The 120,617-nt window shown below is 39.0% G+C and overlaps 2 protein-coding genes across 4 annotated transcripts; one reads left to right on the forward strand and one right to left on the reverse strand.

Moving 5' to 3' along the window:
* Positions 1-6,315: 6,315 nt before the first annotated feature.
* Positions 6,316-58,388, forward strand: ADNP (activity dependent neuroprotector homeobox). 3 transcript variants are annotated; one of them, XM_081323898.1, is made up of 6 exons: positions 6,316-7,012; positions 33,567-33,668; positions 43,312-43,418; positions 48,870-48,982; positions 51,126-51,218; positions 52,687-58,388. In XM_081323898.1, exons 3-6 carry the CDS (start codon positions 43,370-43,372, stop codon positions 55,822-55,824), a joined length of 3,393 nt encoding a protein of 1,130 aa, XP_081180024.1. In that variant the 5' UTR covers positions 6,316-7,012; positions 33,567-33,668; positions 43,312-43,369; the 3' UTR covers positions 55,825-58,388. The 3 variants fall into 3 exon arrangements, with proteins under 3 accessions (XP_081180024.1, XP_081180023.1, XP_081180025.1); XM_081323897.1 differs by lacking the exon at positions 33,567-33,668; XM_081323899.1 differs by lacking the exons at positions 6,316-7,012; positions 33,567-33,668 and adding an exon at positions 7,033-8,207.
* A 70-nt stretch (positions 58,389-58,458) lies between these two features.
* On the reverse strand, positions 58,459-103,601 carry BCAS4 (breast carcinoma amplified sequence 4; the record flags this gene model as incomplete). The annotated part of the gene is made up of 5 exons (XM_081322753.1): positions 58,459-59,370; positions 90,508-90,642; positions 91,918-92,019; positions 94,414-94,485; positions 103,377-103,601. The coding sequence occupies 5 exons, from the start codon at positions 103,599-103,601 to the stop codon at positions 59,266-59,268; spliced, it is 639 nt and encodes a 212-aa protein (XP_081178879.1). The 3' UTR covers positions 58,459-59,265.
* Between the last annotated feature and the right edge of the window lie 17,016 nt (positions 103,602-120,617).

Genomic DNA, 120,617 nt, shown 5'->3' on the forward strand with positions numbered 1-120,617 from the left:
GACCATTCAGATGACTACCTTTCACAGATTCCTTACGCCTTGGGGCATAGGATACTATGTAATTTATGACAAGTGGTCCATAGGTTATCTGATTGTAAAATGGTTTTTACTGATGGATAGGTAGATTTCATCATGGTATTTATTACATTGGAATTATTGTTAGAATCTTTCTTAAGAATCGGTATCATTTGAAATAGAAATAAAAATTTAGGCAGGACATTCATTTTCACTGCTGCAATCTAATTTGGAGGAGTGGCAGCGAGGTATCAATAAATTTGTGTGGGCAGGGAAAAAGCCACGAGTTAAACTTAAGATTATGCAGGATACTCGTGAGAGAGGTGGGCTTAAAATGCCCAATCTTAAACTATATTATGAAGCTGCTGCATTAGTAGGAATAAGTGATTGGATTAATTTGACACAGAAGAGATTATTAAATCTTGAGGGCCATGATTTGTTGTTTGGCTGGCATGCATATTTGTTGTATGACAAGAAGGTAGACAATGTGTTTAGAGTGCATATTTTAAGACAGGCATTGCTGAGAGTTTGGAAGAAGTACAGACATAAGCTAGATTGCAAGATACCACTGTGGGCAATTCCAAAACATGCAATAGAAAATATACATGCTGGTTTCAAACATGATGTGACTACGTACAAGGAGATCCTAAGTTTGGAAAGAAATGTATGGTGTTTGAAATCATATAGTCTCTTGCGAGAAGAGAAGGTTGTTCAAAACTGGTTCCAATATACTCAGTTACGGGCCAGGTGGAAAGAAGATCAGAAAAATGGTTTTACAATGACTGATGAAAATTTGATAAAGCAAATTAGAAATCAGGGACCGGCACATATTAAACGGATATATCTTGCATTGATAGAAATTGACTCAGAAACAGAACTTGTTAAAGACTGTATGATAAAATGGGCCCAGAATATTCAAGAAGTTATTACAATGGACACGTGGGAAAAGATCTGGGTGAGGAACGTAAAATTTACACAAGCTCAAAATTTAAGAGAAAACTTTTACAAAATGTTTTATAGATGGCATTTAGATCCCAAAAAGCTCGCAAGTATGTATCCGAATTATCAGCCTAAATGTTGGAGGTGCGGTGATGAAGATGCAACATATTTTCATATATGGTGGACATGTAAAAAGGTTAAGGCCTTTTGGATAAAAGTTTGGTGGAACATGCAGAAGATTTTTAAACAGAGGATAAAGTTTTGTCCGCAACTTTTTTTGTTGGGAATAATTACAGATGCTACAGTTGTGGACACTAAGTTGATGTTGAATTTAATTACGGCAGCAAGACTCTTGATAGGTCAGTATTGGAAGAAAGAGGAATTGCCGTCTATATAAGAGTGGACTTTAAAGGTTTCCGACCTGGCAGAGATGGCGAAGATTTCGGCCTATTTGAAAGATCACTCGCAAGAACGCTATATTATGGAATGGAGAAAATGGATTGAGTTTATCCAGAATAAGTATAGGGTTAAGAAATTTTATGTGTAGGTCTTTGTTGGGACGGATCGCAGCAGTGAAAATGAATGTCCTGCCCAAATTTTTATTCTTATTTCAAATGATACCGATTCTTAAGAAAGACTCTAACTTGGAGGAATGGCAGCGTGGTATCAATAAATTTGTGTGGGCAGGGAAAAAGCCACGAGTTAAACTTAAGATTATGCAGGATACTCGTGAGAGAGGTGGCCTTAAAATGCCTAATTTTAAATTATATTATGAAGCTGCTGCACTAGTAGGAATAAGTGATTGGATTAATTTGACACAATCGAGGTTATTAAATCTTGAGGGCCATGATCTGTTGTTTGGCTGGCATGCATATTTGTTGTATGATAAGAAGGTAGATACTGTGTTTAGGATGCATATTTTAAGACAGGCATTGCTGAGAGTTTGGAAGAAGTATAGACATAAGTTAAGCAGCAAGATACCATTGTGGGCAATCCCAAAACACGCAATAGAAAATATACATGCTGGTTTCAAACATGATGAGACTACTTACAAGGAAATTTTAAGTTTGGAAAGGAATATTTGGTGCTTGAAATCATATAGTTTCTTGCGAGAAGAGAAGGTTGTTCAGACTTGGTTTCAATATATTCAGTTACAGGCCAGGTGGAAAGAAGACCAAAAAAATGGATTTGCAACGACTGATGAAAATTTGATAAAGCAAATTAGAAATCAAGGACCAGCACATATTAAACGGATATATCTTGCATTGATAGAGATCGATTCAGAAACAGAGCTTGTTAAGGATTGTATGATAAAATGGGCCCAAAACATTCAGGAAGTTATTACAATGGACACGTGGGAAAAGATCTGGGTGAGGAATGTAAAATTCACTCAAGCTCAAAGTTTAAGAGAGAACTTTTACAAAATGTTTTATAGATGGCATCTAGATCCTAAAAAGCTTGCAAGTATGTATCCGAATTATCAGCCTAAATGTTGGAGGTGTGGTGATGAAGAGGCAACATATTTTCACATATGGTGGACATGTAAAAAGGTCAAGGCTTTTTGGATAAAAGTCTGGTGGAATATGCAGAAGATTTTTAAACGGAGGATAAAGTTTTGTCCGCAATTTTTTTTGTTGGGAATAATTGTTGACGCTACAGTTGTGGACTCTAAGTTGATGCTGAATTTAGTTACGGCAGCAAGACTTTTGATAGGTCAATATTGGAAGAAAGAGGAACTGCCGACTATACAAGAGTGGATTTTAAAGGTTTCCGACTTGGCAGAGATGGCGAAGATTTCGGCCTATTTGAAAGATTACTCGCAAGAACATTATATTATGGAATGGAGAAAATGGATTGAGTTTATCCAGAATAAGTATAGGGTTAAGAAGTTTTATCTAGCATTTGAATAAGTCTTCTTTCGTTTTCTTTTTTCTTTTTTTATTTTGTCTTCTATATATATTTAATAATGCTAAGTTTTGTTTGATCCTATATAAGTTAGAGAGTGATGGATTTTAGAATTTATAGTTGTTAGTATATGGTTGTTTATGATTGCCTTTTTATATATATATACCTTGTATTTAGCTCTGGGAAGTCCGGGGGGGGAGGGGGGTTAGGGGGAGGTGGGGGGGGAGGAGGGAGGGGGGGAGGGGGGGGAAGGGGGGAGGTAGGGAGGGGAGGTAGGGAGGGGGAAGGGGGTTTTTTAAAGGAAAACTGTATTTTTAAAACTTTTCAATAAAAAAAAAAAAAAAAAAGAAATTTTATGTAGCATTTGAATAAGTCTTCTTTCTTTTTTCTTCTTTTTTTTTTCTTTTAGTTTTTTTTTATATATATATTTAATATTACTAAGGTTTGTTTTATCCTATATAAGCTAGAGAGTGATGGATTTTAGAGCTTATAGTTGTTAGTATATGATTGTTTATGATTGGTTTTCTTTTATATATACCTTGTATTTAGCTCTGGGAAGTCGGGGGGGGGGGGAGAGGTAGGGGGGGAGGGTGAAGGGAGGGGGAGGGGGGTTTTTAAAGAAAAATTGTATGTTAAAACTTTTCAATAAAAAAAAAGGAATTATTGTTTTCATTGTGTTGTGATATAAATTAATATACATTTATATATTAATGAAATAACTATCTTCAAGACTGCATCTTGTGATTCTCAGTGTCTCTTATTGCTTTATATGGAAGAGTCATTGCACATAATTATGGAGGGGATACAACTGATGTCACATTTGGAATAGACTCCAAGTATCTGCTACATGCAGCTAGCATACATGAAGGAATGCACCTTATTTCAATGGAGGAACATAAAGTATATCAGTCCTCCTAATCCAGATGGTCTCTCTCTCTCTCCCTCCCTCTAGAGAATGCATATGCATAAATTCTATTTTTTATTTGAAGTACACAAATGTTTCCATGAAAGGCATCTTCACATACAACTGGTAGATCAAGCCATTTGCAACACAGCTTAATGCTGTGGCTAGGCTATTGCTATTATTGATAGAACAGCACCAAGGTTCTAATTTGAATTTTGTAATTCAGAATGTTCTAACATACAAGATTCTAAACAACTAGGAAGCAGGATAGCTGAAAGAGGCTTTTTACTATATAGGTAGTCTTTGATTTAGAACTGGTCCTTGTACTTACGACTGTCACAGCATCTTTACAGTCATGTGATCAAAACTTGGACACACTTGGCAACAGGAATGCATTTACAATGATAATAGGTCATATATAACCTTCCCAGCCAGCTTCGGATAATCAAAGTCAATGGAGGAAGCTGGATTTGTTTAATGACCACATGATTCATTTAACTGTGGCAAATAGGGTTATAAAATTGAGCGTGCCTTGCTTAGCAATGGTCAAATTGCTTCAGAATCCTCTTCATCTCTGTTAAAAAAAAACCCACTCAAATGTTGACAAATAATGTGTATCAACAATCTATTACCACAAATCAAACATCAATTTATCTTTCCAGTATTGCACAATAATTCCTCAGGCCATGCTGTGTGTGTAGTAAATCTGTAATTCTTGATATTTTGAAAGATTCCAAATATTGGGGATATAGCCAAAAAGAACAGATGCATTCTTGGCATGTAACAATCAGCCTAAAGTCATATTAATAATCCTAACATGACTTTATTATTAACATCACTTTAGACTGATTGTTACATGCCAAAATCCTAAATAATTGTACAAGCATAAAATTCAGGGCTTTTGGAATAGTTAACATTGGTAATTAGATACCGTAATTAGTTCAAAATTACGATTACTATTACTAGTAAAGTGAGATTATATTGTAGGTTGGCTAATCATTGGGTGATACAAAATGTGGGCTAGATCATTTTTTATCTGATCCAGCATTTTTAGGGAAAAACAAAGAATTGTACAGGTAATCCTCAACTTACAACAGTTTGTTCAAACTTACAAAGTTACATCATCATTGAAAAAAGTGACTTAGGACTGTTTTTCAGTTACGACTGTTGTAGCATCCCCATAGTCACGTGATTAAAATTCAGAATCTTGACAATTGACTCATGTTTATAACTGTTGCAGTGTCCTGGGGTCATGTGATTACTTTTTGTGACCTGACAAAGTCAATAGGGAAGCCAGATTCACTTAATATTGTTACTAACTTAACTGCAGTGATTCACTTAACAATTGTGGCAAGAAATGTCGTAAATTGGGGCAAAACTCACTTAACTGTCTCACCTAGCAACAGAAATCTAGCCTCAATTATGGTCTTAAATTGGTGACTACTTGTACATGGTTGGTAGTTTGCAATCTTTCCATCTTTATGTATTTCCAAAGATGTGATTGTTAATATTTGCAAACAAGTGTTCTTCTAGTAATTGTTTATCCAACTTGTATTAGTCATACTGAACTTTCTACCATTTTCCATTGAGACAGCTCAACTTTGTAAGAAAAAATTCCATTGCTGAAATTTTTTTTGACTTGATACCATCCAGATAAGGTGAACTATAAGTTGTGTTGTCCATCCTAATTGGAAAGTACGAGTTTTGTCACTTAATACTTTTGGAAGTCCTACCTGCATTATATCCATTGGTCACAGCAAGCAATGTTGCTCAAGAACTGGAGAAAGTTTCAGCTTCCTTCTAATCTCAGATGATTAAAAAGTGAGACAAGAAATACACTAAGTTAATTCTAATCATTTGCTTTAACTATTAACATTTTATTACATTATATGAATATTGGAGCAGCCTCCTGCCCCTGAGCATTTTCAGGGCTTGGGAAGTCTGTAACCAGTCCTCTTGAGGAGTGACTAGAGAAGGGAAAGCCACTCTTACAATCTTCAATTCAGTTTGATGGGCATATATAAGGACTGTTGGCCTCAAGCAGTTACCTAATTTCATACCTTGACCCAGTGGAGTATTCAAGGTGTTTCTGCAGCCATGCCTGCTAAATCATACCTTTGCAAAGGGCATCTATATGCACTACCTTGACTAACTGTTGCTCAGAGGCCATGGCTTCAAACTTGCAACTGTCCATCCATGGCACAACAGACAGGCAGCAAACTGGGAATGCATTGAAAGAATCTCCTCCTGGAGGTCCAGACACATCTGTGGCCAAGGCTGGACCACAGAGATGCTTGGTTTGAGACCTGCCCTGCTACTCACTCCATGCACGAGTGCAAGCCGTGTGACCATCAGCTTAACAACACGAGGTGTTATGATGCTCACTCAGGTGAAGCTTGGGTCACGTGGTGTGCTCCATGTCGGGTCACGTGGAGAAGGCTCAATCTTACACCCCCTCCCCCTTCAGTTCCCCCTTCCCTAGTGACCCCTTCTCCTCCCTCAGGGAAAGTTGTAGTCCCGGCTGGGGCGGCGGAGGGATAACCGCTCCGCGCTCTTCTCTCCGGCCCCATCCGCAGGGCGCGGCGCCTCCTAGCGGAGCCGGAGAAGATCCCGCCGCCGGTTCCCCTTCTCGCGAGAATCCCCCATTCCAACGGGGTTATGTAACCCGCTCCCCTCCATCTCCTTTTTAAAGATCCCGCTTCCTGTCAGGACAGGATAAGAGGAGGAGGGATGACGGGAAATCAAGTTTCATTCTTGGGGTTCAGTCACCCCTTTTTCCCCCTCCACTCCGGGGGGCTCGTCCCCCTCCTCTCCAGCCGGACAATGAGTCCCATATGCTAATGAGAACCTCGCGTCACTTCCGCTCTTTCTCGGCCGCCATCTTGGCCAGGGCAGGTTCTGGGCAGGAGGGACCCGGCTGTATTGTCTGCAGGGCGCCTAGGGAGCCCCCCCCTCCCCTTCCCCGCGGCCCGGCGCTCGACACCTCTCGCCCCGGTAGCTGAGCCCCGCGGAGCCGCCGCGGCCCCCTCCGTCCCAGCGCAGGCCGAGCCCCCGCCTTGCCCCTCGCAACCTGCCCCCACCCTCCCGCCATCCAGGCCCCTTTGTCTCCCCCGCACCGCCGGCTCCGCTCCCCGCGCCCGCCCAAGCCCTGCCGCCAGCCGGGAGCTGCAAGCCAGCAGCGCCGCCGCCGACGGGGGAGGGAGCGCCCGCCGCTGAGGAGGAGGAGGAGGTAGCGCGAAATCCAGTTAGGTAGGTGCCTGAAGGCGCGCGGGAGCCCGGCGCAACCCTTTTCGTTCCTTCCTCCCTCCCTCTCCTCGTTGCCGCCACCGCCGTCTTTTTCCTGTTTCTCCCGCGCTGCCGGGCCCGGTGGCTTCTCCTGTACCCTCTTCGGAAACGGTGTTAAAATAACATCTCTCCCGTCCTTCCCTCCTGGCTTGCGAGGCCGGCTCTCCCGGCGCCAGAGGCGGTCTCCGTGCCGGTTTTCTTGCCTCCCTTTCCTCCACCCCTCCCCCCGGGCCCATTTTTTTTAATATATATGTATATATATATATATATAAAAAGAAAAGCTTCTCTGACCGCGTTCCGGCTAAATGCCGCCTGTGCCTCCGTTGCATCTCGGTTTTCTCCCTCCTTCCGTTCCTTGCACGGAGGTGGCACATCGATGTTGCGCCCTCGAGTGTGGCTGTGATTGCACGGTCTGCGTCGTGGAAGGAGGGAATCGTTGGAGGTGGTGGTGGAGGGGGGGGAAAGAGACCGAATTGCGAATGCTGCCATCCTCTTCGACATGCTTGAGGCTCCCTCTTTTTTTTCCTCTCCCCAGCATGTGCGGCGCGGGTGGGGGAAGGAAGGGAGGGTGTCAGCGAGGGAGGAAAGCCCCGTTATGACTGCAGAGTTGGCGCTGGAAATGTGGACCAGGCTGCGGTACAATCAATGGAGAGCAGTCTCCTCCTGTACGCCCCCCCCCTTCCATAGCTAGAGGTATCGGGTGGTGTTGGAAAAGGCGGGATTCGTGACTCAGTCAGAGTATCCAGGTCTCCGAGAGAAGCTGGCACCCTTCTACACCTCTGCAACTCTTTGCTGCATCCATTCCTGGCAGTAGTTGTATTTAACCTATTTCTCAAACAAAGAAGAGGAAAAAAAGAGGATTGCTTCTGCTCAATCGCGGGGGAAAAAGGTTTTTTTTTTCCTCCTAGGATGTCTTGTCTATTCTGTTATGGCTTTGTGTGTTGTCTTTTTTTTTCTTTTTCTTTTCTGCAGCTCAGTTCAGTTTTGCATAGACCTATACCTAATGAGCGTGTGGCTTCACGTTAAAACTGCGGTTGCTTGGGTTTATGACCATCGAAAGGCAAAAATACCAGCCCCCACCCAAAATGCACCGCAGCCAAGTCGGTGGAATGAAGAAATGAGTGTAGCGAGTCAGTAGGGGGCGCATTCTCAACATTGGGTAAGGCTGCTGCAGAGGGGGGGGAGGGGCCCCAGATCCAGAGATAGGAGTTGCTACACAGCGCCTTCTATAGGCCTGGGAAAATGGGCCTATCGCTGCAGGCCGAGTTGCTCTTACGAGCTGACAGCTGCATAGGCAAAAGGTTTAGTGAGCAAGAGCAATGATTTAAAAAAATCTGGCCCTCTCTTGGAAACTCATGACCAAAGGTGTCATCTGATGTGGTACCTAAAATCTGTGTCATCCTTGACTCTCATTACCTGTCTGAAGATTTTGCTGAAATTCAGTGAGGCTGATCTTCAGTGTTTCATTAAAGCTATTTGATACTAGTTTAGAAAATGGAGCTATACTGGGTTTCCTAAATCAGAGGCATTCAAGTGGAAGAATGCACAGAGTGCTTGACTCTTTTGTAAACCATGATGAGGAAAGGACTGCACTTAAAATGTGTTACTGGAGATAAACATATAACTTGAATGGTTGAGTCTCATCATGACAATAGAGATAATTAAGGGTTTCTATCATAGTGCTTTTCAATAGACACTGGTTTTGTTGACAGCTACATGCTGCTTGGATAACTGGATAGCTTAGTAGTTGGTTACTGGCCTTTTTGTGATTACTATCTGACAGACTTGTATTTATAGAAAATAAGAAAAAAAAATTAAGTTCATTTTGTGACACAATTTTATTTTCTTAAGTGTCAGTATTTAGTAGAGAAAATGGTAAAATGGAAACAATGCCTCGTGTTACATATCAGTTCATATGGAAGCAATTCTTATAAAACTCAAATTCAATTTCTTCCTTCAGGAGCTCAACCATCACTTCCTCCATCTGAACAGAAGTGGTCATTTAAGTACATGACTATAGTCATTTAATTGCTAAAATGATAATTGAGAAATGTGGAGAGTTATTACTCATTTTTTTAAAAAAACAACCAAAAATAATGGTTTTGTAGGAAATACAAATAGTTGCATTCCAACCAATCAGCAACTTATCATGAAGCAATGACCAGAGTATCTTAAAGAAATCAAATAGCCTTGGCTTCAAAGGTTCATGTTGCCTTTTTGAGTATCGCTAGTTTATGTCATTTTGAGGGAGATTGTAGAGTGCCTTATAAAATGGTTCTATAAACCATATTTAGCCATGCTTTATAGAACAGATAGTAATCTAGTTTGTGCACAAAAGTTTAAACAGGCCTGTTCAGGCCACAGCCTATCTTAGAAGAAGGTAAGCTGTGTAGCTTAGCAAAATGTATGAATCAGGCCATTGATTCAGGCATATATCTTGAATCCAGCTATAAATATGGAAGTTTACAGAGTTGTACTATATTTAAGTTTTTTTTTTTTAAAAAAAATACAATGTTGAAAATCTATGTGAGACCAAATCAACTGAAAGATATTGCTGTATTAGTTATGTGTGAGAGATGCCTGTCCAGCTAGTAAAGTATTTGTACTACAACATACGTCTGTATTTTGAGTAAATAAGGTTTTGCAAGTATACATCTGTTTCAGCAAACAGTGTCCAAATCATTATGTCAAGAAAGTAGTAAAGGAATCTGGAGTTTTCAACATATGCTATAATGAAGATTGTTAAAAACAAATATTACAGACTAACAAAGACATTGCAAAGGAGAAATTGTCTAACAGAGTTCTTATTCCAGGAATGAAGCTTTGTAATAATTGGGATAGGAACATAGAATATATTTCTCAGAGAAATATTTGGAACAGAAAAAACTTGTAGTATATTTATATGAGTTGAAGTAAGTTTTTGTTACCTCAGTGATAATAGAGTCTTATCATCCCATGAACGAAGAGAAATCAGAACTGATCACCGGTACATGCTTTGCATTTGGAAGGTGGCATGTTCAATTCTTAGCTTCAATTGAAGGATTTCCTGTACCAGTTCTTGAAGTATCTCTGCCTGGAATGCCCTGCATGTTGGAAAGGACATCAGCTAGATGGACAAGTAGCCCGATATACTTTACTTTTCACATTTCAGTGTAGATAGACTAAACACATTCCATTGTCATGCTGAACCAGTGTTTGGGAACAAAATTTAATGTGTGCTGGTATGCCACTGCTCCATCATTCTGACTACAGTGCAGCCAAAACAAAGTGATTAAAAAGAAACCTTGGAAATTCCTTCTATGAATTGTTTAGCAAGATGACTGCACTAATAATTGTGATTGTTCCCATCTTCAGAAGTCAGAGTTGATAGCAATGACTTGTTTTTGCTTTCCAACTCTGGTTTGTTAGGGGAAGAAAGGAAGAGTTCTTGGTTTAAGCATTACACTACCACTAAAAATGTTCCTCTTCAAGAAAAGTCTAATGAGCATGATCAACCAGCAATGAATCAGCTTAGTTAAGCCAAGCTAACTTCTGAAAAATTGTCACTGGTAGTAGTAATCAGAGATGTATTCATGTTAGAATTTCAGACTCTACATCAAGTTTAAGTAAAGCACCAAATTATGCTGCAATTAACTTAGAAAGATGGAAATGGAAATAGTAGCAAATATTATAGTTGAGCTGTATAAATAGTTATCCAGTCTACCATGATACAAGGGCATCATAGCTGGAGTTTGTGGGAAGCAGGACAGTATCAGGAGTTGAAAATATCTCTCCTGTCTAGTTCTCCTGTTTTGTATTAGTGATTTTCTGGCTTGGTGAACAAAAAGCCAAAATAAATGCTATGTGCATCAAGTGGTGCACTCATTGTAAGCATTTGGTTCATTTTTCAAAACAAGTACATTACAGGTAGTCCTCTACTTAGGACCACAATTGAGCCAAACATTTTTGTTGCTAGGTGAATCTTAAGTGAATTTTACCCCATTTTATGACTTTTCTTGCCACAGTTGTTAAGTGAATCACTGCAGTTCCTAAGTTAGTAACATTGTTAAATGAATCTGGCTTTCCCATTCACTTTGCTTGTGAGAAGGTTGCAAAACATGATCACATGACCCTGGAACATGCAATTATAAATATGAGTCAGTTGCCAAGTGTCTGAATTTCGATTGTGTGATCACGGGGATGCTGCAATGATCGTAATTGGGAAAAATAGTCAAGTCACTTTTTTCAGTGCCATTTTAATTTGGAACGATCAGTAAATGAACTGTAAGTCGAGGACTATTTGTATAGCTGATTGAAATGTTTCTTTATATATACTACTTGTATGGCGTTACAAATGTTTAAGAGAATTTAAACATATTGTAGGATTCAGGGTTTAATACAACATGGTTTATTCCCACTTAATGTATGAAAACAATGTGATGTTGAAAGCAATTAGTGTAGCTGCTCTCCCAGTTTTATTAATGGTAGGGTAAACTTTGATGAATCAGTTTTTGAGGTTTAAATACATTGATTACAATCTTTATTTTTCTTCAGGAGATTTAGATGTTATGTGCTCAGTTGAAGATTGATTCTCATTTTAAAATATGTCCTTACGTCCTATTTATATTAATATGCCAGTCTGCAGCAAAATGTATTAAATAACTGGATTCATACTCGTGACTGGCTAAAATGAATGTTGATGGTTATAGCTCAACATATGGGGACTTGACTGTTGTTTGAACCTGTTTTATGCCCATCACATTAAAGTGGGTGCCATTTTTTGTGTGAACGCAGCAATATAATTTTGTATATAGTACATCCCTTGATTCCAAAGAGTTGAACAAAAATCAAAGAATCTGTATGGCTGCATTCATTAGTATTGTTGAATGTATTGGTATTTATCTGCATACAGAAAATAACATGCTTGGAGATCTACTTCTACATTGTATGTGAGAAATGACAGTACTAAAACTCATCAGTTTATGTGTCTATAGAATCAGTTTAATGGTCTTGTATCTCTTCATTTTAACTGTTTAAACTGTTTAAGCACTAATCTAAAGTTTCTTTACTGTTGTCATCACAGAACATAAACATGAAAAAAAATGTTTTGTCTGATCTGGTCACTCAGCCTGTGTGCTCTTCTGGATGCTTAATAGAAAATTGCTTAAGTTGAGAGCATGCCATTGTCTGCTCATTATTAGAGATAAGGTTTATGATGATTGTTCCTTTGGATGTAATTGCAGTAGAAATGCCCTATGAGCTTGATTCCTACTCACTGTTATTCTCATAAACAAAGATGGATCAAACCACAACTTTCACAATGTTCAGAAAATTGCTTAAACTTTGAGGATTATTTCTCACTGGAATAGTAAACAGCAATTCTATTTGTGAACTGATAGGGAAACTGACTTAATAAAAATGGGAAATATTTGCTGGAGAGAGGTTCAACTTCACTGTTGATTTTTGCTCTTACAAAACATACTTCTTTATAAATCATAGTGTCCAAGTTGTCCAACAATTTTGATTGCAGAAAGTTATATTTGAAGAATGTGCATCTTTTCTGGTTGAATGTCTTTCTCTCCATCAAGCTTTAGCTCTAATTATATTGAATCTTGAGGTGCCTTAAGATTGCTACTATATTTCATTAGATAATTTCTAATACAATTTGTATAGCTGAGTGTGTTAGATTACAATATTTTTATTTCCTTAATCCCATGCAAGAGAGCATTAGGATAGTTTTGTTTTGAAAAGCTTCATTCTAGTGGCTATAAAACATGAATATACATACATAAACTATATTTTAAAAAAATACAGTATCAACATTCTCAATGAGAGAATGACTATAATGGGCAAATTGATCTTCAATATATTTGTTTTTATTATTTTTAAATGTATACAATGAAAATTACTGTGAATAGAAGAACTGCAGCATGACTATTTGGGGTACAGCCCAATCAAAGATATTTTTTTAAATTATTTGCATAGCAGAATTAAGCATATATTTACAACTGCAGTAAGGGGATTATCACAAAAAAAGTTGAACGTTCAGTTTGGTTTACTTGGATTTTGTTTAACATGTCTAAGATACTTTAGTTTGCAAACCATGGTTTTAATTCAGCATGTTATATAAATACATCCAATTATTCTTTGCATTACAATTCTATACAAACTTTATTAGAGATAAAAGTGATTAGGAATGTCTTTTTTCCTGTTCACATAACAATTTTAGGATGTTTGCCAGAATGCTTATGGTTTGTGCCACAAGTTTCTTATTTTTTGAGATTAATGTTCTGCTCTTCAATGGCTTTCCAGGTTGACAGTTTAAAGAACTATTATAAAACAAGTATTGATTTGTTACATCTCGTAAATGCTCAGATCATTCCATGTAAATAACTGTCGTGACAATTGCCCAAACCAACAAATCAGTGGCTTTCATCATACATATATGTATGCCATTTTGTTGGCTAGATTTTCATATAATACTAAGTTTGGATCCGTGCATTATAGTAAGCTACATAATAAGCAAATCATAACATAAACTTCCATTAGTATCTTCATAAGAAAGTTGGAAGAGTAAGTGTGAAAATGACTTGTCTCTTAAGATAACTCAAAAGAATAGGGTGAACTTTATTTGCAGTTGTCAGAAACATTTTATAGGCTCATCTATACATTTCCTACAGTGGAGTTGATCTAAAAGTTATAGTTATTTGTGGGATGTATCTGTTTGGGATCAATATATCTACAATCATGGTTGATAGGTATTAGTCTTCATAGTGGCACTTTCTGATTGCTTGCACACACACACATACACACACACATGTATATGTAGAGAAAAAATGTTGCTTATATGAATGAAAATTATATTCTATTAATCCAAAACTTAATTACACTTTCAAAAGTTAACATTTTCCATGTTTTTATCATTGAGTAAATTGTGTTTTTATAAATTTTGCAAGCTTGAATGCTGCATTAAAAGTCACATTTGTGTAACTATAAGGAAATGGTTAATTTCTTTTCTTTTAAGATGTTGGCTACATGTCCACTAGATGGCATTTTAACTGCTAGTGGAAAATTCCAGAACTTGCCATGAGTGAAGAATATGTGAGTCAGGAAGAAAGATCAGTTTGCTGGGCTCCAGAACAAATTCAAGAACTTATATTAAAAGAATATGGGTTTTATCTTAATATTTTCTACAAACTTCCTATGAAATAGGGAGCACTTTTGATGACAGTGTGATCCATCAGCAATTGCATCCAACTTTAGGTGAACCTGCCCCCCCAAATATTAATATATGTATTACCTGAACAAGGGTGAGGAGGTTTATTTAAGTGCACATCTGTTCAGCCCTTAGTGAGAACAAACCTTTGTTTCTGTTTTGCTACTCTTTTTAATAGATTTCTTCATCATTAATGAAAACTTCCAAGTTTTAGAAATTAAAGTATTCAAACTATAATTTCTTAAAATAAATCTAAAAACCAGTGCGTTTAATCTGCCTCAAAGAATATTGCCTGAGCTGTTAATGAGATACCACTTAGTAATTCTGGGACATACAGTGAATGATAGTGACCAAATTACAAACATGATCAAACTGATAAACATTTATTCATAGTTCAAAATGTGTAATCTTTTATCAGTAGATAAGGTCTAAAAGCATTGACTCTTGAAGTAATTTTCAGTAAAAGCTTATTTAGGAATACTGCTACTTTTGCTCCAAAATATCCTAGTTTACGTTCTAAATAATTTTATATATAAGTAAATATGCAAATTATTGTTTCACTCCTCAGGCTAAGTTCTTGAAGCTTACACCTGAAATTGAACTCAACTGGATTATTATTGATGTTTGTTTTCTGATTAAATATTGGGAGTGGAAAAAGTGTACATGATAACATTGTGGCACGAATAACTGCCATTTCTAGTTTCAGGTTTTTTCCTGATGATCAAATATTTAATTGTTGCAGAACAGAATTAATGAATTTAAAAATAATTGCAATTTTAGACAACATGTTTATCTTCTAAATGTAGTGTACGATACTCATATTTGAGACTGGGCTGATTTTTTGAAATAGCCTCCTATGCAGATTTATGTATGAAAGTTGGGTGACTTTTTTTTAAAAGGAAATTGAATTTGTATAATGTATAGAAAACAACCAAAAATAGCTAAAGCATGGCACACCATTTGAATATTGCTGTGAAGGAAACAGCATGAATATGTATCATTAGGATTTGAGTTTCTTTTACATTGTTGTTTATGAAATCCAGGTCAATCTGTATTTCTCTTGGTTTACTTTTTAATAATGTATCTTGCCTGAGCACTGTCTGTGAGCAACTGTGGATTCATCTGTTTGCAGTTCTGTGAATCACTTTTCATGGAACTTCCAAGTTAATCTGAATCTATTTTATCTGATATATTTTTGTTGTGGCCTTGCTAGTGAAAAAAAAGAATTATCAAAATATAATATTTTGAATAGTTATAAAGGGATTTTTGCTTATCTAGTCATCTCCTGGAGTATAATTGAGTTACAATATATGAAAAGTGCTCTGGAATACTTATCTATTTGTTTACTTTCACATTTTTTTAAAAAAAATGGTGCATTGTAAATTGGACTGTATAAATAAAGATGTTTAATATTTTTAATCACATTAAAGGTCCTACTATACTCATGGTTTTGACATCATCCGTTGTACTCTACCTGATACACCTCACAGAGAGACTTGCTGTATGTAGGCAGAGAATTAGCTCAATTTGGGAAAGTTGTACTGCCTTAGACATTATACAGTAGCTGAACAGGCAGTGGAAGATGGTCCTAAAACAATCTCTTGCCTGCTGGATGCTTTGCATACATAATGCTTTTATAGGTAGGATTGGAAAAGCCAAGATTTTCAGCAATTCTTTGTCAAATGGACTATTGATTTGACTCAATGTAAGATAGTTTTTTGTGTTTCTAACTAAGTTTGTGTAATGAAGATTGTAAAGTAATGTTATCTGTTTTCTTTGTGTTCATTTTTATTTGCTTTTAGGTTGTAAACTTCTATGAAAGAGGAGTGTAGAGTGTTGCTTTTTCTTCCCCTATCATTGCTTTCAACATTTTCCTGGAGGATTTCCCAGAGCCAAATAAGGTTTTACTCAAGTTTTGGGCTGTAGGAGGAAGAGAGATATGACCAAAGCAATGCTTTTTCATCTTTTGCCCTAGGGATGATCTACATCATGAAGTTTTGCTTTACAATGCTGTTGATACAATTCTTTATGTAGAAATAAACAGTTCTGTGGAGGAACTAATGCATGAAAAGCTTGGCATAGTCAAGATAAGCAATGTATATAATAATAATAATAATAATAATAATAATAATAATAATAATAATAATAATAATAATAATAATAATAATAATAATAATAAGAAGAAGAAGAAGAAGAAGAAGAAGAAGAAGAAGAAGAAGAAGTTGGAAGGGACCTTGGAGGTCATCTAGTCCAACCCTCTGCTCAGGCAGGAAACCCTATACCATTTCAGACAAGTGGCTGGCCAGTCTCTTCTTAAAAACTTCCAGTGTTGGAGCATTTACCACTTCTGGAGGCAGGTTGTTCCACTGGTTAATTGTTCTAACTGTATTCCTTTATAGGGAAAAAGCGTAAAATACAATAAGGGAATCCTAAAATTAATATATTTGTACATCTTGCCTTTAACTTTAAATCTTTATGTAGATTGTATTTTTACAAAATGTATATATTACTTTGGCATATTTTATGAGTCACTATAGTTAAAGCATTTGCTGAATCCATTATGGGACCTGGGAAGCATGTGTTATGTGTTGTTGCACCTGTATTGTGGAACTCCTTGTCCCTCCCCCACCCCAGATTTGAATATCCCAGCCCTGTTGGTCTGTTGTAAAGGTGTGAAGACTTCACCATTCTCATTGGTATTGGGCTAGATGGTTGACTGAGAGTTTGTTTTTAATAAGTGTTATTGATGAGTGTCTTGTTTGTAAGCTGATGAGAATTGTTTTTGAGTTGGCTTGCCATACCAACTATCTTTTTTTTTCAAATTATCAGAGTATGTGTCCTATTTAAAATATGAGTTAGCCAAATCTTAATTATTTGCTCTTTCTTGGTGCACAGTGCAGTATATCAATACTTTACCTTTCTTATAACTTCTAAATAATATTAAATAAATGTGCTACTCTAGGATTACCGTATTTTTCGGACCATAAGACACACTTTTTCCCCGCAAAAGTGGGGGGGGAAATGAGAGTGCGTCTTATGGTCCGAAGGTGTGGTACCCCAGCAAAGGCAAGGGTGACCCAGCCCACCCCCCCTTTTTTTTCTTCCTCCTGTCTGGTTGGCAAGAACAGGGTGTGGGCAGCCGCTACGCTCTTCTAACTCCTCTGCAAAACTGCTCTTCCGTGGCTACTGCCCTCGCCTCCCATGCAACAGCCGCGGCTTGCGGCGCAGGCTGCGTTGGCAAACCCGGAGACGCTGTCCATTTCAAGGAAAAAGGGGGCGACCGCGGCAGTGGGGAGGGAAGGAGAGGGGGGGAGGCAGACATCGCACCAATCAGACCCCCCCCACTCCCGCGGGTGGCTTTAATGCAGATCGTCTCGGAAGTCCCTGGCCGTGCAAGCAGAGCCCTGCCACCTGTTTCCCCCCCTTGAGCCTGCAGCGCCTGTCCGCCTCCCCAGTTGCTTTCGAAAGAGGCGAGAGGCGTTTCGGACAAAGGTATTGTTGGGAGGTTTTGCAGCAGGAGAATAAAAGGCTGGACAGACCCAGACTGTCTGTCGCCCCCTCCCCTTTTTGTGTGTGTGTGTGTGCCCCTGGCATTTCTAGTCCCTTTTTGTGAAGCCCACTCCTCTTCCTTCTGTGCTTTATTTTTTTTTAAAAAAATAATAGCAACAACAATAATACAATAGGATCCCTTTTCCCTAACCCTAACCCTAAATATTTTAGTATACCAGTACTATTTGGTTCAGAATATTTTTCTTGTTTTCCTGCTCTAAAAACTGGGTGCGTCTTATGGTCAGGTGCATCTTATGGTCCAAAAAATACGGTAATTAAAGTGGGATAATATATTGACATAAGTCTTTTAAGGAATTCTTATAAGCCAGAAAAATTTTAATGATCAGTCTTGTCTCTATTGTCTCTATTATATTATTAAAAGGAAAGCATCTGCCTATATAACATTCTGGATGCCCTTGTATGTATACTGGGGCCATTTGCACAGGCTAGTGCCTTTCTTTTGTTTCTGCTCATTGATGCTTATGCGGTCAATTTTTTTCAACTTGAATGGGGAATTAGAAGAGGGGAGATAGAATTGAATGATTGAACCTTGTTTTTTCCACCTCTAATCTCCTTGCATTACCTATTGATTCTTTGCAGACCTCCTCTATAGTGTGGGATAGACATGTGGTGGTTGAATGATTGTCTTCATCCTTATCTATTATTCATGTATTTTTACTTGTAATTCTTGAATAACCTCTTCCAATTGGGTGTTTTCCTAAAATAACTAGAGGCAATATGCTATTAATCCATAGAATTTCATGGTTATACAGGTATACTTCATAGTGTGGGATTTGAAGACTTGCTGGTATGTTGAAAGTGAGCAGAAATTCACTGTTTGATGACAACCTATCAAAAATTTTACATATTGAGAAATTAGAAGTTGTACTTTACTGTTTTGCCTAAATTGCAGGGCAATAATGGATGCATTTATACTATAGGGTAGAGGATTGACAGCTTACCTTTTAATACCATAGTAAATGTTCAAAACATATTAAATCATCAAATATAGATGAACTTTTATATTTCCCCCCATTTTGTCAGTATGGACTACTTGTTTTCCAATTATCTGTTTCTACTGTGGTTCCTATTTGATGCAACAATTATTTAAAATTAAGTATAAGAAAACTTTAGCCTAAGTGTCTTTTTATTTAACACTTTGCTTTGCTCAGAAGTAATGCATTTTCTCCTCAATCTCAAATAATCAACATTGTTATGAATTTGGGGGGGGATTTGTATATTACTCCGTAAATCTAAAATTCTGAAGCACCACTAATCTGAGATATCTATCTATGCTCTGTGCCTCAAATAATTAAAAGACTTGTAATGCTCAAGTGGTTAATATTTCTGGAATTTTTAGTTATGTAAAAACAATAAATCGTAATTGTGTTGGAAGTTATGTGCTGTGGTCTACAAAGACATGCAAAGGAGCACAGTGGCTTGCATAATTAGGACCTGCTCTGGGGGTTAGCAAGCCCACATTCAGGACCCCTGTACTATCATGGTGAGCTCTCATTCTTTGCTCTACCTCTAGGTCCTGGCAGGGACGGGAAAGGAGTCCCCATCTGGCTGCCCCAGGCAATGGTGGATTTCACCAGCCAATCTTTTCAACCTGGAAGCGCGTCAGTGCTTCTGATGCAAGTGCAATACAATACAATTTCTGTAAATTGGTCCCCTTCATTAAAAGATACGTCATTTAATTACCTGGAGACAATTACATGGCCTAGATATATTTTAAGTCTGCACCATTAGTCCAATTTTTAGTTTTCAGGCACTATCCAGCTGTGTAGGAGTGTGCAACAATCAGAAGATATGTTTTGTTTTAAACTTGGAGAAAACATTATCCTTTGGAAACTCTGCTGAACTATTTTGGATTAATAGTTCTGGAGAAATAAATTCCAGTCCATTTTGGTTTCAGCCAAAACAAAATCCAGAGAGATCCCAGAATGCCCTTACTTGAGTAGTTGGCCGAGCTGGCACACTTCACCCCCTCTCCCTTCAGCAGTTCCTAGTATTTTGCCAGTCTTCCTGACATCTTCCCATTCCTCTTCTCACTTTCCTTCAGCTGCTGTCAGTATACTGGCCTTTGTGCCTAAATATTATTATAATTGTCTCAGCAATAAGGATTCAGCTTTCCAGCATAGAATATCTCATCAAAAGACTACCTAACCTTCCCAATATTTTTTTTCTCCCCTTCTCCATGGTTGCTACCAATGCTTCTTTTTTTCTGCTCTTAATGCTTACACCAAATTACTTCTGCCCAGAAAAGCTACATTTTAGTCTATATGCAGAACAATACACCCGTTTCATTCCCTATATGGATTAAAATGTCCATAATGAATGTTTTAATTCAGATATCATCTGAAACATGGAGTAGTCACACATGGAGAATTTTGCAGATCCCTATATATGTGTTATTCTACCACTTTGTGTTATTCTGTCACTTAGCAGAAATGGCCACCAAACTTTCCATCAAGTTGGTTGATAAAGGGGTAGTCTATTGAGCAAGTGAAAATCTATTTCTGCAAGTTTCAAACTGGGCACAAATGCTGATTCTGTAATTAGACCTCAGGGAAAAGGAAGCTCATCACATGATATAAGGATTTGGGCGTGTGCTTTATGAAATTAATTCATTTTCATTGGTTGAGAACTACAGTTGCTAGACTCGGGACTATAATACAGTGACATTGTGATGATAGATGGATAGATGCAGTTTAATTTGATTTTGCATAGTATGATTTGGTGATTTGCTGCTGAATTTCTGGGGGTCTGGTGCTTATTTAAAAAAATCTTGGAGCCCCTAATGCCTCTAAGTTGTCATTCCCCCATATATGAAGAAAATAAGAATTTCTGTAATAACTGAACAAATTTAAAAATCTGTTTTTGTGAACTAATACTTGGAAGTGACTGTTGAAAATAATCCAGATGCTTCAAGCTTGGAATGTTGATTGTGCTTGAGTGAAGTTATTTTTAGAAAAGTTGCCAGGTTAACCCTGATGTGATTGCAACTATTTGGAAACACAGTTGAAATGTTCCTCAGCTTGATTTCTGTCATATTTGTAAATGGCAGTTCTATATACCTCTGTTCTTTTCCTTTTAAAAAAATCTCATTTCATTATAAGAGGTTTTCACAGAATAACGTTGATGTCTTTAAAATAAGTTAGAAGGAAGGATTATGGCAAAAATATTGTAGATGGAAGTGAAGACCTTGCATCTCTCTAGATCAGGGTTTTTCAACCTTTTCACAGATTGTACCACATTTAGGACATGAGAATATTCGAGTACCATCAATGCTTACCAAGGTGTCAAAAATTTGATGACCAAAAAAAAGGGGGGATTTTGGGTTTTACTGATTAGATTCATTTGTCGTTATAGAAATGGCTAGTTTATGCTATTATGGAAAAATAAAAAGTTGAGGTTCGATGTTAATGCTTCATTCTACTCCAACACTTCTCCCCCCTCACTTTTTCCCCTTTTTCTTCCCCACTGTGTCCTACTATTTGGTTTTGTATTTTTCTATTTTATTCTATAATCTAATAAAATGTTAAAAACTTAGAAAAAGGGGGAAAGTACTGGTTTTAATTTCTTCAGTGATGGTTCCTTTGCTGAATCACTTTCTCTTTGCACTGACAAATTATGAAGGATTTATCCACATTTATTAATATACATCACTACCTTGGTGGTCAGCAGGCTGGTCGGCCTTTCTTCCTCTCTCTTTTCTCCCTGCCTGCTGGGCTCTCCTTCCACTTCTTCTCCCTCCCCTTCTCTTTCCCTATCATCTTTTTTTCCCTCTCCAGCCAAAACCTCCTCCTTTTATATCCTCTCTCTCTCTCTCCCCTCCCCATCCTCATTTTTTCTTTGGTGCATCTCCAGCTGACTCCTCTCCTTTAGGCTGCATTTCTCCATATCTCTCTCTCCATCTCCTTCTCTTTCCCCTTTGTCTTTTTTTCCTCTCCCTTTCCTGCCAAAACTTCCTCCTTTTATATCCTCTCTTGTCTCCCTCCTTTTCAGTGCATGTCCAGCTACATGCTGATCCTGGAAGCGCCAATGAGCTGCAGCCCATCGCTGATCCTGTAGCTTCTGCTGAGCTCCGACAAGTGTGGCTGCATGCGCCGATCCTGGGGCTTCTGCTGCGCGCTCATAGCCCTGCAGCTCCAGCTGTCTCTTCCTCAGTCTTGTGTGGTGCTGCCGCCACTTCAGCTCATTCCCCTCCCCCACTTCACATCTAGGATGGTCGGGTACCACCTGCCAGGTGCCAAAGTACCACTGGTTGAAAAGCTCTGCTCTAGATGTTTGCAGGCTCAACTGATATTTCCAGTAGGCCTATGTGAATAAGCTCTGGTTTTATTTGAATTTAAGATTGAAAAAGGACTTGATTCAATTCATGTCTCCACATTTAAATTTGGTCGCAACCTGATTTAATATACTTTGAAATTAAAGATTTGTTATAAAAGGAGATCCCTCTGTAGGATATAAAGGGAATCTTTAAATGTCTGAAACTGATTCAGTTTTATATTTTTATTCCATTTCATTTAATTGTAACAAATCAATCAAAAGCTAAATAGAATCTAGTGGGTTAAAACAGTGGTCCCCAACCCCTGGTCCATGGACCAGTACCAGTCCGTGGCATGCCAGCAACCGGTCCGCACAAACAAGCAAAGCCCCATCCGTGGGATGCAGGCAGCACACAAAACCATGTTCCCTCCGGTCCGTGGAAAAACCTCTCTCCATGGAACTGGTCCCTGGTTCTCAAAAGGTTGGGGACCTCTGGGTTAAAACTTTTCTCGTAGTATGCCATCTTTCTGCACTTGATAAAACAATCAAGTTTTAACTGGTTGTTTGTAGGGCTTTAAAAGTGCATCCTCTGTCACTGTCCTTTTCCGGTGGAATAGCATTTACTTAAGGGTTAAGATTGAGAAGTAAAAAGTAGCCATTGTCAGTTTTTTGTTCATACTGTGGTGAGGAAGCTGATGGTGCTTGTTTGTTTCAGCTAGAAGTGTTTGCATGGGTCAAAGTGGAACTGGAGAGGAATGGAGCAAAGAGGGTGGCCACTTTGGGGCATTGTGCGACGCTTTGAGATGTTTAGCTGCATTTTCCAAGCTACCCCTGTTTGGGGTTTTCTGTACTGGCCTTGTCAGACTGGAAAATTCATCAGTAATTTGGGACTACTTTTTGTACTTTGTGACATTGGGGTCTGATCCCTGAGGAGCTGAGCTGCTGAGCAAACTGGAGGACAGATGGACCATGCTGGGCTGGGCTTGCCCTTTGGCTTGCTTTCATGCTTAAATCTGCTGCTTGATCTACTGTTGGATTTGTGAATTTGGCTGTTACCTGATGCAGCTGTTTGGCTGTGTGAAGACAGTCCTCTTTACATCTTTATCTCTATACATCTTGTGCTTACTGCAGCCAGTGTTGCTGGATACTGCTAGACTTTGCACATGTCTGTTATTGACTATTGTATCCCGTATTGTTTGTTTTCTCTTGTTGGGACTTGGAGATGTGGATGGTAGCTCCTGATCTTGGGGAATCTGGGTGTGGGATGGGGCTGGAAGGATGGAGACAAGTCCTAATATAAAGGTGATGACAGTCACAGGGAGATACAGTGGGAGATGGAGAGTAGGGGAACATAGGACCAATGTTTCATACTATTTCTGCATTCCCGCTTTTTGATTTCACACCTGGTACTTAGTCAGCAGACCTTCAGTGGCCTCTAGGGGCTATCACTGAATGCCAGGTTGATTTGTAATAAGGATTCTGTTGTTCATGTTTTAATCATTGATGATAGGTTAGGATTGGATTTGGAAGGGGGCGTTGCCCTTTCTGAGATGCCCAGTGGGGGTTGGGGTATGGCATCAGCCAAGTCTCTGAGCAAGGTGTGAGTAGTGATTGTTATCCAGGAATCTGTTGCGGCTTTCAAGAGGCTGTGCCACAGGTCACTGAATGTTTATTAAGTTTGGCTCTATGGATCAGTTGCGATTACTGTGACTTCATGTTTGGGCTGGCAGTGGATTTCCAGAAACTTTTGGTCCTGAATGACTTCAGTCTGCTTTCTCTAGAAAGAGGGTCTGAGTTCCTGGCCACCATGTGCCTATTTCAGGTCATTCAGAGCATGGGGCCGTGGTCATATTCCAGATCTAGTGTTCCTGTCAGAACAATGCATATATGATCTGAAGTTGGCGAAGCTTTTGGTATCTCCCTTGTCCTGATCATACCACAGCCTAATTTCCATGAGATACTCTAGTGCCACTACCCATGCAAGGAGGCTGAACCCATTAGACTGATCTATCCCCGGCAACTGATGGCCCTGAATGGATTTCAGAGGAAGCTGGGTTTGTTCCTCTAGGGTTGCTGCATGATCCATCAAAAGCCTTCATTGCTGCTTGGAATAAAGGGATGGCTGAGGTGTTAGATTGGATTATGACCATGCAACCCGCTCCCCTCTCATGGCTCTCATCAGTTGCCATGGTTTGTGGAGGAACTGAGGAAAATAAAATAAAGGAAGAGATGTCTAGAGCATTCTTAAGTGTTCAACGAAGGATGAGCTCAACTGAACACGGGTTAGAGCACTATTAAGAGTGGCAAAGCAACACTACTTTTGTGTCCTTGTTGCATCCGTCCTGAAGTCCTGCTTTGGATTATATGAGCCCTTTTGGTTAAATTCTGGGAACTATTTGCAGGAACATGCAGAGAAATTTTCTCTGCGCCTGTTGGATAAAATTGCTCAGATTTGCTTTTCAGGAGATGCCTGGGTGGACTCTTGCACAGTTATCTAAGAATGATTTGAACTTGTTGGACCTGAAGAAGTGGACAAGGTCCTTTGAACTATGAGCTCAACCAGCTGCTGTCTAGACTCACACCTCTCCTGGCTTGTGAAAGTGGCCTGGGTAGTGTCATTTGAGTGGCTTCTAGTGCTGATTAATTCTTTGAGTGAGGGGATTGTTCTTTCATCTTTTAAAGAGGAGTTCCCTCCTTAAGAAGGCATCACTGGAGCCCACCATACTAAACAGTTTTCATGCAGTACCTAAGCTCCTTTTTTGAGAAGGTTCTTGCACAACAGCTTTAGAAGAGCTTGGAGGAAGCAGATTATCTATCCTTTTCAATCAGGATTCACACCTAGATATGGGTCAGAAATGGCATTGGTCGTGCTTTTTGCTCCGGATGGCCCCCGACCTTCGCTCCTTCCGGCGCGATCTCAAAACCTTCTTTTTTGAACAAGCTGGCCTGGTCTGATGGGATGGGGTTGGGTTTTTTATAATTAGTTTTAATTTTTAATATGTATCAATTACTACGGGCATAGTTGTTTAATCACTTTTTAATTTTTGTACCCTGTTTTTTATTATGTATTGCCCTGTTCACCGTCCTGAGTCCTTCGGGAGAAGGGCGGTATACAAATTAAATTATTAAATTAAATTAAATTAAATTTTAGTTTATCTGTTTTGGGTGGGATGGAGGTTGTGCATCCATTCTTGGCCTGCCTGCCTTTGGCTTTCGATATCATCAGCTGTTGTATCCCTTTGTTCAGCTCAGAAGATTGGGAATGGGCAGCAGAGTGCCTCACTGGCTTGTTTCTTTTCTCTGGGGTTGATTCCAGTTAGTGATGATTGGGGAGGAGGTGTCTCACCCTCAGGCTCTACTGTGTGGAGTACTACAGAATTTGGTACTCTCAGCTGTCCTGTTTAATAGCTACATGAGGCCTCTAGATAAGCTCATTCATCAGTATTATAATCACTATTTTTGACCAATCAAGTTATTCAATGAGTGCCTTGTATCAGTGTCTGGAGGCTGTGAGGTAAAGATTCCTGTCGTACTTTGCAGAATAGAGGTCTCCAGATAGATTTCTCCTCCCATCACCAGCACTGACTGGAGCTGCTTTCCTCTTCTCCTTTCCAGTCCAATGGAGACAGTCCAGAAGGATAGTATGGTTGATACTATCAAAAGTCATTGAGATGTCAGAGTTATCTAAAATCTGACTGCCAGGGATCCAGCTAATCTGCTTCCCCTAGGGCAGGGGTCCTCAACCTTGACAACTTTAAGACTTGTGGACTTCAACTCCCAGAATTCCTCAGCTAGCAAAGTCCACAAGTCTTAAAGTTGCCGAGCTTGAGGACCTGTGGCCTAGAGAAAGAGTCACCACTTTCTCTACAGCCTTCTCTAAAAATTATGGGACAGGGACTCAGATATGAAAAGGTGAAGGTTATACCACATTGTGGCAGAATAACAGCAATGGTAAATTCTTTAAAATAATTGCCGAGTTTCACCTACATTGCTTCAAGGACTTTACCATAATATATATATTTGAAATATTTTATCATACTTATTGAGAAAATTGTGTAGGAAAGGGCACTATAACAAATTACCTATTGTTTAGCAAATAATCAGAATAGAGCTGGAAGGGACATTGGAGGTCTTCTAGTCCAACCCCCTGCTCAAGCAGGAGACCTTATACCATTTCAAACAAAGACCAGTCTCTTCTTAAAAACCTCCAGTAATGAAGCACATACAACTTCTGATGGCAAGCTGTTCCACTGGTTAATTGTCCTCATTATTAGAAAGTTTCTCCTTAGTTCCAGGTTGCTTCTCTCCTTGATTAGTTTCCATCCATTGTTTCTTGTCCTGCCCTCTGGTGCTTTGGAAAATAAGTTGACCACCTCCTCTTTGCAGCAACCTCTCAAATACTGGAATACTGCTATCATGTCACCCCTAAAGGTAAAGGTAAAGTTTCCCCCGCACATGCCTGCTAGTCGTTTCCAACTCTAGGGGCTGGTGCTCATCTCCGTTTCAAAGCCGAAGAGCCAGCGCTTGTCCGAGGACGTCTCCGTGGTCATGTGGCCGGCATGACTAGACACCAAAGGCGCACGGAACGCTGTTACCTTCCCACCGTAGTGGTCCCTATTTTTCTACTTGCATTTTTATGTGCGTTCGAACTGCTAGGTTGGCAGAAGCTGGGACGAGTAACAGGCGCTCTGTTACGCAGCACTCGGGATTTGACCTGCCAAACTGCCGACCTTCTGATCGACAAGCTCAGCGTCCTAACCCACTGAGCCACCCCTTATGTCACCCCTAGTCCTTCTCTAGACTAGTCAAACCCAAATCCTGCAGCCATTCTTCATATGTTTTAGTCTCCAGGCCTTTAATAATCTTAGTAGCTCTTTGCATTTTTTCCAAAGTCTCAACATCTTTTTTATAATGTGACCAAAACGATGCAGGTGGCCTTACTAAGGCTTTATAAAGCAGTACTAATACTTCACATGATTTTGAGAAATTGAGAATGTGTAGAGAAGTTGGCTGATCCAATGCAATGCCTAACTTAGAACTCTAAAATGCAAAATCTGAAGATTCAAGGCCATTTTAAAATAAGTTCTTATGTTTTTGCTTGCCTGCATGCCACAGGTGTGTGCATTGCTTTTACTGCTTTCTGATTTGAGCTAGCATAGCTGCTTTGCAAGCTTGTTCCCAAAGATTATTCCAACTTGTGTATGTGTGTGTGACAGACTGAACAGGACATGTTGGCAAAGCATTTTCTTGGCAAGACTAAGAATGAAAGAAAGTGTAATGTCTTTATCCGTCCTCTTCAGACTCTTGACTGGCCTCCATATCAGCATCATTTTGATGCCAGGTGACCACCTTTCTATTCTTTCTATTGCATCTTAATTCCATCAGAACTCATATTGCCTAGTTTATAGCACAACATTTATTTAGGGCACATTTGCTCAATGTACTCTATGCTGAGAATTTTATAACTGTTCTGGTGAACAAAAGAAATGTCTCTTCTGTTTTTTCCTCAATGTTTAGGATGGAAGGACTAAATCTGAATCTCTAAATTTGGAGATTTTTTTTGCAGAAGTCTTAGGTAAACCATGTGGCCTAGCCCTAGAAATAATAACATGTAAGATAATGTCCACTTGAAACGGTAGAATTGGAGATAAGACATGTGTGAAAATATGCAAAGCAAGCCAGATCTACATCATCTTAAAACTTGTGAAACTGTAGAGAATAAAGCTATTGGATGGGGGGAAATGTGCTACATTGATTTTTGTATCTAAAATCAATCCAAATGTTCTTGCCTACTTTAGGAACGTATAATACAAAATGTAGAATTTGGTCTACTTATACTGCTAAACTTGTAAGCCGCCCTGAGTCTTCGGAGAAGGGCGGGATATACAAATGGAATTAAAAAAAATAAAATAAATAAAATATTCCTATGTTTAGAGTGTTTATTAAATGGAAAAGTTAAAATTAAAACTGGAAGTTTTTACATGCCTATAATAGGCTCATATGGCTCAGATTTATGTTATCTTCAAAATTTGGCTCAGATTTATGTTATCTTCAAAATTTATGTTATCTTCAGGTACACTCTGCCCACTTTACTCTGGCTAAACAAGCTGAAAATCCTGGTTCTAAGGATTCTCCCCATTTTGTCAGACCAACCGGTTGTAAGTCTTCCCTCATGACTAAACAAGACCATTCCTCAGTTAGGTTCATAGGACCTCCTGAGCCAGAATCTGAACAGATTTGTAGTGGATGTAGGCTTATGGGAGAAATCCATTCCTTCAATGTAAGGTGCTTCTGTTAATAAAGGATACCTTTGAATTGTGCTCTAAATTGTTTCTTTGTACATTTGAGGCAATGGAGTAAAGAATTAAAGTGCAAGATAATACTGATACGTGGGCAGGAGTAACACAGTCCCCTACTATATATGTGACAGGATCCAATCATGCTGGAGTCCATCCTTAGGAATTTTTTTTCTCACCAGAATGTGAGAAAAGCTTGGAAGACTAAACTGGTCCCAGTGACTGACCCAGATTGGATCCTGCAACGTTATCCTGGGTCAAGTATATTTTCCTTCATTCGTAATAATTCCACCTCAGGAATGAAATATAAGTTGTCTAAATACGGACTATAAAAAGTTGGATGCAGAAAAATCCAGTGCATCACTGCGATCTCTTGACTGCCCAAATTTCTGCAGCCCAAGTATAGTAGCCCTCCTGTTCTGTACCAGCCTGCTACTGGCCCTGCAGAAAAGGCAACCCCTTTACAAACGGCAAGAGGCTGGAAAAACGTCTGCCAAATTTATTACTAACAAAAACAAACAAGACACCAAGATACAGGAGCTTTGAAACACTATCTGAGCGGTTGCTTTCAGCAAACCAGCCCTCCCCCACACACATTCCCTTTATAAAGAGTTCAGGGCGTGGCCTCTCTCTGCCTCCTTCCGAGAAGCCCCACTGCCTTCCTCTGTTTACTCCTACTTGACTGCCTCCTGCGTCGGGCGTCCTTGAACAGGGCCAGCTGTGGGTCATCTTCATCCACACTGTCAGGCTCACACAGCTGGGTCTCCATGGTGACCAAGTGGGAGGGGCCTGCCTGAGGGCTATCATCAGCAAGATCTTCAACACCCCCCTCCTCCTCTGAGTCGTCCGACCCAACTGCCGAACCCACAGGCTGACCCTGAATCACAACACCTCCAAAAACTGCTGTAATTAATGGATGGCTTTAACTTACGTTTCTCCAAAACATATTTTGACTGTCCTTCCTGTTTTGTCAACATAATTCCACTGCAGTCATGGTCAAGCAAAGTAGGAGTGGGTTTTGACAACATACCCAGTTTGCATAAGTCTGATCAAGTAAAAGGAAAAAAAGCAAATGTCCTAGTTCCCAAGACCTACACCTTGTGGATCCATAGTGTATAGGTTTCTACTCGTGATGTTTATCTAAAAGATTACAAGTAATCTTCAGTTACCAACTGCCTAGTTTAGTGTCTGTCTGAATTTATGTCAGTGTAAAAGAATAACTTTCCCACCAGTCATCACATACAGTACATGATATTCATAGCATCCTGTCAACATATGATCATCATACAGTATATGTGCTTCACAACTGGCTTGTGACAAGAAGAGTTAATAAGTAAAATTGTATGCCACAGTCACATGATGTTTGGTTTAATGACCAAAGCCCTTCACTTAATGATCAAAGGAGAAGGGAAGTAATGTCTACAATGTCAACTATATTGTGGAATAATTGATAAATATTTTAACACTAATTTGGCATTTAGTGGGATAGAAGAATTAAATTGTATGTAATTGAACTGGTTTTAGTTAAATTGTAATTAACTTTAATGTCAAAATGTTTAAAACTTCATTTATCATTATTCTGAAATTTGCAGAGTATCTGGAAAGTTGAAATCCTTTCCCATTGATTTCTGAATCTTAACTATTCTAGTATATTGATTGCATAACAATTATGACAGCATATTAGTATAATATGTGCAAATATTTTAGATATTAATATTGTTAATAGAATTTTCTGCATTTTGTGATTTTCTGTATGGATGCCTGACTCAGTGTGTCTTTGGGCAACATAGAAAAGAAAGGAAAATCAAATCAAATCAGGAAATACAAAAATAATATATATCAATAAATGGCAGTAGACGATAAAACCATCTAAAATTTATTATATACCCACTGTTTGGCAACCAAGTTCTCTTCCAATGATCAGATCATTAACCAAAATGGTCACAAAGTGACTAAGAAGAAGAGATGGTACAGAGATTACTGATTGCTGCTGCTGTTTCATTCAGATAAAGTTCTTGTACAGAGCTCTTGTACAGCTGTGACATTGTGGCATGCACTGTTAAGCACGCAAAATTTGGTTGTAAATGCATTTAGGTCAGAAAATGATTTTTTAAAATTATACTCCCATTTGCAAATAATTTCTGACTGAGTAGCTAAATGAGAAGTCGACATATCTCCTAAAAATGAAGTTCTCTATTTTGTGGGCCAAAAGCCTGGGGAAGTACCAGGTCTTCATCAACTTCCTAAAAGCCAAGAGGGTCATGATATCTGCTTTTTCCCCTCTTACTACCCCTATATCGAGCCGCCCTGAGTCTTCGGAGAAGGGCGGGATATAAATGGAATTAAAATAAATAAATAAAATAAATATTCTTGTGAATTAGATGTATTATATATATTTGTGTGTGTACTTATTTATTGTATAAGTTTTATTAGTACCACAAGACTTAATGATACAGTGAAGACATTGAAACACATTGAAACAAAATGATCATTTTTTTCAAATATTTTCTGTTCTATTAAATAAAATTTGTATCATTTTGTAATATAGATTTGTTACATTTGTCATTTTTGCAATTTATATCCTATTCCTATTTTGTTTTTTACATGCATATAGTATTTAAGTGTTTCCCAATACGTTTTTTAAAAAAAACTGTATTTATTGGTCTTTTGCATTATTTAACTGAATTGTTATTTATGCTACTTTTCTATAGAAGGCTGTTAATAAAATTTGTTTTCAGATAAACAGGAAATAGTACAAGGAAAACACTTGCTTTGATAAATTCTCCTTAACCTGCCAGCATAGTTTGTAATTCAGTTTTTCATATTCTGTCACTCACAATTGTAGCAGGTTTCTGCCAGCAGGAAATACAGATAGCCATTATCTCAAAACAGTTAATACTTTTAATATAAAACTCTATACCTTCTAGCATTTTTTTGTGGTACATGCTGGCCCTTGAAACATCAATAAATAAAGAAAAATAGAGGATATTTTTTCTTAATATCCTTTGTTAATTTTATATTTGCAGAACTAGAATATGAGCTAGTATCTTAGAATTTAAACTTTAAGTTCAGAGCTCTATTTGCAAAAATGAAATGTCTCATGAACTTTGAGGTCATTTATATAATAATGTAAATATGATTTGTTGCAGAATTTGTTGTACACATATTGTTACTATCAGATGCCATCTTCTTGAGTCATAATCAGCAGATCTAATTAGCCCAAGGCTAATAGTTTATAGCTCTTACTACTACTTGGGAGGGGGTCACTGGATTTGAGACTTGGGTCCATTTAGATGAGGTATAGCAATTTTTGTAAGGGAAATTTTAACCTTTCGTTAAACTGTTGCATTAGTTTACATTGGTTCTTATTGCTTTATTGAAAATAAAAAGATCAGTACTCTATTTTTCACTTTTAGAGCACAGCTTCATTAGTAAACTTATTCAGAGGTGATGCAGAAAGCAGTTTTCAGGGGGCTGGACTAGAAAACCTCCAAGGTCCCTTCCTGCTCTATTTCTATTTCTATTATTTCTATTATTTCTATTTCTATTTCTATCTCTTTTCTATTCTATTCTATTCTATTCTATTCTATTCTATTCTATTCTATTCTATTCTATTCTATTCTATTCTATTCTATTCTATTCTATTCTATTCATGCTACCCTGTTTTAAACTATTGTTTGGGATACTATGTGACATTTGATAATTGAGTTTGAAAGCTTTATGTTTACGTTTAGGTTCTGAATTAAAAGCTGAATGTATTTTGATGACTGGCTAACATTTTTCTTTTGTAGCAATATTTGTGTGCTACTTGGGATATATCAGTTGACAGTTATAAAGAAGTTTTGTTCATACTATAAGGAGGTAGTGCAATCAGAGGTGTCAAATTCGATTTCATTGAGTGCCGCATTAGCATTGTGGCTGCCCTTGGGCCGGGTGGGATGTGTGGCCAGCTTGACATCACTCGCGTCAGAGGGCACCTGTGGGAGGCTGGGGGAATCGGGGTTTCTGGCAGAAGCCCACCGAAGAGCCTCACCATCTCTCTTGGGCCACATGGAGGGTCCCCAGTCAGTGGTATGTGCTGCCTTGGGCAGAGGGGGGCCAGGCACCCGGCCTGGCCCTCAAGCATCTAGGGCACCAGGACCTCGTGACACATCCCAACACTGCTTGGGGCAACTCTGGGGCTGGGCTCAGGTGGATCAGAAAGGGCAGTCCCTGTTTGACGGGGGTGTGGCGGTCAGCGGGAAGCTCGTCTTGCGTGTGCAGCGGAGCTGGAGGATGAAGTTGGCTGGCGGGGACTGAGTGTCAGGGGCCATGGCGTGGCAGTAACAGTGACTGGCTGGGCTGCCTCGCCGTGGCCCCACTTTGCTTGCCTGTGCCTCGGACCCTCCGTCTTTGCTTGCCAACACCTACCATAGTGGGACAGCTGGACAAGTGTCTGGCACATCCAGTGGACCAGATCACATGTCTTTCCCCTCCCCCCGTGCCTCTACCTGCTGCTTGGAGGGCCAGGCCAGCGGCCGAAGCACTCAGACCCACGCACTACGTGGGCTGCGGGATTCCAGGGTGCGGCGGCCGAGAGGTGGGCCAGAGCAGTGGGGGCAGTGCCTTGGTGTCTCCAGGTGGCCCCTTGGGCCAGATGTGGAACCATAGCTGGATTTGGCTCGTGGGCCTTGAGTTTGACGTGTGCTTTAACCAATCGCTAATTGCTGAGTTCAGTAAAAGTGTGCATTACTGTGCATCAGTTTTGAAACTTAAGGACCTGGAATAATTTAAAATTAAAAACAGGTAAAATAGCCTGGTTCAATTAATTGTTTAAATTGGAATACTTGGTTTTCAACAACATTACAGATTAAAATAATTAGATCCAATTTATCCATCTTTTATATCTTATAGTGTGTAATAAAATTGATTTGTCAGTAGGAATACATTAGCTATTAGTTATTCTGTACTTCACTCAGCTAGGAATATTACCGTACGTCTGAATTAGCCCATTTGTTTTCTCAGAAAACTGCAGAAGAACAACATTCCAAACAGAACTTTTTCTTACAGCCCCTTGTGTTCATAGAATATCTAAGTAATATGTGATATGGCATGGGGCATAAATTAACAGAAATCAATTATCACCAGTTCATGCAAGGGCTTTTTTGATTGAAGCTTATGAATGAACTTTGATTCCCATTTTTTTATATTCGTTCTGCTATAGCATGGGTGCACAGTCTGTGGCCCAGGGGCCACATGCGGCCCCTCAAGGCTTTTTGAGCGGCCATGAGATCTCTCCTCAGTCCTCAGTTGCTGCCAACTTTCGGTAAGTAAGTAAAAGTTCAACTTAATAGTTTTCAGAATGAATAAGATGGGAGAGGGTGGCTGGGAGGACCTAAATGTATTTTTAGAAAATGTATCCTTTACTCTGGATACAGCCATTTTCTATTTTGAACACACACATTCTTATTGCCCTGCTCATATGTAATCTCCCAAATATATAATCCACATGTGGGTTTGGTGGTTTTTTTTTTACAAAAAAGAAAGTGTGCACCTGTATGCTATAGCAAATCTGTACAACTTTACATATTTAAATCTTTTTTCTCTTTAAATTATTAATAGTTCTTAGAAATAAGGTGCTCATTATTGCCAGCTATAATATGGCTCAGTGGTAGTGTTTCATAGGGAATGTTGTTCAGCTTGTATGTCTCATTCTGATACAATATTTGGCAAAATGCAATTACATTTTAGATGGATAAGGAGCCTTTGACTTTCCCAGTAACCTTAATTTCCACTGATGCTAGTTCTGACTGGGTGTATCCCCAGTCTTGGCTGATGGAAATTGCTGTTCATCAATCTGGAGGGTCACAGATTCTTACTAGATTTAATAAGACAGATAGGTCAGTTCACTTGAACAATTACTTTACTTTTGACTGATACATTCATAGTGGTGGTTTTTATTTCAGCTTGTACTTAAGTTGGCAATAATTTTAATCTTTGTAAGGATTCCAAGTCAGTACACAGGTTGTCTTCCAAGTATTTTGATGAAAAAAGCACATTTATTAATTACTGCTGTGGAATTTTCAGTGTTAATGCAGAGCATCTACCTGTTCTGTAGGACATGCCTTCCCCACCGTTGGATTATGCATGTCTCAGAATTCCAGAGCAGATTTAGAAATAGGTACCAAATAAACAGTATCCATTTGACCAACGTGGAATGCTATTGGTATAAATGTTTTGCTTCTTGAAATTCAATATTGTATTATAACCATGAAAATATAAATAAAACATCTTCTGTAGTAGAAAATATTTTAAATATCTATGCATCCTTAAAATGTATACTCAGGAAATAACCTTCTGTATAACAGGTTAATCCCTAGTATTTAGGAATACAGGCAATGCTCGGGTTACAACCATTCGTTCAGGGTTACAACTGTTCATTCATTCAACAACCATTCAAAGTTAGGACAGCAGTGAATGAATAGTATTTATGATGGGTCCTTGTACTTCTGGCTATTGCAGCATCTCCTCAATTATGTGATTAGGATCAGGGTGCCTACCCAGAATTGTGAAGTTGCAGCATGCCACAGTTACATGATTGTGATTTCTAACATTCACTGTTGGCTTCCGACAAGCAGGAAATGGGGCAACTGGCAATCATGTGACATACTTTATGACCATGTCACTTAGTGACAGCAATCCTAGTTGAAATTGCCTTGGTAAGCCAAGGACTACTTGTACAGCCTCAAAGTGGTATATATACAAGCTGAATTAGAGCTCCTCTCGAAGGGAGATAGGCGATTTAGAAATAGGAAGTATTAAATAAATAACAGAATTGCTACAATGAAAAAGCAAAAAAACAACATAGCAAAAGCAGCATCTATTATCAATAGAAAGTAGATGTCAACATACTGCTGAAGGAAGACCCTTCAGTTTTTATACCTTTCATATGGTGCACACAGACAGTCTGCACTACAGCACTGCACATTCAGACACTATTTTCCTTGTGCCTTCTGGTGCTTCTATACTGCATAGCTTAAGAGGGAATGCTGATGAATGTCCTTTATTGGAGGCTGAGAATGAAGATGTCTGCTGTTACTTGGTCTAGATAAATGATAAGAGAGGGAAAGAATGCTATACCTTCTGGCTTGCTGGTTGTCTGCCCCATACCTGTGAAAAACATCTTTTTTGCATGTTCAAGCATTTTGGCTGTGTGGCTTGAAAGGTTATCTACCCAAGTGTATACTAACTGCCTGAGCCCAGGACATATAAAGGTAAAGGTTCCCCCGCACATGCGTGCTAGTCGTTTCCGACTCTAGGGGCCGGTGCTCATCTTCGTTTCTTTGTTACCTTCCCACGCTGTTACCTTCCCACTGTAGTGGTCCCTATTTTTCTACTTGCATTTTTACGTGCTTTTGAGCTGCTAGGTTGGCAGAAGCTGGGACGAGTAACAGGTGCTCGCTCTGTTACGCCGCACTCGGGATTTCACCCGCCAAACTGCCAACCTTCTGATCAACAAGCTCAGCGTCCTAACCCACTGAGCCACCGCGTTCCTTGTCCAGGACATATAGAGAGGCTTTTTTAGCTAAGGAATGTGTGACTTTTATATTCTCTGTGTTTTTATGAATACCGAGAGGAAAGGATGAGAAAAATATCTGGAACCTGCTTGTTAATTATTTAAGAGATAGCAAGTGGGGAATGAAAAACAGTTGGAGAGTGACTACTGAACTAATAGCCAGCAAGGAAGATATGATGCTCATTTGAACTCCTAAGTAACAAAGAATGCTTCATCATCTTCAATGCATCCACAGAGCAGGATAGCATTACATTATTCTTTGTGGGCAGAGTTTAATCAACTTCATCCTCATTTAACTCTGTTGTTAGGTCAGGTCATGGTTTTCTTGTCACTTTGGATTCTTTATGGCTTTTAGATCTTGAAGATACGGCTAGAGAATGGAAGGATACTACTTAATTACTTAACCCTTGCACTTCCTGCCAAATTAAAACCTCTCTTAAAACAGAGAATGCATGCCTCTTTGCTGGATGGAAATATATTATTGGGACTACTAAAAGGACTTCTATTGAAGAAAGCTTTCCTTTGACCAAGAAAATCTCTACAATTTTTGGCCGGTCTCAATGCTAGCCTCTAAATAACATCTAAATTATGCTGATTATCTAATGTATTTCAAATATGATTTTATCCAAGTTAATTGCTTGGTTACGATTTTATCCAAGTTAATTGCTTGGTTATTGAAACTGTGTTGGTTATCTTAATAATCTCTTATCAGTAGAACTAGAAAGGGTGGACTATGGCCATAATATTTTTCCTGAGCCTTTCAACAACTTTCTGTACCATCAGCCATGATAATGAGTACAATCATGAACGTGTGGCTGGCTGTAGAAATATTAAATAACCAATCTTTGGGATTTCCTTGTGGAATTTGACTTTGCCATTGTTTTACAGGTTTGTATTTTTTGTGATGTTTCACAGGATTTTATCATGCTTCTCAGGATCTACGTCAAACTGCTGGAATATTGGAGATTTTGATTAGGATATAGTTTCTTAATCACAGAATATTGAGGAAGAGACATTGACTAATTTCAATAATGAAATGGTCATGGTAGAACAAAAATATATAATTTTAAAATAAATCCTGGTAGAAATGTGATGCTGTTGTTAAATAAGGAAGTTAGAATCCCGAGGTGAAAGTTCATCCTCTCTTGAATTGAGTTGTACGCTCCCAAATCAGCCTGGGACTACTGCACTTTGATGCTTTGTTATGGAGGTTTTGCAGTAAGCTTGCTATAGCAAGAAGCATCTTCATTTAATTATGGCCACTATATCAGCTACAACTCTTCCTGAACTAGTCAGATTTCACTATAGTTATCCATGTATTCATGCCCCTAATGATTATTGGAACACAGTTTATGCTTGAACACCATGTGAATGTTACATGTATACTAAATGTGACATCTAGGCCAGGGCTTTTCAACCTTTTCACAGATTGTACAACTTTTAGGACATGATAATATTCAAGTACCACCCGTGCTTAGCAAGGTGTCAAAAACTTGATGACCGAAAAAATGGGGGATTTGGGGTTTTACTGATTAGATTGATTTGTTGTTATAGAAATGGCTAGTTTATATAATTATGGAAAAGTAAAAAAAAAGTTGAGGTTCGGTGTTAATGCTTCATTCTACCGCAACAGAGGAAGTCGTAAGTCAATGCCATTTCTTTTCTTTTTTTTTCCTTTCTCCCCCTCACTTTTCTTTCCCTTTTTCCTCCCCACTGTGTTCTAATATTTGCTTTTGTATTTTTGTATTTTATTCTGTAATTTAATAAAATGTTACAAACCGTAAAAAAGGAAAAAAGTACCGGTTTTACTCCTTTTATATCCTCTCCTCTCTCCCCCCACCTACTCCTTTACCCGGTGCACTGGAAGCACTGATCAGCTGGAACTGCGTGTGCTGATCCTGGGGTCTTAGAGCCCCGGCAGCACTGCAGCTCCATCTGAATCTCTCCCAGGCCTCTTTGGTGCTGCCGCTGCTTCAGCTCATGCACTTTTACACTTTTTTTTTACAGTGCTTTTCAATCCATGGTACACGTGCCACCTGCTAGGTGCCGAAGTACCACCAGTGGTACGCGTACCATGGACTGAAAAGCCCTGATCTAGGCAACTAACTGATTTAAGACATGGGCATCTTACTTACAAAACATAAAGGTCCTAAACAGTTTAAATTCTGAGATCACCTATCCCATTACCATCCTGATAAGGCCATTAAAATCTTCAGGAGGTCCTTTTAAGATTTCTCTTGTTCCTGTCTGCCTTGCACACAGGAGAAGACTATCTGTATTTTCTCATGTTCGCAGATGATACAACTGTGGTGGGTCTTATTACAGGTGGGGATGAGACAGCATATAGGGCGGAGGTACAAAAACTATCCATATGGTGTAGTAACAACAACTTGCACCTAAACATCGGCAAGACGAAAGAGATGGTGTTAGACTTCCGGAGAAAAAAGGAGGAACCTGCCCCACTTTACATCGGAGAGAACTGTGTAGAGAGAGTTTCCTCCTTTTAATTTCTGGGAGTCTACCTCTGTGAAGATCTGACCTGGAAAGTTAACACAACCCAGGTGGCTAGAAAGGCCCAACAGAGGCTTCACTTTCTTAGGGTCTTGCGGACGAACAGGGTAGAACAACAGCTAATGACCCTCTTTTACCGGTCTACCATAGAGAGCGTCCTCTCGTATGGTATTGTGGTTTGGTATGCTGGTCTGACAGCCGCGGATAGGAAAGTATTACAGAGGGTAGTGAGCACAGCACAAGACATTGTGGGCTGTTCCCTGACACCACTGGATGACATCGCCAGGGCTCGTTGCCTTGGAAGAGTGAGGAAGATTCTCAGGGATGACTCACACCCTGGACGGTATCTTTTTACTCTCCTACCATCCGGTAGGAGATATAGGAATATAGCCAGCCGTACCAACAGGCTGAAAAATAGCTTTTATCCGTGGGCTGTTAGGCTTTTAAATGGGACATAATCTTATGCAGAATTGACTTGGGAGGCTGGTGTGTGGTGTAGTTGGTTCACATAGTGTGGTGGGATGGAGGGTTTGTTGTCTCACTGTGTGTTGGGGGGAGAGAGCACGGGGAGAGGCTCAGCTAATCTCAATGTACACATGTTGTACTTTGACAATAAAGGTTTATTATTATTATTAATACATTCCTTCATCCCACAGAGAGGGTCTCCTCAGGGTGCCACCGATCAGAGAATGTCGATTGGTGGCCCCCAGGGGGAGATCCTTCTCTGTGGGCGCTCCGGAACTATGGAATCAGTTACCGGTAGAGCTCCGGATGGCGCCCGATCTTCGCTCCTTTCGCTGCGATCTGAAGACGTTTTTGTTCGAACAAGCCGGCCTGGCCTGATGGGGGATTGGTGGGGTTTTTATTTTTGTATTTTTATTGTTGTATTTTGGGGGGTTTTATAAATGTAGTGTATTAATTGTTTTAATGGGCAACTTTTTAATCTTCTTTTAATATTTGTAACTTTGTATTTTATTCTTGCCCTGTGCACCGCCCTGAGTCCTTCGGGAGAAGGGCGGTATAGAAATATTAATAAAATAAAATAAAAATTAATGTCTATGGAGATTCTCAGTCATCCAGATCATAGTTATCCCAAAGATGCTTTTTCATGAGGCAACTGGACTTTCTTGTTTTCCTTTGAAGATATTTCGCTTCTTATCCTGAGGAAGCCTCTTGGATGAGAAGTGAAATATCTTCAAAGAAAAACAAGAAAATCCGGTTGCCTCGTGAAAAAGCATCTTTGGGATCCTTCGTTAATGGCATTTGGAGTCTTATTTCCTCAACGTTCTGCAAACTCTTAGAAAATACACATCTCTTTTGTTAGGCCCTTAACTGTTAATTTAATATCACTTTTGGTATCAGTTTAATTTGTTTGTTACTTTGCCTTAAATAATTACTGAGTGAGAAAGTGGGGCATAAATAGTCAAATAAATACGTTGCACTGCGTGCAATATCAATATCTTGACCAAAATATGTGTGCTTGATCACTGATATTGGCCATTTCGATTATAGGTGGTTCTCGATTTAAAACCATTTGTTTAGTTTAGGACCCAGATTGTTGGGGGCAATTAAGCTGACTTTGTAATAATGCCGCTTGGGGTGTGTGTGAAAGCCCTAATAAGCAGGCATATACATAGAATGAAGGCTACTGCTAAGCTTGTAAGCCACCCTGAGTCTTCGGAGAAGGGCGGGATATAAATGGAATTAAAAATAAAAAAAAATAAAATAAATAGTGATTGTTCAAAGTTACAGTGGCACTGAAAAAAGTATTTTATGACTGGTTTTTCACACTTAATGATCATACTTAATGACCATTGTGGTTATGTGATTAAAATTCAGGTGCTTAGCAACTGGCATGTGTGTTTATGACAATTGCACTGTCCTGGGGTCATCTGATGACCACTTGTACTCTTTCCAGCCAGCTTTCTACAAGAACAGTCAATGTGGGAAGCCAGCATTGCTTAGCTGCATGGTTCATTTAACAACTGTAATGATTCGTTTAACAAATACGGCAAAAAAGTCATAAAATGGGGCAAAACCCATTTAACAACTGCCTTGCTTAACAACGGAAATTTTGTGCTGAATTGCTGTCTTAAGCTGAGGGCTACCTGATGTATTATGTACTGTTGTACTGAGTGTTTTCAGACTCTTTAAGCAGTTTGAAGGAACGTTTTATTTTTGTACCCAATCACATTTTATGTATTTACTTCAATTTATACAGCTGCCCATTTCACATGCATGTCTGTGGGTGACTCATGAATAAAAACGATAAAAAAAACCAAGTTAAAACAAATTAACCAATAACATTAAACATTAAAATTTTGTAGCATGATGCCATCTTTTGTTTTTGTAAAAACATTCATATAAGCACTTCGATTATTCAGAGTGGTTTTAAAATACGTACAATAGAATTTGTTTCTTTAAAAAATGATATCAATGCACAAAACGTATAGTGAATGTCCACGAGATGTTTATGATACTGTTGATACATTGGCTCATGAATGGTAAATACCTTGAACTTAATGGCTATCCTCATTTTTTATTACTACTTTCTTGAAGGCCCTGAGGGTGGGTTCTGTGGCAGAGGTTGAGCACTTTACATTCAGTTTTTGAAGGCTTGACTTTTTTTTTCCTGATTGGGATTTTGTAGGAAATTGCACTACCAATTTTCTGTTATTTTGTCCTGGATTTCAGGGACAGGTGTTGGAGGGATTTATTTTTATTTTATTTTATTTTATTACATTTATATACCGCCCTTTCCCTGAGGACTCAGGGCGGTTTACAGGGAATTAAAAACCAACAATACAAAAGTTAAAACCAATTTAAAAAAGATTAAACTTAACCCTGTGCAATTAAAACCCCAATTAAAATAAATTACTCCTCAGCCTGGGCCAGAGAGCTCGAAGAGCCAGGTCTTCAGGCCCCGGCGGAATGAACGGAGGTCGGGGGCAGTCCTCAGCTCCACTGGCAGCTGGTTCCAGAGGGCAGGCGCCCCCACTGAGAAGGCCCTATCCCTGGGTGTTACCCGCCGGCAATCTCTTACCGGTGGGACCCTGAGCAGACCCTCCCTGTGGGAGCGCACTGGACGAAGGGCATTTGATGCTGGCAGCAGGTGTTCCCTCAAATACCCCGGACCCAAGCCATGTAGGGCTTTATAGGTAATGACCAGCACCTTGAATTTCACCCGGAGGGCAACCGGAAGCCAATGCAGCTCGCGGAGTAGAGGTGTTACATGGGAGTATAGGGAGACCCCCATTACAACTCGTGCGGCCGCATTCTGCACCAGTTGAAGCCTCCGAGTGGTCCTCAAGGGCAGCCCCATGTAGAGAGCATTGCAGTAGTCCAAACGGGAGGTCACGAGCGCATGGGTAACTGTGCGTAGGGCATCTCGGTCCAGATAGGGACGCAACTGGCGCACCAGGCGAACCTGGGCAAAAGCCCCCCTGGTCACAGCTCCTATGTGGTCTTCAAAATTGAGTCGTGAATCCAGGAGGACGCCAAGTTGCGAGCCCTATCAACGGGGGGTAACACCTCACCCCCCATCGTTAGAGATGGAATAGTCTGGTTGACCCGAGATGCCGATATGCACACCCACTCAGTCTTGGCGGGATTGAGACGAAGCCTGTTTCTCCCCATCCAGACCTGGACCGCCTCCAGGCACCGGGACATCACGGCGAGGGCATCACTGGGTTGGTTCGGGGTGGATCTAGAGGCCAGAAAATAATAAATTGAAGATCACAACAGTTTGTCTATGCCAAATTTGTTCAGTATAGTTTCTTTTGATTGGCAGCTTTTCTTTATTATCCCTGTCACTACAACCAGAGTTTCTATAATTTAGGGATGTCTGGGGTTAAAGTTCAACTTTTCATAAAATACATAGTCTGTCAGTGAACATAGTGATAGCTTAAAGAAAAAATGCCACTTTTCCTGAATATAGGGGTAGTGAATATAGTTTTGTTTTAATAAATCAAAACTGTTTTCTTAATTATGTTACTGGAGCTCATTTTTCTATGTGCTGCAGAGAGCTGTGAACAATATTTGTTGGCATATATTTTTGGATCTAGGAAACTACAGTTAGCTTGTCTTGGTGCAACATTTTGCTGCCTCAGAATAATACTTTAACTTCATATTCTTATTTTCTATGATCTTTCTATAAGCGACAGCTAAATATGAGCCAGTTATATACTACATTGTGCTACAGAGCATACATAAAGAAGTGACACAAATGTACAAAATAAATATGCTCTTTCATCTTGTATCTACCTAGTCACTTGTGTCGACATTCACACACTATTGCCACAGTTATTTCATTTGCTTTATGTTAGGTTTTGGAAAACTTATTACTTCCATCTGCAAAATACAGCTCATCCCTATTCTTCATCTATTGGTTTTTCCTTTCCACCCTTTCTTATTGGTTCTCCTGGCCCAATTATTTTATGTGTTTCTTTGTCTTTTGTCTTTGTTGATAATCTACCATAAAATTGTTTACTTTAGCTTCTGCCAACATGCTGTTGATAAGGATAGTCCTAATTAAATGACCGTTTTAAGTGAATTTTTTTTTAAAAAAAATCATAATTAATATCCATTTGGAATGAGTTAACAATAAAATGAAATACAATCATAATGTTACCAAATATTTTTCAAGTAAGCAATGGCACTGATTTTTCCCTTTCATATTAGCTGTTGTTTAAGCTTTCTTTATCTCTAGTGAAGAACATTTGTTTCAAAATATGTCTGATGAGTTTTTTGTTTGGTAAAACCTTATTTCTAGTGTTTCCACATTCTGTTGAATCATTCTCTTTTTTGCTAAATGCCAACCTTCATTATTATGCATACTCCTTTTGATGGCAGACCAATGTTTCATTCTGATTCATTACTGCAGGCATTAATGCTACTTCCTACCAGAAGTCATAAGATTAAGAAACTACAAAAGAAGTTGCATGAATAGAAAGGCTCCAGGAATTCATTGCCTTCAACAGCTACAAAGGGGTAGGTATCTAGTTCTTTATACATCTGGGTCTGAATATAAGTTCTTATTGATATAGATACTTGATAAGGTAGAGATCAGTGATCCAGGATGATAATTTCCTGAAAAAGTGAGTATTGTTGAATCTGTGATCCATGAACTGAAACCTGGTACATTTTGCACCTTATCAAATGAACATCTTTGTAGTATAATTACATATTGATTCTACTCATAGTATCACTCATTTCCCTGTCTCCACTGCCAGCATTAATTGATCATTGAACCGTTAAAATATTTCTTACAGAAATGTGAAAAACAAAATCCCCTTTGCTGTCCCTTTTAAAGGGGAAAAAGTGGTCTACATTGGAAAGGTAAATGGTGATACCTTCCTTGTCCCATTTTCTCATCTTTAATTTTTTTTTGCCATAATCATTTGAGGCTTTGTAGTTTTGACTATTTTTGTTGGGGATACAGTGTTTGAGATTTAACTAAACCTTCCTTTGCCTGATCTTTCCACCCACTTTGCAGAGCAGAGAAATTGGAGTTCAAGAGTTCAAGCTTTTTGCTTTTCTGCACATTGAGAGCAATATAATCTGCCAGCAATAGGAAAGAGTCAAGTAAAGGAAAGATTGCCTACAGAAATTGCTTGCAATCTCTCCAGTCTCTCTGTTCTGAGGGGTGGGAGGTAAGACAGATATACTGACTGAAATGACAATCACATGACAGAGAGATTTTGCAAGACACATAAATGGGCCATAAGGTTATTTTTTCAGTATCATAACTTCAAACAGTTGAAATGAATGTTTGGTAAATGAAGACTATCTGTATTTGGACAAGTATTCAAAATATTTATAAGTATTTGAATATTTGGAACAATATTCAAATATTTATGTGCTATGGTTTTGGAGAAGCCAATTTACTCTTGTCAAAAGATATGGAGAAGGATTCTAGAAGGATATCATGAAAGGGATGAGATCAATCAAAAGGATGGTCCTTCTCATTCCATTTAGCAGGATAATAGTGCATGCAGCAATAGAGCCCTAGCTATACCATTAAAGAATGATAGAAACATACAGCTGTAAAAAGATTTCAGAAAAATTAAGAGTCTGTAATTAAAAAACACACCTAGAAAATAGTTAAGAATCTGGCTCATGAAAAAGAAAGTCAATAGAATTGGAAAGAAATCTACAATTTAGCCTTCTGAAATATATACTAAGGGATTAACTGTCATTTTGTAAATCAGTGATTTACGCCACTGAAATATTTTCAGTGATCTGTATGAGAGTGGGTTATTTTGAAGCTTTGAACTGGGTCTCCAAATCATATTGATTAACCTCTGGATACTTTTAACTTCACATGTATAGAGAGATAAAAGATAGCGGTAGAGCTAAACACACACACACACACATGAATATAGGCATAAAAATAAACTTTTTGTGAAACAATTTAGTCAATTTTTAAAAAAAATATATAATTTCTGTTTTTTACTACCTAAATATTTATAGTCCTACCTTGCAATGGTCATAAAGCTAATAGTTAATACTGAAATTCTGTATTATTACCCATTATTACCAACCTAATTTTACAACCCTTTTTATGGTAAATTACCATAATTTTTAAGTGAGCCAATGCTTCGCTATTGACCAATTTTCTGAAAACCAAAAGTAAATGCTGGTTTGTGACCAAAGACTGGCATAAATTGCAGTCATGTGACCACAAGATGCAGCAAACAGTCATAAATGTTTGAGAGCCTTGGTGGAGCAGTGGGCTAATGCCTCCTTAAGTAACACCAGCTGCCTGCAATTAGTGCAGGTTCGCATCCCACCAGGCTCAAGGTTGACTCAGCCTTCCATCCTTCCGAGGTAGGTAAAATGAGGACCCAGATTGTTGGGGGCAATAAGTTGACTTTGTAATAATGCCGCTGGGGGGGGGGGCGAAAGCCCTAATAAGCAGGCATATACATAGAATGAAGGCTATTGCTAAGCACATTGGTTTGTGCTTAAATTGTAAGCCGCCCTGAGTCTTCGGAGAAGGGCGGGATATAAATGGGATTTTAAAAAAAATGTGGGTCAGTTGACAACTACCCAAGATGCAGTCACATGATCACGGGGGAGTGGCCATTAGAACTTTGGAACTGAGTCATAATTACTTTTGGGGGGATGTCCATCATAACATAGGTCACTAAGCGAACCAGTTGTAAGTCGAGGACTACCTATATTTAAATCGGTTTCAATTTTGTCAGAATATTGTTTAAAGATTAGTGATTACAGTATTCAAGTTGGAATCATTTCCTGTTATTGATAAACGATACTTCTCTTGATGCAACCTAAAATTACATTTGTCATTTTTTCAAACACAGTACAACTCACTTTGACAGAGATTAGGCATTAATAAAGAGAATACTGCTTGTACATGAGTGCTCTGCATTTAATTATTTATTTTTTTATTAGATTTATAGACTACCCCAATCTGTTGGCCATAAATACTATGAAAAATCTATCCTTAGAATAGAATAGAGCTGGAAGGGACCTTGGAAGTGTTCTAGTCTATCCCCCTGCTCGAGCAGGAGAACCTATGCCATTTCAGATAAGTGACTGTCTAGTCTCTTCTTAAAAACCTCCAATGATGGAGTGCCCATGATTTATGAAGGCAAGTTGTTCCACTGGTTAACTGTCCTCACTGTTGCGAAGTTTCTCCTTAATTCCAGGTTGCTTCTCTCTTTGGTCAGTTTTCAACCATTGTTTCTTGTCCTACCCTCTGGTGCTTTGGAGAATAGTTTGCCCCCCTCTTGTTTGTGACAGCCTCCCAAATATTGCAATATTGCTATCATGTCACCCCTATTTCTTCTTTTCTTTAGACTAGCCAAACCCAAGTCCTGCAGCCGTTCTTCATATGTTTTAGTCTCCAGGTCTTGAATCATCTTAGTTGCTCTTCTCTGAACTTTTCCCAAGGTCTCAACATCTTTTTTGTATTATGGGGACCAAAATTGGTTGCAGTATTCCAGGTGTGGTCTCACTAGGGTTTTATAAAGCGGTACTTTTATAAAACGTGATCTTGATTCTATGCCTCTATTTATGCAACCCAGGATTATATTAGCTTTTTTGGCCGCTGCTGCACACTGCTGGCTCATAGTCAAGTGATTGTCCACTGGACTAATCCAAGGTCCCTCTCATAGTTACTGTTTTTGAGCCAGGTCTCACCTGATCTGTACTTATATCTTTCATTTTTCTGCCTAAATGTAAAACTTTGCTTTTCTCCACATTAAAACTCATTTTGTTGGATAGGGCCCATTGTTCCAGTTTGTCAAGATCTTTTTGAGCTTGTCTTCTGGAGTGTTGGCTATTCTTGCCAGTTTAGTATCATCTGCAAATTTGATGAGTTCCCCTTCTATTCCCTCATCTAAGTCATTGATGGAAGATATTGACGAGTACTGGGCCTAAGATGGAACCTTGTGGTACCCCATTGCTTACTTCTCTCCATGTGGATGTAGTACCATTGAGGACTACTCGCTGAGTACGGTTTGTCAGCCAGCTACAAATTCATCTGGTTCTTGACTCCATGTTCTGCCTGTTTTATAGCAAAATGAAGTTATGTTACTTATTGCAGTCAATTAAGGTACATAATTTTAACTGAAAGCTGGACTTCATGACAGCATGAATGATGTCATTATAAGAATCAGTGTTTGTTGCACTTATTTTGGTTTGCACGTAGTGAAAAATTCTTAATGTGTTTTCACAGTTTTCTCTCAGAGTGCTATGTTGTTTGTCAGATTTGTATTTGAATGAATTTTTCCTACGTTAAAAACTGTTGGACATTAGGTTAGGGCCATTCAGTATAACAAAGTTTAAGAAATTATTTTTCTGTGATTTGTGAATAAATAGTTCAGTTAAGTTGGGTAAAAAAGAGAGGAAGGTATTAGTAGTTTAAGATAAAGATCCATTTATTCCTTCTATTCAGCAAATGTTACTGGTTTGAGGCAAGTTACATTTTATTTATTTGATTCTTGGTTTGAATCACACTAGTTTTGTTTATGCAGTGAGAGTGAGTTTATTGGTTTTTTTAACTTTTAATATACTGTTTCTTACTTGTATGTCTCAAAATCTTTGATCTCCTGCCATAAGCATAAAATAAAAGGATTGCCTATAGAATTTTAATTTTTCTTTCGCAATCAATTTTTTTCTATTTCATCTGTATTTTTATATTTATTATTTATTTGCTTACTCATTCAGTTCCTATACTTGCTCATCTCAGGAAATGACTCTGGGCAGTTTATAATTCAAAAATTATGATCAAAAATTATGGGTTGTGCCAAGAGAGTGATTGGTCGAAAGTCTTTCAGTAAGATTTGTTGGCTGGGGGTGGGCCAGAACATGGGTCTTCCTAATCCGAGTCCAATTTAACTACTACCCCACAGTGTTTCTAAAAAGGAATGATTGAAATATATAATCCTAGATGCCTGTGAAATATCTATCACATAATCTGCCTTGGATTACCAGTATGGCTATGGCACCAGGGGCAGATTTAAAGGTCCATAAGACTCTCAAAGGACTTGGAACGGTAAAATTGTTTTATTATTGTGAATTATGTAAACAAGATAGGACCTGAAGAATCTGCAGTTGATTTCAATTTTGAAAGTTTCAGTAGTTGCTGCTTGGTTAGAATTTCTTAGGTATATTTTCTTAAAAAGAAGAGTATTGTTGTTGAATGATTCTAAAGCAGGGGTGTGAAACTACCGGGCCATGGGCCGGCTGTGTCATGGCGAAACCGCACCCATCCCATTACCGGCAGTGGGGGGGAAAAAGTCACAATATGTCACGACACGTCATGTGACGTTGCGACTTTGACACCCCTGTTCTAAAATGTTCTCAAGATAAGACATCCAGTGAACTTTCTGATTATTTCCTCTGAAGAAACCAAGGGGTATTGCATGCACTTTTGAATGTCTTCTAGTAGCAAATATTTAGCTAATATATTTTATTTCTACAGTAAGTCTCTTAAACCAGATCAAAGTAGCATTCTGCTTTTGCAGGAGAGATAGAAACCTATTGGGAGAAAGATTGGTAAACTACACATTTTTTAAATTTAACTTAGCATTTAATGGTCACTGATACTCATTGCAAATACCTTTTAATTAGATTTGTAAAATTCCACTTTCATTATGAGTTTGGCTTATGATTTTATGAAATTTCATGTGAAAGATTACTCCCATTACAGAAATATATTAGATCAAATCTAGGCATCATGATCTCTTTTTGTATTTATGTTTTTATATTTAAAGGCAATCAGTTTCCAGGTTCATCTTACAAAGCAAAATGTAATGAACAATCTGTTTTCTTTTGATTTGTGAAACTACCTAGAAAACAGAAGAATGCAACGTGTATAATAAAAAACAGTGATATCAAATATTACTTTGAGTTAAACTACTTTAAATAAAACGTTTCGATTAAATTAGTTTCTCATTTCCCTTCTATTAGAAACTATGTTCCAGCTTCCTGTCAACAATCTTGGCAGTTTAAGAAAAGCCCGGAAAACTGTGAAAAAGATACTAAGTGACATCGGTTTGGAATACTGTAAAGAACATATAGAAGTAAGTATGATTTTGCATGGAGCATTACTTAAACTAAGGAGTTCTCTCTAATGTTGGTAATATATTCAATTGAGAAGTAGGGAGATGTTTTTAGAGGAGAGGTTATTATTAGAATGTGAAAGATTGTAGCCCTCACCACCATTATTTCACTGGCTAGGATTTACAATTTTTACTTGACTTTAATTGCTAACCTAAACCTGTACCGTTTTGAGGGGCTCTCAGGGATGTTTCTTGATGCCATGATTGAACAGGAGCTTGAGTCCGCTGTTTCTTTTCCTGATGAAAAGAGATGTGGAGTTATTATTGCAGGTATTCCTCAACTTATAACTATTTGTTTAGTGACTGAAGTTGTAATGGCACTGAAAAAAGTGACTCATAATGGACCTCGCACTTAGACCATCAGACCATCCCCATGGTTACAAGATCAAAATTTGGGTGCTTGGCAACTGGCATGTATTTATGGTGGTTGCAGTGTCCTGAGGTCATGGTGATTGTTTTTAGAATACGCTCAAGGATTGCTAACCAAACAGCAACTTCCCAGTTCACTTCCAAGAAGCAAAGTCAGTGGCAGAAGCCAGATTCACTTAACAACTGTAATGATTCACTTAATGGCCATGGCAAAACAGGTGGTAAATTTGGGCATGTGCAACTCAATAATCCACCTTGCTTAGCAATGGAAATTTTGGTCCCAGTTGTGATCATAAGTCAATGACTACCTGTATATAACTACTTGTTTGGGACAGTGGTGGCCATTTGATCACTATTGTCTGGATACTGCTCAGAGATGATTCCTGGCTTGAGACTTGCTCTTTAGTTTTATGCAGAGCTTTCCTAGAAAGTGAAGATCAGGGACTAGCACTAATGATGTTACCTACTTTGGGTAGTGAAATGTCTGCAAGAAAACAAGCTGAGAGAGCACCAAGGACCCCTCGTGTATCTATCTGCCATGGGAACCTTTCAAAGAAATATTTTGGGTAAACATGAATAGACCTACAAAGTTTTAATATAAATATTTGGTGTTATATTCTTAATTCAGACTATCTTTGGTAAATACTAAAAAAAATAGATAATTATTAGCCACTATAATAGAAGAGCAGTGTACACTATTCTTGTCAAAAGGTACCCTAAATAGCTTCTCTGCTTGCTTTGAAAATCCACTTGTTGCCTACTAGCATGTGGCTCTGCAGAATTCTCTTTTTCAAAAGTATGGGAATCTTACTTTCCTTGCATTTACGCTAACAACTTGAAAATTACAATTACATGACTGAATGGATTTTCCCCCCATAAAACTAACAATGTAGATTTAAGAGCCGTGCTGGCACAACATGAAAGCTTTATTCTGCTGTGCATGCTCCAAAAGAGTAGCATAAGGACCTTTCCTGCTCGTTTTCCCTTTTACTCTTTTGGGTTCAGTACTACAGCATTTCCGTATGATTGCTACTTAGCCTAGTTTTTAGAAATGTGTTTTCCCATTTTTTGTTCTGATATGGAAAAAAAAATCTCAGTTATTAACATAACAAAATAAAGGATCTCATGGTGCAGAAAGTAATCAGTATTTTTGCAAACACAGTAGTCCTTGATATATGGCTATTAGTTGAACAATTGATTGAAATTAAGCAACAGTTGTTGCTATAACGTGATCAAATAGGGCTCTTGGTATTCAGCATGTATTTATGACAGTTGCAGCATCCTGGGGTTCTGTGATTGTCATCTTCAACCTTTCCAGGTAGCTTCCAACAAGCCAAGTCATTGTGGGAAAGTCAGATTAATGACTATGTGATTAGCTTAATCATTGCAAGTAAAAGTCATAAAATCTGGTACAACTTACTTGACAACCATATCACTTAGCTACAGAAGTTTAGAACCCAATTTTGGTTGTAAATCAAGGACTGCCTATAAAGGACTTTTATCCCTGGATAGTTTTTAGAGTATACTGGTGTTTGTTGTGTGTGTGATAAACCCAACTAAAGTAAATCCAGATTCATTTCAGAAGGATTTTTAAGTGTGGTTCTTTCATTGATGGTTGAATCCTGCATTTCTTTAATTAAATTAGTTCATTATCTTGTATTCTCTTGGATTTGGTCCAAGCATAATAGCATATTATTTCTATTTATGGTTTTTGCCATTTTCTCCATCTTTGTAGGATTTTAAACAGTTTGAACCCAATGACTTCTATTTGAAAAACACTACATGGGAAGATGTTGGACTGTGGGACCCTTCGCTTACAAAAAATCAGGTTAGTACATTAAAATGTGAAAGATACCTGATTTGAATCCATTAAGCTTTTTAATAACCTATAGTGAATGTTTGTTGCTTTACAACCCAAAGTTAATTTGTACTTCCATAAACTTGTTAGAAACTCAGTGTTCAGTAATTTGAATCTGTTTTATGGAAGAACCGAGAATGTATTAGCAAACTGTAGTTACAGCCGTTGCTCCCCATCCAGAAGTTGTCATTTCACAGAAACAACGGAAAATGTAAAAGTCTGAACACAGATAACAAAAATTGTCAAGTCATTCTAAATGATTTGACTATCAAATTTGGAAACTGAAATAATAGTTCGGCATTCTAAACTATGCTTACTGCAAATAATGTTTGAATTGTCCAGATCTATTTACTTGATTAGTCTGAGTGTATATACAAAAATGCTATGATTTGAAAGCTTTATTAATTTGTAATCTGATATTGAGTTCCCACTGAAGACTGTTACCTTGTATCATGAGTTTGTACATCTCTTGCCTCTTTTGGAGAACTATGATTTGTTAATTTCTATTAAATATTAGTTTGATCTTATTAAGATAATTTAGCAATGGGCTACCTCTGTTCAGACATAATCAAATATGAATATGTTTCTCTGTAGACTTATCAGGACGAATACTCAATCTTTAAAAAATCTTACATTATCTGTCAATAATATAAATGGATGGCTACATAGGAGATAATATAAGAGGGTTAGGGTGGCTTGCCTTTTCAGAACATCATGATCTTAGAACTGTTTTGAAACATTTTGAAGTCTATTTCGATTATAAAATATAAAGCCAGTGATATGCTTTATATTTTACATATTAAAGTTTGAAATGCATGTGTGTAGTTAACATATGTATAGAAATTGTTCCTTCATTCAGTAGATTCTTGAACTACATACATATATGTAAGTTAAACATAACACTATGAGTTATGGACTTACTAAGCCAAAGTTTGGTTGGTTTCTGAATAGTCAATAAGCTTGTTAAGAAAGTCTTTTTGTTTAAATATAACAGTTTGCTCTGTGTATCATACTAAAAAAATTGTTAATGGCTAAAGAACCAAACTTTAAAAAATGCCTTTTATTATATGTTTTCATGCATATTTCCATGAAGTACTAGAACTATGAATTCTTTTTTTTAAATGATAATGTCCATTAGATTGTTTCAGCATTATCATGAGAAGCTACAAAGAACTATGAATTATTTATTTGTTTATCTCACAGTAATTATTATCTGCCTGAATCCCAAAAGACTCTGGGAGGCATATAATATCAAACCATTATCCTAGCCTGATTTCTCCAATATAAGGAAAAACGCTAAATGGATGATGACTCTACTAATTTAATTTAGAATTGTAATTCACTAGCCCACAGCTCAATGCTTAGAAGGTGATATTTAAAGTATATTAAATGTATTTTTTATGATGCTAACTCTTTTTTCTTTTTCTTTTTCTAAAAGGACTATCGGACAAAACCATTTTGCTGCAGTGCATGTCCATTTTCCTCAAAGTTCTTTTCTGCTTACAAAAGTCATTTCCGGAATGTTCATAGCGAAGACTTCGAAAACAGGATTCTTCTTAATTGCCCCTACTGTACTTTCAATGCAGACAAAAAGACTTTGGAAACGCACATTAAAATATTTCATGCTCCCAATGCCAACACACCAAGTGGAGGCATCAGCACTTTTAAAGATAAAAACAAGCATGATAGCCTTAAACCTAAACAGGCTGACAGTATAGAACAAGCTGTTTATTACTGTAAGAAGTGCACTTACCGAGATCCTCTCTACGAAATAGTTAGAAAGCACATTTACAGGGAACATTTTCAGCATGTTGCTGCACCTTATATAGCAAAAGCAAGTGAAAAATCACTTAATGGAGCTGTATCCTTGAGTTCTGGTTCCCGAGAAGAGAGTATGATTCACTGCAAACGATGCCTTTTTATGCCGAAATCATATGAAGCTTTAGTACAGCATGTTATTGAAGACCATGAGCGTATAGGATATCAGGTGACAGCAATGATAGGCCACACTAATGTGGTAGTCCCAAGATCCAAACCTTTGATGTTGATTGCTCCAAAACCCCAGGATAAAAAGCCTATGGGACTTCCTCAGAGATTGGGACCCCTATCTCCTGGAAATGTTCGTTCTCTTCCATCACAGCAAATGATAAATCGACTAAATATACCAAAGCCTACACTGAATTCAGGAGTTAATATGATGTCCAGTGTTCACTTACAGCAGAACAACTATGGAGTGAAATCTGTACCACCAAGTTATGTTAGTCATACAGGACGGCTAGGTTTAACTGGTAGTTCCCCAGTTTCTCTGTCCCAGCAGTCTCCATCCATGAAACAGTATCCTCCCAGTGGAAATGGGAGGCCGTACCCTCTTGGAGGAGAACCAAGACCACAGACCTCTGCAAGGTACTCTCTTCAATCTGCCAACTCTTCTGCACTTTCATCAGGTGCATTGAAATCAACACCATTAGCTCAGTCTCAGGCGGCATCCAGAGGCTTAGCCCAGTCCACACCCAAACCTCTTGGAGCAAGTGCTACAGCTGCTGCTACTGCCTCTGTTAATACTTCATCAACACAGAAATGGAAAATTTGTACAATCTGCAACGAGCTGTTTCCAGAAAATGTGTATAGTGTTCATTTTGAGAAAGAACACAAAGCTGAAAAGGTGCCTGCGGTTGCTAACTACATAATGAAAATACACAATTTTACTAGCAAATGTTTATACTGTAATCGCTACTTGCCAACTGATACACTGCTTAATCATATGTTAATTCACGGCCTGTCCTGTCCCTACTGTCGCTCAACTTTTAATGATGTTGAAAAGATGGCTGCTCATATGCGAATGGTTCATATTGATGAAGAAATGGGACCTAAAACAGATTCCACTTTAACCTTCGATTTGACATTGCAGCAGGGTAGTCACACCAATATACACTTACTTGTAACTACCTACAATTTGAGAGATGCACCTGCTGAATCTGTTGCTTATCACGCTCAAAATACTACTCCAGTTCCTCCAAAACCACAGCCAAAAATTCAAGAGAAGGCAGATTTACCTGTCAAAAGTTCACCTCAAGCAGCAGTTCCGTATAAGAAAGATGTGGGAAAAACTCTTTGCCCTTTGTGTTTTTCCATCCTTAAAGGACCCATCTCTGATGCACTGGCACATCACTTAAGGGAGAGACATCAAGTTATTCAAACAGTTCATCCAGTAGAGAAAAAGCTCACATATAAATGTATTCATTGCCTTGGAGTGTATACTAGTAACATGACTGCCTCAACTATAACTCTGCACCTTGTCCATTGTAGGGGTGTGGGGAAGACACAAAATGGTCAAGATAAATCTAATGTTCCCTCTCGGCTAAATCAGTCTCCAGGTACAGGACCTGTGAAACGTACTTATGAACACATGGAATTTTCTCTTTTGAAGAAAAGAAAAGTAGATGATGACGATTCGCCCTCAGTTTTCGAGGAAAAGCCTGAAGAACCTGTAGTACTTGCTTTGGATCCCAAAGGTCATGAAGATGATTCGTATGAAGCCCGAAAAACATTTCTCACCAAGTATTTCAATAAACAACCATATCCCGCTCGAAGAGAAATTGAAAAGTTAGCAGCCAGTCTTTGGCTATGGAAATCTGATATTGCTTCACACTTTAGTAACAAAAGGAAGAAATGTGTTAGAGATTGTGAAAAGTATAAAATTGGTGTTTTGCTAGGATTCAACATGAAAGAATTAAATAAAGTGAAACATGAAATGGATTTTGATGATGAATGGCTGTTTGAAAACCACGATGAAGAGAATTCTAGAGTCAATGCTAGTAAAACAGTTGATAAAAAAATACACTTAGGTAAAGATAATGAAAGTTCTTCAGACAGTTATGAAAATATAGAAGATGAATTCAATGAAAGCAATAGTCCTTTTGTAGAAGTAGTTTCTGATCACAAAACATCTATAATTAGTATAAATGAAAACACAGATGACAGCGTATCTAAGGAGGCACCCTTGGAAGCCATGTTGGAGCCTCCAGAAAAAAAAGACCAAAAAGAGAATGGAGGAGATTCGAAAATCCAGGAAAGTTGCTCTGCAGCAGAACCAAGAAAGCAGGCGGCTAATGGCTCAGACAGTGAAGGTGACCAAGAAGATCAGGATGATGTTATTGAATGGAAGGATGCAGCATCAGCCTCTGAAAGTGGACCTGGTTCTCAACAGGCATCTGACTTTGAAGATAATGCATCTGAAGTGAAGCCAGAAACGTGGACTGATGAATCATCCCAAAGTGAAGATGCTAATAGTAAACCAGGTGCAGAAACTAAATGTGTTGTCTCTGAGAGTGATGGAGACCATTCAAAATGGAAGAATAGTTCCTATGGAAAAGTAGGTGAGTTTTGGTCTAAGGACCAGTCACAATGGAAAAATGCAACAGAAATTAATGAGAAGTTGTCAAATCAACAGATGGAGTGGCAAAATAGCACAATTGACAGTGAGGATGGAGACCAGTTTGACAACGTGACTGACGGGGTTGCAGAATCAATGCATAGCAGCCTAACGGGGGTAGAGCTGAGTAGCCAGCAAGCATAAAATTCAGTCAACTCCATGGCCTCAATATCTCCCACTTGACAACTGTCTAAATACTTTCATTTAGCATGAATGCTAAAGTTCATTATAACTGGTACTGCCTTTTGAGTGCAAGGTCATCTGGCCAGTGGCTACAAAGCCACTATTTCTAGTACTTATTTCAAAGTATGCTGTTGGCAAATCTCACTTGAGAGTATGTGCTGTGATGAGCACAGTAACTTAATGTGAATACTGATATGCTGGTGGCTCCCAGTTCACTGAAGAAAAGGTTTATTTTATCGGCATTTTCAACATTTATTTCACTGTATATGTTCAGCTGTATGTCTTTTTAAACATTACCTTTTCCACATGGTAGTTATAGGGCCAACATAAGAGCTACCAGTTCAATGTGTATAGTAGACTCTGGGAAAATTGTTTTTTCATGTATCATTCTGAATAGTTGAAATGTATATTTGTACAGTCTTTTAGACCTACTCAAGTGATGCTTATGCTATTGTTCTTGTGTATCCATCATAGATTTGGTTCTTTCCCTTTCTTTTAGTGTTGCCCTGCTGTGTAATAAATGCTGTATCTAGTTTACCTAGCAAAAAGCTTGAAACTGCTATAGTATGACTTTTGACAGACTTAGTTTTTGCACATAACCTTGTACAATCTCAAAGAGGCCAGCAACATAAAATATATCTGGACTCTTAATGTATTATAGAATTTTCTTGTTCTTGAATATCCTTGACATTACAACTGATGACTATGAATTTCAGAGACATTTTCTGAAATCTTTTAAGCTAAAATCACATGCAAGAAACAAGTTTGCAGCTACTAATTTTGACACCTTTTAGATCTGTATAAAACTGTACTGTGTTAAAAGCAGCATACGGAAATGAGTGCTGCATTTTTTTTGGATATTTAGTTTTATCTTTAGTTAACACCTCATGGTGTTACTCATTTATACCATCTAATATATGACACATTGTTGTAGTATGGATAATTTTGTGATCTTTATTTCCCCTTTGTATTCATTTAAACATCTAAATAAATTGCTGTATTGTGCTTAATGTAAATATTTGCTTTATTACAAATTCTGAATTATCTGTTTCTCAAGTCATTGTGATGGCTCTTGTTGAAAGAAAACAAAATTCAAATGCTAGAGTTTATGCCTTGAGAAAATGAAGTTATCTATAGAAGTTTTGTATTAACAAACATAAGCTATGTGCAAGCTAGAGTTATATATAATTTACTGAACCAAACAGATAGAAATGTATTAAAACTACAGTACTGTATATGGATTAACAGATCTACAAATATGCAGCATAATACATCCAAACATTTTACAATTCTGTTGTTTTCTGTTGAGGGGTGATGAGTTGGGGCAAGCTAAATCAACACGTTTTAACAGTATTGTCAATGTGTATTTTTGCCATAATGAGGTTTCTGCTGTAGCAGACTTAATTGTAGAGCATTTTTATAAGATCATCTTTTTTATTAATTTGTCTAGTTCTTGAAACATGTAGACTGTTTTCCCTTTTTCATAACATTTTGCTTATATTTAAATGCCTAGTTTTATTGCATTGTGATGCAGTCTGCTGGAGTCAAGATTGTATTTGTTGTATGTTCTAGCAGAGGAAAAAATGGCTAAATCTGTACTGGGATAAACTTGAAAATATTTACATTAATTTCCAGTAAAAAATATTTAAAAAAGATTTGTTAAAACTTAAAATTTTCACTAATGCTGTAACTTTACATTTGAATTATTGTAGAAAACAGATTTATACACCAAGGGTAAAGTAGCAACTTGCACCATACAGTTTCTGGGAGATTATAAACTGCATACCAAATGATCACAAAATCCAATTCATCAGAAGTTGGCAATCTGCCATTTATATTTGATGTGTTGAAAGTATGTTATGGATACTCTACCCAAATATCTGTCATGATGGCTCTGACCCATTACAAAACACCTTAAGCTGCACCTATTCACCCCTGGTTATAAAGCAGCACTTAGCCAAATTCCCCCCCCCCCCCAAAAAAAAAAAAGGCAGAGTAAGCCAAATTTCAGAGTTGCACAAGTTTTCTAATGCAGATTAGAAAATTGAAAGCACTGGCAGAAGATAATGGCAAATCATGTGTGTATAGTTGCTTAGAAAACAACATAGCTTGTCCATGAAATTCAAGATATATTAAAAATTGGCTTGAAGGAGACTTTTACAGCCTCCCATATTTTTCTTTCCAAGAATACATGGGGAAGTGAGGTCACTTTATAGTCACCAGGAGTTGAGCTCAGTTCTAGGTAGTCCTTAAGATGCATTCGTTTTCTATATGCTCTGTTCTGATTTGAACAAGGATTTCCTCCTGAATAGTTGCTGCTATTTAATTAGACTGTTTGCATACATTAGCTTTAACAGGCCCTGATGCCTTTCATTTTTTGTTTTTCTCTTTATGCACAAATATTCCCAAGTCATTTTGTTTCCAGCAAATATATTCATTGGTATGCTTGAGCAGCAGATTGCTGATAATTCTTGTGGATTTAAATGCAATGACCTTAGCAATGACTACAATGACCTTAGAATTCCTGTTTGTCCAGCTTCAAATCGTGAAATACTACTAATTTTTAAATACAACAGTTGTGTTCTTAGGGCTATGATCAAAAATCAAACCATTTTGGATTAATAGTTCCTAACAATCGCATATATTCTAGTTGTAGACATTGTAAGGAGCGGTGTAAATAGAACTGACATTTTTATTTTGTTTTGTCTTCAAGTCAGTGTTGATTTTTGGTGACTGCCTGAATAAGTCGCTGTAGTGTTCTGGACATTTTTCAGAAATAGCTTCTTCCTAGGTCCAAGAGAGACCAAATTTACCTGTCTGATTTTGTGCCTAAAGGCGTGACTAGACCTCCTGGTTTCTAGACTGTTGCCCTTTACTAATACATCAAACTGGTTTCGATACCGTACATTATCTATATTAATAGTGCAGAGTCCTGTGCTTGCACCAAATGCACTCAACTTTTTTTTTGTACCATTAAATAATGCGCTGTACAACAATTTGAGTATTTCTGCCACTTTAGTGGGATTTGCTTTTTTTTTAATACAAATACTAGGTAACTAGGTAGGTTACTTTTGAAATGGGATTTTTGTTCTGAAATGGCTGAGACAGAACAGATTTTAACAATTACAAGATGATAAAGCAGTTTCTTTGTAGTATGTCTTCACAAAGATTTTTCTTTCCATTCCTGATTTTTATTTTATTTATATAAACATACCTCAAGTATCACACACAAGAAATAAACAAACTTCATTCCTCATAGTCAGAATAGAACACAATACATTGGAAATAACATTTTCTTTCCCATGGTGAATTTTGCCCTAGTACAAATGTAAAATACAAAGGTGAGGAGTTGAGTACGCAAGTACTTTATTTGGCTATAAGGCAGTAAGCATAAATACAGAACTAATGGCTCTGATATTTGCTACCAATATATTTGATAGGAAAATAATCTTCTGTTCTATAAAGTTCAGGCAGATTATAACTCTGTTGTGCATCTGGAGTATATGTCTGAAACAAAAAGTTGGACACCACAGAATTAAAATATTTAAATTGCTTTTAAGAACTTATATCTATGTGTATACAAACATACATATATATGAAATTGGTTTTTGAACACAAATGGAAGTAAGGACATAAGTCAGGATAAAATTATATTCAAAAGTTACATATTCATCTGTATTACAACATTTAAACGAAACTACTTTGTTTTTGACTTCCACTGAGCTTTTCCTGAATGAAGATTGTAAATTCAGGAGTAAGGCTGTATTTACAACAAACTTAAATTTGAACCAATCCCCTCCCCAAAAAAATACAAGGGGAGGAAACCCCTCATTACTACTATAGTTTGGGGCAAAGATAGTGCTTACCCTTTCATTTTAAGTGTAAGTTTTGCCTGTATGTTTGTCTACGTGGCAAAGATTTCTTCATTATTTCTAATACATTTTAAGTTGAAAATTGCTTTTCTCCACTGCGGATTGCACTACACAGATTCTGAATGCCAAAAAAGGAGCAAAGTTAGCTTTTGAGATTTGTATACGAGAAAGCTTTTGAAACACAGTAGAGAAGTAAATAGGGCTCCTTAATCAATAGGGGAATGATGTGCCAGATTCCTGTGTGAAAAGTTCATCCCTTCATGTTTTTTCCCCATCCGTCTTAGACCCCAGAAATTGGATGACTTGAACCTGCAGAAATTTAATTTTGTTGTAAAGTTGCTCTGTGTCTGCTCATTTGTGACTTGTGTGACTGATTTCCAGATATCTTGAGCCACATTTACCCAAGTAAATTCATTATACACAGGTGTAGTGTCAAAAACAGTACTTTATGCAGTAAATTTTTAATCTGTTAACGTAAGTAAATGAGACCTAGAGGGATTATATAAATTCTATAATCAAAAATATATTCCTAAAGCATAATGGCTGCCATTTTTGTTTTTGTCAGGTAACCATCCATTTCAAAGGTCTTTTGAGAGACATAACTGCCAGGATAAATCTTTTTCTTGACTGTACAGGTAGTCCTCAACTTACAACAGTTAGTTTAGTGACTGTTCAAAGTTGGAATGCCCTTTTCACACTGATGACCATTGCCACGTGATCAAAATTCGGGCCCTTGGCAATGGAACCTTGGCATATTTATGATGGTTGCAGTGTCCTAAGATCATAGGATCCCTTTTTATGATTTTTGACAAGCAAAGTCAATGGGGAAGCCAAATTCATTTAACAACCATGTTACTAACTTAACTGCAATGATTCTCTTAATTGTGTCAAGAAAAGTAAAATGGGGCAAACTTCACTTAACAACTATCTCCCTTAGCAACAGAAATACTGGGCTCAATTGTGGTCATAAGTTGACTATATATTCTTCAAATTCAATGCACAGGCTTCATGAGGATTCCACTTACGCTTCCAATAAAACATTGGGAATCTGGATAAAGGACTTTAATGCATTTTTTAAAACAATCCCCATCTTTAATACATTGATACAATGAAGCTATAGTGACAGACCAAGACATTCCATCCAGATGTCAAAGTAATAGAGAAGATCTGAATGACGAATGGAAGACGTGTGTTTATGTACAAAGGTAGGAATATCACTCATCAAAATGTGATACCCAACACATTCTTAATGTTTTGCTTCTGTGCCCTCAAAGCACCTATATTTTGCTGATTTACTCTGTAAGGACAAGTCACCTGAGAAAGCAGACTGTTGTATTTTTGTGAGCTATCACAAATAGGCAAAACTTTTGCTATTCTCTCCTTCCAAAGTGACTGGATTATTAAAGAAATAGAACCTAACATTAAAAATGGCCCCTAAAAATGTTGATGGGATACTTCTGTATTGTAGATCATGCAGATGCCTTCTGCTCATACTTAGAAGTTGGCGCATACCATCAAAGCATCTCCGCACCGCTCAACTAGATTAACATGGACTCTCCAACAAATAAAATAGGTCGATGTTTCACTCTGTCTCAATACTGGAAAAGGGTTTCAGATTTTCTGTAAGAAAAGAGGCTTTCTGGATCAACTACCACTTTTATATCTTATTATGGAACACTTCAGAAAGAACCTGTTTAGTCATATCGAACACATACAATTAGAAGTTTCTGGAGATGCCAGAAATTTTCCATAGGGAAAGAAAGCAGCAACCTACTCTTATTGTCTGTCAACATGAACTGGAAGCAGTGTCTGAAAATAAGAAATCTGTAAGGCAGTTTCTCAACCCTGGCAAGTTTTAAGAAGTGTGAACTTCAATTCCCAGAATTCTTCAGCCAGCTGTAGTTGAAGTCCATATATCTTAAAAAGTTGACAAGGTTGAGAAACACTACTTCAAGGGGCTTTCCTGTCTTCCCTTAGCTAAATATCTGAGTGCATGAGGTTCTTCCTTGGGGTGGGGGTAGGGAGGAAGCAGAAACAAAACAGAAAGCATTGGCTACTTTTCTTATCAAAACAGTTGCAAATCCCAATGCTTTACTTAAGCAGTTGTTTCTTTTGCAACAAGCAACACTGCAGTGTATCTTCCCTCATCTCTCCAACCTGGGCTAAGAATGACACTGCATGATACTTCCCTGTAGACTGATACCACTTTAAGCTGTTGCCAAGGAAGTAACCAGGAGCATTTCCACCTCTCAAGTTTTCAACCTGCATCTCCTCAGCAACCATAAAAATGGCAACCAGCAGAAACAAGTTCTCATAGGTGACAACTGAGAAGTGGTGCTCTATGCAAATACTCCTGAAGCATTCCTTATTCCTTGCTTTTTTTACACTCGGCATTTCTTCTCTGTGTCAATGAAACAATAAATAGCTACAGGGTGGATGGTAGGCTTTCATACTTTCATCTCTGGCACCAGGTGGATGGTGTGGAAAAAGCCGAACAGCCATTTTGAGGCCTACTAAGTGTGATGAATGTGCACGAGATGGTGTGTGGAGGAGGGGCCATCTGCCTCCTGGTTGAGTAAAAGTATATCGTGCTGTGTGCAGCTCACACCAAAACCAAGTGGCTGGAAACTACCTGGGACTTACGCAATTCTTTTTAGAGAAGAATGTCAACTCTCCCATTTCTGAGACAGCAGCTAGCTCCTTAATTGGCAAAAGATAAATGACTGCCAAAGTTAAAATACTAATAATACAGACAGTAACACCTTTCTTTCCAAGGAAAGCACCCTCTACTTTCACATGCCTTACTTCCCCCTTACAAGACCCTCCACTGGAATATTGCAAGAATAATTAAGGAACATCCGTATTTGCGTACCCATACTCCTGATAGAAAGCAATTTAAATACCGGTAAAAGAAGTTAACTTGGCACAAGACTGAGTAACAAGGGAGCTGTTAACTAGCATGGACAATCCTGATCTACTTAGAAGCAACCTCTTGTAATCAGTTACAGTAACAATAGCCTTCATACAGTACTCAAAATATCTGAATAGCCTAATGCACTGTGATTAAAAATCAAATAGCACAATATGAAACAGGCAGTGACCAGCGTACACAAATGTACAATGATCATATAGGCCCAAGAACATTTTACAGATAACATACTACTGTTTTTATATCTGCTAGGGATAGTAGATGAGAACAGGCTTTCTCAGCATGCAAGTCTAGGACACCAGATAGCTAAGGATGGGAAGTGAAAAATCCCCTCCCAAATTCAGTATTTACTCCCTCTCTTGGCAATACGTAGCACAAAAGGCATACTAATAAAACTTTAGCAAGAGAAGCATTCCATATTTTTAATATTAAATATGCATTCATAAAACGCATCTCACAGGTACAAAAAAGATGCAAAAAGAACTGATAACCAGATTTCCTAACACAGAAAGCATATTTAACATTTGCTAAGGAATGAGGATTTCCCTAATTATTGCTGCAAATATTTTTAGAGAGCAGCAGGCATCAATTTCACTGATAGAAAAAAAATGCCATGCAAAGAAATATAGAGCCATGGAGAAACCAAATAATGGTTGGATCGTACAGTCCCAGTTATCATATCCATTAAGAAGCATCCTTTAGATTTTATTGCATATCACTTTTGGCATGGATGTGCAGTTTTTTCTATGCTGGGCTGCAGATGGTTTCTGTGTAATGTGCCAGGAGGGTTCCTCCCAGAAACAGTTGATGTGAACAGGACAAAAAGGAAGTATGTTTTCATTTATATGAACTGCAATTTAGATATTCATTTATTTATTTATTTGACTTATATACCGCCCTATTCCCATAGGAGACAGGGCGGTTTACAGGGCAATTAAAACCATACAATACAAAAGTTAAAATAAATTTAAAACAATTAATTAAATTTAAGCCCCAAAGTTAAAAACTTTAAAACCCAATTAAAAACCCCTCAGTCTAGGCCAGACAGCTCAAAGAGCCAAGTCCTGTCTCCTGTCATGCATGTATTAATTTCCCCTCTCTATCCAATTAAAATTACAATTTGATTCCAATTTTTTCAAGATTTTAAGGGTTTTTAGGAGCCATATATTGCCAAGGGGCACAAGTGATACATCTCTCCTCTATACTATGCAAAGCTAAATTTGAATTAAAAACAACAACAAAAGAAACAGAAATTTCAAGAAATCACCTGGGCCAACAGATGCTATATTTTCTGATTCTTTCATTATAAAACAGAAAACCAGATTGTTGTTGTAAGTAAATGATGATAAGCTCTGTTCATTTTTTAAATCTATATTTGTGATTAACCTGACAATCTTACTATGTCTACTATCATTCTGGATTTTGTACAAGTAGAAATTGGCTCTTGCTTCTACATAGCCTGAGCACCAACTAAGATGCAAGGATGTTGGCTAAAAAATCTGAATCAGTATTTTTTTTTTAAAAAAAAACAATGTAGCTGCTTCAATCAATAAAAAATAAATAAAAAGGTGTTTGAGACATTCAAATCTGTTCATGCTTCTCATGCAATAAGTAATTCTTCCACCTTGATGATCAAAAATCAGGAGTCTTGCAGTACTAGCAAATTTTATTACAAATCACGAGTTTTTTCTGCACTGCAGTTTCCTTCATCAGATGCAACCAGCCAGCAAACTTTTTTGGAGGAAGTGATAAAGAGTCCAGAACAAATCCCCAACCCCATTCAATACTGGGACAGCTTTGCTGGTTAGAAGCAAATAAAAATAGTTGGTGTACAGCTACAGGAAGACTCTCATTCTTTCTGTCTCTGTGGACTTGGCACTGCAATCAAGGGGGAAGGGTGTTGAGAACAGAAGCAACAGAAATCATGGCGACTTCTGCAGGCTGAGCTCTGTGCTAAGTAAACTACCTGAAGGACTGCAATAGCAACTGCTGCCACAGCAACTGCCAACAAAATAATAATAACCCTAGCTAGCTACTTAGCCTTTTCCAGCCAGACCAGGAAAGTTCTGTTACTCCCACACATATATCCCAAAATAATCCATATTCATATTTGGTGGCAACACAACCTGGAAATGGAATCACTTGACATTAAACTGCTTTTGTTGCCAGGATCATCATCAGCCAGGATCATCATCTACTTCCTAAAATAGTTATTAACCCTCCAATTCCATGGAATCCATCACTTATGCAATGATCATTTTTGAAATGGCTTCACTTCTTAGCAGAGGGCAATGGTATTTATGTATGCTAGCAACTGATTGTCTCTGCTTCTCTTTGAGCCTTCATGGTTTCTCAACCATGGTGGCTTGAAGATATGTGGACTTAAAAGTTGCCAAGATTGAGAAACATAGCCCTTACACCCAAACACACAACACTAAGTTTTATTTATTTATTTTATTTTATTTATTTTAATCCCATTTATATCCCGCCCTTCTCCGAAGACTCAGGGCGGCTTACAAGCTTAGCAGTAGCCTTCATTCTATGTATATGCCTGCTTATTAGGGCTTTCACACACACCCCAAGCGGCATTATTACAAAGTCAGCTTAATTGCCCCCAACAATCTGGGTCCTCATTTTACCTACCTCGGAAGGATGGAAGGCTGAGTCAACCTTGAGCCTGGTGGGATGCGAACCTGCACTTCAGGTCTTGGTTAGCAAGTGATTCCTATTATACTGACTAACTGGTATATGAAAAATAAATAGTAGGTATTCTTTCTAATAAAAAGCCTTTCAGGTCAAGCCACTATGTTTATCATTAGAGTTGGCTGAACAATTTGGAATGAAATTTATTATAGTTCATTTGCCTTGCAATCTCTTGTTATTGTAGTCTTCTATAGCAGGGCTTTTCAACCAGTGATACAGGTACCACCTGTGGTACATTTGCACCTAGCAGGTGGTACGCGATCATCCTAGAAAAGTGGTAGTGGGGGAGGGGAATGAGCTGAACCGGTGGCAGCACCGCACAAGCCTGAGCAAGAGATGGCTGGAGCTGCAGGGCTGTCAGGGCTCAGTGGAAGCGCCAGGATCACTGCCAGGCTCCAGCTGGAGCTTGGCACTGATCCTGGCGCTTTTGAGCCGAGAAGAAGTGCCAGTCAGCTGGAATGTTGCAGCATCCACAAGGTCTTGTGATTTACATTCAGATGCTTGGCAACTGATTCATATTTATGACAGTCACAGTGTCCCAGGGTCATGTGAAGTGACCAAAACCTGCTGCAACCACCCAGCAGACGGGGGAATAAAAACCAAACACCCCCCCACCCCCACCCCACTGCCAGTCTTAACAGAAATGCTCATAACAATGAAAACCTCAGACAGTAGGAAGAGCGCCGCCGGGAAGGCAGGCAGGTGTCTTGCTTGGCTGTGGCTTGGGGGGCACTTTTTCCAGTGCCATTGTGACTTTGAACAGTCACTAAGCGAACTGTTGTAAGTCGAGGACTACCTGTACTTCATCACTTTTTCCCTTTTTTTTGGTCATCAAGTTTTTGACACCTTGCTAGGCGACTGGTGGTACTTGGATGTTGCCATATCCTAAAAGTGGTACAATGGGTGAAAAGGTTGAAAAGCCCTGTTCTATAGTATGCTAGCTGAGAAATTCTGACATTGAAGTCCATCCATCTTCTCATGCCAAGGGTGAGACTGCTCTGAGATGGTCACAATCTGAAGCTTATAAACTTAACTCTCTCATACCGCTGTTCTCCTGAAACTAATATTTAGAGACATGCCAGAGGCAAAACTGAATCTCCCTAAACTATCCAATCCCTTTTTACTCATACATCTTTTTTAAAGCCATCTTCATGTCAGAACTATTGAAAATTCCTTGAATTATAAATCCAAGTGTGGATAAATCATATGATATCTAGCAATAATAGGGAGACCAAATAAAGACAGTGATTCTGACGTTCTTGCAATTTATATAAAATTACTTTTAGAAGATAGCATAACAATTTGGCTTGCAATTGTGAGTCTGATAGCAGTTTCTCAAAACAATTTTAATTTTTGCTTTGAACGTAAGTCTTTACCCTTAAAGTTATCCTTCTATCATAGGATGCAGCGTCTGGCAGGACACCAGAACAGCGACTAGTTTACAGAGTATACCACATCATTATATGGAACTAATTTTTAAGTTCAATTGGCATTTTATTACCCTATAAAATTGTTTATGTGCACACAGGGCAAATTGATGTAACTTAGCAAACAAGATGATTTAAGAAAAGTATATAAGATGCTGGTCATAAAAACATTAATTAGACCATGGAATAAGTGAGAGAAAATGCTAAGTAAGGATTACAAGGCATGGACTTGGAAGGCTAGCAAATCCCAAATCAAACTTAGCTAAAAACCTAACAACATAACAAGGCAGAAACAAGTCACATTTGATGCTTGAATTAAAAAATAGTAACTGGATTTAAAACAAGGAATACAAAAGATTGAATGATGGTTTTGAGGTAGTGGTCAAAATGTCACAAAGATCCATAATATGCTTGACTAATGATTGAGAATTTCAAATAGGGTTCATTTATATGATTGGATTAGATTTCTTTGAAAAAAAGCTGTGTTATGTGTAATTAACAGTATCCTTGACCAACTGACTTGCCTTGGAGTGGCTAATAATGCAGATTAATTTCTCCCAGGTTCTGAAACATTTAAATCTCCAGCTACAGAGAAAAAAAGTTTTTCTCAGGTTCCAATAAAGGATAATATTTGAAGCTTACGGTTGAAATGAGGGATCCTTGATGCTCTCTGAGCTTGGTTGTTTTCTTTCAGATGTTTCATTACCCAAACTAGGTAACATCGTTAGTGCTAGCTTGAGTAAGGAAATGTCTGCAAGAAAACAACCAAGTTCAAAGACATCAAGGATCCCTCTTTGCCCAATAGCTACTGGTGGTTATAAATTGTATAAACAACACCACAAAATGTTTACCATATTGACTTTCCTGAAAACAACTTCCTTTGATTTACTTTATGGAGAAAGCATAGTTTTAATTTCATCAATAGAACAAACAAATACCCAGTGAGGCCCTTCAAAGAATGTTCCAGCTTTCAGAGGCAAAAAGTAGGTGGGATACCACAAAGCTATTTCTGTCATGGCAGCCTAAGTATAGGAGTAAACTTTCACATATATTGAACGCAAGCAACTGATTATCTTTTGGAAATCAAGAGAATAGGTCCTTTTCTCTTGATTGGCAACGTATTTAAGAATTTCTAGTTTTATCAACTGAATGATTTATTATTTGATGTATTTTTTAAAAAAAACTATGTTAGTGTTGTGAATTTTATATTAGAGTATCGTCAAAACTTTTTATAGTCATTAGTAAGGACTGCTCTCATTGCCTCTATAGATTCTTGTGTATGGAAATATTTATCTAGATGAGGGATAGGAAACCTTGGCTCTTTTATGACTCGTGGACTTCAACTCCCAGAATTCTGAGAGTTGAAGTCCACGAGTCATAAAAGAGCCAAGGTTGCCTGCCCCTGATCTAGATGGTATTCAGCATAGGCAACTCTACATATAGTACCATTGTAGTATAGGGGTTAAAGGTGTTGGATTAGGATTGGAGAGGTGAAGGTTCAAGTTGACACTCAGGTATGTAAATTAATTGGGCCACTCATTCTGCTTTAGCCCAATCTAGTTCAAAGATTGGTAGGTGGGGAATGGTTTATACTCCAACTAAAATAAGTGAAAATTAAATTAATAATGAATACACTTGTCTCTTAACAAAATTTGGATCCAACCCATAACATGCAGAGTTAAGATTTTGCCACACAGGCATTTAAACATCCTGTCAGTTTCTAAATACAGTAAAACCTCTGAAAGCTGACCACCCAAGCGACTGAATGAATGTGGTCAACATATAGAACACCTTTACTGATATCTACACATGCCTCATTTTATTGTACAGCTTTTATTAGAAAGTGACATACAGAAACATATAGTGAAAACACAGGAAATTCATCAATACATTTACGTATGTATTGTTTTCTCATGGTTTGATCATTTTTCTGGGGTGGAAAAAGAGTCCACACTAAAATTGGATTATACTTTCTTGCAGATTAACTTTTAACTGTTTTCATTGCTTTTTAATGGTTTTACTTTATTTTACTTATTTGTACTTCTTATTTTATTTCTTTGTAACTATTATTTTCTGTTTTCAAGTATGTGAGTAATCTAAAGTCACAGCTGCGAGGTGGACAGCTATATAAATTGAATAAAAGTTATTAGGCTATTCTTATGAGAATGTTTAATTTCCAAAGCTCTTTGCAAGCAAGAATTTCATATAGCTAGCATAAACAATCTACCCTGTCTCAAATAGTTATGTGAGGAGAAAGAAAATGTGTATCGCTACTGCTTATTTTGACTCCTGCCCACTATGAGTGGACAATACAGCCCTCAATAGATTATTTTTGCAAGCATTTGCTCACAACATACTGTAATAAAGTCTACCCTAATGTATATGGAGGAAAACACGACTAAGAAGAAAGCACCAGGAAGATAATTATGATAATCATATTCAAATTGCATCTGCTAAGAACTTATTCCAAATATCTACAAATCTTACAACAGCTTAGGGTATTGTACAGCAAATCTCTATAGTTTTTGTTTGTACAGATTTGATATGTCATGAATATATGGATTTTTTTGTGAAAGCCAAACCTCCCCCCCTCCCCACAGACACAAAACACAATCATCTTACTGCATTACCTTTCCCAAAAGCATTAGGTTTGCAAATCATTAAGAGATTTAGGGGAAAGAACAGTACCTTAGTTTTATTGTACAAGTTATGGGCATGAATATCAATTATAAGTGCAAAATACAATCCTGATTCAGATCTGTATTAATTTATAATGCTGTCTTTAGGGGCAGTGAAGTTTCTTTGTGAAATCAACTTTTAATTTTTAGGAATAATTACCCTAAATGTGCAATGCAAATGTACAGGAAAAGAATACCAATTTTATTTAGGCCCAGAAGGCCCAAAAGTAAGTTACAAACATGATAATAATTTGCAAGTTACAAAAAAACTTGGTATTGAATAAAACAGTATAAGTAAAATATTTGTTAAACATTGCATAATAGACTGAACCAGCTCATTGATTTGTTATTAAAAGTATTGTTTTTATAGCCATAATTAAAAATATGACTTTTACTAATATGAGACAATAAGATAAATATACAGAGCAGAGTCATTATTAAAAATGCTTTTAGTTATAAAGACTCCACAGAAAAGTAATAGTACCAATGGAATCAAAAGGAATCCATTTTGTACATCCTTTTTTTTTACCAATTTGACAATACTAACATCTTGAGAAGAACATCCTGCTCATTTTGAACCTCTGTTCTGCTTGATTATTCCTCAAGGAGTCATGAATGGCTGAACCTCTACTTGTAATAAGCTTTTGAAGTGCAACAAATCCATTAACTCGTAAGTACTATTTAACTAACTGTAAGTTCATGACAGAAATTTACATCATCCTTAAAATCACCATCAAGAGGCCCTCGCTATATATTTGTCTGCTAAGACTTGCCATCTGCTCATGTTGCATTTTCACCTCAGGAAATAAGTTGGAATTGTAAGATGTACGTACGTACGTACACACACACACACACTTAGTAAATGAGGGAGCTACTGCACATTTTTATATGCAAAGCTGAAGAAAGCAAAGGAGACAGGCACCATCACTGGAAAACTGAACCCGAGTGGAGGGGAGGGAAGTGCTTTGTTAGTAATTACTTACTTTGTAAGAACAACTCTGGGAAATGCCTTGGACAGAAAAAGGAGAAAAAGTGCCTGGGCATATTTGATATTCAGACAGCCAGAAATTTGCCTTGAGGAGAGGCTCTGTGGAGGAAGATTGGGGAAGGGTATCGAGAGCAAGGAGCTTAAAGATCAGTTCAACATTTGGACTCCTTCAGACTATGATGGAAAAGAGCATCTTTGCTACAACCACCATTACCTCACAAGCAAGACTGGGAGCTGCCATAAAAAATGCCATCTTCCCCAGCAGAAATCTATCCTACACCCATACCCTACCTTTACCCCTACCCCTATCTCATCCCCTATGAACCCAGACTCTTTTGGACTACAGATAAAAGCACCCGGGATAAAATTAAAGCACACAGAATTAGATAAAATCCTATTAGGAACAGAAGACAAAATGATAAAAAGGATATATCAATATTTATTAGAACAAGACATGTTAGAAGTACAAGTAAAAGATACAATGCTAATCTGGAGCAAAAAATTTGGCTATAGCATTGACCTAGATAATTGGCAATCACTATGGGATAGGAACAGGAGGCTAACGCTAGCCACCACGTATAAAGAAAATTTATACAAAATGTTTTACAGGTGGCACCTCCCCCCCCCAAGGCTAGCAAAAATGGATAAAAAAAACCCTCAATGACATGCTGGAAATGTAGAAAATCACCAGGGGCCTATTATCACATGTGGTGTGAATCTCTAAAAGCTCAAAATTTTTGGCACCTCATAAAGAATTGGCTTGAAGAGATATCATCACAAAATATTGAACTAAAACCGGAAACCTTTCTACTAGGGATTATCAACGATAAATTCAGCAAAGGATCTTTATATTTAATACTGCACATTTTAACTGCAGCAAGATTAGCTTACGCTCAAAAATGGAAAAGAAAAGAAACCCCTACTGAAGAATTAATAAGCAAAATCCTACCCTGCGCTGAATTGGATAGGTTAACATTAGAGATCAAAAATAAAACTGAAACGGACTATTATGAAATTTAGAACAATGTGTACAAATGGCTAGAGTTAAGAAGGAACGCTGGGATGAATACCGACTGATTAGTTGATAGTTTAGAAACGTTTTACTAGCACCTATTGCTGGTGATGACCTATAAAGCCCTAAATGGCTTGGGTCCGGACTATCTAAGGCAGACATGTCAAACACAAGGCTCGGGGGCCAGATCCGGCCCGCGAAGTGGTTTCACATGGCCCGTGAAGCCATCCTGGAAACAGTGAGGGAACGGCCCCCTCTGCCTTGGCCCTGGCCCAGAGACCCTCCTTCTGCCAGAGACCCTCAGATCTCTCCCACTCCTGCCCAGACCCCCATAGGCACCCTTGATGCGAATGATGTAGAGCTGACCACGCCCATCCAGTAGGTTATACGCACTCTAGCCATGCCCACCCAGTAGGCCACGCCCACCCTGGCCACACCCACCCGGCCCCCTGAGGGCAACCGCAATGCTGATGCGGCCCTCAATGAAATTGAGTTTGACACCCCTGATCTAAGGGAACACCTGCTGCCGGCATCAACTTCCCATCGTCCTGTGCGCTCCCATAGGGAGGGCCTCCTTAGGGTGCCGCCGGTCAGGGAATGCCGGCGGGTGATCCCCAGAGGGAGGGCATTCTCTGTGGGCGCGCCTGCCCTTTGGAATGATTTACCTGTGGAACTCCGGACTGCCGCCGACCTGCGCTCGTTTCGCCGGGACCTGAAAACCTGGCTTTTCGATTTATCCGGCCTGGACTGAGGGGGGGGGGTTAGTTTTAAATTTTAACATTTTTTTATTGTTGGGCTATTATTAATTTAATTCTTTTTAATTCTATTTTTATCTTAATTTATATTGTCTTTTAAATATTGCCCTGTAAACCGCCCTGAGTCCTTCGGGAATAGGGCGGTATAGAAAACTAATAAAATAAAATAAATAAATAATTAAATTACAGGACAGAATGGAAAGATACTTAATCACAATGTAGACGAATGAAAGAATGTTTACCAGAAAACTCATAGATGTTATATGCACATTTTGTTACAATGTAGAAAAATTCACTTTTTTCCTTTTTCTTTTCTTTTTTTCTTTCTTTCTTTATATAAGGTAATACCAGGGCTTTTTTCCTCATAGAACGCTCAGAACGGCGTTCTGGCACCTTTTTTTTGCAAAAAAAAAAAAAGCTCCCTTATTGGCTTTCCTAAGCCTATTGCAGGGCTAGGCAATCTTGGCTCTTTTTTATGACTCGTGGACTTCAACTCCCAGAAATCCTGAGCCAGCCATGCTGAGGGGAAAGGGAGAGGTTTCCAAGCTGAGCCATGCTGGCTCAGGAATTCTGGGAGTTGAAGTCCTTGAGTCATAAAAGAGCCTGCACTACAGAGGACATTAAAATTATTTACAGGATTACTTCTTTAGGAACTAAACTTTTAGAATCTGAAACAGTTAATTCAAAAAAGCCAACAGGAAAGAACCTCACATTTTTCATCTGCTTCTGTCTTTTGGAAGGTAAAATTAGATAACAAAATAATCTATCTTATGTTAACATTTCTGCAATGAAATCAAAGGTAACAGGAAAGAAATAAGAAACATTTTTCTCAATGTAATATGTCTAATTTAGCTGATTCTAGGAAAAAAATAGTATCTTTTGTACACTCTTGAAAACTATTTTGAATCTAAACAATTCTTAAGAATGAAATATTCTTAATTTGGACTTTACTTTTACTGTTTGGACTGTTGTGTGTTTTGAAAAATAGATTATTTAGAATCTAGTTATGTTGCACTTCAGTCTTTAAATAATTAACCTAGTATATACATAACAATATATGATGTTTTCCCTGGTGAGCTTAACATCAATAACAACATTTATAATTTCTGGTGGTATTATCTGTATAGTAAAATTTTGGACAAGCAGTGATCATGTTACATATGTGCATAAGCGTAGTCAGTAGCATATGCCTTTTTTAAAAATATCAAACATGCAAAGAAATAAAAATAAGTCCAAAATATCTGTATTACATCCAGAAATGCCAACTTTGCAACCAATAGTTCTCATCCATAACTATGGCACCCTAAGGATACCTGCATACATGCAAATGTTTCTCTGGGATCAGTAACACAACAGGGATTGCTTTTTCCTTCCAGTAACATATACCTAAAACCAGTTTATTGCATTTGGCAATTGTACTAAAAAAAATCTCATTCATTTAATTTGAAATCAAGTGAAAAATTGATTTAAATTATTTTATTAAAACAAATTAATGGCAATTCTATTATAAAAAGTTGCTTCAAACAAAATGAGTTTGACATGCCTGCTCTAGATAGTTGAATGCTCCAAAATAAATTCTAGACCAGGCCTGTACATGCAGCCTACCAAGCACCCTTGGACAGAGCAGAGACTTTTTTTAAAAGTAATAAAATCACCACCACTGCCCTGAAAGTCATGTTGCCTAGTGCCTCCATGGCTTACCATGACCACGAGCTCCAACACTGTAGATGCTCCTCTAGTCACCAAATCATTGATTAGCTCACCAGCATTCCTTTGCAGACCACAAAGTTTTTTAATTTATCAGTGTGGGCCTTTCCCTTCTACAAGTTGCACAGATCTCTTCTAGATTTTCCTCTTGCCTTTCCGAGTTAACTCCTTGGTCTGTCATTGAGCAAGAACTGACTTTGTAGGGAAGCATATTATCATTTGATGTATATTTAACATATATTCTACCTTTATTTACCAATTATATAATATTTGTATGCAATCCACATGGCGAGGTTTGGGGAAACTTACAATAGAAAAAAATATATATTTAAAATCATAAGATTAAAACATCGCCTGGCCCACACCGCCTCCGCTGCCCACACTGCGCAGCCCTGCTGTCGGGCTCGACACGCCCGACACCCGGTAAGGCCGCGGAGTGACTCACCGGGCCCCGTGACCAGCTGCCGGCGTCTGCGTCCTTCCAACGAGCCGGGGAAGAGCGCGGCCACCGGGACAGCCCGGCAGCCACCCGCGCTTCCCTCGATGCCCCAGCAGCCACTGGGGCCTTCTGGCAGGCCGGGGAGCAGCCGTGGAAACGTGCAGCCAGCCGTCCCCACCCAGCGCCGATGCAGCGGGCCGAGGAAGAGCGCCAGGGCGGCCCAGGAGGCAGCAGGGCCTTCCGGCAGAACGGGGAGGGGCCAAGGACGCGCACCAGCGCAGCGTTCCCCTGGAAACCCGTCTCCGCAGACGGCTCGCTCCGAAGCCCTGCCGGCCTCTTTGCCTGCCGAGGGACTGCATGGCAAGCACCAACAGCGAATGGCCCAAGCAGTGCAGTTTGCGGCGGTCTGGGGACCTGTGGGGGGTGGCGAGGGTGTGCGGGCCCGAGGGGAAAAGGGGGGTGGTCTGGGCTGGGGGGTGGCTTACCGGCTGCAATGGTGGTGGGACGGGGACGATACGTACCTGGGGGTGGGTGCCAAAGGGCAGGGGCCAAGGGGGGTGGTGGTTAAGTAGGGTGAGGGGGTGATTAGGCAATTAAGGGCGTGGTGGTGGGTGTCGGCCTTGCCGGCTATTTAGCAGCGTTGATTGTGCTGTGGAATCAACGCTGACTTCGTCTGTCTTCGAGTGACTGTTTATGAAGCAAATAAACGTGGCTCAGGAGAACCAGCTCTCGTTCCGGACTCATTCTTTCTGGTGATTCGATGGACGGGGGCTGAGACCTGCCATATAGAGTGGGCTCTGCTGCTCCCACAGCACCAGCTGCGCCAGCTCCGGCTCCAGGGGGGGAGCCCGCCACCAACACCCTTCGCACCTGTGACTGCAGCAGCGCCGCCCCCCCACCTCCTGCCCCCCCCACCTCCTGCGCCCACCAAGATGACAGTTCCGGCACCTTTTTTTTTTTTAGAAAAAAAGCACTGGGTAATACTAATAGCAGTGTTGAAGCCAGGGAAATTGTAGCATGTCCACTTTTGTTTTTAATTGTATATTCAATAAAATTTGTTTTTTTTAAAAAAAGATAATCCTTGCCTTACAACTACAACTCAGCCCGATGTTTCTGTTGCTAAGCAAGACAGTTGTTCATTGAGTTTTGTCCCATTTTATGATCCTTCTTACCATGGCTGTTAAATGAATCACTGCAGTTGTTAACTTAGTAACATGATTGTTGAGTGAATCTGGTTTCCCCATTGACTTTGCTTGTCAGGTCACAAAAGGTGATCAGATGACCCCAAGACACTGCAACCATCATAAATATATGCCACTTACCAAGCGTTTCAATTTTGATCACATGACCATGGGGATGCTGCCATGGTGATAAGTGTGAAAAATAAGTCCATTTTTTCAGTGCTGTTGTAACTTTAAAAGTCACTAAACAAATGTTTATATGCCATTCCCCAAATTAAGTACTTTTTTGAAGTTATTTAGCAGTTGAAGTTAAATAAGCAGGGTTTTTTTATTTTTGGTTTAAGGTAACTAAACTACTACTATGGAATCCAACTAAGCATATTCTTTCCATTTCTCTTAAAAATATGGCTTCTAAATCTAAACAAACAGTGGGGAAGGTTTTCCTTTTATCATTAAGAGTCACTCTGTGAATAAAATGGGCAGTTTCTAAATTTAATAAGTAAACAAAATTAATTGGGTGATTCTATTACTTCTATTACTAAAATGGCTCCCTAAAAATATAGTGGAAATAAAAAGCAAGGAAATCTCCTTGTATTATCAAACAAGTTCCCACAGATATGTTAACATAATAACTTCTGGACTTTCATAATATAAAACAATAGTAATGACATGGATGGGCAACTCCCTAGGCCCAGGCCAGGGGTAGGCAACCTCGGCTCTTTTATGACTCATGGACTTCAACTCCCAGAATTCCTGAGCCAGCTGGCTCAGGAATTCTGGGAGTTGAAGTCCATGAGTCATAAAAGAGCCGAGGTTGCCTACCCCTGGCCTAGACTATAATGGATTTGGTCAGCATGTTGTGTGAACCAAAACCAAGCCATTACCTATGCCATAAAATAATATGTTATGTGAACACCAGAAGAGTGTTTGGTTAATCTGCCCAACTACATTTATTAATTTGGTCTCTTAATATTTATACAGAGTGTGGGGGTTGTTCTCATAGCCATTTTATCTATCTAGTGTATTTCTTTTCCATCTGTCTTGATAAGTTTAAATCAGATTTCATTAATGAAGCAGGATCTTTCTGACATATTTCATCTCTTTTTTGTAAAGTTAATAATACTGCATTAACTTTAAAGGGTTCAACCAACTGATTTGAAACTTTTTTTAAAAAAAGTATAAAAAACAGTTCAGGCATTTATATAAATTAAAATACATGTGTAATCCACAACACAGTAAGCCTAATATATCCCTATACATTCTTTCAAACTTGATTTAGTATTCCAACAGGTTCAAACACATTTTAAGATCCAAGCTGTATAACAGATGTAAAGGCATTGTATTTTTTAAAGTCCTGAATTTGGAAGTAGACATATTTGGAAAAACTACTGTTGGTTGTACAATAGTACAGCATGTCCATTGGAACTGGGCAGCTAATAAATTTGAATAAAGAATGCTTTGTTTGTAAAAGATTCTGGATTTTGTTCCTCTAATTTCAGGCTGATCATTCCTTCTAAAACTTTGGGAAGTTACTTCTAATGATTGTAAATGCAAAATTGAGCAATGTGCAAAGCAAGGGTCTGACTCAGCATATTATCATCCCATGTTCAACTTCAGCCACATACAACAGGATTCAACAGGCATCTTCTGGATATTGCTGTATCTCAGTACAAGCTAATTGCTTCCACACCTCATGCAGAGTCAGTATTACCTGTGCACAGTAGGATGTTTATACGATGGCAGTCAGGGCAGAGCAGTGAATCCTGCAAAAATGCCATAAGTCTCTCTCTTCTTGAGTAAGTACTTTGGACTCCCCTGTCCTTAAATTAATTTCATCCCAAGGCATAGTAGCAGTTCTCTAACTGAACCACTTTTTGGATCACAGCTATAAATTGCCAGTCAAAACGTCATTTCATTCCAGATCTCATCAGCAGTGATGTGATTTTCAGAATGGAGCTTTCCCTGGGGGCAGTAGCAGAATAATAAGAGTTTTGCAACAAAGCTGAACAATATTACTCTGAATCAGTATCACTGATACTGAATATATACTTTTCTGCTATTTTGCAGAAATGCTCAGTGTCTGCATGGGACAGGGAACTAGGGAACGGATAAAACAATGTATTTTTTTCCTTCACTATCATCTTGTCTGAAATGATATAGGGACTCCTGCTTGAGCAGGGGGCTGGACTAGAAGACCTCCAAGGTCCCTTCCAGCTCTATTCTGATTGATTGATCTGGCTCCAGATGTTTATAATCCTGTGATTGCTGATAGGTGTAAAAAATGGGGATCCTACCTATCTTGCCACAACTTCCCCTGACGTCTCTTTAAATAATTAAATCCACCCCAAATCCTCCTTCTTCCCCTCAACAATGAAGTTTATTATATTGTTAAATATAAATGGATTTTCCAGATTCAAAGGCAAAGTAGCCCTGGATACTCAGTTCTGGGCAAACATTATCTTTATCCTTATAGATGACTGCCAACATCATGGAAATAATTTTTAGTAATACAGTATAAGAGGATTGATTTCTGCTCAACAATTACTTTTCATAAAACACGGAAGAATAGGAGCCTTGGTGGAGCAGTGGGCTAATGCCTCCTTAAGTAACACCAGCTGCCTGTAATTAGTGCAGGTTCGCATCCCACCAGGCTCAAGGTTGACTCAGCCTTCCATCCTTCCGAGGTAGGTAAAATGAGGACCCAGATTGTTGGGGGCAATAAGCTGACTTTGTAATAATGGCGCTTGGGTGTGTGGGTGAAAGCCCAGTTGCGACCTTATCTAGACCGGGATGCCTTGCGTACAGTCACTCATGCGCTCGTGACTTCTCGTCTAGACTACTGTAATGCTCTCTACATGGGGCTGCCCTTGAAGTCCACTTGGAGGCTCCAACTGGTGCAGAATGCAGCCGCGCGAGTTGTGCTGGGGGTTTCCCGATACTCCCATGTTACACCTTTGCTCCGCGAGCTGCATTGGCTGCCGGTTGCCCTCCGGGTGAGATTCAAGGTGTTAGTAATGACTTACAAAGCCCTACATGGCATGGGTCCGGATTACCTACGGCAACACCTGCGGCCGGCGTCAACTTCCCTCCGTCCAGTGCGCTCCCACAGAGAGGGCCTCCTCAGGGTGCCTCCGATCAAAGAATGTCGATTGGTGGCCCCCAGGGGGAGGGCGTTCTCTGTGGGCGCGCCAGACCTATGGAACCGCTTGCCGGTTGAGCTCCGGACGGCCCCCGACCTTCGCTCCTTCCGGCGTGATCTAAAAACGTATCTATTTGAGCAGTCTGACCTGGTCTGATGGGTTAGGGTTGGGGTTTTAATACATCTTAATTATTGTTTTAACCTTGGGCATTTATTTAATCGCTTTAACTTTTGTATCCTGTTTTTGTATTTATTGCCCTGTACACCGCCCTGAGTCCTTCGGGATAAGGAAGGGCGGTATAAAAATATAATAAAATAAATAAATAAAATAAATAAATAAATAATAAGCAGGTATATACATAGAATGAAGGCTACTGCTAAGCTTGTAAGCCGCCCTGAGTCTTCGGAGAAGGGCGGTATATAAATGGAATTTAAAAAAAAAGATGCACAATTTCAGGTCTCCATCCTTCCATTTTGGTTTGGTCTTAAACAGAATGTATTTCTCTCCACAATGCATCACATTGTCCACTTTTGAAAGTGGTTGCAGAATTAAATGATTTAGCATCAAATACCCCTGATGCACAGTAAATTAAGAAAATGCATCATCTGATGGGTAATAACTCTTGTAAAAGAAAAAAGAAACATAAGGACTAATCTGATTGTTCTTTTAAGTAAATAGGACTCCTAATCTCATCTCTATAAAAACTTTCATCTTCCCTAAATCTAAAACATAAAAGCTCAACTCTAACTTAGTATGTTGCAGGAAGGCAACAACACAATTTACACATTCATCAGATTTAAAGGGAATCCAAAGGAATATACCAGTGCAGGCTTATTGATTATGTACCATGAAATCATTTTCAATCCTTAGGGTTCACACATTGTCTTCTCAATGACAACCTATTCCATACCTGGTCTTTCAGAACTCCCAAAAGTCCACTTACCATCACTGTAACTGAGTCCATCCACATCGTTGATGGCAATTTTCCTCTTCTCTTTCCTTCCACTTTTCCCAGGATTGGACCCTTTTCCAGAGAGCTGGATCTTTGCATATCGATGTAGGATAACTTAGTTTGGTCATTTGTGCTTTAAGTGAGAACTCGATTGATTTGACGATCCATCAGTTTGTTTTCTTGGTTGTCCATGATATTCTCAGGACTCTTCTCCAACAGCAAAGTTTAAAAGTATCAATACTCCTTCTATGCTGCTTCTTCAAAGTTCAACGTTTTCTTTCATAGAGCATCACAAGGAATACCATGGCTTGCATGATTCTGATCTTTGTAGGTATAGAGACATCACTGCATCTGAATATCTTTTCCAAGCTTTTCATGGCTCCTCTACAGAGTACTAATTTGTAGAGTACTAATTTGCAGCATATTTCTCCAGTTTCCTTCCATTATTATTGATAGTTGATCCAAGTAGGCAGAAGCTATCTACCTCTTCTTTATCTTTATCACCTGATGTCATTTATGTTCTTGATAATGATTTTCTTCATTTTCTCCTTGTGTTACCAGGGCTTGCAGACCCTTTGCATTTTCAGCTATCAGAACAGTGTCATCAGCATAATGTAAGTTATTGATGTTTCTTTCTACAGTTTTAAAACCATGCTCATTTAATTCCAACCCAGCTACTTTTAATAGGTATGCAACATATAGACTGAATAAATAAGAGGAGAGGATACAGCCTTGTTACACTCCTTTGCCAATTTGGCTAGTTTGTTTTACCATGTTATGTCCATACTGTAAATTCCTGATCTATACATAACTTTCTCAATAGAACGAGATGTACTGGGATTTCCATTTTTCTGAGAACATTCTACAGTGTGATGTGATCAACACAAATTGACAGCATTTCTATAATCAATGAAACACAGTGTCTTTCTTTTGGCATTCTTTGGCTTTCTCAACTATCCAGCAGGCATCAGCTACTGTATAATATCTAATATTCATCAGTCTTTTCGAAAGCCGGTTTGAACATCTGCCATCTCTTTTTCCAGGTACAGCTCTAATCTACATTGGGTAATCCTTGGTATTATTCTGCTAGCATATGAAACTAAAAATATTGTACAAAAATTTGCACAATCTGTAAAAATTCTTTTGGTATCGGAATGTAGATTGTCTACTTCCAATCAGTTGGCCACTCTGTCAGTCTCCAGATTTGCTGCTTAGCTTGATTAGAATCTTTATTGATTCTTTCGTTGCTTGTCCGTAAAATTAAAGGTTTTGTTCAAAGTGCTTGTTTTGACATATATACCCTTAAATACATTTGGTTCAGTTTACCTGAAGGAGTTTTCTTCATCTAGCTAACTGAGAACTCCAATTATCTTCAGAGGATTTATTGCATGATCCCTTGGGAAAACACCCAATATAGGAGGGTGGCATTTATCTTGTGGAATTCCTGTGGCCCTGAAGTGCAGATTACTTCCTTCTTTGCTCTATTTCAGGAAGAGACTAATACTTTTTATATTTTCCATTTCTTCCATTAAGATTCCCGTTTTGTGAATGGCACATGTATTTTATCCATTTGTTGCATTTGATAAACAGATGGTATGGTAAAGTTGTGATTCCTTTAAATAGGGAAATATCTCCAGAAACACACTTTTTTTACCATTTTCAAGATAATGCAGTACATCCAGAAATAAACTGTCTAAGTGCTTAAACAAAGCAGAACTGGCACAAAGGTCTCATAAAGTAACCTCAGAAAACAGTTAGTAATCCAGTTAATTCATTAACCTAAACAAGAATGTGGCTTATTTTGGCTCTGCATAAAACTTATGGCTTACTCAACAAGTAATAGTTTTAAAAATTCTGCTTAATATTATACAATACTATATTGACTATTTTCTCCACTCATAACTAACAGAGACCTTAAGTTTGCTAAAGTGAGGTAAAGCCTGTTACTGTTTTTAGCACAATGATTGTGGGATTACTCTAGAAGTTACTAGTGGCAAAATGAATGAAGGAACAAATTCCACCAACTAGGCACTCCTGCATAGAGCAAAAATGTCAACTATAACCCATATTCTGAATCTTGTAGCCTGCACACCATGCAAAATAACAGTAATAATTTTCCAACTGCTGTCAAGGTTTCCACAAGGCTAAGTGAAGGCTGAGGGTGGGGAAAGAGGAAGGGAACAAAATTGTCATATATTTTGTTCTAAATTACAGCATAATTCTCTTAGAGTGTGGTTCTCTAACTTACTTCAGCATCTCTGGCATTGTTCCAAGAAGCACTTTCAAACAGAATTGCCAGAAAGGACAAAAATAACAAAATTATTTGGTCTTTAGACTTTGGAGGAAGGAAAGACCTATCCTGAGTTTGGCTTGTTGTGAGAACAGACAGATTAGTCTACTTTAATCCTTGTCAAAAGCACCGGGATTCCTACATAAACACTCTGCAATGAATCTCCTTCAAACAAGAAACATACCAGAAAGTTTGACCTTTGTAACAGACAAAATACACATTTTGTATGCATTTAAAATTAAACAGTGCTGTCACCTGAAACCACAGTTTTTGTTTTCAGGCTAGCCTTTCTCACGTGTTTTTTTTTTTGAGCTGAGGCTTGTATTGCAAAATGCAAAGGTACACAGATTTGTGGATTAGGTCTGGAAGCATAAATCAGAATAATTCACTTAACAATGCAAACCTAACAAAAACTCCAGGTGCCTAAAATGGGGGGAGGAGAAGAGAGAGAACAAGGAAGGTTTTCATCTCTTCAAGAAAATCTTTATAAGTCTTCACCTCCTAGTCTTCACCTCCTTCCACTCTTGCTATTCTTCTCAGTAATCACTTGCCATAGTCTTGCAAATCTGCTTCAGGGTCCAATTCAAGGTGTTAATTATTGCCTTCAAAGCCCTTTACGGCATGAGTCCAGAGTATCTGGGGACTCGTCTTGGCCACAATGGCTTGGCTTGTCCCACTCGCTGTGAAAGGAGGGACCTGCTATGGACTCTGTCAGTCAAGGAATTTCAGCTGGAAGGATCTAGGAAAAGAGCCTTTTCTGCCATAGCCCCCACCTTTGGTACATCTTGCTGCTAAAGCTGAAATCTGACCCCACCATTCTGGCCTTCTGGAAGAGCCTTAAAACCTGGCTCTGCCAGTTGGCTTGGAGCACTAATGAAGGCACTCTAGGCTGGAGATGGTTGTGCAGTGACAGAGAAGGTAGCTCCATACCACTTGAGGTCCTGGTTTTCACTGAGGGAAGACAATAACTGTAGCTTGGGGTTGAATTGTGGGGTCCTTGGTGGTCTCTGAAGTTGGTTGTTTTCTTACAGACATTTCATTACCAAACTAGGTAACATCTTCTGTGCTGACAGTGTCACCTGGTTTGGTAATGAACCATCTGCAACAAAAACACCAACCTCAGAGAAAACCTCTTGGTTTTCAGTCTGCATTTAACTCTTTTAAAGTTTATAATTTAAAGTTGAATTTTAAATGTGTAAATTGTGTTTGCGTTTATATTTTTATTGCATTGTAAACCTCCGGACTTGCATTGGAAAGCAAGATGAGTGGCATATAAATAAAATAAATAAAAATAAAAATAAAAAAATTACAGAAATGGGTAATAAACTGGTCTAAAGAGAGGCCCAGCCTAATGTATATTTTCTAGCCTCTCTAAATTAGGTCTGCACAACATACGGCTAGCCATTTTCAAAAATAATAAATTCATTGCTATCTTTCAGCCTGAAGAAATGACCCCAAAGCTTTATTTTTCTTGTTTATTGAGTTTATAAAAATATACCCCAAACTCCATCTCAGGGAACAAATATGATAAACACTTACTTAGAGATCATTTTTTAATATATCTTTGCATGCTCATTTATCTTGTTTTCATTCTTTTGTAACTTTGTTACTTCCTTTGTACCCACAGATTTCCCATTTACATATTTACCCCTTCAAAATTCTCCCAGACTAAAAAATAATTATGCCTTAACATTTTTTTAAAAATAACAAAAGTCCTGTCCCCCCCCCCCCCGGAAGATAGCACCATTTTAAAAATGGTATCCAAAAGCATGAATAATCCGATTTGATCTAAAGTAACTGTATCGCTCAACCACAAAAATGAAGAAAGAGATTAACAGAGGCCCAAACAGAGACTTGCTTGAAAGGGGAGAAAGGGGGACAGGAAAGCAAAACTCAGCTCAAAAATCAGATCAGGACACAGGGCTGAAGTAAAGTCTGTTCCAATATATTTTGGAATGGAGCTCATTCACTGCCAATTGGTTTTCCAGAATATTTTCCCCACACTGATTTAAACTGAATTAGTGATGACAATAATAAAATAATTGAAAATAAATTGCTAAATATTAATTATCAATCAAAAGTTGATCATATACTCAGCTTGTGCTGGAAGCTCTCACAAACTGATTAAAAAGAGCAACATAACACAGTTACCAAGATGATTCACTGGAAAATCTGTCAAAATTATCATTAGCCTGTAATGAAAACTTGGTGGGAATATACAATTGAAAAAATAGTCGAAAACAAGCAGGTTAAAATACTTTGGGATTTCTGAATACAGGTAGTTCTCGACTTATGACCACAATTAAGCCCAAAATTTATGTTGTTAAGCAAGACAGTTGCTAAGTGAATTTTGCCCCATGTTATGACCTTTCTTGCCACAATTGTTAAATGAATCGCAACAGTTGTTAAGTCCCCATTGACTTAGCCTGTCAGAAGGTCGCAAAAGGTGATCAGCTGAGCCCGGGACACCGCAACTGTCATAAATATGAGTCAGTTGCCAAGAGTCTGAATTTTAATCACATGACCATGGGCATGCTGCAATGGTTGTAAGTGTGAAAAATGGTCATAAGTCAGTGTTGTTCTAACTTTGTAACTTTGAACAACTGTAAGTTCAGGACTACCTGTACAATTCTTTGTTTTTTCCCTAAAAAGTGCTGGATCAGATAAAAAAAGATCTAGCCCACATTAAATGATCTCAGTTCGAATCCAAGGCAAACCATTCAATATCACAGTAGTCCAAGTCTATGCCCCAACCACCGGTGCTGAAGAGGATGAAATTGACCGGTTCTATGAAGCCCTACAGCACCTTATAGAACTAACACCAAAAAAATGATGTCCTTATCATCATGGGGGATTGGAATGCTAAAGTAGGAAGCCAAAAAATAACCGGAATAACAGGCAAGTTTGGCCTTGGAGTACAAAATGAAGCAGGGCACAGGCTGATAGAATTTTGTCAAGAGAATACGATGGTCATAGCAAACACTCTTTTCCAACAACCCAAGAGACGGCTCTACACATGGACATCACCAGACGGTCAACACAGAAATCAGATTGACTATGTGCTCTGCAGCCAAAGATGGAGAAGCTCTATACAGTCAGTAAAAACAAGACCAGGAGCTGACTGTGGCTCAGACCATGAGCTTCTCATTGCAAAGTTTAGCCTTAAACTGAAGAAAGTAGGGAAAAGCACTAAGCCATTCAGGTATGAATTAAATCATATCCCTGTTGAATATACAGTAGAGGTGACAAATAGATTTAAGGAATTAGATCTGATAGACAGAGTGCCTGAAGATCTATGGACAGAGGTTCGCAACATTGTACAAGAGGTAGCAACTAAAACCATCCCAAAGAAAAAGAAATGCAAGAAAGCAAAATGGCTGTCTGAGGAAGCTTTGCAAATAGCTGAGGAAAGGAGGGAAGCGAAAGGCAAGGGAGAAAAAGAAAGATACACCCAATTGAATGCAGAATTCCAGAAAATAGCTAGAAGAGATAAGAATGCCTTCTTAAATGAACAGTGCAAAGAAATAGAAGAAAACAATAGAATAGGGAGGACCAGAGCTCTCTTCAGGAAAATTGGAGAGATGAAGAAATGTTTCATGCAAAAATGAGCATGATAAAGGACCAAAATGGCAGGGACCTAACAGAGACAGAAGAGATTAAGAAGAGGTGGCAAAATTACACAGAAGAACTATACAAGACTGAGCTTAACGTCCCTGATAACCACGATGAGGTGGTCACTGACTTCGAGCCAGACATCCTAGAATGTGAAGTGAAGTGGGCCTTAGAAAAACTGAGCAACAACAAAGCTAGTGGAGGTGACAGTATTCCAGCTGAGCTATTCAAAATCTTAAAAGACGATGCAGTAAAAGTGCTACACTCAATTTGCCAGCAAATTTGGAAAACTCAACAGTGGCCATAGGATTGGAAAAGATCAGTTTACATTCCAATTCCAAAGAAAGGCAGTGCCAAAGAATGTTCAAACTATCGCACCATTGCACTCATTTCACATACTAGTAAAGTTATGCTTAAAATACTACAAGCTAGACTCCAGCAGTATGTGGATCGAGAACTACCAGAAGTACAGGCAGGATTTCGAAGAGGCAGAGGAACTAGAGATCAAATTGCCAACATACGCTGGATCATGGAGAAAGCTAGAGAGTTCCAGAAAAACATCTACTTCTGCTTCATTGACTATGCTAAAGCATTTGATTGTGTGCATCACAACAAACTGTGGCAAGTTCTTAAAGAGATGGGCATACCAGACCATCTTATTTGTCTCTTGAGAAACCTATATGTGGGCCAAGAAGCAACAGTGAGAACTGGACACGGAACCACTGATTGGTTCAAAATTGGGAAAGGAGTCCAGCAAGGCTGTATACTGTCACCCTGCCTATTTAACTTATACGCAGAGCACATCATGAGAAAGGCAGGGCTAGATGAATCAAAAGTTGGAATTAAAATTGCCGGGAGAAATACCAACAACCTAAGATATGCAGATGATACCACTCTAATGGCAGAAAGTGAAGAGGAACTAAAGAGCCTCTTTTGTGAGTGAAGAAGGAGAGTGCAAAAGGTGGGTTGAAACTAAACACTAAGAAAACCAAGATCATGGCATCCGCTCTCAATTCCTGGCAAATAAATGGGGAAGAAATGGAGGTAGTGACAGATTTTATTTTCCTGGGCTCCAAGATCACCGCAGATGGGGACTGTAGCCAAGAAATTAAAAGACGCTTGCTCCTGGGGAGAAAAGCAATGGCAAATCTAGACAGCACACTAAAAAGCAGAGACATCACCCTGTCAACAAAAGCGTGTATAGTCTAGGCTACGGTCTTCCCAGTTGCAATGTATGACAGTGAAAGTTGGACCATAAAAAAGGCTGAGCGCCAAAGAATTGAGGCCTTTGAATTATGGTGCTGGAGAAGACTCCTGCGAGTCCCTTGGACTGCAAGGCGATCAAACTGGTCAGTCCTAGAGGAGATCAACCCTGACTGCTCTTTAGAAGGCCAGATCCTGAAGTTGAAACTCAAATACTCTGGCCACCTAATGAGAAGGAAGGACTCACTGGAGAAGAGCTTAATGCTGGGAAAGATTGAGGGCAAGAGAAGAAGGGGACGACAGAGAATGAGGTGGCTGGATAGAGTCACTGAAGCAGTAGGCGTGAGCTTAAATGGACTCCAGAAGATAGTAGAGGACAGAAAGGCCTGGAGGAACATTGTCCATGGAGTTGTGATGGGTCAGACACGACTTTGCAGCTAACAACAAAAAGCCCACATTATGTATCATTCAGTGAAATCTCACTTTTATCTCCCAACATTAATAATACAAAAGTGTATTGGTAACTCAGCGGGTACACTCTGCCATTACAGCTTTTAGGCTTTGAATAAATGCATCTAAATGTACTGGTAATCATTGCACTTTGGGCCACAAATTATATAACTAAAATGTGTACATCATGAAAAAGCCCTTCAGTTTTCTTCAGGGGGCAAGGGGGAAGGAAAGTTTATTCTTATCTATGCTTAATTATGAAAAACGTAATTTATGGTATCCTTCCTGAACTATAAATGGGGCGGTAGTGGAATAAGAGTGATTACCTCTTTTGCAATTGTTTACAATTGGTGTGAAAAGAGAGTAAGGAATAAAAATGAATCCCAAACTTCAAATGATACTTAAATATCTGAGTATAAAAGAAAGAAAGGTGGCAAACAGGGAACATTGGATGACAAGAAATATTTTTAAAAATGTTAATGTAATGTTAATGCATTAACATTATTTATGCTTATTAATCCCAAGGAGTCTAAGATACCCTCACATATTGTATCACTAGCAAAATATTTGCAGTTGCATTTTCTTTGTATGCTATTCTATCCCACTTTAATTTGTCTATTACACTTATTAGTGTATAAATTTGTAAAATTTATGTAAAATATACCGTATTTTCCGGCGTATAAGATGACTTTTTAACCCATGAAAATCATCTCAAAAGTTGGGGGGTCGTCTTATACGCCCAGTCGTCTTATACGCCGGAAAATAGTACATAAATCAATCGAGCGCCCCCGTTCTTGCAAAGCAACTTCAAGCCTCCTTAGTCCAGTCCCCCCTCCAACGTGACTCTCCCTTCCCACCCCCAAGAGCCTCTCAGCCCCTTCCCCTCCCCCTTGCAAACGCCAGACCCCGGGAGCTCTTGCGTCTATTCCAAAGGGTGGGTGGAAGGAAAAGCCCCTTTCGGCTCCGGCTTGGCTGCAAGTCAGCGAGCCCAGGAAGGCACGCCCTCCTCTCTCACTGTGGAGGAAGCAGGGCAGGCTGGCGTCTGGCGGGAGCCGGCAGGGCAGTCCTGCGCACGCGCGCGCTCCCCGGCTCCTAAGGAGTCCTCGGGGAGCCATGGCAGGCACCTCACACGCGCGCAGGACTGCCCTGCCGGCTCCCGCCCGACGCCAGCCTGCCCTGCTTCCTCCACAGTGAGAGGGGAGGGCGTGCCTTCCCAGGCTCGCTGATTTTCCGGCGTATAAGACGAAAAATCTTGAAAATCATCTCAAAAGTTGGGGGGTCGTCTTATACGCCCAGTCGTCTTATACGCCGGAAAATACAGTAATATTTTTTTTTTTTACAAAATTTACATTTATGCAAAACGTAAAAAAAATCCTGCTATTTTTACCCTGTATGAAAATTGTTATTATAAAGGCAGAGCAAGAACATTTTAAATGTTCAAAGTTCAAACTTTTTGCCAATACAGAGATTTTATTTTTATTTTCTAGATGCAACTCTACTTTCCAACTTCTACTGTTAGTTATTGTTAGTTATTGTTTGCTAAGCACATTGATTTGTGCTTCTTAGATTGTAAGCCGCCCTGAGTCTTCGGAGAAGGGCGGGATATAAATGGGATAAAAAAAAACAAAAAAAACTATAAGAAATTGTTGCTTGAAGTCAAATAATAAAACTATAACTGAAAGATCTTTGAAATGTTCATATAACAACAGTAACATTACAAGAATGACACTCCCAAAATTTTTAATTTCCCGGATTTTAATTCTGAGATAATGCATTTTAAAATTCAAATCAGAAAAAAACCTACATTTGAAGTCTTTACCCAAAAGATAGAATTCAAATAATTTAAATAAACAATGCACAGGGTCCCCTCCTCACTGCCTATCTCCTTGCTCACTGAAATATTTCTCCAGGCAAATAGGATAGGATGCAGAGTAGGATGAACTGAATACCGATATAGTATAATGGAAACAATACTGAATTAGGACTAGGAGTTAAGTGCACGATCAGACATAGAGGTTTAACTGGGAGAGCCATAGCCTTAGTCACAGACCATGTTGTTGTTACCTGCGAAGTCGTATCCGACCCATCGCGACCCTATGGACAACATTCCTCCAGGCCTTCCTGTCCTCTACCATCTTCTGGAGTCCATTTAAGCTCACGCCTACTGCTTCAGTGACTCCATCCAGCCACCTCATTCTCTGTCGTCCCCTTCTTCTATTGCCCTTGATCTTTCCCACCATTAGGCTCTTCTCCAGTGAGTCCTTCCTTCTCATTAGGTGGCCAAAGTATTTGAGTTTTAGCTTCAGGATCTGGCCTTCTAAAGAGCAGTCAGGATTGATCTCCTCTAGGACTGACCGGTTTGATCGCCTTGCAGTCCAAGGGACTCGCAGGAGTCTTCTCCAGCACCATAGTTCAAAGGCCTCAATTCTTTGGCGCTCAGCCTTTCTTATGGTCCAACTTTCACTGCCATACATTGCAACTGGGAAGACCATAGGCTTGACTATACACGCTTTTGTTGACAGGGTGATGTCTCTGCTTTTTAGTGTGCTGTCTAGATTTGCCATGGCTTTCCTCCCCAGGAGCAAGCATCTTTTAATTTCTTGGCTACAGTCCCCATCTGCAGTGATCCTGGAGCCCAGGAAAATAAAATCTGTCACTACCTCCATTTCTTCCCCATCTATTTGCCAGGAATTGAGAGGGCCGGATGCCATGATCTTGGTTTTCTTAATGTTAAGTTTCAACCCAGGTTTTGCACTCTCCTTCTTCACCCGCAACAAGAGGCTCTTTAGTTCCTCTTCACTTTCTGCCATTAGAGTGGTATCATCTGCTCACAGACCATAGCCTTGTTCTAATGAAATAACTGAAGGAGTACTACAGTACTTATGCTGTCTTATGCTCCAGGAGGAAGATCAGGATATCCATCCAACAAATAAGTACCCAAATTCACACAGGGTGTTTACTTAAGCCTTTCAAACAATTTGGTTTCCATTTTGAAAATAATCAGGATAATCCAAGGTCCTCATTCAGGAACTGATGTGAACTTAAATGAGAATGGTGATTTAAGGAATAGATCGGCTTTCTCTGTAATGCAGGTGCAACTGAACTGAACGTGTTCAAAGAAACTGTCAGAGGATTTGCGGCAGGGTATTTTGAGACCCTGAAATTCTGAAGTTTTGAATAATCTGTAAAATGCCCCCCTTTAAAAAAAATGTCCATGACTGAAAAGGAATCCATTTTAGAAAACTGGCAGAGGAAGCATTGTTCAAAGCTACTTTTTTCCCATGTCTGAAAATTTTTCATACTTACTTTTTTAAATAAAGGGAAAACTAGAGACCCAAGCAGCTTTTGAATAGAAGAGGGACATCCAGCATGGGTCTTCTCTGCTTGGAGAATTTGTTCTTCTAGGAGAGAAACATGATGGCCAGCCATTTTCACAAATGCCTAAGAGGCAGAAACAGAGATTAAGTCATGAAAAGAATTGATTTGAATTCTTAATTTCGAAAAGGATTTTCCAAAGTTACTTTTCTTTTCAGCAACTGGAATATTTGTCTGTGTGTGTGTGGGTGGGTGGGTGGGTGCGCGCGCGCACGTGCGTGATCAATAGTCATACTGAAACTATGTTTGACATGCTAAATTGACTAAAGCAGTATTGATCTCTCATTTGCTGTTAGTAACTTTTTAAAAAAGGAATAATCCATGATGTAAACTATAGTTTGTGCTATTCTCATTTTCTCAAGGTAGTTATATCTTAAATATGATTTTTTTAAAGAGAGAGAGAGAGAGAAATCCACATTTGTGAAGGATTGACTTTGCATCATTTCCCCTTGTTAGCAACTAATATCTTTCAGGTCTAAACAGATTCACTTAGTATACTAAATAAATATAACAGAGAAAGTTAGGAGAGTAATTTTTTAAAGTATTTTTTTATAAAATTTATCATTATTTCCTTCCCTCTGAAAACAAAATATAAAATCATAGTGAAGAATTATATTCTTATTAAGACACTTGGGAACTGATTCACATTTATGACTGTTGCTATGTCCCAAGGTCACATGATCACTTTTCACAACCTTTTGACAAGCAAAGTCAATGGGGAAGCCAGATTCACTTAACAACTGCGATACTAACTTATTAATTGCAATGATTCGCTTACCAACTGTGGCAAGAAAGATTGTAAAATGGGGCAAAGCTCACTTAACAAATGTCTCACTTAACAACAGAAATTTTGGGCTCAGTTGTGGTCATAAGTCAAGGACTACCTGTATGGGAATTACAGAGACTAAGAGTAGAATAGAAACAATTACTACATTATCTGCTTATTTTTGCTGTGGGATGTTGTATAGCAGGGGTGTCGAACTGCCGGCCCATGGGCCGAATGCATCATCTAGAAGCCGTGCCCACCCCATTGCCGGCAATGGCAAAACCGTCCCAATACATTGCGCAATGTCACGTGATGTCACGAGTTTGACATGTCTGTTGTATAGTGTGGTGCACAGTGTTATTTATCCAAAATTGGTATGAATGGTATATGTTACATTATTTACATTTGTTTTTAGTGAATTCTAATTTTTTTAAAAAATGATCCACCACTTTTTCACCATTTTTTGATAACGGTATAATGATTCTTAATGGTAAGAATCTTTTTAAATACTTCAAACTATACCTGCTTGAAAGCCCAGATTTCTGGTCCAACCTTACATAATGTAAGCAACACACCTCTAGTTGATCCACTTTTGTGTAGACATTGTTCATTTCTGAAACCTTGGCCTTAATAAGTGGAATCATGTCTTCCAAGAGAATGGATGTATCACTCCTAATCTGCATGAGAAAAAAAAGTATCAGAAAGCAATAAATACAAAAACATATTTAGTATACTGTAATAATACAAGTAATATCATTTTATGTACTATATAGCGCCAAACATTGTCCTTTAGAAAATTCAGTGTAAATGAACACATCAGTAGATTCCTTCCTAGGAATTATATGGTCCATAGCTATCTTCAGTTATGCCACACTGACAGTGTGTTCCTTTACCAGCTACTAGGTCTACATACTATGCAAGCCACAGAATGTTTCATATTTTAGTTTAAGGTTGCAAGAATTATATACATTTCTCCACCCACAGCTGATTCCTAGCAGGCTTTCTTTACATCTGCTGTTCTGTTATTCTGTGTAGAGCATGCTATGAGAAAAACAATTATTTGATATCTGTTCTGGTTTTGCTATCCAGCCTCTTCTGCCTATCACTAATTAGCTGACAATGCATCCTGCAACTATAAAACTGGAGCAGGACTGGGGGGGTGGGTCTGTGGAGAAAATAGGAGGCAAGAATAGTAGATATGTTTGCTTCCTTGAGTTGACCAAAAATTAAAAAAGGCAGGATAAAGTAACAACAACTATAGTGATGTAGTTAACATATTAAACAATGTTTGTTACATTGCTATTTTTTTCTATATTGTAGACTCGAGTAACGGCTTCTTCTAATACCTTGTACTTCCTCCCACCATTGGAATTGTTTGTAATTATGTTTATAACATTATATTTTGGAGTAGTTTCTCCATGAGCTTCTCCTGTCATTGAACTATACTTTTGTTTTGAATGTATTAACCCCTGCTTCTTTCAAGTTTGGGATATGATTTTGAATACATCAGCATTAATTGCTACCCTTGTCCAAAGCTCTCACTGGCTTTCCTTTGTCTACTAAAATTTCTAATTAGGATCAAAGGAAGAATTAGTTGATTCTCTTTTGCTGTAAGAGGTTAGATAAAAAGTGTTCTGGAAAATCTGAATACTTGAATCTATCAAAGTGATTTTTTTATTGTTAACTAGTCAAAAAATCTCATTAGAACGAACTGTATCAAAAAACTTAATACAAGCCAAGTCTCAAAGACATTGTCCTTGCAGAAAAGACTCATCAGGAAATCACATTATTTTCGAGTTCTAAGCTTTTAGTACTTATTTTTCTTGCTGTATTTCACGCTCTTGTGTTTAACCATTATTACTGTAATATACTACAATATATTGAACTGCAGACTATAAAATTTTTAAAACCAATAAAAACACAATAAAAATAATTGTTTGTTCCTTGGATACAAGAGACAGCAAAGAAAACAATGACAACAAAGTTGCAAGGCGAAACACTAACAAAGATAATTCTACCATTATCTATGCAGAAACATGTGTCCTTGAAAGCAACAGAGATAATTCTCAGGAAAGTAACCTTAAATATTTTGTTGGTTGCAAGTGAAGCAGAGAAATCTGAAATGGTAGAATCTGAATACCTATGAAAACAACCTATATATACTTAGGAAAAGTAAATTTCCCTTTGGCAATGCACTACATACTTGATAAATATGTTTTTGTAAGGACTTTTAAGCACTGTTTTCTAAAGCTGATGTGCATCACTCTTATTATGAATTAGAATGCAATGGTTAAAAAGGGCCCCCACAAATCATTGCAATGCAAAGTGCTGATTAAAGAGGCTGCAAAGAACAACCAGATGAAGTTATGCTGTATTTGAACTGATGATATGAATAGGACTGTATCAATACTTTCATTTTAAATCACCAATTGCAAACTACTGTAGTCAGTTTTCATGACACAAGATCAGTGGGCCTCTTGGGAATTTGTTTTTTGGTCCTAAAGTAAAAAGTCCACAGTCACTTTCCAAGATGACCTTTGGACAGCTATCAACTTCATCGCATTAGCTTTTCTTCTCCACTAAAAAAATAGAGGGGAAACCTTGGGTTGAGTGTGCAAATTTATAGAGCTGATACGGGAAATCTTTCATATAGTATTCAAACAGCCACAAGGAGACATCTGTGAGCAGAGCTCCTTATCGTGTCTAGGCATGCAGGTAAGAATGGTGTACGTAAAATTTACAAGCAAAGAGCACTTGTCTAGGCCTGCAAGTATTAGTGCACCATGGTGCCACCTTGTGGCTTAATCATCACTGTTCTCAGTAATAAAAACCATTTCAGAGAAGGTTGTTATCAAGATGGCTGCCTCAGGAAGAATGTGAGCATGTGTATGTGTGTGTGCGCGTGCTGGAGTGTGAGAGAGAGAAGAGAGAAAGTCCTGTAGCTCCCTCTTCCCACACAGCTCACTGCAGCTGAGCTGCTGTTTCTAAATCACTCTCAAGATGGCCTCCAGAGGAGATAACATAAAGAGGAAGCATTTATATTCTCCAAGGTCTTCAGAAGCTGAACATACCATATCAGTCATACCACAGAATTCATCCAGCCTTATTAACATCTCTTCTATACATCCTTCTAATTCTTTCATCTGAAAATAAAGAGATAATCTAATGTTATTGCCTCTGCAAAATGAGAGAACCCTCTGAACATCCTAAAGTTCAATGACTTGACTTACTTAACAAAATTAAATGCTGACAGTTGAAAATATTTTTTTCTATTTCTCATTAGATAGTATACACCAATATACAAAATGCAATTTTTTAAAAAGGCCATGCTTGCCAAACATAATTCTCCATGTTTTCTCTTGAAGACAAGCATGAAAAATATTCTTCTTTGGATCCCTTCCAAAATCATAGCAACCCACTATCCTTGCAGAAAGCATCTTGTTGGCGAAAGCCCATTTAAGCTCCACATCTAACAATCTGTTTGAAACAAGTTCCCCAATTTACAATGTTTATTAGAATTTGAATAAAATGGTCCTTGAGCGAATCTGAAATAAATACATGGTTAAGTTTTTAACAATTGTCCTTTTTCTCATAATACCATTTCAAAGGAACATGTAATACAATCTACAGTAAAATCACATAATTTTCCAATTACTTCATGTTTTAGAAAGGAAAATGACAGAAAAAAGCTAACTGCTGCAAATATCAAACTTCTTTCCTTCGGCCTAGCAGAAATTTGGAATGTTTATAGAACAGCAACATTTTTTAAAATTCTGCTTGAGATGTAATAGAATCTATTATCTTACGATGATCTTCTGCAACCTGATGCCTTTCAGTTTGGGATCAGATTGAGAAAGATTATTCAAAATTATTGTTGAAGCATGATTAAAAGGTGAAAATACTAAGTATCTGAAGTGAATTAAAATAGATATTCCTAGTATAACTAGGTACTCCATTAAAAGTTGTCTTTTTAAAAAACAAACAGTGCCTTTAAAAACAGTTTGTGTACTTTAAGCTTAACACTATGTGTGGTATCATCCATTATGGCTTATGTGCAAGTCAGATCACTATCATTTATCCAGCAAACCATGTTTTAGAAAATCTTGGTTAGAATTATGTGTGAAACAATCATGACATTCCTGATTTCTGTGCCATCATCATTATTTGTTCTAAAAACATTTTCTTCCCCTACTTTATCACTTCAGGTAATCCTTGAATTATGACTAGAAGCAAACCTGGCATTGCGGTCATAAGAAGTACCAGTCATTAAGTGGGTCATCCTCTGACTGACCTGATTTTATGACAATTTTTTTGCAACAATCATTAAGGGAATCTGCTGTCATTAACCGAATGCCAAGGGAATCAAGTGAACCCATTATCTACAGGGGACGTTGTCAGAAACTGGAAATACATGCCAACTTGTGGCAAAAAACATCATATATCATGGTTATGTGACAGTGGAACACTGCAAACAGCCATACATATGGGCTGGTTACCAAGCACCCCCAAAATACGATGTGACTTAGGGATAGCTGCGGGGTGGTGGGGTGGCTGTCAGAATTTCAAATTTTGTTTTTTGATCCATCATAACTTCAAACAGTCACTAAGTCACCATAAGGTAAGTCAAGGACTACCTCTATTATACTATTTCTACTCTATTAAAAGTTATGATTCCAAAATTAAATATAACTTTTGTTTTTTTCTGTATTTCAGTTCATATCCATTTTTACACATACCAGTATATATATATATATATATATATATATATATATATATATATATATATATATATATATATATATATATATATATATATATATATATATATATCTATTTCTGTAAAGTTCAACACCACCTTTAAAAGACTTAAATAATCCCCCATTATCACAGTTATATTTAACTTTTTAGGTCACAGACTATCACTTGAAATCGTCTCTTCTAATATTTCAAGGAACAGGCCTTACATAAACATTACATCATATTCTCCTTATTTCCTCTGGTGGCCTTTCCACAAACAGGCAGGATGTTTAGGATCACTTTACATATGACAATTGTTCACCCAAACCCATTGCCATTTGATAGCCCTGCAATCACCAAGCTATTATATTGTGCATATACCGCATACAATTTAGAAAATGAACATGATAACAAATAGCATAAATACACCTTAAGTTCTTGTCAGTAACAGCTTTGCAAAAGTCTGTGACATTTAAATAAACTGCTTTTAGAATTTAAATTATGAGCCTATGAAGTATTGACACAAATCTATCATATAGCTCAATATCTATTATTAGTCAAGAATTGTCTTTGGATTAAAATTTGGTGGAACATGCAGAAGATATTTAAGAAAAAGAAAAGGTTTTCTCCACAGTTATTTCTGTTGGGTATTATTACAGATTGTACTGTTATAGATACTAAATTGATGTTGAATTTAATTACGGCAGCAAGACTTTTAGTAGCTCAATATTGGAAGGAGGAACTGCCTACTATAGTACAGTGGACTTTGAAAGTTTCAAACCTGGCGGAAATGGCAAAGATTTCAGCATATTTGAAAGAACAATCGCAACAGATATATTTTGGAATGGAGAAGATGGATCGAGTATATTCAGAATAAATATGGGACTAAAAAGTTTCATTTAGCATATGAATAAGTATTAGTTTTATATGATGTATTATTAGGTATTCATTATTAGTTATTTAGTTATGTTTAAGGGGAGTTAAAGTGTGATAGAATTTAATGTGTTTTTTTTAGTTAGTTAGCATAACCGAAATCCGGATGGCCCCCGACCTCCGCACCTTCCGACGCGAATTAAAAACTTACCTGTTCCAGCAGTCCGGCCTGGCCTGATAGCTCTAATTGGGGTCCCAGTTTGTATTTTACTATTGTTTTTTTCACTATTGTTCATTCTGTATGCCTACTTTATTCTGTACACCGCCCCGAGTCCCTCGGGAGAAGGGCGGTTTATAAAAACAAATAAATAAAATAAATAAATAAATAAATAAATAAATAAATATTTTAGCTTAAGTTTGTAAAAGTTAATACCCTGTATTCAGCTCTGGGAAGTGGGGGGGGGAAGAGCGAGGGAGGGCAAGTGGGGGGGAGGGAGTTTATGTTTTTAAAATGTATTCTAAAACTTTTCAATAAAAAAAAGAATTGTCTTTTGATACAATTTTGTATTGCTACAAAACACAAACAAGGACGGAAGCAGAGGAGTATTTTCAACAATTCATCTTGTTTATCTGAAAAACAAATTTAAATTGATACTCCCACTGAGATTTCAGACAGACAGTGGGTTAAATTTACAGAATATACTACCTATACTTATTTGAGCATTATCTCTACTAATCTTTGAAGAAACACAACCAACAGTAGACCTTCTGAATGGCAGGGTTGGAGAAAAAGGATTGAAAGACTACTTCTTTAGGGCAGGCCCTTAAATTCTGCAGTGTTTTTGTAAAATCAGGAAGAAGCAGAAATTAAATTATGTTTCCAGGTAGCTCAATATGGTGCTATAATATCTGGCAATGCCATTCTGATATGAATTAAGTGTTCCTAAGTCAGATTTCATTTTTGACTCCATGGGATTTCAATCATCATTTTCTTCTGTTCAAATGAAAATAATTATTGCCATGCCACTGTGAGAAAGCAAGCAACAAAAATTAGAGGCAGAAAATATTGTTCATTGTTAATGACACCATCAAGCAAATGATCCACATTATGTAATTTTTGTCACTTGTAAATGATGTACCATTTGGAATTCAAAACTGACATGCTATCACTTGTCCTCCTTGTCCCCAGTGTGACATGAATTCAGATAGTTATTGTGGCAGGCGCAAATTTATTCAAATTACAGTTCTATTGATTATATTTATCAATACAGTTTGTTATGCTGATAACAAACTTGGAGGAAAGACGCACATTTTTTTCAAGAAGGAATTAAGAACAGAACAGTTCTATATCCCTTCAGGAGATTATTATTTCTCACTCAGATACTATTCAACCACATCCATCACCAGAGGTTTTCAAAAACAGACTGGACAATCATTTGACTGGGATAATACAAAGACTCCTGCCTTGAGCAGGGGTTGGAGTAGAAGACCTCTGAGGTCCCTTCCAGCCCTACGATTCTGTTTTGTGTTCGATGTTCTAACTAAGGAGATCACTAAAAATCCCATTTACTTTGCTATTCATGTTAATATAGCAGAACTTCACTCTAAAAATCTACAAAAATTCCATTGTTACTTATATTCACAATACTTCCTAGCAATATTCTTTCTCTGACTTAAGTATTGTTAATTTTTGCACAATTTTTAATAATTTATCTTGTTTTTGTTCTTTAACAATTTTCCAGCACAGACTTCTTCTATACACATTTCTTCAGAATACTTTTTGACTGCTTACTACTATTTGTTTACTACTTTCAATAATATACTGTACCTTCTTTTCATACACAAGGTTTTCTGCTTATTTTTGCTGAAAAACAAACACTGATATTATGAAGTCTGGCAGAAGCAGAACACACCAATTCTCCAAAACCCACAGCAAAATTATTTTGCACCCCTAATTGAAATAATCATTTTGAGTTCACTCATCGTCAGTAAAATAAACAGGAAATAAATTTTGTGCCTAAAGCTTTATATGTTCACTTTTCTTTCACTTGGTTAAGCAGTACTGGATCTGGTAAGCCTTGACTGGAAACCACCAGGAATTCCCAAGATGGTAGATTAGAAGTGAAGGTGAGAAGTGACACAATCTTGAACAACCAACAAGTCATTACCAGAAAACATTCCCAATAAATCTCATACACATAATTTGCAATACTATTTGTATTTAATGGTAGCCTCACAAATATATTCACTTAACCCAATTACTAGGAAAGAATCCTATGTAAAGATGGTTTACTTCAGCAGAAATGTGGACAAGTTCATGTAGTTAATTATAGAATATCTAAACCAACCCCAGCTAGTCAAGCTTGTGACATCTTGTATTTTGATTTGAATGGGGCATGATGAATGCTAACAGACATGTTCAAAAACAATTGTGCTAGTTTGTTTTTATTAGCTGAGGCATGGTAGTTTAGTAGACATTATTCCACAATCATAAACAATCATGATAAACGTAAAGAGTAACAGTCATCACGCAGCAGTAATAGCATGGACTCTTAGCAAAACTAAACCTGACATTTTCTTCCCTTGAGCTAATCAGAGCACATAAAACACTATTGATGCTATTATAAAAACTAAGTAAGAGAAAACTGACACTCTAATCTAGGTATTTATCTTGCTCTTTACAGTCTTGAGGGAGATAATTTCTTGAATCTAAACATGCACACATACACATTTAAACATCTGAATAAGTCTCTTCATGAGGAGTCAGTTGAAATTCACTGAATTTGTTCTGGAAAAAATATTATTTATTAAGTAGCAAATAAGTCTGCTCTTTAAATCAAGTCACAGGGAAAAAATGGAGATAGAGGCAAAGTATACAATAACCTCATTCAGTTACTCTGCTCAGTTCAGCCTTCCCACCCCAAGTCAAACTGTTCACATATACTATGGTTGTGTCAGACTGGAGAAGACTTTGATTTAACTATCAGCATGCAACTTCTACTCCAAGGACTGCTTTGGGCTTTGTGAAGTATGACAACCATCACACTTCCCAAAATGGATGGGCCACAACCAGGTGAGCCAAATTGAGGGTTTGGATTTTTTTAAAGATGAGGTTCCTGCAAGTAAGGCACCTATTTTACCACTTAAAATTAATATATTTATTAGATTATTTTTATCCCATCTTTATTATTTTATAAATAATTTAGGCTGGTGAACATACCTAATACTCTCTCCTCCTATTTTCCCCACAGCAACAACCCTGTGAGATGGGTTGAGCTGAGAGAGAATGACTGGCCCAAAGTAACACAGCCAGCTTTCAAGCCTAAAGTGGGACTAGAATTCTCAATCTCCTTAAACCAGGGGTAGGCAACCTTGGCTCTTTTATGACTTGTGGACTTCAACTCCCAGAATTCCTGAGCCAGCTGGCTCAGGAATTCTGGGAGTTGAAGTCCACAAGTCATAAAAGAGCCAAGGTTGCCTACCCCTGCCTTAAACAAATGATTCTGCCATCACTCATTTACCTGAATCTACATTTCATAGTAATTAAAAATATCAACAATGTCAGAATTCAGGTATTAAACGTTTAACAGTATAAATTCTCTCTATTCTTCCTCATGTCATTTGTTTTGGATAACCCTCATATATATTATACATAGAGACATACAACTCTTATGGCAAAAGTACTGTTTTCATTTCATTAATGTGTGTCTATTATTTTTCCTCACACACTTTTCTTTTTATTAACACTATTACTTTAAACACTATGTAAGGGCCTTTTAAAATGTGATTCAATCTGAGTTAAATTCAATTAAATATTATATACATTTGACTTTGATTATTTGCCATCAAATCGGTGTCAACTGTTAGTGAACGCACAGTTGGAAGACATGAAAAAGCAGGTTAGGCAGATTGCCATGGAGAAAACTGTGTGTTCACTAACAGCTGACACCGACTTGATGGCAAATAATCAAAGTCAAATATATATAATATTTTATTTAATTCAGATTGAATTGCATTTTAAAAGACCTTTATATACCGGTAGTATTGCTATGCAACTGAGTTCATCGGCTTTGCTACTAGTTGTTCTCTTCTCTTTCCTTCCAATTATATACAGTATATTATAATGTGTGTGTGTGTGTGTGTGTGTGTGTGTGTGTAATTACATACTTCCAGATTTCAAGAAATGTGTTAAATCTTTGTTTATAAGAATTGAAAATTGTAGCAAATTTCAAAACTATTACTTTACAATTTTTAAAACTGGAAAATTCACATATATTTGCTTATATTTGTTCTATTCATGCACGCACACACAAACACATTTACCAAATTACTCTCAATAATCAAATTTCAGCACAGTGCTTCTGATTCATACAAATCTTAACAATCTACTCAACCCTCCCGATGAGAGATCTGCCAAAGTTGCTCTCATTCTGGTGTTTGTCTCTTTGCAATATTTACAAAATATTTCTTGATTTATTCAACAGTAACCTTAATATGGCCAGCCAGTTTGGTGTAGTGGTTAAGATACCACGCTAGAAACCAGGAGACAGCGAGTTCTAATGTCACAAAGCCAACCAGGTGACATTGAGCCAGTCATTCTCTCTCAGCCCTAGAAAGAAAGGAAATGGCAAGTTGCCACAAAAAAGGAATCAAGCTATCCTCCAAAGCACCTGAGGGCAGGACAAGAAGCAACGAATGGAAACTAACCAAGGAGAGAAGCAACCTAGAACTAAGAAGAAATTTCCTGATAGTTAGAACAATTAATCTGTGGAACTCTTCACCTCCAGAAGTTGTGAATGCTCCAACACTGGAAGTTTTTAAGAAGAGATTGGACAGCCATTTGTCTGAAATGGTATTAAGATTTCCTGCCTGAGCAGGGGATTGTAGTAGAAGACCTCCATGGTCCATTCAAACTATTCCATTCCATTCCAATTTCTATTATGTCACATTCAAAAATGTTGCCAAGAAAACTGCATGGATTTCTCCAGGCCGTCAACACTGACTCTAAGACAGTAACATAAAAAAAAAGTTGTGCTTTGTTCAAAAAAGATCACTTCCAACATACTGCAATGCAACTATGTGCCCTGAAAATTCTTAACTAGGTTGAAATGCTTGAAAAGATTTTTATTTGTGTGCGTGAGGTAACAAATATAATTCAAGTAAAGTACTTTATTAATGGGCCTGCTCATTACTTTGGGTATTAAGTTTTTAAATCAATTATTCTCTTACACGGCACTCTTCTAATTTTTTTTAAAAAATGTATAAAACAGGATGCTAACAATGCAAAATTTGCAATTCACATTATCCAGAAATTCAGCCAACTGAAAATACTTTTGGATGCTAATAGTACAATAATCGCAGCTCAAATATTCAGAAAATCAGCCAATTAAAAATGAATTTAACATAATAAACTGAACAACCTTTAAAAAAACAGCTTGAAAAAAAGTTTTTAATGCCTTATCTAAAACTGGGCAGAACTTGAACTCTATAAAAAAGGTGCAACATGGAAAAATGGCCTATTCCTTGTGTCAATTGTGGTTAACAGCCAAATGAGCCCATACAGACACAAATGATGCTCAATAATTTACTCTTTAGATACCAATATCAATGTTTTAAACTGGATTTGAACATTAAGTGCAATATAAATATAGCCTACCCTCCAGGGAATGGGTCAATTCCATCTTAAAATTACATTTCCCAATTAAATATTTACAGACCAAGCAGTGGCCTCACAATACTGATGAGACCTCTGCCCTTGTCTCCACTTAGTGACTTTTTCCATTTTATTTAAACATTGAACTGTAACAGAAATAGAAGAGAAACTGGCTCCAAAGACTGGAAAGTTTAAGAAAAAAAAGTGTGCAAGCAATTCCAGGTAATGATTCCCAAGGATATGGTGGATCAAACGCTAGTGAAAGATGCAGTTAATCACAGTTAATCACTTCTTTAAAAAACGGATCATTTAAATTGTTATACAGGGATGCCATAACTGCACTGTGGAATAACTGCTTCCAGAGGTTAGGTGATCTCTTAACAAAATAAAGAAAAAGCAGAAGGCACGCTCATAAGGAGGCAAACCCTCAGAGTAGCACGGATCTAAATGATGCTAGCCCTCAATTCCTAGCACTCAGCTGCCTCCATACGACCCATTAACCCATGTTAGTCAAGGAACTCAGTGTCGTGGATTTGAACCATCTACGGAACCAAGAATTAGGCACACGGGCTAAGTTCGGACAACCCGCTAAACTAAAACGCGGAAGGCTAATCTGGGGTTGGGTGGGTCGTGTGAACACAGGCGCCCTCCCCAAGCATCTCCTTCCCTTCCCAAGCATCACCCCGAGGCGCATAAAGCCCTAGGATGCCTAGGGGGACCCCTTTACAACGCTTCGCTCCACTCGGCGACCCCAGCACCCTCACACCGTACCTCCTTCCCGGTCTCAGGGGTCAGACAGTAAGCGAGCGGCCGAGCTCCGCCGGCCTCCCTCTCCTCCACTGCCGCCTTCCTCCGCGGTTCTCCGTCCTCGGCGGCGTCTGCGATCAGTTCGGCCGCCCAGCCGTCGACTGCGGGGAAGGCGGAGAAGGAGGAGGCGGGCGGCGAGGGGCAGCCGCGGGAGGCTGCAGCTCCCCCTTCGGCGGCCGCCTGGCTCATGGCAGCCGCGCGCCTTCTCTAGGACCGGAGCCTAGGCGCAGCCGGCAGCCGCCTGGCGCCTCTCCCGCTCTTCCTGGCGCAGCTTTGCAGTGGCGGCGGCCGGCTTTGAAGCGGCTCCTCCGGGCGCCTGGCTTTCCGCGGACGGAGTCGGGGCTCCCCCTAGCGAGCAGGGACCAGAATTGCGCTTTTGGGAACTATGGGCTGAATTTTCACTCGAGCCGCCTTTGAGTAAATAATAGCGTCAACTTTTCTTTTTCCCCCCAAATCCTTTTTCTTTCTCCTGTTGCTGAATGGTTTTTGCAGTGTATGCCTCCCAGCATACACAAAGGACAGCACAGCAGGAGGCTGATGGTGCAGATCAGCAGAGGGGTTGGACAGCCTCGGGCGATAACTGCTCACTCAGGATAAGCCTAATGACTTAAGCTGTTGACAGCCCCAGGCATGGTCAGCCTGGTGGGAAGCCAGGATCTACACCCATTGTCACCTGCACTGGCAGGAAGCCCAGGTTTGAACTGATTGGATGCCATCCACCTGGGCAGGTACAAATAGACGCCAGGCTTCCCTGTTTCCCCAGTTCGTTCTGTTCAGAATAAACTCATCTTTACCCCAGCTCTGTGTCCGTCTCTATGTGAAGTACGCGACTTTACAGTTTTGCTTTGATAATTTTGACTATTCTCTTAAAATTTGAATTGCTTTGGGGTATTCTAATGGGAAAGACTTCGAAGAAGTTTTAAAACTTTTCAACAACGGAAAAGCCAAACACATCCAGGCGTCATATAAGTACCACCAAGGCTTTTTTTTGTCATAGAAGGCTCAGAACGGAGTTCCGGCACCTTTTTTGGATGGAACCTTGTAGGGTAGGTAAGGCGGGTTGTATGACATGTGTGAGTTCCGGCACCTTTTTCTTTTACAAAAAAAGCACTGCATACCACACACAGAATAGCCCAAAGCACATATTCCACTACAGAGGAGTTCATTGAGGATGGGCTCCAGGCCAGCACGAGTCCGAAAGCTCGAAAGACTAAACCTCTGGTCCCAGGAACCAATGCTTATTGCATCCTGCAACATTATCCCAGGATAGGTATATTTGCCTTCGTTCATGAGAAGTTTCAAAGAAATACATGTTGGAGAGGTTGCAATTGAATCCAAGGCATCTTCTATAGATTCATAACAGCAGTACTTTCATTATGCAGTTCCAATTGAGTGCAGAACAGAGTAAAACAACAAATCAAATCAAATTTAGTTTGGTCCTGGCTCTCTCCGCTGTGTGTCTGTGTCCGTGTATACATATATTTTTGTTAAATCATGTTCGATTCTCAGAGACTTCCTGGAGGCGTCCCTGCAGATTTCTTGGCAAAGTTTCTCAGAAGTATTCTGCCCTTGTCTCCTTTCTAGGGCTAAGAGAAAGTGACTGGTCCAAGGTCACACACCTAGCTTTGTGCCTAAGGCGGGACTAGAGTTCATGACCTCCCAGTTTCTAGTCTTATGTCATAACTGCTAGACCAAACTGGTATATATAGTGCACGTGTGAGCATGCATGCACACACACACACAGGGCAAGCAGAAGTACATTTTCCTCCTGTTGTTGTTCTTCATGGAATGGTGAGACAGCTTCCACCATTGTCTATTGTGTAAGTATTAAAGTCATCATATTGCAGCCAGACTGTCAGAAACAAGCCATAGTGAATTCAGAGGCAATAGAGTTGCAGTTGTTTTTTCTTACCTAAACAGAGAACCAGAACGATCATGAACAGGCAAAAAAAAACAGTGGGAGTAGAAGAGATTTTTGACTTTCTCTTGGCTTCCTCATAGAGTTTCCTAGTGGGAAGCTGGCAGGAAGCATCAGAAATCCTTCCTTCCTTCCTTCCTTCCTTCCTCCCTCCCTCCCTCCCTTCCCTTCCCTTCCCTTCCCTTCCCTTCATTAATCATATCATTTGAAAGACTAACATTTGTAATAACAGGGATCAATTTACCAAACTTGAAAATGTCATTTTCTATAGACAGTAGAAACTATGAACCTGAAAGAGTACAAAGATTTTTGCAAAAGAGATTTTGCAAATACAGCTCTTATAATATTGCAAGAGTTATTTCTGTCTCAGTGCAATACTCCACATACATATGAGTATTTGTCATGTTATTCCCTTTGGGGAAAACTGTTATGCGAAGAAGTGAGAATAAAGGAGCAAAGGAACTGGAAATATATGAGTAACAGAAAAGAAAAAGGCAATCTAACTGAATTTGGTTTGCACCAACTCACTGTACTATTTTATTCCTTTGTAAACTTACAAACTAACTCTGCCTCTGACTACAATATCTGTAGTCAGCAAAATAAAAACCCATTAAAAATTGTAGCCACATGATTGCGGGACACTGCAAACACCCATAAAGGTGAGCCGGTTGCCAAGTGCCCAAAGTGCTATTACCTGAGTGTAGTGTGTGTATGCCTGTGTGTGTTTCTCATAATTGCAAAAGTGGGTTGTAACTAGATTTTGGGGGGGTCCATTGTAACTTTGAAAGGGTCATTAAGCAACCAATTGTAAGTTGAGGACTACCTATATGACCAAACTATAAGCATTCAATAAAAAGGCCTCCATCTCCATAATTTTAATTTAAATAAAGGTAAAGGTAAAGGTTCCCCCGCACATGCGTGCTAGTCGTTTCCGACTCTAGGGGCCGGTGCTCATCTCCGTTTCAAAGCCGAAGAGCCAGCGCTTGTCCGAGGACGTCTCCGTGGTCATGTGGCCGGCATGACTAGACGCCAAAGGCGCACGGAACGCTGTTACCTTCCCACCGGAGTGGTCCCTATTTTTCTACTTGCATTTTTATGTGCTTTCGAACTGCTAGGTTGGCAGAAGCTGGGACGAGTAACAGGCGCTCACTCTGCTACGCGGTACTCGGGATTCGACCCGCCAAACTGCCGACCTTCTGATCGACAAGCTCAGCGTCCTTACCCACTGAGCCACCGCGTCCCTTTTAATTTAAATAGGGTTATTTAAATAAATGAAATCGGAAAGTAATCCTGGAAATGATCTTTTTTGTTTTTTTGCACTTATTGTACATCCCCACATCATCACTGTCAATTACTGCCTAGACAAAATTCTTAAAGTTATCATAAATTAACCCCTACTTTTCCTCTTTAAGGAGACCCTGGTATTTTTCCCACTTCTTCATTTGAATCAAATGTTCTCTAGTTGTTCTAATAATTCAGTCACGTCTCATTCTTGGCGACTTTATAGGCTTTGTAGTCTTGTGATTTTAGCTTTAATGATATATCTGCTTTATATGATTCAGCATCTCTATGTTGGTTACTCTGGCTGTCCATGGTTTACACAATAATTTATGCCAGCACCACAATTCAAAGGCGCCAATTCTTCTTCGATCAGCCATCCTTACTGTCCAAATCTCACACCTGTACCTCATTATACGGAAGACTATTTCTCTAACTAGCCTTTTTGTATTTACATCAATATCTCTGCTTTTCCAGATCTTATTCATGTTAACCATTGCCGTGTGACCTAAGAACAATTAATCAGTGGAACAACCTGCCACCAGAAATTATGAATGCTCCAACACTGGAAGTTTTTAAGAAGAGACTGGACAATCATTTGTCTGAAATGGTATAGGGCTTCCTGTCTGAGCAGAGGGTTGGACTAGATGACCTCCAAGGTCCCTTCCAACATTATTATTAATTAAAATTAATTATTATTATTAATTATTATTAGTAGTAGTATTTATTAGTATTTTATTTTTATTATTTTTAGTTATTATTGTTTTGTTGTTATTATTATTGTTTATATTATTATTATTATTATTATTATTATTATTATTATTATTATTATTATTATTATTATTATTATTATTATTATTATTTTATCCTGCATTTGATTTCAGGAGTAGAACTGTTATTGTGAACAATTTTTTATCCAAGGAAGATAAATTCTCAAGCTAACTCAATTTCATCCTTGTTAATTATAAACATCTCATGTCCATCTGCAGCCATTGTCATTCTTTGTTTTCCTGATAAGACTCAATCCTACTTTTTTCATTTTTTCCAGGTCTTCCTTATTTTCAGCCAATAGTGTTATATTATCTGCATAACTCAAATGGTAGAGAAACATGCTCATTTGCAATGCCAACAGTCTTTACTTGTGATAGCTGAAGCAAAACAATGAGAGTTACACAGTAATTTGTGCCCAGCAAGTTATTGGACATACTCTCTCCTGTATCTTTACAACTACACATACCGCATATAATTTATTCAAGCAATTACTCTTTCCATCACTAGATGGCAACTCTGCCACCATTTTTATGACAAGGAAAATTGTTCTAGCATCAGATTTATCCAGTGCAGACTGTTTAATACTTTACAAACAATTAAGTGCAGTATTATTAAATGCAATTTAAATGCATGTTTTTTCTAAAGAAAAGAAAAAAGAAAAAAAGATGGTCTCAATCACTTTTTTTTTCACTGAAGGAATACAAAATTAACTATTAGATGTTGGCTATTCACAGGTGTCTGCTTAAGATGCCGCCATGGGCTTAAAAATACAAAAATTATTTGTAGCTGCTCTATATGGAATATGGAAACCACATACGTCTTAGGACAACAATGTTCACTAGCCCCAGGTTCACATGGTTGACTAGAAAGACTTTTTAATGCAGGGGATGTAACTGCTGTCTAGAATTAGATACAAACTAACCAAGGAGATGCAGGTGGCTCAGTGGGTTAGGACGCTGAGCTTGTCGATCAGAAGGCCGGCAGTTTGGCAGGTCAAATCCCAAGTGCCGCGTAACAGAGTGAGCGCCTGTTACTCATCCCATCTTCTGCCAACCTAGCAGTTCGAAAGCACGTAAAAATGCAAGTAGAAAAATAGGGACCACTACGGTGGGAAGGTAACAGCGTTCCGTGCGCCTTTGGCATCTAGTCATGCCGGCCACATGACCACGGATTTGTCCTCGGACAAGTGCTGGCTCTTCGGCTTTGAAATGGAGATGAGCACCGGCCCCTAGAGTTGGAAACGACTAGCATGCATGTGCAGGGGAACCTTTACCTTTACCTTAACCAAGGAGAGAAGCAACCTAGAACTAAAGAGAAATTTCCTAACAGTGAGAACAATCAACCAGTTCAATGGCTTGCATTCAGAAATTGTGGGTGCCTCATCACTGGAGGCTTTCAAGAGGAGACTGGTCAGACATTTGTCTGAAATGGTATAAATACCCTGCTTATGCACTGGGTTGGACTAGATAACCTCCAAGACCCCTTCCAACTCTGTTATTCTGTTTTGTTTGGTTTCTGTTTCCAGCATCAGTTCGGGAATGTCACTTTCCTTCCTTCAAGCAGAGGGAGGATGAGAAACATTGAAGAATAATTCTGTCTTAAAACATTGGATTTTTAAACCATTTCCTGAGAGTTTTTAGAGAAGTAGCCATTTTCTTCTTTTACAGCCAAACATTTACTCTTATGGAACATATAACATAATATAATAGAGTTGGAAGGGACTTTGGAGGTCTTCTAGTTCATTTCCCTGTTCTATAGCCTTTCAGATAAATGGTTGTCCAATTCCTTTTTGAAAGCTTCCAGTGATGCAGCACCCACAACTTCTGAAGGCAAGCTGTTTGAATGGTTGTTCCATTAGAATAAGTAAAATGTCAAAGTAAAACCTTTATTTTGTCATGGTCCTTAGTTTGGCGCCGCTGAGTTGTGTCTACTTTCTAATGATTGTATTTCCACCATCTCACCTGTCATTAGTGTTATTTCATCATAGTCTTCCATCCAAGTATCAACCAGGTCGACACCTACTTCGCTTCTGAGCCCAAATGATATATTTTGTCATCACCATTGCCACACTCTTCCCCATTATCCTTCCTACACACATACCTTGCAATGTTTCTAGGTTTAAGGAATGGTGATTTAAGAAGACACCCAAGCTACTAAAATGAAGTCTGTTTAGAAAATTTAGGGGGAAGATTGATGCAAGTGGCACTTCTCATGGTTCCTAGGATCCATTTTCACCAACCACTTGCAAATAAATTCCTTCTTTTCCCCTACTAGTAGGCATATCATTTGTTTTGCTAACGGAAAATATCTATCTAATCTGTCAGAGAATAAAATAAAGGTTACCGTATTTTCCGGCGTATAAGACGACTGGGCATATAAGACGACCCCCTACTTTTCCTGTTAAATTATAGGGTTTGGGCTATGCTCGCCGTATAAGACTACCCCACTGCATACAAAGTCTGCTTGGATTGGGTGGGTCAGCTCTCCCTCCCTGCCTGCCCAGCCCTCCCTGTCTCCAAGACGATCCGAGCGGTAGTACGCAATTTTTTTTTAAAAAAATCCCATTTATATCCTGCCCTTCTCCAAAGACTCAGGGCAGCTTACAATATAAAGCACAAATCAATGTGCTTAGCAATGTACAAAGTACACTTCCGGCATCCAGAGCCTGCCTGCGTTTCTTTAACCTCCACATGCTTCCGACTCTCGACAACTTCAGTGTTGTAAACCTTGCTGCTGTTAGTATCCTGGGTGACTCTTCTCCAAACCCCCTCTACCCCAACCCAGGTGAAAACGCTAATGTGCTCCCAGTGTGTGCCTATCCCTCTCCAACCAACTGCCCCCCCTCATCTGTATCTGGCTCCAGCGGGCTCGTCCACACGTCCCAGGGCCACCCTCCAGCAGTCCCCGGCTCCGGTCCATCTGACACCGACGGAAAACAGCCGGCCCTTGCCTCCAGCGCGCAGGCTATAGCATGCAGTCCCGGCACAGGTCTGTCGGCAGGCAAGGGAACAGCTAGCATGTTTTGTAGTGCCCAGGCTCCCTGTACGGCAAGGCAGACTTGGCTGTCCTCCTGAGTGCCTGCAGGGTCCTCAGCAAAGCCCTGCAATGCAGGCGCGTGCAAACGCCGTGAAGCAGCTGGTCGTCAGGTTTGCAAAGCCAGGAACCGACGATCAGCTGATAGTCGGGCTTACTGATTACGGGCGACCTCCTCCCTTGTTTGTCGGAGCGCCGGGTCATGGAACGAGCCATGTGCAGTGGGGGGGTGAGTAGGTGAAGCAGGGCTTGTTTTTGGAATGAGACCCCCTGCGTAGTGTCGGGCCCGCAGGGCTCGACAACGGACAGCAATTTTGTGATTCCCTCCCCCTGCCTCCCCCCCTATCAATGAGCTGCCGAGGTTGCCTGCATGTGTGTATGTGTGGAGGGGTGTTGACTCTGGTTTTTCCTGTAACATTGGACAATAAAACTGCCCCTAACCCTAACACCCGGCGTATAAGACGACCCCCGACTTTTGAGAAGATTTTCATGGGTTAAAAAGTCATCTTATACGCTGGAAAATACAGTAACTCTCATTGCAAAGCCCTTAAAACCATCACCAGCTGGACAGGACAGCAGAATAATATTGTTATTCTCTCTTTTTTTCCTGCACATCCTTTTGCATTCACTGAATACAAAAATGAAAAAAAGTTTCTACATAAATGCAATGGGATTCAATAAACCTGAAATATTTCTTTCTTGAAAACAATATATTTTAATGTAATTCAATGGTGAAAAAAGTGAGGTTCTACTTTAGGCAAGAAAAACCAAATGCACACAGTATAGGGGGTACCTTGCTCAACAGTAGAAATTGTGAGAGGGATCTTGGAGTCCTAGTGGACAATCATTTAAATATGAGCCAGCAGTGTGCTGCAGCTGCCAAAAAAACCAACACAGTGCTAGGCTGCATTGACAGAGGAATAGAATCAAGATCAAGTGTTAATACCACTTTACAATGCCTTGGTAAGGCCACACGTGGAATACTGCATCCAGTTTTGGTCACCATGATGTAAAAAAGATGTTGAGACTCTAGAAAGAGTACAGAGAAGACCAACAAAGATGATCAGGGGACTGGAGGCTAGAACATATTTATTTTTTTATTTTTATTTTAATTCCATTTATATCCCGCCCTTCTCCGAAGACTCAGGGCGGCTTACAAGCTTAGCAGTAGCCTTCATTCTATGTATAAGCCTGCTTATTAGGGCTTTCACACACACCCCAAGCGGCATTATTACAAAGTCAGCTTATTGCCCCCAACAATCTGGGTCCTCATTTTACCTACCTCGGAAGGATGGAAGGCTGAGTCAACCTTGAGCCTGGTGGGATGCGAACCTGCAATAATTGCAGGCAGCTGGTGTTACTTAAGGAGGCATTAGCCCACTGCTCCACCAAGGCTCAGTATATAAGGAACAGTTGCTGGAATTGGGTATGTCTAGTTTAATGAGGAGAAGGACGGGGGGGTGACATGATAGCAGTGTTCCAATATTTCAGGGGCTGCCACAAAGAAGAGAGTTAAGCTATTCTCCAAAGTGCCTGTAGGCAAGGGAAGAAGCAATGGATGGAAACTAATCAAGGAGAGAAGCAACCTAGAACTAAGGAGAAACTTCCTGACAGTTAGAACAATTAGCCAGTGGAACAACCTCCCTCCAGAAGCTTTGAATGCTCCAACACTGGAAGTTTTTAAGAAGAGACTGGACAGCCATTTGTCTGAAATGGTATAGGGTTTCCTGCCTGAGCAGGGGGTTGGACTAGATCAGGGCTTTTCAACCAGTGGTACGGGTGCCACCTGTAATACATTGGCATCTGGCTGGTGGTACGTGACCATCCTAGAAAAGTAGCTGGGAAGAGGAATGAGCTGAACCGGTGGCAGCACTGCACAAGCCTGAGCAAGAGATGGCTGGAGATGCAGGGCTGTCAGGACTCAGCAGAAGCGCCAGGATCAGCGCCAGGCTCAAGCTCGATTGGCGCTGATCCTGGCGCTTCTGCTGAGCCCAGAAGAAGCGCCGATCAGCTGGAATGTTGCAGCATCTCCAGGGTCTTGTGATTTACATTCAGATGCTTGGCAACTGATTCATATTTATGATGGTCACAGTGTTCCAGGGTCATGTGAAGTGACCAAAACCTGCTGCAACCACCCAGCAGAGGGGGAGAATAAAAACCAAACACCCTCCACCCCATCTCCACTGCCAATCCTCAACAGAAATGCTCACAACAATGAAAACCTCGGATGGGAGGAAGAGCGCCGCCGGGCAGGCAGGCAGGTGTCTTGCTTGGCTGTGCCCTGTGGAGGCACTTTTTTCAGTGCCATTGTAACTTCGAACAGTCACTAAGCGAACTGTTGTAAGTCAAGGACTACCTGTACTTCATCACTTTTTTCCTTTTTTTTTTTGGTCATCAAGTTTTTGACACCTTGCTAGGCGACTGGTGGTACTCGGATGTTGCCATATTCTAAAAGTGGTACAATGGGTGAAAAGGTTGAAAAGCCCTGGACTAGATGACCTCCAAGGTCCCTTCCAACTTTATTATTATTATTATTATTATTATTATTATTATTATTATTATTATTATTATTATTATTATTATTATTATTTAAGAAATACAAACTTTAAGGTAAAGGTAAAGGTTCCCCCGCACATGCGTGTTAGTCGTTTCCAACTCTAGGGGCCGGTGCTCATCTCCGTTTCAAAGCCGAAGAGCCAGCGCTTGTCCGAGGACATCTCCGTGGTCATGTGGCCGGCATGACTAGACGCCAAAGGCGCACGGAACGCTGTTACCTTCCCACCGTAGTGGTCCCTATTTTTCTACTTGCATTTTTATGTGCTTTCGAACTGCTAGGTTGGCAGAAGCTGGGACGAGTAACAGGCGCTCACTCTGTTACGCGGCACTCGGGATTTGACCCGCCAAACTGCCGACCTTCTGATCGACAAGCTCAGCATCCTAACCCACTGAGCCACCGCATCCCCTATACAAACTTTAATGGAGGTTAAAATACGTTATTATTTCTGGTAATCTGTAATGGACGTTCTATGACAAAAGATGCTGTTTCATGAATTTGTCTAGAGATAAAATGGGATATTTAATGAAGATATCATTGGTTATAAATTAAGAGGGGCTGAAGAGTTACAAAAATTGTTTGAACTTGTGACGAAGGTCTCCTTTGCACCTTTTCCTACTCTTCTTTCAGTTTGCACTAGATGTGTCTACTACAATTAAAATCCTTAATAAAATTATAAATATAATGATGCACTCTATTTTTATTTTATTTCTTGTATTAATCAAGAAAAAAAGTTATGATTGATCCATTAGTAGGAGAAAGTAGCAAGAAGGTGACAAGCAACAGGGAGAAAGCAGAACTACTTAACTTTCTTTTGCATCCATCGTTACACAAAGGGGAAAAACAGTCCAACCTATCAAAAACAGTACTGTAAAAACAGATTAGAAACACAAGTTAAGATAGGCAGGAAAATGGTAAGTGAGCACCTGTCCACCCTATCTGAGTTCAAATCACCAGGACCAGATGGATTACACCCCAAGGTTCTGAAGGGACTGGCAGATGTGATCTCAGAGGACTGGAAAAGAGCTGATGTAGTTCCCATCTTCAAAAAAGGGGAAAAAATAGATCCAGGAAACTACAGACCTATCAGCCTGACCTCAATGTCTGGGAAGATCCTGGAAAAGATAATCAAGCAGTGAATCAGCGAACACCTAGAGGCAAACAAAGTCATTACCAAAAGCCAACATGGGTTTGTCAAAAACAGATCATGCCAGAGCAATCTTATTGCATTCTTTGACCAAGTGACAAAATTAGTGGACCAGAGGAATACTGTGGATATAATTTACTTGGACTTCAATAAGGCATTGGATAAAGTAGACCACAACCTACCTACTTGATAAGATAGAAAAATGAGGGTTAGACAGCATCACCACCAGATGGATTCGTAGCTGGCTGAACAGCCATACTCAGTGCGTGGTCCTCAATGGAACTGCGTCTATATGGAGGGAAGTGGATGGCCCAGGGCTGTGTTCTTGGCCCAGTACTCTTCAACGTCTTCATCAGTGATTTGGATGAGGGGATAGATGGGGAACTCATCAAATTTGCAGACAACACCAGGCTGGCAGGAATAGCCAACACTCCAGAAGATAGGCTTAAGATACAGAAGGATCTTGACAGACTTGAACATTGGGTGCTATCTAACAAAATGAAATTCAGTGGTGAAAAAAGGAAGGGTCTACATTTAGACAAGAAAAACCAAATGCACAGGTATACTATAGGTGGTACCGTGCTCAATAGTAGTAACTGTGAAAGGGATCTCGGAGTCCTAGTGGACAATCACTTAAATATGAGCCAGCAGCATACTGCAGCTGCCAAAAAAGCCAACACAGTGCTAGGCTGCATTAACAGAGGGATAGAATAAAGATCACATGAAGTGTTAATACCACTTTACAATGCCTTGGTAAGGTCACACTTGGAATACTGCATCCAGTTTTGGTCACCACGATGTAAAAAAGATGTTAAGACTCTAAAAAGAGTACAGAGAAGAGTAACAAAGATGATCAGGGGACTGGAGGCTAAAACATATAAAGAACGGTTGCTGGAATCGGGTATGTCAAGTTTAATGAAGAGAAGGACTAGGGGGTGACATGATAGTAGTGTTCCAATATCTCAGGGGTTGCCACAAAGAAGAGGGTGTCAAGCTATTCTCCAAAGCACCTGAAGGCAGGACAAGAAGCAATGGATGGAAACTAATGGAGAGAAGCAACCTAGAACCAAGAAGAAATTTCCTGACAGTTAGAACAATTAATCAGTGGAACAACCTCCTTCCAGAAGTTGTGAATGCTCCAACCCTGGAGGGTTTTAAGAAGAGACTGGACAGCCATTTGTCTGAAATGGTATAGGGTTTCCTGCCTGAGCAGGGGGTTGAGCTAGAAGACCTCCTACAGTATGTCCATTCCAACTCTATTATTACTATTACTATTACTATTATTGTTGTTGTTGTTAAAAATAAAGCAAAAACAGAGAAAAAGAAAAAGAATGCATACACATACAATACATATATAAATGATTATAAAAGAGAAAAGCATTTTTTAAAAAGAGGCAAAAGAGCCTTGGTGGAGCAGTGGGCTAATGCCTCCTTAAGTAACACCAGCTGCCTGCAATTAGTGCAGGTTCGCATCCCACCAGGCTCAAGGTTGACTCAGCATTCCATCATTCCGAGGTAGGTAAAATGAGGACCCAGATTGTTGGGGGCAATAAGCTGACTTTGTAATAATGCCGCTTGGGGTGTGTGTGAAAGCCCTAATAAGCAGGCTTATACATAGAATGAAGGCTACTGCTAAGCTTGTAAGCCGCCCTGAGTCTTCGGAGAAGGGCGGGATATAAATGGAATTAAAATAAAAAAATAAAAATAAAACAAATTGATAGATAAAAATATGGTTAAAAAAGGGGCTTTCTGGTAGCTCCCCTCTCTTCCTTCCTCCCTCCCTTAAGCAATTCTTGTTATTTTTTTGGGCATGTTTCTTGAATTCAAATCTGTCATGTTGGCATATACGATTAGATCTTTCTTACTATAATTCTATTATTCTGAAGGAAATATGTATGTTATTCAGTAACGTTGCATGTACTGGAAATTTAAAACCGGTGTAAATTGTAAAGGAATGTGATTTCTGCTTGCATTTTTATTCTGTATCCTTGTAACTCCTGCTCCTATTTCACATTGTGGGGTTTTCAGTTTGACAATTTCCTCCTCTTTTTGCTCATCTCCACCTTGTACCCTCCCTTTTCAATGCCTGAAGAATTTTCAGTGTAAATACAAGAAACAGCAGAGTTCAGATTGCAGAAAATGGCTTGGGTACAAAAAGACAGCTCAAGAATTGAGGCATGGTGCTGTGTAGGTAAAAGCCAGCCTATAAAAAACAAGCAGTGAGTGCAAGGTACACACCCATGGTTACACAAGAGATACCTGCAAGTATTTGTCCAACAGAACCTGTTCTAGACTTTAATCACAGAATACATAAACACAGAGCAGTTTCTATATGATTTTAGGCATCCAAGGTAACAGTATTGGTGTAGCTTTAGTTATATAATTGTTTTGACCCAGTTATACTAGGCAGTCTGGAGTAGCCTCAGTGCTGTGCCTTTAGTCAAAGCTCTGAAAACTTTCTTATTCAAGGATCAAATGCGTGCATCAACCCACAAAGGCTTTTAAGTGATCTGAGTAATAAACCCAGGGAGATACTCCAAAAAGAGAGTGAGAGAAAAACAAACCGAAAATCTAAAACCAGTGCTAGAGGGGGAAAGTTTACATTTGAATTTATTTCATTTATATCTGAATTGAATTACAAATGAATTTAATTTTGAGTGCTTCTTCATCATCTGAAATGTATCATATATCTACAACTCAGATCTTCTTTTTCATGCCCCTCCAGTGGTATCTTATATACCATGCAAAATCTTGAAAGAGATTTGATTTGCAGTTTCCTCTTGTCAAGATTTTCAAAGGGGTTCAATATGTTTTTTATGCCACAAAGTACACCGGTAATGGTGAATTTTGGGGGGGGGGCTTGGCCTGTCAAAAATTCAGAAAATACCTAACTTGATTCTGTTAGCCTGTCAAACACACACACACACACGCACACGCACACACACATATCCCCTACAAAAGAGGAACATTTGTTTATCTCCCTCTTCTAGGCCATCCTGAAGAATGGCACTTAGCGGCAGCACCCAGGCTGGTCCTCTGGTAGGGCCCTGGCCAATTTCAGTCCTAGGGCTACTGCATATGCCCAATGGCATGATTACTCCCATGGCCCAGCACTCCCCAGGATCTGCTGTATGCCACTTACCTTCTCTTTTTTTCCTCAGGCCCCTGTGGCCTGTGGGTCGCCCTGAGGCTGTTGTGGGTCGCACAAGGCCTCCATTCTTGAAGTGGCTTCGGAGAATGCTCCTCTGCAGGCTCTGAAATCCTCACAAAAGCAGGCCCCATTCTCATGCAATTTTGAAAGGCTCTGGCAACTGCATGAGGGCGCAGTCCTCTTGCGTGACTTTCAAAGGATCCAGAGGCCTCATGCAAGCACACCCCATTCCCACACAGCCTCCAAAAATTGCACAAGGAAATGGCACACTTTTGAGAATGCTTGTTTTTTGGTGTTGAATACTGGTGTGTTCCTCAAAACACTGTGGCATATCATTTATGACATGTATGCCATTGGTTCGCCCTCACTGACTTACACTGACGTTAGTCAGGCTGTCAATGCTTATCTGTATTTTTGTTCTAAACAAATGATATTTCTCATTTAAAAAAAGAGAAAGGAATGGGATGCTGACATGCTGAAAAACAAAATGCCTTATTTTTATTTACAGTATCTCTGGACTTCAGAAGAACGTCATAGTCAGATATTTTGCCAGTGATCAGTCAGCATGTCATTATTCCTTCTTTATGGTGTTAGATACCATGACCTGTACTGGACACTATCAAGTTAACATTCAGCAGTAGCAGGAAAGAAAAACTGCTGATAAAGCTGCCAAACCTTCATCCTTGACTTGGGAGGCCGGTGCGTGGTGTAGTTGGTTCACACAGTGTGGTGGAATGGAGGGTTTGTTGTCACTGTGTGTTGGGGGGAGAGAGCACGGGGGGGGGGGAGGCTCAGCTAATCTCAATGTACACATGTTGTACTTTGACAATAAAGGTTTATTATTATTATTATTTATTATTATTATCTTACTGAAGGACCTTATAGCATCTTGTCCCCAAAACCCATTTGATCTCAGCTTTCTCCAATCTCATATACTTTTGCGCTCCTACTTTTAGAATACAACTCCAGCTACCTTTTCATAAATGATTTCATCCCGTATTCATGAATAGAATTTAAATTTAAAATTGTGTAGACTAACTGGATATGTGGATCACAGCCGTGGACTTACTAGGCAATCATTTCTCATTTGTAAGAATGGCATCTTGCATCTGCACACAGACCAAAGCCTTTTGTACTTATAAATTGATAAATGGAGCCTAAATGAATTATATTTCACCATGTTGACAGTGCAACTACTCTACACCTACTCTGTGACTTAAGTAAGGTCTTTATAATTATAGTTATAACTATAAATATATTATAAAGGAGTATACTGTTTATGCAAAATTGGGACCTAAACTGTTATTTTCAACACTATTTCTAGTATTTCAATTTTTCATATCTCCCACTCCACATCATTTGAAATTAACTTGTTTTAACTCATCCTAATCTTAACAATAATAATCTTAATTATTTTGGAGACAAGTGTCAGTAATTTAAATAATGGAAGTGTGTTTTTCAGCTGATATACTTCATTATTTAAATAACGGGATTGCTGGAGTTAGAGCTATATGGTGCTTTGGAATATCCAGTCTAATGATACTTGGAAACATGCACTAGTTTAGGACTTGCAAAACTTTAAAGCAGCTACAATTTTTCCTGGGATTGTGCTGGAGAATGAATCTGAAGTGTTTCAGTGGACCTATTAAATATGGCAGAAGAGCTGAAAAAGAATTTCCAAGGAAAGTTTAAGTCTTCAGGAATCTTAATCTTGGGGGGGGGGGTTATTGGTGCTCTGTGAGCTTGGTGGTTTTCTTGTAGATGTTTCATTACCAAACAATTAAACAACTGCCCACTCAAGGAACCAAGACCACTCCCACAAATAGCAATAGGGCAAACCACTACTGTAGTACCGTATTTTCCGGCGTATAAGATGACTTTTTAACCCATGAAAATCATCTCAAAAGTTGGGGGGGTCGTCTTATACGCCCAGTCGTCTTATATGCCGGAAAATAGTACATAAATCAATCGAGCGCCCCCGTTCTTGCAAAGCAACTTCAAGCCTCCTTAGTCCAGTCCCCCCTCCGTGACTCTCCCTTCCCACCCCCAAGAGCCTCTAAGCCCCTTCCCCTCCCCCTTGCAAACGCCAGACCCCGGGAGCTCTTGCGTTTATTCCAAAGGGTGGGTGGAAGGAAAAGCCCCTTTCGGCTCTGGTGTGGCTGCAAGTCGACGAGCCCGGGAAGGCACGCCCTCCCCTCTCACTGTGGAGGAAGCAGGGCAGGCTGGCGTCAGGTGGGAGCCAGTAGGGCAGTTCTGCGCATGCGTGTGCTCCCCGGCTGCTAAGGAGTCCTCAGGGAGCCGTGGCAGGCGCCTCATGCCCTTCCCTCTCGAGGCGGCACCGGCGGAGCCGTCCGGCATCGGGCGGGAGCCGGCAGGGCAGTCCTGCACACGTGCGCGCTCCCCGACTAAGGATTGCTCGGGGAGCCATGGCAGGCACCTCACGCCCTTCCCTCTCGAGGCGGCACCGGCGGAGCCATCCGGCATCAGGCGGGAGCCGGCAGGGCAGTCCTACGGACACACGCACTCCCCGGCTGCTAAGGAGTCCTCAGGGAGCCGTGGCAGGCGCCTCACGCCCTTCCCTCTTGAGGCGGCACCGGCGGAACCGTCCGGCGTCGGGCGGGAACCGGCAGGGCTTTGCACCATCTGCATCAGACGGGTCTGAATCGGGCTTGTGTCAGACACTTGGCAACTGGCATGTAAGTATTTTCCGGCGTATAAGACGAAAAATCTTGAAAATCCTCTCAAAAGTCGGGGGTCGTCTTATACGCCCAGTCGTCTTATATGCTGGAAAATACGGTATATAAACTGAGAGCAAACCCCACTCCCTTTTAGCACCTGATGATGTCACCTAGTTTGGCAATGAAATATCTGCAAGAAAACCACCAAGCTCTACAGAGCATGAAGATCCCCAGAGTTCAACCTTGAGTGACAAATAATCACTTCCATTCATGGAGGTTCAGGTTGTGTGGAGGTGCATTCTCTGTCATGGCACAACCATCTTTAGCCTTGTGGAATTTCAGGGCTTGGTCCTAGAGATCTCCCCCTTTAAAAAGCAAGAATCTTGTCAAATAAATATACCTTGGAGGATCAGGAAGTGATGTTTCAAACATCTACAGCCTACATAACAAACCATTCTTTCAAGCTTCAAATTAGCAATAGTCATAATTTTTATTACCAAGTTTCTAAAAAATATGACTAGCATATGATTAGTGCCAACTGATTTTTGTAAAATCAAAGTTCATTTAGTCGTACATCATACATTAAAGTGGTAAGAAAAATACTGACATTTGAGATTTTATACATGTTCATGTAAAAATTATGTTGCATAAAGTTTTTAATTAGAAAATATGTAA

The sequence above is a fragment of the Vipera berus genome (assembly GCF_964194415.1).
Source record: "Vipera berus genome assembly, chromosome: 3".
NCBI classification, from domain to species: domain Eukaryota; kingdom Metazoa; phylum Chordata; class Lepidosauria; order Squamata; family Viperidae; genus Vipera; species Vipera berus.

Excerpts from the sequence above, each read along its gene's own strand:
- ADNP (XM_081323898.1), top strand. The coding sequence starts at position 43,370 with ATGAATAGAAAGGCTCCAGGAATTCATTGCCTTCAACAGCTACAAAGG. Across the intron at positions 43,419-48,869 it reads CCTTCAACAGCTACAAAGGG|AAACTATGTTCCAGCTTCCT; the intron begins GTAGGTATCTAG and ends CCCTTCTATTAG. Across the intron at positions 48,983-51,125 it reads ACTGTAAAGAACATATAGAA|GATTTTAAACAGTTTGAACC; the intron begins GTAAGTATGATT and ends CCATCTTTGTAG.